We start from the raw sequence: 144,179 nt of genomic DNA on the forward strand, positions 1-144,179 counted from the left end.
ATGTGTTGAAAATAAAGAGCAAGGGAAAGAGAGAGTAAGACCACGATTTTTACGAGGTTCGGCTTATCCCCAGCTTACGTCCTCGCCTTTGGCAAACCACCAAAGGATTCACTAAAACCAATTCCTTTCCAGGCAGAACAAAACCTTACAAGCGATAACCCCATGCTCAAACACTCCTTCATTAGGCTAGAGCAATGCCTCTCCAAGTGATACCCCACGCTTGGGCAATGATCCAACCAATCCTTGAATCATCAAATCTACAAGAACAAGATCAATAATTTGTGTACAAAAAATTACCCTTAGATAGGGTGGATTAGTACAATTTCAAATATTGTATACTTTAATCAAAATATCAATATGAAATTCGTCAACAGGGACACGTGTCTCGTCGATGAGTAATTACTAAGAGGGCTATTTGAGGGTCTAAAATTTGTCGATGAAGGTTATAAGTTCATCGACAAACTCTCTTCTTGACCTTGTCGACGAAGTGACGTGTCTCATCGACGAAGGCCAGTGTATAAGTATGCCAAATTCAGATTTCAACGCAAAAATTTCGCATGCAACCCTTTCTTTCTATAGATTTCGTCCCTTCTACTTTCTCTCTAACTTTTTGCCTTAGGTTTTCACCGGATCGACGATCCGAAGCTGTCACACTACTTCTGGGAAGATTCTCTTTACATCTGCTGGAGTAGATCGTTGATTAAGCTAACTTGGGAACCATCCCAAAATTTGGGTAAGTTGGTTAATTTCAATTTTATTAGGTTTTTCGTGTTTCTGAACTGAGAAGAATATGTTAGGGAAGTTAATACTTAAGTTGTATTAGGAAAAATATCAATTTCATGGTTTTGAGTTAGGGAACACATGGGGGGTGATTTTGGATATTTTGTGGGCTTCCCAGGAAGTCAGGTAAAGGGATAAACTAAGTCAAGTTTTTTATGAAAATGTAATTACTATTTTACAGCATTTAATTTCAGGTAAATATGTATATTGTAGAATTATATTGGAACTTATGTTGTTGATCAGAAGTATGGTTTTCACGTATAATATCAGAAATATGATTTTAGAACAAGTTTTATGATCTAAGTATTACCCCTTTTGTGTGGCATGAGTAACATTTATCACAGAAATTATGATGATGAAATATTATGTTTTCAACATAAGCATGTTATTATTACTTTTAGGAAAATATTAAAATGACACAGGGATTTTCAAACTAAGGATTTTATATGATATGCCGGCGTAAGGGCTGAGGATTTTATATGATATGTCAACGTAAGAGTTGAGGATTTTATATGATATGCCAGCATAAGGGCCGAGAATTTTATATGATATGCTAGCGTAAAGGCCGAGGTTTTATATGATATACCGGTGTAAGGGCCGAAGGTTTTTATGATATGCTATGCTGGCATAAGGGCCGTAAATTTTATATGATATGTTATGTAAGGTTTTATAAAAATATTAACATGACAGTTATTATTATGAAATAGTCATGTATCATTATTTGGAAATATATTATATGTTATCAAAACCTGGTTGGCTCGATTTAGGCTTTCACAAAGCATGGTACTGTAGCTATATGATCACGATCATTTATATGTTAGTGTTATCGTTGGCCGTAAGGGGTAGTGGGAGATTGGCAGTCGATGTGGTTTTATGGAAGCGCAGGCATCCCTATGGTGTCTGGAATAGGAGGGGCAGACCCATCGTACTTACAGACTTATGTTGATCTAGCATGGTCGGCCAGCCATTGCTAAGTCTTGCCTTTGGGTTGCACAACCTAGTCATATGGGGGTAAGACATGACACCAGCCAACTATCCATTAAGAATATTTTTCATGTACGGATATATGAGATTATTTATATGCATAGAAATTCAGTATGTTATACCATGTTATGATAAATTATGTTTTTCACATATATGATACAGACAATTTTATCAAGTATGATTTATGTACTGTTATACGTATAACACGAAAATACTCATGTTGCCACACACTAATATTAGGATATTTCCCTTATTGAGAGGTGTCTCACCCCCAGCTATATATAAACATTTCAGGAAATCCAGGTAGAGGAGTAGATAGAGTCCGCGGCAGTAGAGTCCGACTGAACTACCCTGACTGAAGGGTGAGTTGTTGAGCTAGGGTTAGGTTTATTTTTGGGTTATGATCCTAGGGTACATTTGGCCTTTTGGTGGATGATTGTATATATATATATATATATAACAGGTTTAATAAAACTCTAGGATTATGATTAGTCGGATGATATGTATGTGATTACATTTCCTGCTACTTAGGTATCAGAGTTGTATTTTTGGGTATATCCCTGGTATTCTTGGGTCCAGGTTGATTACATTATACAAATATGCAAGATTATGATATTGAATGTTATTATAAAAATAATAATAAATGGGTAAATTAGGTAGGTCTTTATAGAAGGATTGATCAGTTGCTTCCAAAAAAATCTCAGCAATTCAGATGTGCAAAGATGAGAGCATGAAAGCTTTGAGAGTATGAGAGTTTCAGCTTTGAGAATTGATTTTCAATTGCTTGGTATAATTTGATTTGTGAAACCATGTATTTATAGAGTGAGTTTCCTTGTCTCCCAAGTTGCTTGGAGTGTCCCCCAAGTTTTTATAACGTTTAGATTTTAAAAATTAAAATTTTGAATTTTCCCATTAAAGTTCAAAATTTAAATTTTCGTAAGGTCAGTTGGCTGGATAGGCGACTAGGTAGGTGTTTATACAGGGTCAGTCGACTAGATAGACGACTGAGACCTTTTTGTCTGCCAAAAATTGATTCCGTTAGATGGTCAGTTAGTTGACTGAACACAGGTCAAAATGGTCAGTCGGCTGACCTATCAATTGGCTGACAAAACCAGTTCATTTTGGTCAGTTGGCTGACCAGTCAGTTTGCTGAGGTACTGATAGCGTCGGCCACCCTTCAATATTTTGATCATAACTTTTTCTATATAACTCCAAATTGGACGTTCTTAGTATGAACATAAATCTAAGAGAAAATCCCATAACTTTTATGTTGAAAACTTTTTAAAATAAAGAGTGGTTGATAAGAAAAATGTTCATTAATACTGATATAGAAAAAATAACAGAATTTGGAAAAACCATTTTTAGTGCTTTTCAATCCAAAATTTTTTTTAACCTTTTTGAAATAATTTCTAACCTTATAAAAATATTTTTCAAGTATTTTAAAATGTATCTAGGTCTAAGTAATTAACCTAAGAGCTTCATGTATCTATATTGAAATCGAATGAATTACGTACATAAAGACTTCTTAAGACTTTGACATTCTAAGCACTCAAGTCTTCATGCTTGCTTTTGCTTCATCTTGTCTTCAAGATTTAATATACTTTGAGCTTTCTCTTGCTTTGCTTGCTTTTTGCCTCTCTTGTTTTTCTTCAAGTTTTGATATACTTTTAAGCTCTCTCTCATATTCTTCAAGCTTTAAGATATCATCTTGAAATTCATGCTTTTAAGCTTCATATGATCATCCTTTTTTGAAATATAAGCTTTTAGCACATTCTCTTTCTTAAATCCTGAAATATTATTACTCAACAAATATGTTAAGTTTCACTTTGTTTATTAGCATCAAAATAGGATGTTAAGACTTATAAGGCCAACAATCTCCCCTTTTTTTTATGATGACAAACAAGGAGCAAAAATATAAGTAAGCCTTTAAAAACTCCCCCTTTCAATAAGCATCATCTCAACATATTTAAAATTTCAAGATCAATATCAACACCAATTTCAATATCATACAATATCATGCTCATCACATCATTTGAGTTCAAGATCATTCAATGTCAAATACTTCTCCCCTTTGTCAAAATTTCATAATATTTCAAATACCAAGCTTAATTTTTGCTCAAAACTTCTCCCCCTTTTGACATCAATCAAAAAGAGTAGGATATCAACAAAATAAATCATATTTTTGAGCATATGAATATCAATAATGCATATCAAGTATATGATACCAATTGAGATTTTCATTAATTCTAATTCCAATTGATCTTTTGAACTTTTAATACCAATTGAAACATTCAAGAATAATACCAATTAATACCAATTGAAAAAATAATTCATGATACCAAAAATTTTTTAAAAAAAATTAGGGAGAAGGTTATAATTCAAACAATAAGTCACAATACTCCCCTTGAATTTAATACATTCAGATTTGATACCAATTATGCTTTGTAAATTTATTGTCCATGTTTCAAACATTTGGTTCATATCATGTATATGCTCATGGATATTATCAAATATCAATATTATAACATACTCATAGATATTATTTTACTTAACAAGCTTAAATACCAATTTATATATTCATGGATACTAATATACTTTATAGATACCAAAGCTAATGTCACATTATGCACAGCTCATGAATACTCAATTATTTAGATGCAAATTTATCCATTTATCCATCATAAGCATACATGATTAAGAACTTATCAAGTCATATCAAAATTCATGTTTCTAAATCATGCTTAATAACTTTATGCTCAAATTTTCAAAATATAGTGAGCCATAAATCATCAATATTTTCATTGTCTTAAAAGATTTCAAGATACCAAATTTAAGATATACACATGTATCATATCGCATTCATATACATGGAGTATATCATATTATATGCATTGTACTATACTTTTGCTTGAATTGTTTTTATGTTGCTCAAGTATTTCATTTCAAACTTGTTTAACATTTTTTCTTTCAGTCAGTCAGCTGAGTTGCTCTCCAGTCGGCTGACCTATCCTTTCTTCTTAAGGTATTTGTTCAGTCAGTCGATTGACCTTCGCAATTTTTTCTTTATCAAACTACTTATGCAACAAGTTCAATTTGTTTCAGATATTCTTTTCTTTTGATTTCATATAGGCATCCAAACTTTATGTATCTTAATGCTTTCTAATTTAAGGCTTGTATGAATCATTTATTAATTGAGGCCAACAATTTTCATTTTTGTTTTTATTTGTTAAGATAAGCTCTTAAACTATTCTTTGAGATTTTCGATACAAGGTTTTTTATCTAGGTACCCATACTTTCTTGGGTCCAGATGGTTTAATAAAGGATGTTTTTTTTACTTTCCATACTTGTTTAGTTTTCACACCCTTTCTTTTAAATTGATATTCAAACTTTATGTGTCCCTTCTTTTTACATAGGTAGCATATGATGTGAGTGTAAGCATTTGAGGAGGTGTTAGCATAGTCTTTGGAGGATTTTGTGAAGTATCCCATGTAGAGATTCTTTTTCTTTGTATTCTCAATTCCTTTGAACCCTGTACCTTCTTTATTTAGAGACATTTTTTGTGAGCAAATCATTTTATCAAAATTCTCTTTTCCTTTATGAGATTATAAATGAGTTTGGCTTGATCCTCAATTTCTTTCTTAAGATCATAAATTTCTGAATTTTCTATATTTTTACCCTTTTCTTGGTTTTTAGACATCTTATTAATTTTATTCTCTAACTCAGAAATATATAAGTCTTTCTCATTTTCCATAGAGGATTGGGATCTCAAGTCTTCTACTTCCTTCATCAATTTTTCATTCTTACTCTCTAAATTCTTGATTTTCAATTCTTTTTCTTTTTCAGTAAGATTTTTAGACTCTAATTCATTTATCACAGCTTCATACTTATTCTCTATTTTCTTGATTTTTGAATTTTTATCATTTTCAGCAAGCTTAATTGATTCTAACTCTTTCATCACTCCATCATTCTTGTTTTTCAATAATGTGTTTTGTTTAGTTACTTTGATTAGCATCTTATGTACTCTGAATAAATTATTTTGTAATTCTTCATAAGATGGCATATACTCATCATCGGATTCATTTGATGAATCACTACAAGAATTTTTAAAGGATTTGGATAAGGTGCTTCCCTCATAGTCCTAAGCCATAAAGCAAGTATACCTCTTGGTCACTTGATTTACATTCCGAACTGCTTGTACTATCCCAAGTAGTGGCTTTTATTGCCTTTTTCTTTTTGGAATCCTTCTTAAGTAGTGGACATTTCGGTTTTATATGTCCAGCTTTGTTGCAATTACAACATGTGGGGATTTTATTCTTTGATTTCTTCATATTAGTTTCTTCTTCATCTAATTCAGAGTTTTGATTTCTTCTTTTGAATTTATTTTTCCTTCTAAGGATTTTTGCAAGTTTCTTAGATATGAAGGCTAGTTCATCTTCATCCATCTCTTTTTCACTACTAGAGTTTTCTTGTGAAGCTTTGAAGGCTATAGATTCTTGGGCTTTGGTTTTTCCATTCCTTTCATTCATTGACATTTCATATGTGAGGAGAGAACTTATAAGTTCATCTAAGGAGGTATTTTTCAAATTTCTTCCTTCAATTATTGCAGTGGCTTTTGGTTCCCATATAGGTGGTATTCCTCTAAGAATCTTACGAATCATCTCATAGGTAGAATATGTTTTTCCTAGGGCATTGAGGGTGTTAATTATGTGTGTGAACCTTGTGTACATACTAGTGATTGATTCATTGGTTTTCATCTTAAAAGTTTCATACTCACTAGTGAGCATATCAACTCGATTGTCCTTTACATCAATAGTACCTTCATAGGTAACTTCTAATTTATCTAAAATTTCTTTGGCTGATTTGCAAGTCATGACCCTATTGAATTCATACATGTCTAGAGCACAATATAAAGCATTCATAGCACTAGAATTAACTTGCAGCACTTTGTGATCTATTTCAGTCATGTCCTTTTTCTCCTTAGGAACTTGTTTTCCATCTACTAGTTTGAAGGGAATTAGGGCACCATCCATAACAACCTCCCAAGCTTTCCAATTCATAGTTTGAAGATATATTCTCATCCTTTGTTTCCAAAATGTATAATTTAAACCACAAAAGATGGGTGGTCGGATTGAGGATTAGCCCTCTCCAAAGGGAGCTATGCCTATGTGTGCCATTAAGATCTATATATAACTACTTGTTAGGATTTGTTATAACCCTGCTCTGATACCAATTGAAAACTAAGGTATAGTCCTAAAAGAGGGGTGAATTGGATTTAAAATTTTTCTTTTAATTCTTTTTAACTACTTCTTGACTTCTTGTTGATTTATGAAATACACAATAAATACTTAAAACAAAATTCAATACACATTCACAACACAGATATTTAAACAATCAAGTAACCAATTAATCAACCAAGCCAATTAATTTTCCAATCAACCACAATATCAAAACTAAGATATAAAATTCAGCTTTTATTTGTTTGCAGCCCTGTATATATGAAAGTTTGAATCAAGCCCTATGGTAGTGAATTTGCTTTCTCAAAAATGATTTTCAACAAAACATCCACACTCTTCCCAAAATTCAGAATTCAAATAAACTCTTAATTAATTTATCTTTGGGTGTTAACCAATTAACGTACTCTCTTTCGGTTTTCGCAACCTAAATCAAAATTATACTTTAAGTTTACTTAATTTCCAAGTTTATGTAGTATATATGATTTAAGAAATTAAATCATCCACGCAATTTATATGTGTTGAAAATAAAGAGCAAGGGAGAGAGAAAGTGAGACCATGATTTTTACGAGGTTTGGCTTATCCCCAACCTACATCCTCGCCTTTGGCAAACCACCAAAGGATTCACTAAAACCAGTTCCTTTCCGGGCGGAACAAAACCTTACAAGCGATACCCCACGCTCAAACACTCCTTCACTAGGTTAGAGCAATGCCTCTCCAAGCGATACCCCACGCTTGAGCAACGATTCAAACTATCCTTGAATCGTCAAATCCAAAAGAACAAGATCCATAATTTGTGTACAAATAATTACCCTTAGATAGGGTGGATTAGTACAATTTCAAATAATATATACTTCAATCAAAATATCAATATGAAACACAATTGAAGCTCAAGAGAGATTTCATCAAGTTTTCCTTTTAGATGAGAATCAACAATTCAGAAACATAGAGAAGGATTGATTAGTTGCTTCCAAAAAAATCTCAACAATTCAGATGTGCAAAGATGAGAGCATGAGAGCTTTGAGAGTATGAGAGTTTCAACTTTGAGAATTGATTTTCAATTGCTTGGTATAATTTGATTTGCAAAACCATGTATTTATAAAGTGAGTTTCCTTGTCTCCCAAGTTGCTTGGAGTGTCCCCAAGTTTTTATAACGTTTAGATTTAAAAAACTAATTTTTAGAATTTTTCCTTTAAAGTTCAAAATTTAAATTTTCGTAGGGTCAGTTGGTTGGACAGACGGCTGAGTAGGTGTTTATATAGGGTCAGCCGGCTGGACAGGTGACTGAGACCTTTCTGTCTGCCAAAAATTGATTTTTTTAGATGGTCAACATAGGTCAAAATGGTCAGTCGGCTGACCTGTCAGTTGGCTGACAAAACCAGTTCATTCTAGTTTGTTGGCTGACTAGTCAGTTTGCTGAGGTGCTAACAACTTCGACCACTCTTCATTATTTTGATCATAACTTTTTATATATAACTTCAAATTAGACGTTCTTAGTATCAACAAAAAGATAAGAGAAAATACAATAACTTTTATGTTGAACACTTTTTAAAATAAGGAGTGTTTGATAGAGAAAAATGCTCATTAATACATATATATATATATAAAATAACAGAATTTGGAAAATCCCTTTTTAGCGCTTTTCAATCCAAAAACAATTTTAACCCCTTTTGAAATAATTTTTGACTTTATAAAAATATTTTTCATGTATTTTAAAATATATCTAGGTCCAAGTAATTAATCTAAGAGTTTCATGTATCTATATTGAAATCGAATGAAGTATTTACATAAAGACTTCTTAAGACTTTGACATTCTAAGCACTCAAGTCTTCATGCTTGCTTTTGCTCCATCTTGTCTTCAAGCTTTAATATACTTTGAGTTTTCTCTTGTTTTGCTTTCTTTTTGCCTCTCTTGTTTTTCTTCAAGCTTTGATATACTTTCAAGCTCTCTCTCATATTCTTCAAGCTTTAAGATATCATTTTAAAGTCCATGCTTTAAGCTTCATATGATCATCCTTTTTTGAAATATAAGCTTTTAGCACATTCTCTTTCTTAAACCCTGAAATATCATTACTCAAAAAATATGTTAAGTTTCACTTTGTTTGTTAGCATCAAAATAGGATGTTAAGCCTTGTAAGGCCAACAGACCACATTAACTCTGAATTGTATTGCTGGTTAACTTCATGCGAGTATACTATTCTTAACGGCCATATAACGATGAGACTTGTGGAGTTAGTATTTGTGGGTATTGTGGTGGAATTCATTCACGTTAATTCATGCATTCAGGCTTATATTTTTAATTAAATACCTAATTATTCTCAATATTTCAACATCGTATCTTATTTATAATATTTGGATTTTGTTGAATAAATTATGAATTTTTGGTATTTTTTATTGTAGAGCAATTATTGGAAGATAAAATTGATGCTATTTCGTAATTTATGCGTAATTTTTTTGTCTGAGCTCCGATCGAGATGATTAGAAATTCTGTAAAATTTGAGAAAATTATCTAAAACTTTTGTGTTTTGAGCTTTGAGAGATACGGGCTCTAAGACGGTCAAAATTGCCCTTGTTCGTTGGGAAATAGAATGAAGAAAAAAGGAGAAACAAGAAATAGAAAAAAGAAAAAAAATAAAAAGAAATTCTGATTTGACCCAGCCATGCAACCGGGTCCTTGTTAGCATACGTTGGGTAGGGCTCTCTCCCCACTCTCCCTTTATAATCTTTTTTTTCTTCCTTTCAAAAGGCAGCGCCCCAGGCTCCCACTCTCCTTCTCCCTTCTTCCCCAACTCCCCTCTCTTCTCTCCGTGCCTGCTGCTCCTTCTTTCCTTCTTTAATTCTCTCTTCCTCCCAACTCTCTCTCTCAGACAAATTTCCTTTTCCCTTCTTCCCTATCCTCTCAAACTCCCTCTCCTCTCTCCTCTCCCACTCTCAGATTCTCTTCCTTCTCTCTATCCTCTCCCCAAACTCCCCTATCTTCTTTGTCTTCTCTCTAGCTCTCTCCCTCCTTCCATTGTTGCTGTTGCGGAAGGACCCAAACCCGAGATCCCCCCTTTGCTAGCTGCTACTGGAAGGCCAGCCGAAGCACCCTACGGCTGCCGCTACTAGTACCAGCCGTGAGCACCCTGTTCTTGTTGCAGATGCTGCCATTCTTCCTACTGTGTTGCTGCTGCAACCAGCCACTATGGTCGCAAGCCAACTGCTGCTGCTCCTTACCACAATCAGTCACCGAGGTCCCAAGCCAACTGCTACTTCTCCATGCCACAACTAGCCACCGAGGTCCCCAGCCAACTGCTACTGCTCCTTGCTGCACCTGCAAACCGAGGACCAACTGAAGCTGCTGGTGTTGCTGCTCCGTTCTTGCTCCAAACAGCCAGCCACGGCTTGTTCACTTTTTTTTTCTCTTTATTTTTCTTTCTCTTTCTTTTCTCTTTCTTTAATTGGTTTTTATTACTTTTAATTACTTTAATGGTTAGTGTTAATTTTGAGAAGAATTTTAGTTAAAGTTTAGCCTTTTGAATCCTTGATGGGTTATTATGGTTAAAGTTATTTGATTTTCCTTTTCTTTTTAATTAATATTAGCATTAGATTTAATTTTTATGTTTGCGTCAATTTTTATTTGATTAAAGTTCGGTTTAATTTCTTGAAAAGAAAAAAAAGAATAAAATACCAAAAAGAAAAAAAAATATATTTTCTTTAGGTTTTAAAATTGTTATCTCCCCTAGATTTAACTTTTGGTGGGTTTTAATTATTTCAATTTCAGTTTAATTGAAGTTTGAATTTTTATCGTGTTCTCGTTCATAGTTTAATTATTAAAGGGTTAATTTTGGTTCGAGTTATTGATTGCATTGAAAATTAATTTTTATTTGCATTTATGTTCGATTGAGTTTATTTAAAAGTTGCATGTTTGAATTGCGTAGTGGAGTTTTGATCTTTGAGCTTGTGTCTGAAATTTTAAACACAGGATTTATGTTCCTTAGTATTAATTTAGGGCATGTTAGGACTTAGATTTTAAATTGCATGTTACTTTAATTTATCAAAAGAAATCTCAAACATCCTGAAAAACCCGATTATGAACTGTGTTCAGTGCCTTTTTGTTTCTTATTTTCTAATTGGAATTACATAAAATTTGAGATTAAACTGCATTCCCTGAGGAGACGATCTAGCCTTTGGGATAAATATTACACGACAGAACTCTTATACTTAGGATAGCTTCTGAGCTGCTCATTTTTAGAGTGAGTCAATACCGTGCTTTAAACACTGTGGTCCATCAGGGTTCTCATTTTCACTTTTCTATATTCATATTTCATCATTTTTGTATATCCCATCATATCCATAATATTCTCAGCATTTTTTGTATCACTCTCTTCATATCTATAATATTCTTAACATTTTCTATTTATAATAGCTCTGTGTATATCACATATATTTTTATTATTTTTTTTAGTAAAACATATATGTATAACACATTTTATCATTTCTCTATAAAACATAACTGTATATCTCTTATTTCATTATTTATGTATACATCATATCCATATAAATCTCATGTCTGTATCAAACATATCAGGGTTTCTCACATTATTATTTCTATATAAAAACACCTATATAACATATATATAAACATTCCGTTTTATCACAATCTCAGTATAAAATTTTATTTCACATTCCTCATGCCATAAAATTTTGTCTGATATTTACAATATGATATTCACAGGGAAAATATCATAATATATAGTTCCCAAGAAAAATATTCATATCATAGTTTTCCCAAAACTATACTCCAAATTCACATTTTCACATATTTTACTCATCTAGAAATTTCAAAGATAACTGTTATAATTTATTCCCCTTACCTGACTTACTGAGAGACCTGCTAAAATCCCTAATTCTACACCCACGACGTTCGAAATTCAAAACCTTGAAATCATTTTTCCCTAGTTCAATCAACTCAACCCCATAATCATATTTATATAAATATCTCTAGGCCCATATACTCCATTTAATCAACTTAATTTCAACATTTAACACCCTTACCTCAGCTTTGGAGTGGTTTCTGGAATGCCTAAATTGAAAATCTGCTCCGATTAATTCACTTAGGGTCGCTCCTAGAATCCCGTGATAGCTTCTGATCGACAATTTGGGCTATAATCGGAGTAGAAATGAAGAGAGAAGGGAGAGGCATCCATAGGGTTCCGAGAGAGAGAGAGAGAGAGAGAGAGAGAGAGAGAGAGAGAGAGAGAGAGAGAAAGAGATATGTTTGTTTAATAAACAAAATGACTTGCAGGATTTTCTTATATTCAGCACTACAAGCGAAATCGTCGACGGTTTGGGAAACCGTTGACAGTTTAGGTTTTTAACCCGTCCTTTTTACTGTTTTACCTGTAATCAGCCGCAATAAATATAAAATTGTCAACGGTTTTCTGTGCCCCTCACCAAACCGTCAATGGTTTGGTCTTCACCAAACCAAATTTCCTTCTTTTCCTTATTTTCTCATAAATTAAATCTTTTGAGTCTCTACATTCTCCCCTCCTTATAAAATTTCGTCCTCAAAATTTGCTATCTATCGCATTTTCCATCCTTAAAGAAAAACACCACAATTTTATTAATTACCCTCACTTATGGCGGAAGAATATCGTGGTTACAGGGAAGGAATCTGGGAGATTACAATCAATCGCATAAAAGAAAACTCTCCCAAAACCATTCATAACCAAAACTAAAAACACTAACTATTCCACCTTGTATAAGTCAATAAACATACATTATCATTTACTTTTACTCTTACTAACTCAACTCTGAGCTCCAATGAATAGGTGTGGATATTGTTAGTACATCTTATCTTTCAATTCCCATGAAACTTCTTCAATTGCATGGTTGCGTCATAACACTTTTACCGATGGAATCCTTTTTGTGCATAGCTCATGTTCCTTCTAATCTAGAATCTACACTGGCACCTCTTCATATGATAGAGTATCCTTAAGCTCTAGTGCCTTATAACTAATCACATGGGAGGGATGTAACGACCTGAAGAATAATGGTATTTAAATAATATAGAGGGAGGAAAATGGAAACAGAAATAGAAGGAGGCAGCAGACTTCGTCGACGAACGCTTGGTGTTCATCGATGACGTTGCATTTTGGAATATAATAACCCAAGAATTTTCCTAGGGCCTCATCGACGAACATAAGGGATTTGTCGATGAGGGTACATGAGGACCTCGTCGATGATGAAGCATTTCATTGACGAGAAAGTACCGAGCGGCTATTTTTCGAATTTTGAATTTCATCGACGAGGACGTGGTATTCATCAACGAACCTCCTTATGGACCTCATCGACGAGATGACGTGGCTCGTCGACGAAGGCAGCAGTATAAATAACCCTAAACTTGGTTTAATCGCATAAATTTAACGCAAACCTTCCTTTCCCTCTCTCCTACGGTCTCTCCTCCATCTCTCTTCGATTTTGGCCTCGTTGTTCACCAGATCAACGATCTGAGGCCACCACAACGCTCCTAGCGGAGTTCTCTTCAAGTCTGCTGGGACGAATTGTCGGTGGGATCGAGTTGAATTTCTCCCTAGGTTCAGGGTAAGTTCTTTTATTCGAAATTAGGCTTTCTAGTAGTTGTAGAAAATGAAGTAGACAGAGAAATAAAGATGTTTTGTTCTGGTTAATGTTGTTTTCAGAGAGTTGAGTGGGAAGCCCTGCGGGTGTTGGATAGATATTTAGTAGGGGCTTTCAGTTAGTCTGGTAGGGGGAACATGCTATGCTAGGAAACTTCATTACCATTTCAATACAAAATATAGGTTGTTATCAAGTTATTATTCAAATTATATATACGATTTTTAGAGCTTGATTATAATAATATTTATTAGTGTGGCTTGAGTTGATTAGAGTACAGTACCATATTTATATAAACCATGAATACCATGTTTACAATTTATGAACAGAAATACCATGATATTTACATGTTTATAGAATAAAGGACTTTTAGTATATAGTATATTCAGGAAAATATATTTTTAGTAATTTTAGAATGATCAGTTTTTCAGTACCATAATGCCCCAATATTTAGTTATACAGATAACAGTTCAGTTATACAGAAATCAGATTTTCGGTCAGTTAATTTAAAATTTCAAATGAATTCTATAGGGTTATGATTATTTCAGAAGTCATGGTAAAACAGTATGTTAAAGATATCAGCTACCTATATAGTATCAGACCCTGATGGATTAGATTTGGCAGAGCACGGTGCTGTAGCTATAGATATTCAGTTCAGAGTGCAACCACTTTACTCAGATAGTATGTGGTATGAGGTCGATCGTGCCCACGTCGGTCGATCAGACTATGGGAGTTCAGTTGACTTACGCTGGTAGGCCAGCCAAGATAGGTCCCGCCTTCGGGCCGTACAACCTTGTCATGAGGGGTTAAATCATGACATACAGCCATCCAGGGAAATTTCTCAGATATTATGAGTACTATTAGACTTTCAGGAATAGTAGTATTAATATGAAAAGTAATTTCATACAGATTGGCATGTTAAATTATGTAGTTAATGGTTTTGTTATACGTTATGTAATATCAGCATTTTCAGGTTCAGTCATTCTTACTATTCTTAAATCTGATTATTTTTACCAAACTATAGCTCAGTGGCCACACACTAGTAATTGCATGTTTCTTCTTACTTAGCGTTGGCTCATCCCAGTGTTGAATTGTTTTTTAGGTAAACCAACTAGGCGAGCGGAGTAGGCTCGCAAGTAAAGGGGTTGTTATACTGCCCTTTTTGAGAGTGAGTATTTATTTTTGGGTGGAATGTTTTTGTAACCCCTCGATATCAGTAAGGGTAGTTTTGAGAGAACATTGATGTTTGTATATCGTGAAATGATTTGATACTCTGGTATTGTATTATGTGTGGATTTATTTTATATGATTGGATTTCCACTATTTAGGTTAATGTTTGGATTTAAAGCTAGGGAAAAAGATTTTATTTTATTGTTAGGTTGTTACAAAGGATCTAGGACATATTTCCTTAACATAGAAACGTGACATACGTCGTGGATTCTAGATAGGACCAGTGGTAAGGCTAACTAGTAGGCAACTGGATCCACTCTCTTAAAAATCTTGAATGGTCCAATATATCTAGGGCTCAGCTTACCCTTCCTCCCAAATCTCATAACCCCTTTCATTGATGCCACTTTCAGGAATACATGATCTCCTACATCAAACTCTAACTCTTGTCAGCAAGTAGCTGCATAGCTCTTCTGCTGACTCTGTGCTGCCCTGATTTTGTCTCTAATAAACCTGAATTTATCATGAGTCTACTGTACCAACTCTGGCCCCAAAATCTGTCTTTTCCCAATCTCATACCAGTATAACAGGGATCAACACCTCCTACCATATAACGCCTCATATGGTGTCATTCCAATGCTGGCCTAATAGCTGTTATTGTCATATCCCGAACCCGACAATGGGTCCTAGGGTGTGATGTAGTAACCTAACATGTCCCTGTATCATACTAAACACACATGATACTATAATGAATGAGGGTCCGATCCCGTGGGGTTTCCATACACCCTATACACTTTCACATACACGACATATACGTAGTGGGAAAGTTCATTCCATACATACATCATACTATACCAGAGTCTATACAAACAAAGTCTAAGCTCCATATTACAATACATAATCCAGGGTGCCAGCAATACCCAAAATGACAACCCTGCTGCAGTCCAAGTACTTACACAAGTACTATACGCAGTAAACCAAGCACCACGCTCCCAACACTAGGATGCTAGTCCCGGTTACTCGAAGGACCTGAAAACATATACGTATGATAGGGGTGAGACACATCTCAGTAAGGTAGATTTAGGTTATATCGGTGTGTGGCATATGAGTGTTATCATGACATAAAACATAACACAGTTCAGTTCCAGTATTTCCACAATATAGTTCTAGTATAGTTCTCAACACACACATAATCAATCAACCCAATGTTGTCACACTCTTCGGCACAAAACTGACCAATATTACATGGCATCCTTGGCACATGGCGTAGCCCCAGGCTCCCATAGCATTGTACCGATACATCTGGTGGATCCACACCCTTTAGTGATCAGCCGGTAATAGGCGATATTTCATGCCCTCGGATATAGAGCCAGACACTCTTTGCCACTGGCAGGTGGTATTTCACACCCTCGGATATAAAGCCAGACACTCTTTCACAACCTGAAACAATTCGAAACACACGTTCCTATATCTCATTTTAGCATATCACAACTCAATGCATAATTACATAACAACTCATTCCACACTTATTTGGTAATCACAAAATCATGATTTTCAGAATACAGTTTAAAACAAGTCAAGGCACGACCATCTCCATAACACAATATACTCAACAATATATCCACGGTTTTCCAACAAAACTAGAGATGCAACTCGACGCTTCCTTTTTCCCTAAAATGGTAACGTGAAAACCCCATAATTTTTACCCGTTAGATTTCCCCAAATAACTAGTCAGAACATACACAGGATCATGAACCACAATTCTATCGAATCCGATTTAAAAAATAACCGATATTAACAAAATCCCCTTACCTTTCCTGAAAATCCAAACACAAACTCTACGACTCCTAAACAACGAACCGTGTTCCAAAACCCTACAAATCGCAGTACGATAATTACTTACAATCTTACTCTCTACAGATCTATCGAATTGGAATTGAAAATCGAGTCTTACCTCGATTTTTGGGTCAAAACCTGAAGGCCTCAAAATGAAGATTCGTTTCATAGAACACATAGAGATTCCTTCCCTAATCCTCGCAATAACGATCATCGATTCTAACGACGAACGGTGAAGAAATCTAGAGAGAAAGAGAGTGGAACTTCGAGTTCTAGAAAGAGGGAGATAGAATTTTGATAACTTAGCCAAGAAGCAAAGGAAATGGATATTTATAGAGCCTTTGACCCGGCCAACCTCATCGACGAGGCGATGTCTTCATCGACAAGCCAGCGAAGGAAATTCATCGACGTCGCGGTGGCCTTGTCGATGAGCCTGAGATTTCAGAATTTCCCAAAATCTCTCGGCCTCTCCCCGTCAACGAATTTCTGCATTTCATCGCAGAACAATAGAAGGGCCTTTGTCGACGAAAACACTGGCTTCGTCAATGAAGCTTGTTTAAATTACGATTTAACCCTTTTCTTATTTATTTATTCATTCCATATATCAAGGGTTGAGTTCTTACAACCTCCCTTTCTTACAAAAATTTCATCCTCAAAATTTGTAATCTCTCATTTATGAACTCATCCACACAACCAAATACACATACCCGACTCCAGGAAGAGATGGCGGCCACTTACAACGCAACCCCGTCACAATACATACATACCCTCGCTTATGGTGGAGGAATTCCATGGTTACATACATATACCATCTCGGGAGTTCACAATAACACACTCCTAGAGACTAACCCCCTATCACAATACAATAGCAACATTATTCACACGTACTCAACTGAATCTACTATCCAAACTACCTCTTAGAACAATTGTGGATACTTTTTGGCATATCTCCATTTCCAATTCCCAAGAAGCGTCCTCAATCTCGTGATTCCGCCACAATACCTTCACTAACGGTATATCCTTGGTACGTAGCTTCTGAACTTTACGGTCCAGAACCTAAATGGGTACCTCCTCATATGTTAAAGCATCCCCAATTTCCAAGTTCTCGTAACTAATAACATACGACAGATCCGACACGTACCTCCTCAACATGGATACGTGGAACACATCGTGGATCCTCAAGAGCGCTGGGGGTAGTGCAATCATATAGGCTACCAGACCCACTCGCTCAAGAACCTCATATGGTCCAATATACTTTGGGCTCAGCTTGCCTTTTTCTCAAATCTCATCACCCCTTTCATTGGAGCGATTCTTAGGAATATCTTACCCCCCACCTCGAATTTCAACTCACGGCGGCGAACATCCACGTAACTCTTCTGCCGACTCTGAGCCGATTTAATCATATCCTACATCAAACCCACCTTTTCAGATGCCTACTGCACGAGTTTAGGTCTTAAAACTTGACGTTCACCAACCTCATCCCAATACAGAGGAGACCGACACCTCTGACTATACAGAGCCTCAAACGGTGCCATCCTGATACTAGCCTAGAAGCTATTGTTATAAGCAAACTCTACTAGTGGCAGAAACTACATCCAACCACCATCGAAGTCTAACACACAAGCCCGTAACATATCCTCTAAGATCTGTATTGTTCTCTCCAACTGTCCATCAGTCTAGGGGTGGAATGTTGTACCAAAAGTAAGCTTTGCCCCCAGTGCTTCCTACAAGCTATTCCAGAATCGAGAGGTAAACCTCAGGTCTCGATCTGACACAATGGAAACTGGTATCCCGTGCATTCTGACTATCTCATGCACGTACAGGCCTGCTAGCCTATTTAAAGGGTAGCTAACCTTCATTGGTACAAAGTGAGCAGATTTCGTCAACCTGTCCACGATTACCCAAATGGCATCATGAAGCGCTGGTGGCAATCTAGTAACAAAGTCCATGGAAATGTGCTCCCATTTCCACTCCGGAATAGCTAAGGGTTGTAATGGCCCTGCCAACCTCTGATTTTCAACTTTCACCTGCTAACATGTCAAACATCGCTCCACGAACCGAGCAATCTCCATTTTTATACCACTCCACCAGAAGGACTTGCGCAAGTCTCGATACATCTTCGTGCTACCACGATGTACCATATATAAAGAATGATGTGCTTCTTCCAGAATCGTCCTTCTAATCTCGTCGTCGTTTGGAACACACAGCTTGGTTCCAAACCTCAACACACCTCCCTCAGAGATGTTAAAATCCACAGCCAACCTCTGTTTCACTTTCTCCACAATCTCAACTAACTCTGCATCACTAGCCTGCACACCTTTAATACGCTCAAACAAAGTCGGTTGGATCACCAACCTAGCAACAAAATCCTGATGATCACCAGCCACCAACTCTATGCCAAGGCTTCCCAAATATCGTTTGATATGATGCTGAGCTATAACTACAGATACTACCGCATGCTCCGACTTCCGACTCAACGCATCAGCTACCACGTTAGCTTTCCTCGAGTGATAACTGATGGTTCAATCATAGTCTTTGATCAGCTCAAGCCACCTTCTTTACCTCATGTTCAACTCCTTCTACGTGAAAAAGTACTTGTGGCTTTTGTGGTCAGTGAAAATCTCGCACTAAACACCATACAGGTAGTGTCGCTAGATCTTCAGTGCATAAACTACAGCAGCCAATTCCAGATAATGCGTAGGGTAATTCTTCTTGTATTCCTTGAGTTGCTGAGAAGCATAAGCTATTACCTTATCTTGTTGCATAAACACACATCCCAAACCCTTCAGAGATACGTCGCTATAGATCACAAGACCGCCATCCCCAGAAGGAATGGTCAAGACCGAAGCAATAACCAGTCAGTGTTTTAACTCCTCGAAACACTGCTCGCAATCATTGGTCCAATCAAACTTCACACCCTTCCTGGTCAATCGTGTCAGAGGCGCAGACAACTTAGAGAATCCCTCCATGAATCGACGATAATAACCCACCAGTCCTAGGAAACTCCGAACCTCTTGTAGACTCTTCGATCTCACCCAGTCGACCACAACTTCAATCTTGCTAGGATCAACTGAGATACTGCCCTTAGACACCACATGGCCTAAAAACACAACCTGATTCAACCAGAACCCACATCTCTTTAGTTGGCATACTACTTCCTCTCTCACAGAATCTGTAGCACTAACCTCAGATGGTTTTCATGCTCTTCCGGACTCCTCGAGTATACCAGAATATCGTCGATAAACACCACTACAAACTGGTTCAGGTACTCAAGGAAAACCATGTTCATCATATCCATGAACACTACTGGAGCATTAGTCATCCCAAAAGGCATAACTAAGAACTTGTAGTGGTCGTATCTAGTTTCGCAACATCGTCAGATCTAACCCTCATTTGATGATACCCTAACTGTAGGTCGATCTTCAAAAAGACCTGCGTCCCCTGTAACTGGTCAAAGAGATCATCAATATGAGGCAATAGGTAATGGTTCTTCATAATCACCTTGTTGATCTCACGGTAATCAATGCACATGTGCATCAACCTTTCCTTCTTCTTCACGAACAAAATTGGAGCTCCCCAGGGCGAAACACTAGGTCAGGTAAAGCCCTTGTTCAGTAATTCCTACAACTGCCCCTTCAACTCTTGAAGTTCTAGTGGAGCCATCCAATACGGAGCTTTAAGATCGGTGCCTTTCCAGGCAGCAACTCTATCACAAACTCCACCTCACGATCTAAAGGTAAACTGGGTAAGTCTTCTAGAAACACATCTAGGAACTCATTAACCACTCGAATATCTTTGAGCTTCAGCTTATCCCGCAGTGGTTCCTTCATGCAAGCTAGGTACCTTTGACATCCGCCCAAGAGTAACCTCCTCTCCTGTAACGCCAATAGAATCTTTGGCGTTGAACGCACACACGATCCTACAAACTCATACTCCTGCTCTCCAGGAGGTCTGAACACTACTACCTTTCCATGACAGTCGATCACAGCAAAACTGTAGGATAACCAATCTATCCCCAGTATGATGTCAAAACCATACATATCGTACACCACAAGATTCGCTGGTAGTAGCCTTCCCTAAATTTCCACTAGCCAGCCTCCTAGCATCCTCCTACAGGACGTTACACTCCTAGACGGTGTAGCTACAAATAACCCCTTATTCATAACTTGGGTCTCAACCCCGCACAGCTTTACGAAGCTCACAGATACAAAAGAATGAGTTGCACCCGAATCAAATAAAACAATAACTCTATTTGAAAGCAATAACAACGTACCTGTCACTACATTTCCCGCACGGTCAACATCCACTAGAGTAAGAGAATATACCCTCGCCGGAGTTGTGTTCGCCTAGATGATTCCCTGAGGTATCTTATTGCTACCCCAGTTCACAGTGGATGCAGGTGTGTTTCTCTTTAGTGTGCGGCATTCATGAGCCATGTGGTCTGATTTTCCACAACTGTAACAGTTACCCCCAAATGATTGGCACTCGCCGTCATGCCATATGTGGACCCTGATACAACGATCGCGTGACTAGTCCACCTGAGAACCCCAACGCTTAGTATTCTGGCGGTAGCCTAAGCCATTTTTTTTCTTCTTCCTTGATCCCTAACGAGAACCAGATGGCACTGGCCTCTTCTTTGGTTTTTGATCCACCTCATCCTCCCGGATGCCGATCTCAATCACAGTGGCCTTATCCACCAAAATCGAAAACTCAAGAATCTGTAGCATACCCACTAATCTGCGGATGTCTTTCCTCAAGCCTTTCTCAAACTTCTGAGTCTTCTCATACTCGTTCAATATCAAGCACGATGCGAAACGGGATAGCTTTATACACAATAGGAATCAGTTAGAATTCCTACGTCATATACAGTTTACACAATCATTGACATCTAATCATGTTAACTACCAATCTCATGGGTCTAGGTCTGTCCTATCACGTCGACACGAAACCATCAATGGTTTGTCGTAGTTTTACTGAAATCGCCATTCTAGGAAAAACACAAAATACCGTCAATGAAACTTTGTCTAGCTACAAGATAACCCTCGACCTACTCTACCCATTCACGACATCCTATACTCTGGTATGTACACACATTAATGCCTAACCAAGTTTACAAGACCTAACAATCTGGTTAGCTCTGATGCTAAGTTGTCATGCCTTGAACCCAGCAATGGGCCCCAGGGTGTGATGTAGTAGCCTAACCTGTCCCTATATCATACAAAACAGACACAATACTATAATGAATGAGGGTCCAACCCCGTGGGGTTTCCGTACACCCTATACACATTCACATACACGACATATACGCAGCGAAAATGTTCATTCCATACATACATCGTACCATACCAAAGTCTATACAAACAGAGTTTAAGCTCCATATTACAAAACATAACTTAGGGTGCTAGCAATACCCAAAACGACAACCCTGTTACATTCCAAGTACTTACACAAGTACTCTACGTAGTAAACCGACCACCATGCTCCCAACACTAGGACGCTAGTCCTGGTTACTCGAAAGACCTGAAAACATATACATATGATAAGGGTGAGACACATCTCAGTAAGGCAAATTTAGGTTATATCGGTGTGTGGCATATGAGTGTTATCATGACATAAAACATAACACAGTTCATTTCCAGTATTTCCACAATACAATTCCAATATAATTCTCAACACACACATGATCAATCAACCCAGTGTTGTCACACTCTTCGGCATGAAGCCAACCCGCATTACCCGACATTCCCGGCACATAACGTAGCCCCAGGCTCCCATGGCATCATACCGGTACATCTGGTGGATCCACACCCTTCGGTGATCATCCGGTAAGAGACGATATTTCACGCCCTCAGATATAGAGTCGGGCACTCTTTGCCACTGACAAGTGGTATTTCACACTCTCGGATATAGAGCCGGACACTCTTTCACAACCTGGAACAATTCGGAACACACGTTCTTATATCTCATTTTAGCATATCACAACTCAATGCATATTAATATAACAGTTCATTCCACACTTATTTGGTAATCACAAAATCATGATTTTCATAATACAGTTTAAAACAAGTCAAGGCACAGTCATCTCCATAACACAATATACTCAACAATATATCCATGATTTTCCAACGAAACCAAAGATGCAACCCGACGCCTCCTTTTTCCCCAAAATTGTAATGTGAAAACCCCATAATTTTTACCCGTTAGATTTCCCCAAATAACTAGCCAAAACATATATGGGATCATAAACCACAGTTCTACCGAATCTGATTTCAAAAATAACTAATATAAACAGAATTCCCTTACCTTTTTCCGAAAATCCAAACACGAACTCTACGGATCCTAAATAGTGAACCGAGTTCCCAAAAACTATAAATCACAGTACGATAATTACTTACAATCTTACTCTCTACAAACCTACCGAAATGGAAATGAAAATCGAGTCTTACCTCGATTTTTGGGTCAAAACCCGAAGACCTCAAAATGAAGATTCGTTCCACAGAATACGCAGAGATTCCTTCCCTAATCCTCGCAGTAACGTCAGATCATCGATTCTAACAATAAACAACGAAGAAATCTAGAGAGAGAGAATGAAGCTTCAAGTTCTAGAAAGAGGGAGAGAGAATTTTGATAACTTAGCCAAGAAGTAACGGAAATGGATATTTATAAAGCCTTTGACCTGGCCAACCTCGTCGACGAGCTAGCGAAGGAAATTTGTCGACATTGCGGTGGCCTTGTCGACGAGCCTGAGATTTCAGGATTTCCCAAAATCTCTCGACTTCTCCTTATCGACGAACCTTTGCATTTTGTCTCTGAACAATTGAAGGGCCTTCGTCGAAGAAAACACTGACTTCGTTGATGAAGCCTACTTAAATTACTATTTTTCCCTTTATTTATTTATTTATTCCACATCTTATGGGTTGGGTTCTTACAGTTATTATAAGCAAACTCGACTAGTGGCATAAACTGTATCCCACTGTCCTCTAAGTCCAGCACACATGCTTGTAGCATATCCTCCAAAACCTGTATCGTCCTCTTTATCTGCCCATATGTCTGAGGATGAAATGTTGTGCTGAATGTCAACTGAGAACCCATGGCCCTCTACAAATTCCTCCAAAACTGAGATGTAAATCGTGGGTCTTAGTCTGAAACTATGGACACTAGTACGGCATGGAGTCTAACTATCTCCTGTATATACAACTCTACTAGTCTACTTATGGAGTAATTAACTCTTATAGGAAGAAAATGGGCAGTCTTCATCAAACGGTCTACAACTACCCAAATGGCATCCTGTCCATGCAATGTCGGCGGTAATCCTGTGACAAAATCCATTGATATATGCTCCCACTTCCACTCGGGGATGTGGAGTGGCTACAATGATCCCACTGGTCTCTGATGCTCAGCTTTCACCTGATGACATGTCAAACACTGCTCTACATACTCAGCTAACTCTTTCTTCACGTTGCTCCACCAAAATGACTCCCGAAGATCCCTATACATTTTACTGCTTCTCGGGTGCACTGTATAAAGGGATTGGTGCACTTCCTCCAAAATAATCCTCTTAATCTTAGGGTCGGCAGGTACGCATAGCCTAGTGCGGAACCTCAAGGCTCCATCATATGAGATGCTGAACTCTGCCTCCTGTCCATTCTGCACTTTATCCATAAGCTTTACTAACTCCGCATCACTCCTCTAAGCAGCGTTAATTCTTTTCTGTAAGATGAGTTCTAATACTAGATTGGCAATAAATGCTTGGTGATCACCCTCCACCAGCTCCACACCAGGCCTTTCTAAATCTATCTGAATTAGATGCTGAATCATCCCTACGGATATTGCTACTCCCACTGATTTCCGGCTCAAAGTATCAGCTGCCATATTAGCTTTTCTCGAGTGGTAACTAATGGCGCAGTCGTAATCTTTTATCAGCTCCAGTCATCTCCTATACCTCATGTTTAATTCTTTCTATGTGAAGAAGTATTTCAGACTCTTATGATCGGTGAAAATCTCACACCTACCCTCATATAGATAGTGTCTTCAAATTTTCAACGCGTAGACGACCGCTGCTACCAGATCATGGGTAGGGTAATTCTTCTTATATTCTTTCAGCTGTCAGGAGGCATATGCTACAACTCTCCCTTACTTCATCAGAACACATCAGAGTCCTTTGTGTGACGCATCACTGTAAATTACGAAACCTTCTTCTCCTAAAGGAATCGTCAAAATTGGTGCAGTGATGAGTCGTTGCTTTAACTCCTGAAAGCTCCGTTCACATTTGTCGGTCCACTCAAATTTCACACCTTTCCCAATCAATCTCGTCAAAGGACCCAAAAATTTTGAGAAGCCCTCAACAAATCTATGGTAGTACTTGGTCAATCCCAAGAAACTTCTGATTTCTTGCACATTTCTCGGTCTTTTCCAATCCACTACCACCTCAATCTTGCTCGGATCAACCAAAATGCCACCCCTGGATACCACGTACCTGAGGAAAGTAACTTGCTCCAACCAGAATTCACACTTTCTGAACTTTGCATATAACTTATTTTGCCTCAGCACCTGAAGCACTGTCCCCAAATATACCTCATGCTCTTCAAGGCTCTTTGAAAACACCAAAATATCATCTATAAAAACTACTACAAACTTATCTAGGTACTGATAAAAGACCCTATTCATCATGTCCATAAACACAGTAGGAGCATTTGTCAGACCAAATGGCATAACTAGAAACTCATAGTGGTCATACCTGGTTTTGAACCATGTCTTCGGAACATCCTTCGCCCTGACCTTTACCAGATGGTACCCAAATCGCAAATTAATCTTAGAGAATGTCTATGTCCCCTGTAACTAATCAAACAAATCATCAATGTGAGGAAGTGGGTACTTATTCTTGATAGTTGCTTTATTAATTTGTCTATAGTCGATGCATATTCTCATCTACCCATCATTTTTCCTCACAAACAATAACAACGCTCCCTAGGGCGACACGTTGGGCCGAATAATCCCCTTATTTTTACAGTTCCTGCAACTGTTCCTTCAACTCTTTTAGTTCTACTGGTGCCATTCTGTACGACGCTTTAGAAATCGGCACCGTCCCTAAACTAGATCAATAGCAAATTCTACCTTACGATCAGAAGGTAGTCCCAGCAAATCCTTGGGGAATACATTTGGAAAATCCCTCACTACTAGGATATCCTCTAACCTCAACTCCCCTTATGATACTTCCTTCACGCAAGCCAAATATCCTTGACAACCCTTCAGCAACAACCTCCTTGCCTGAATGGTGGATAACATCTGTGGTGGGGTGAGCACATATGACCCCACAAATCTGTACTCTTGCCTCTCATAGGTCTGAATATTATCTCTCTCTAATAGCAATCAATACTGACATAGTGGATAATTAGCCAATCCATCCCCAAAATAATCTTAAAACCATACATATCTAAAATTATCAGTTTCGCCGGCAACGACCTCCCTTGAATATTGATTGGACAATTTTTGAGTACCTTTCTACACAACACTATAGCCTTAGTCGGTGTAGAAACTGAAAAATTGATGTCTAGCTACTGAGTTTCTATCCCACAAAATTTAATAAACTCCCAGGCGATAAAAGAGTGAGTCGCCCTTGAATCAAACAAGGCAGTAGCTTTATATGACAAAATTGAAACAGTACCTATCACTACATCCCCTGCCGCCTTAGCGTCTCCTGGTGCTAGAGCGTAGACTCGTGTTGGGGCGGTATTCCTTTACTGACTGCCTCGGGGTGCCTGATGATCTCCTCGGTATGGTCTAGGAGCAAGTGCAATAGCTAACGATACACGACATCCTCTTGCTATATGACCAGGTCGACTGCATCGGTAACATGTCACCTCTCTAGCACGGCAGTCTCCTGGGTGTCTCCTATGACATCTGGGACAAGGAGGGGGTATCTATCTGCTATGTACTGCTCAGTCTCCCATCCCCTACCCCTGGCCTCCTCCACTACCACGCCTCCTCCAAGGCCCTTGGATGGACCTTGCATGAAAATATGGAAGCGTAGGCCTCTTATTTTGACTCTATGTCATAGCGCCCCTCTATAGGCTACTTTCCATCACTATAGCCTTATCTACTAGCTCTTAAAAGGTCTGGACCTAAAAGCCCACCACCTCCTCATACAAGCCCTGCCTTAAGTCGCTCTCAAACTTCCTTGCCTTCTTCTCCTCGTCTGGCACAAAGTAGGGAGCAAAGTGGGACAACTCAATAAATCTGGTGACATACTGTTGTGTCGTCATGTGTCCCTAAGTCAAATGAAAAAACTATGCTGCCTTCGTATTTCTAATAGTAGCGGGGAAGTACCACTCAAAAAAGTTCTCCCTGAAGCGGCTCCACATCATCGCTACAGGGCCAGGTCTCTGCTCCTCTAACAATCTCGTTGATCTCTACCAGAGTTTAGCTTCCTTAATCAACTTAAACGTCGCAAACAACACCTTCTACTCATCTATACACGAGAGAACTGCCAGCATCCCCTCGATCTTTTGGATCCAATCCTTGGCCATAAATGGATCTGCCCTTCTAGAGAAAGATAGGGGATTCATGAACTGCTCAATCATGCAACTCTACTCCCCTAAACCTCTAGCCATCTCTGCCATCACCTGCTGGGTGACACTACGTAATATAGCATATGGATCTCTACCACCCAAGCTAGAAGGCACTACCTCATCACCTCCTGCATTCGTGTTACTGTTCCCAGGATCCATCCTACAAAGGGAACAAAACAATCTCAGAACTCGATTACTCTTATGCAACCAATACACTTATCAAACTAGAACTCATAAAATATTCTTCTATAATCATTCATCTTTAATATTCTCGTATTTCCCAATTTAAGATTCAATCTTACCACTTAGAAACAAGAACCGACGATAGTTTACTATGACTTTCCTGAGATCGTCACCCCAAGAAAACCACAGAAACAACCATGGAATTTCCTACCTCGAAGCTGCACGATAGAACCCTAATTTCCAATCTCATCCTCTAACAATAACTGACTCATATCTCAATCTACCCATCTCCTATTCTCCTCAAAATCCATTCCTATACTCTGGTATTGTATTCCGCTGAAGTTTGCAGAACCTAACAACCTAGGCTCTAATACCAAACTTTGACAACCCGATTTTCGTACCACTATTATTATTATTTTTTATAACATCAATACTCAATTATCTATCAAACAACCCTGATACCATATATCATCCATAACCCGACCCAAAATGGAATACCGGGTAATCAGTCCATCTAGAGTCACAGTAATCATGTAGTGGAATACATATCATAACTGAGCTCAATATACAATACCAACCAAATACAATACAATACCAGAGTACTACCCATCTATACATACACATATAAAACTCTAGGAATCCACCTAAATATACCAGGGAATTTCAGAAATCACATATCCCAACTCAAAATACTTACCTTGTCTATCAGGGTACCCGCTCTCCTCTATCTCGAAGCTCTCTCTACTGGTCTATCACGGTTCCCTGAAATGTTTAAATATTTGGTTGAGACACCTCTCAGTAAGTCAGAATAAATTATTTACAGTGTGTGACATATGAGTTTAATTATATCATAACACATTCCATTTTAATAAATATATCAGTCGGGAAAAATATATACAAATATGTACTCATAATCATATAAGTATGTATAACATAGTTTCAAAAGCTTTAATTTCATTTTCATAATCATATATACATATACTTCCATTTCTCAAATCATATACATACCCGTTCATTCTTGTATCATATACATACTCATTTATTCTTATATCATTTATACACTTTCTCATTCCTCATAATCATATTCATTTTCTTTCATGTCCCATATTCATATTCACATTTCCCTATAGATGTCCACCAGCATATAGCACATCGTGTCTGTAACCCACGACTATTCATTTCTCATATCAATAATGTAACGTCCCTCAATTTCTTAACATAAAATATCACATAATAAATAAAATGGTCAACCCGAACCCGTGGGTAGCAAACACCTGTCAAACACAGCGGAAAACCTAGCAGCAGTAAACATAAAATCTCAAATATCCAATCATAAAACATAATACCAGAGCTTTCTATAACATCAAAATACTGTTATGATATACAACCTCCAAAAGTCAAAATAACACTAGGATTAAATAACAAAAACTCCCGATCCTAGTTCAAAGCTTACCCTTTTAGTAGGGAAGCTCCAATCACTCAATGGCGGCTCTAGCCCACCGGTCTCACTGGATTTCCTGAAAATCATTTAATGTTCGGGGGTGAAACACTTCTCAGTAAGGGAAAATAAACTAAATACAGCTGTGTGGCAACATGAATATTTAATGCATTTATACGTATACAGTACATTTCATAATTCTATAAACATCATCATATCGTACTAGGTAAACATATATTTTCACATCTATTAATAATCATAATATACATAAAATCATCTGTTATAACTGTAGTACTGAAAACAAACCCCAGGATGAATAGCTAGCTGGTATCATGTATTACCCCCCATGACGGGTTGTGCAGCTCGAAGGCGGGACCCGACAATGGCTGGCCTACCACTACCGAATCAAATATGTGTGTAAGTACGATGAGCCCGCCACACCCTGGTCCGGACTGCCAGGTGGACGTCCACACTCTACTGAAAGCCACATCGACTATCCATCTCCCATCCCCTCGTGGGATGGTTAGCACTAATCTGACGTAGATATCTGAACTACACATATAGCTGCGGTACCGAGCCCCTGAACTAAACTAAACTAACATCCTGGTGGTGATAACATATAATACATGATCATACATATAACATCATTACGGCCTCGGGCCGAAATATAGTAATTACGGTCTCATGTCGAAAACATAAATACATGGCCTCACACCAATAACATAAATACGGCCTCGTGCCGATAACATAAATATATGGCCTCGCGCCAAAATTGTTTCAGGTATATATATTCTGAAAATACATCATTTATCACATAATCGTCAAAACCATCACAACATAACTCATATTTTCATAATACCTGAAATCATGCTTTGTTCGTAAAATCTTTCACATAAAATAATATTCATGCCACACATATGTTGTTAAAAGTCATACTTCATATTCTAAAATCGTGAATTCCTTACATCTCATACATACATATACATTTAAATCATCATAGCAGTATTTTCCCAATCGTACATTTCATTCGTAATACACAATATAACATATGCTTTTTTGAAAATAAATTTACTCATAATCAATAATAATTTTTATGGAAAATTATTGCTTTAGTTTATTCCCTTACCTGCCTACTGAGAAATTCATTAGGATCCAAAATTTCACGCCTTTGGCGCCCGAAATTTAACGCCTGCAATTTACATTTTTCCCCAAATTAATTAATCTATTTCTCCAAAATAATACTCATCTAGCCTTCCTTAGGCTCCATATACCTCAAATTAACATTTAAACTATTATTTAATATCCCCACTTAATTTTTCAAATTTTGCCTGCGGGTCCCAAAATTACACACGCAGCGCTCACCCGGGCCCTAAATTCCAGAAATCCTACTTCAGTCCCAAATGCTTAATATTTTAGCATTTCTAAATTAATGCTAATTAATTAAAAATAAGCCCCTTAATAATCGCCGCATCCCAAATTTGGGGCTTTGGCCTGATACCCCCACGAGAATTCCCGTCCCACTAGACTTGTAGCAAATCATCCCTAGATTCTCGTGGTGGTGTCCGTTCATCAATTGGGCTTATATTTTACAAGAAATTAAAAAAAAAAGGAGAAAATGGCTTACCCCAGAGAATACGCTTACGCTGCTCCTACCACCGATCCGTTTCGGTAGAAATGACGGCAGCGGCGAATGGAGTCCAGTGGTATCTTTGGATTTCCGATCGGGCAAAAATCCGTCACGAAATCAAGGAGAGAGGGAGAGAGAACGTGAGGAGAGAGAGAGAGAGATTGCAGAGAGTTGCAGAGAAAAGAAAAGAAAAGAAGAAGAAGACGATAATGCAGAGGGGGGGGTGTGAATATTCCAAATCACCTGAAGCTTCCTTAAGCTTCAGGTGATGTAATATATATATATATATATATATATATATATATATATATATATTAATATAATAATATATTTAATTAATAATAATATATTTTATTAATAAAATAAAAATAAATTTTAATTAATTTTTTTTCTTTTTTTTTCTTTTTCTTTTAAATCCGATTAATTAGTTAATTAATTAATTATTTTATTATTTTATTTTATTTTTATTTTTGGAAATCAAGCCACTAATCTTTTATATCTCTTTTTGGGATTTTTACAAATTTCACATTCTTTCATTTCTTATATTTATATTCACATTTTCTAGCCTATGGGTATCCACCAGCCTATAGCACGACGCATTTGTAACCCATGGCTGTTCATTTTACTTTTTATTTTTCATAACATTTTCTAGCTCATGAGCATCCACCAGTATATAATACACGTTGCGTCTGTAGCTTATGGTTGCCCTGCAGATATTTACTTCATCATGTATTCACCCCACATGACTAGGTTGTGCGGCTTGAAGGCTAGATCTAACCGCGGTTGGCCAACCCAGTTAGATCAAAATAGGGAACGCATTTGTTGTACGATTGGCCTGCCAAATCTTGGTCCAGAATCCAGGGGGCAACACTACCCTTCTCACTAGCCTAATCGACTGTCACGCCACATGCTATACAAGTCATGTGGTTGCACTAAGACAATGCTAGCAACGGTACCGTGCTTTGAATACTATGGTCCATCAGGGTTCTCGTTTTCACTTTTCTGTATTCATATTTCATCATTTCTGTATATCCCATCATATCAATAATATTCTCAGCATTTTTGGTATCACTCTCATCATATCAATAATATTCCCAACATTTTCTATTTATAACAGCTCTGTGTATATCACGTATATTATTTTGTTTTCAGTAAAACATATCTGTATAACACATTTTATTAGTTCTCTATAAAACATAACTGTATATCTCTTATCTCTTAGATTTGGATTTGTAAAAAAAATTCAATGTAATTTTATATTACATTTTATTCAAATCCACATAAAATTCAAATCCATACTCCCAATAGCATGACTGAAGTATATTAAAAAAAGGTGCAAACATTCACTATTACGAGAGAAAAAAAAATCAAATAAAAAAACTATATTGTTGAGCAGAATATTCAAAACGAGTTAGAGAAGCTTTATATGTAAGAACCTGAACCGTGATAAGTGGGTTTAAATATTTAAAAAGAGGGGCACTTTGGTAAAAGAGCAGGCCTTGTCGACGAAGCTAGATTTCATCGACGAAGCCTTCGTCCTTCTCGTCAATGAAATTCAGAGACTCGTCGATGAGGAGAAGCAGAGTAGTTTCAGGAAACCAGGAATATCAGGATTCATCGACTAATTCCTCGTCTCGTCGACGAGGGCACCATTTCGTCGACGAGTTTGCCCGAGTCAAAGGGGCTATAAATAGAATTTTCATTACTTCTTCATTAAGAAACTTCAAATATCTCTCTCTCTCTCTCTCTAGAACTCTCCCTACTATCTATCTCTCTAGATTTCTTCATCGAACATTGCTGGAATCGTGAATCTGAAGTTACCACGAGGATCGTGGAAGGATTCTCTACAAGTTCTACGGATTGGAATCCCGTTTTAGAGATTTTCGAGTTTCGGCGTAAAATCGAGGTAAGACTCAGTTTTCAATTCTAATTCGGTAGTTTTGTAGGAAACAGTCTTGTGAGTATATTTTGTACTATGATTTGTAGGTTTTGGAATTCAGTTCGCTGTTTAGGGGCCTTGGAGTTCGGGATTGCTATTCGGGGAAAAGGTAAAGGGAACTGTGTTTATATTGGTTATTTTTGAAATCGGACTTGGTGGAACTGTGGTTCACAGTCTTGTGTGTGTTTTGGCTACTCATTTGGGGGGATCTAAAGGGGACAACTATGGGTTTTTCATTATTACAATTTTGGGGAAAAGGGGGTGACGAGCTGCATCCCTGATTTTGTTGAAAACCGAATGTATATGTTGATTTATACTGTGTTATTGGGATGGTCGTGCCTTGACTTGTTTAAACTGTATTTTTTTGGAAAATCATGATTTAGATTACCAAATGGGTGTAGTTTTTTTGGTTATATAAGCATGTATGTGTCTGTGACTGTTGAAATGCTAGTAGGAACGGGATTCTGAATTGTTCCAGGTACTGAGAGTGTCCGGCTCTATATCCGAGGGCGTGTGTTTATTGCTTGCCATGTAGGCAAGAGTGTCTGGCTCTATATCCGAGGGCGTGAGCCTATTCTGGAAGATCAGGCCAAAGGGTGTGGATCCACCGGTTAGCGCCGGTACGACGCCATGGGAGTTGGGGACTAGCCATGTGCCAGTGGCGCCGTGCTTCACGGGTTGGCTACGGGCCAATGCCGGATTGTCACGGACTGGCTTCCAGCCAAAGGGTGTGACGACATCGGGGTTTGCTGATCATGTGTATGTGTATGTGTGCGTGTATGCACTATGTAAACTAGTACTGGACTGCATTTAACTGCGTGTATGTTGCATCATGATAACACTCAAATGCCACACACCAATATAACATGTGTTCTTCCTTACTGCGAGGTGTCTCACCCCTACTGTACATACATTTTTACAGGTCCTTCGAGTAACCAGAACTAGAGTCTTGGTGCAGGGAGCGTAGTGGCCGGTGTACTGCGGTTAGCGCTTGGGTAAGTGCTAAGACTGTATTTTGGTGGGTTGCCACTTTGAGATGTATTTGGGCACCCGTTTGTGTATTTTGATAGAGCCATGTTCTGCTCTTGTATAGACTCTGGTATGGTACTGCATATGTATATATAGAATGACCTTTTTTCACTGCGTATATGATTGTGTTTAGATGTGTTTAGGGTGTCTGGGAACCCCACGGGGTCGGACCCTCATCCTTGGTATTGTATCTGTGGATAATTTGTATGATACAGGGATAGGTTAGGTTACATTTTCACCCCTGAGTCTTATTTCAGGGGTTGGGGTGATTTCTTAAATGAAGTGAATTATTTAAATGAATAACCGTAAAACAAGCCTAATTACTAATTTATAACTATTTTAAAATTTTAAACTCTTTGAAGCTTAATAGATATGTTGTTTATGGTGTGACTCTTATACTTGGGGTTTCATAAACAAAGGAAGGAAGAAAAGTATAAGGGTGCAACACAATAGGGACTTGTCAATGAGTGTCTTGTGCTTGTCGACGAGTAGATCTCGAGAGTAAGGAAAATTCAGAGTTTCTTAGATACCGAGAGCAGAATAAGGGACTTGTCGACAAGTGGCCGTACTAGTCGACGAGTGGCCCTCTCTGGCTTGTCAACGAGTGCCCTATTCTTGTCAACGAGTGCATCTAGGTTGCGAGGAAATATTTGAATTTTGAATTGGAACGTTGGGGTGGTTGGGAATTTCAAGGGAAACTTCTGAGGGAGTGTTATTTATGTATTTCTGGGCATTCTTTGATAGAAGAGAGAGATCATTGTGAAGTGTATTGTGTACTTTGACATTTCTTAGTGAAATTATTGTGCTGATTGCTTCCATGGACATAGGCTTTGCCGAACCACGTTAATTCTCATGTTGATTCTTGTTGTTTCTCATTTTCTGGTTGTGTTTCATTTGCTTGTTGTTATTTTATTTATCCGATCATTATTACAACAAATTGGTATCAGAGTGATTGTTGTCATGGCATCAGGATCATCTTCTGCAAGATTTGACATTGTTAAATTCAATGAAACCGGACCGAAAATTCTGATTTATGGCAGAGGAGAGTTAAGGACATACTTGTACAACAAGGAATGGGAAAGGCTTTACTTGGCGTCCAACCAGATGGAATGGATAAGGCAACATGGGGAGAATTGCAAGTGAGGGGTGCTTCTACAATACGCCTGCGTTTGGCCAACAAAGTTTTCGATCGTGTGATGGAGGAGGATTCTCCAGCTGTTATATGACGAAAGTTAGAAAGTCAATACATGTCCAAATCACTCAATAGTAAACTTTTTCTTAAGCAGTGTCTTTATTGGCTTAAGATGGTTGAAGGATCAAACTTAGTCCAACATATAAATGTCTTTAATCAAATCCTAAGTTACTTGATAAGAGTTGATGTTAAGTTTTATAAAGATGATAAGGCTTTGATGTTGCTAAACTCCTTGCCATCAACTCATACCTATCAAAATCTAGTTACCACCCTTACGTGGAGAAAAAAGACTCTTGATCTAGAAAAGGTAACAAGTGTTTTATTGAATTTTCATCAAAGGCTAAAAAATATGTAATGGAGGAGAAGGACTTGTGGTGAAAGCAAATATTAAGCATGGCAAAGGAAAGTTTAAAAGTGGCTCAAGTTAGAAATCCCGTACTTAATCCAAGAAGAAAAAGGAAATCCGGTGTTATAAATGAGGTAAAAAGAGGCATGTAAAATTGGAGTGTCCATATTGGAAGAAAGGGAATGTCAAAAAGCATGAGGGGATTTTGAAATCAGCGAATGTGGTTCAAGAAGGAGGTTCAGTTTGTAGTGATGGTGATGTTCTTTCAGTTTCATCGGAGTCGAATAACCTTACAAACTCTTGGATACTTAACTCGACATGTTCTTACCATATGACTCTAAACAAGGAGTGGTTTAGCACTTACAGGTTAGTGAATTTAGGTTCAATTCTTATGGGTAATGATGTTTCTTGTAAGATCATTGGCACAGGAAATGTTGAGATAAAAATGTTTGATGGTGCTGTGAGAACCTTAAGCAATGTAAGACATATACCGGAGTTAAGGAAGAGTTTGATATCACTTGGCACCTTGGATTATAATAGTTTCAATTACAAGTACGAAGATGGAGTTATGAAAGTATGGAAAGGAAATCTGACAGTAATGAAAGGACAAAAGTTAGATGGGAATATCTACATATTGTAGGGAGCTACTGTTGTAGGTCGAGCTGCAGCTGTAGATGTTGAATCTGATGAGACCGTCTTGTGGCATATGTGTCTTGGACATATGGGGGAACATGGTGTGAAGGAATTACACAAAAGGAAACTCTTAAAAGATTTGAAATCATGTCAGTTGGACTTTTGCAAGATTTGTGTTCTTGGAAAACAAAACGGGGCAAAATTCAAACCAGACGAAATGTATTCTTGATTATGTGCATTCTGATGTTTGGGACTTGGTTAGAGTTGCATCAAAGGGTGGACATATGTATTATGTGAGTTTTGTTGACTGTTGACTTTTTGAGTCTGATCCCGTTTTGATAATGACAAAATACAATTATCTCATCTATGCATTGAGCCTTTTTAGTAGGATCACTATTTAGCATGCACGGATGATACGATTGCTATGGAAGCCATGAGAAACTTGAAGTGCATACGTCCTAACATATTCCATGAAATTAAAAGAGCAAAAGGATGAAGATACCTCAGATTTTCAGTTGAAATGTGTGTTTAGTCCCACTTGTATTTACATATTTCATAACATAATTGCGAGCTCAAATATGACCTTAGATTGACCATAGGACCTCTAAGTAACATGAAAAACCTTTTCCATAAAATTTTTTACTTATACAAATGTTTTAAAATGGTTTTGAAGTTAAAAGAAGGCAAAAACTAATTTTTACAAAGGGGTAGTTGACCTGCCAGCCGATCAGACAGTATAAATGAGTAGTTTTATCAATCCATAACTTCTTATCCTAACAAGTGTTCAACATGAAAGTTGTGGGATTTTCTCTTAACTTTCTATTGATACTAGGAATTCCAATTTTAAATCATATATAAAAAGTTATGGCCAAAGCACTGAAAGGTGTACGTAGTAGAAAAATTCCCTTTATTGTACTTATTAGCTTGTTCAAAAGCATCTGAGTGTTCAGGAATTTTATCAATCTATTGTATTAATAGTTTAGGTTGTGAACCGAGGAGGAGGAAGCTGTGCCTTTTGTAAGAAGCGAAATTGGAGAAAGTTGTGCCTCTTGTAAGTAGCAAAGTAGGAGGAAGTTACACCTCTTGTAAGCAGCGGTTTGTAACAGAAAACTCCATCCGGGTTTAAGAAGCAGATTAGTGGAATCTTTGGATGTTTTGCCCAAGGTGAGGACGTAGGCCGGGTTTGGTCGAACCTTGTTAAAAATTTGGTGTTTGCGCTCTCTCTCTCTATCCCTCTTTATATTTCCACACTTATAGTCATATTATACCTGCGGTGCATGCTTTAAATATTAGTATATATGAATATCTTTAGTGGGTAATACTGAATTAATTGAGATATCCACTAATTAAATCAATTAAGTTGTATAATACTAAAATCGGTGTATATCCAAGTTGTATAATACTAAAATCGGTGTATATCCAAGTTTTCAATTAAGGATTGAAGTACCAAAATATTTTTAAATACTCAATTCATCCCCCTCTTGGGATTACACCTAAATTAACAATTGGTATCAGAGCCTCGTTGCACTAGACTTAAACGTTTTTGTAAAAGATCACGATGGCTTACATCGGTGTAACCCCATTCAGTGAGGGACGATCTTATCTTAGTCCTCCAATATTTTACGGTGAAAATTTTTTGGTTTGGAAATTAAAAATGAATGTTTTTATAAAATCAATGGACTGGAAGGCTTGGCAGATAATAGTAAAAGGAATTTGTATGCCTACAAATGAAAATGATACTAGTTTAATACATGCAAATTCAAATGCCATAGATATGTTTTATCGTGCTTTAGATTCTAATATTTTTCATGAATTTATGGCATGCATATGTGTAAGAGATATTTGGAAAGAACTTGATGGGAAGTATGGAGAAACCCAAGAGAAAGAAACCACCACTCTAGAAATGTCAAGTTCAAATGATCAAGAAGTGGCAAATTGTAAACAAAATGAGTTAGTGGAGGAAGAGATACATGTATCTCAGCCTATTTCATATAATGATTCATTTATTGATTCATGTGATGATTTTTGTGATAAATCTTATGAAAAATCATGTGATGAATCCTGCGTTATATTATGTAATGAATCATGTGTTAAATCATTTGTTGATAATTCTAATAATGATTCATGCAGTGTCACTTGTGACAATATTGCTATTGATGCATGCAATAATTCAAATGATGGATATTATGACAATTCTTGTAATGAATCATGTGTGGAATCATCTGTTGATAATTCTGTTAATAATGTGTGCAATGATTCATGTGATGTTTACTGTAATAAATTTTATGTTGAATCACGTGTTGAATTGTATAATGAAAGCATGCCTTCATATGGAGATCTAGAAAAAACCTTAGTTAAAATGCATAAGCTTCTAGCTAGGATATCTAAGAAGAAAATGTGTTTGAAAAATGAAAATGAAAGGATAGCTAAACAATTAGAGGAATTAAAAGATTATCATGCTATTTTATAAAAGAAGAAAATCATGAAGATTCTGAAGATCACCTGTTTAGTTAGAAAAATAGATGAACATCCTGAAATAATTTCTAGGGTTACAAGTGAAGATAGCTCAAATAAATCCTTAGAAGTTAAAAGAAATTATATTTCCAAAAAGGGTTCGGATGTATCTCAAAAATTCCATAGATATGCCTCATTAAACAAAAAGAAAAGAAATAAGTATACTTTCCCACGAATATACAAAACTTGCTTATTTTATAAAATGAAAGGACATACCCGATATAAGTGTCCATTTAGAGGTGTCCGAGACAAAGATAAGAAAATGACATGGGTAATCAAGAAAGGTTCCAATTGAAATTACATGATCATTTAATTCTTTCTTTGCTCTTAGGACTAGTTATAGGCTAGGTGATGACTAAAAGTTTAGAAATAGTTAGTGTCTAAAAAGTCAAAAATTAGTATATGCACTTACTCTATAAAATTTTAAATACTAAGAATCTTGGTAAAGCAAACCAATATGATTTCTTATAAGTAATTTATCCAATCTAAACTTAATGAATATATATATCATAATGATCGAGTAAGATATAAAATATTGTTTAAAGCATGCTAACTTCGATTTGTTCAAAGTAAAAGGTTGAAGGCTTAATTAGCTAAAATATTAGGAACCTTATATCTTTGCAATGAGTAACATAAATTATAATATTGAAGAATAAATCCACTTCCAAATAGATTAAAGCATCGTTGTTTAGCAAATAATTCTTATTGCTTAACCCATGCTTAAATATTAAAATCTTAAGTTAAACAGATCATGTCCATTGCATAAGACTGGGCCTTAGGAAATAAATCATATACTAAGCATCATCTAATCCTAAACTCGTCCTTGGAGCCTTAAATGTCTAAATCAGTCATCACTCTAGCCACAAGCACTAATAATCATAAATTCTATATCTATCAAGTGCTTATTAAAAGACATCCTGTTATAATCAAATCAGGGGCATTCTTAAAGGGATCAGTTTATCAAGACATTTTTAATAAATATTCCCTTTGTGCTTAAAATGTAAAATTTCCTAATTTTGATTTATAATTAAGTCATTTCCTCTACAAGAAATCTTTACCATACCATGATCATATCTGGTAAAGATTCATCTATCATCGACTCATTCTTTTACTTAAAACTGAGATCATACTTGTGGGATACCATCCAATGGTGGGATAATCCGAAATAACCAAAGAGCAGTATTCAAAAATTAATATTCTCCCAAATTGCTCTTTGCCTAAGTAGTTGGATATATTCGCTTCCATGAAATATTTTGAATATTGTCCACTCATAATGAATATTCTTCTAAACTTAATAATAATTAATTGTTAAGAGTATTCGTTCAATCTCATTACACAAGCTCTTAAACCTCAAATCAAATCTATTAGAAGTGTTTTTTTGAATATGTTGAATAGCTAAGTTATTTGTAATAGTTTTCAATCTATATGAAAATGCAAATGACTAGGAAACCTATGCTTGAGATCCATAAGAAAAGAAGCGATATAGGCTTATGACCCTGAAGAAGAATTGTTTATTAATTTTTGGTACTCTAAGCCAAAGCAGGTATAGCCAAGTATAAATCATTGAAAATTTTAAAACACTCAACTAAATTGGTGAAGAATGATTAAAAAAAAAACATAAAATGATGATAAGTGCATAATTGAGGGGGAGCATCTCTCTTTCATGATTATATAAATTAGATGTTCTCATGATCTTACTTTACTTATGTCCATATGCATATGCAAGTGCAGCACCACAGCTTACCATTCATATTGTGTTAAACAATTGAATCTCTTTAATGGATAGTAAGTATATAGTATCATAAACTATTATTGGTTATACAAATTAAGGTGGTCAAAAAGGGATAACTATACTGGCTACTTGTGAGAAATGAATTAGTTTATATCTAGTATAGTTATTCTAAAGATTAGGAATAATTGTTTATACTGCTTGGTATGATTAGTGAAATTAATCATTGATAAATATAAGCATTTCATTTCATCTAAGCAAGTATTCAAACTCATTAGGGGAGCTCTATGAAAATTATTTCCTATCTTATTATGCTCACCAATATTTTATGCTTAGATGTGCATTTAACTTTCTGTGGCATGTACTCAATTATGATGATCCTATTGAATACTTTAAATGAAAAATATATTGCTTTACCACAAGTTTCTTGAGTTAACCATATGATCTTGTTTTAAATTGCATTGATATAATTAAAGTATGTATGGTTAATCTTTCTAGTTATAATTCTTTTTGGAATGTATTTAAAGCAAAAATCTAAAGCACAATTTTTTTTAGATCCAAAAGGTGAGAGATATATACTATAGCAAATTTTTTATGAGAACTAAAGGGGGAGAGAAATTTTTTTTTAAGATCAAAAGGGGGAGATATATATATATATATATATATATATATATATATATATATATATATTTTAAATTGCATAGTCTACAATGTGTATGAGCTTAAATAAATAAAAAGGGAAGAGTTTTTCTGAGCTAAAATAAACATTGTTGCAAAAAGGGGGAGTCATTTTTTTAAATCTAAGAATTTTTGTTTTTACACTTAACCCTTTTGCTGATGCCAAAAGGGGGAGAAGATTAATGAGCACAATGATATACTCCTTGGTTTAGGGGGAGAAGATTAATGTGCATATGCTTTATTGCTTTATCTAAATGCATATTGAGTTGAACTTAAAATTCTCAACTTGAAATATCTTAGTGTCTTCTTTCTGGATATAATTGAATTACAATGTCTATTTTGAAATTTATGCATTTTGCTCTTGTATTGGTTATCATCAAAAAGGGGGAGATTGTTGACTTTTTGAGTCCAATCCCGTTTTGATAATGATAAAACACAATTATCTCATTTGTGCATTGAGCCTTTTTAGTAGGATCATTTTGTAACACGCAAAAATGATACGAATGCTATGGAAGCCATGAGAAACTTGAAGTGTATACGACTTGACATATTCCATGAAATTAAAAGAGTAAAAGGATGAAGATATCTCAAATTTTCAGTTGTAATGTGTGTTTAGTCTCACTTGTATTTACATATTTCAAAAAATATAATTGGGAGCTCAAATATGAGTTTAGATTGACCATAGGACCTCCAAGTAACATGAAAAACCTTTTCTATAAAATTCCTAACTTATACAAATATTTTAAAATGGTTTTGAAGTTAAAAGAAGGAAAAAACTAATTTTTACAAAGGGGTTAGTTGACCGGCCAACCGACCGGATAGTATAAATGAGCATTTTCCTCAATCCATAACTTTTTATCCTAATAAGTGTTCAACATGAAAGTTGTGTAATTTTCTCATAGATTTCTGTTGATACTAGGAATGTCTAATTTGGAACCATATAGAAAAAGTTATGGCCAAAACACTGAAAGGTGTACGTAGTAGAAAAATTCCCTTCATGTTTCTTATGTCACATTGATGGGCATTTTTATTAATCCATAACTTCTTATCTTAAACTGTATTCAACATAAAAACTATGAGATTTTCTCTTAGTTTTCTGTTGACACCAAGAACGTTCAATTTGGAGTTCTATAGTAAACGTTATGTCCAAAACATTGAAGGTCGCTCACGCAGAACGTCGGTTCAGCACGGATACGCACAGAATTTTCTTGATTAAATTGATCTAATGGCCAGAACTTAACCAGGCCGAGAACACCTTTAAATATGACCTCTAAATCCTAGAGCATGAGTTTTTGCCTACCTTTTGAGAGTTTTGAACAAATTGCCAAACTTTTGCATACTTTGCCTACACTCTATCAAGTTCAAACATCTTTTGGGCATTCTCTCAGCTTCACAAAGGGCATTCACGCACACATCTAGCTAGCACGTTTGATATTGAGGTTTCGTATACAAGGTTTTATATTTGGGCATTTAATCTTCATTGTAAAAGTTTTTCTTCTCTCATGTTTTTATTTTATATTTTATTGGGATAGCAAGAACTTTAAGTTTCATATTTTTGTTTGAAAAATCTTGTGGGAAAAGTTCATTCTAAGACTTTAAAATCTTTGAAACATTCTTGATATTATTTTTATTCAAAGATTTAATATTCTTTTATTCATGCCAAAAATTATTTGAGAAAACCCTAGATCTTCAACACATATTATTTGAAAAATAAATTTTTGGAGATATTTGCATTGAGTGTAGATCTTTGAGAAAACTCATCATATATATTTTTATATACAAAGATCATATTTTTTATTATAATTGAAATCATCACATACATTCATTGAGCTTCAAGTTATATCCTATGAATGTGTTTTATAAATTTTATTGTACTCATTAACTTGTTTAGAAACATCTGAGTGTTTAGGAATTTTATCAATCTATTGTATTAACGGTTCGAGTTGTGAACTAGGGAGGAGGAAGTTGTGCCTCTTGTAAGAAACGAAGTAGGAGGAAGCTATGCCTCTTGTAAGTAACCGGGGAGGAAGCTAAGCCTGTTGTAAGCAACGGTTTGTAACAAGAAGGTCCATCCGGGTTTATGGAGTAGATTAGTGGAATCCTTGGGTGTTTTGCCCAAGGCGAGGACGTAGGCCGGGTTTGGCCGAACCTCATTAAAAATTTGGTGTCTGCGCTCTCTCTCTATCCCTATTTATATTTTCGCACTTATATTCATATTATACCTATTGTGCATGCTTTAAATATTGGTATATATGAATATCTAAAACACGTGAGAATAATTGGGTAATACTGAATTAATTGAGATATCCACTGATTAAATCAATTAAGTTGTATAATACTGAAATCGGTGTATATCCAAGTTTGTGCTCGTATATTTGGGTTTTCAATTAAGGATTGAAGTACCAACGGAAAGTTTGGGTATACTTCATGTCGCACAAGTTTGATACGTTTTCCAAGTTCAAGATTTGGAAGGCTGAAGTGGAAAACCAAACGGGAAGGGGAATAAAATGCTTAAGGTCGGACAATGGGACAAAGTATGTTGATTCTCAATTTATAGAGTTTTGTGAGCAGCAAGGCATTAAGAGACACTTTACCGTTCGCCGGACACCTCAGCAAAATAGTGTGGTGGAAAGGATGAACCGGACTCTGGCTAAAAGAGCTCAGTGTCTTAAGCTTAATGCAGGGCTACCAAAGAACTTTTGGGCCAAGGTAGTTAGTATGACTTGTTTTCTGATAAACCAATCACCAAGGGCGTCACTAGAGGGTAAAGTGGCAGAAGAGGTATGGACGGAAAATGCAATAGATTACTCCAAATTGAAAGTATTCAAGTGTCTAGCCTATGTCCACGTGTCTAGGAGGAGAGGTCTAAGCTTGACTCGAAGTCTCGTTGTTGCATCTTTTTTGGGATATCAGAAGGGTATGAATGGGTACAAGCTATAGGACCCAGTGGCAAACAAAGTGGTGATTAGTAGGGATGTAGTCTTTGATGAAAAGGCTATGATGGAGCATACTTAAGATTATGATGAACAGAAATAGGAGCTAGAAAGTTGGGGTAGTGATGAACATGTTGTGCAGGTGGAGTTGGAAGCTTAGGGCAACGACAATGATCATAGTCCTTTGGTTGTAGGGAGCTCTAGTTCAAAAAACCAGCAAGTTGACAATATTCCTATAAGGAGATCCAAACACACTATTAGACCTCTACCAAGGTATGGATTTGAAGAGTTAGTGTTTATACTTTCCTTACTAGTTGCAAAGATCCAACTACATTTTAAGAGGCAGTACACGGCTAGGAGAAAGGTAGGTGAATGGGTGCAATGATTGAGGAGATGGAATCACTTCATAAGAACCAAACTTGGGAATTGGTGGAGCTTCCAGATAGGAAAAGACTGATAGGTTGCAAATGGGTATATAGGAAGAATGAAGCAATTTCAGAAAAGGAAGGAGAAAAATTCAAAGTAAGGTTAGTGGCAAATGGGTACTCACATAAGAAGGGGATAAACTATGATGAGATCTTTTTACCTGTGGTTCGACACACTTCGATTAGAATAGTGTTGGGGTTAGTAGCTCATTTTGATCTTCATTTGGAGCAAATGGTTGTGAAGACAATGTTTCTTCCCGGTGACTTGGAGGAACATATTTATATGGTACAACCAGAGGGATTCAGTGAACCAGGGTAAGAAAACTTAGTTTGTAAGTTGAAGAAATCTTTTTACGGGTTGAAATAGCCTCCCAAGCATTGGTATAAAAGATTTGATTCCTACATGATCAAGATAGGCTACAAAAGGTGTGAGTATGACTGCTACGTATATGTGAACAAGTATGATGATGGTTCTCTTATTTTCTTGTTATTATACGTCGATGACATGTTGATAGCCTCAAAAGATTTAACTAAGGTGAATCAGTTAAAGGAACTGTTGCATAAAGAGTTTGACATGAAAGATCTTGGTTCAGCCAAGAAAATACTTAAGATGGAGATTCACCGGGACAGAACTGCAGGGAGGTTATGGTTATCTCAGGGCAGTTATGTACAGAAGGTGTTGGAGAGGTTTAGCATGGCTAATGCAAAATCAGTGTGTACACCTTTAGCGAGTCATTTTAATTTGTCTATTACAGATTGTCCAAGTATGGATGAGGATATCCAGGACATGTCAAAGGTCACCTCTATAATATCAATTATAGCGTCTCAGCCTGAATGTGGGCACCGAGGAATCCCTATTCATAAGACAATACACCTATGCAGTAGAAAACATTAAATCATTTAACCATAAATACAATACCAGAATTCAAAATTTATCCATAACATATATACATCACTCTAGTATTCACCACTAGATCAACTAGTATTTACACAAAAACACATCTCTTGGCATATACTTACCCTACAGATAAGGCAGCATAAGATCCCCTCTATCTTCGAGCCTGATCTGCTCGTCTAACCGAATCACCTCAAATATATTAAATTACTGGGATGAGAAAACTCTCAATAAGACTAAATATGCTATTACCAGTGTGTAACCACTAAGTTTACATGAACAATATACTTTTAATCTACTAAAGCTGAAATAGCATGCTAAATACAATACAGTATAACTCACACCTATGTGACTTAAAATACAATTGTTTCTAAACTTTCCATTTAATCATACTTTTAATATCTATAGGTATATCTGTCGTTTTCTATATATATATAACTGTGAAAAACTTCCATGGATGGCTGTATGTCATGATTTAACCCCTTATGACAGGGTTGTGCAGCCCGTGGCCGGGAGTATGCAAGCTCTCTCAAGGTACGATCGACTATACATATAATCCACACATTATCTAAGATATGTGGTTGCACTTTATACTGTGATAGCTACGGTACCGTGCTCTGTAATCTGATATGATCCATCAGGGTCTAATACTATATAATAGTGTTATATATCTTACTGATTTACCATGATTCTGTACAACTATAATAACCATGATTCTGTAAAACTGTACTAATCATAACGTTGTAATAAATTAATCTGTATAAACTGTAATAACTGTATGTTATGGTTCTGTAATATATGTATATCATGGTTTTGTAATCTATATATCATGGTATTATAAAAACTGTATATCTGAATAAAACTATATATCTGAATAAACTGTAATATCTAAATAAAAATGCATATTTGAATAACTGTAAGATCTGAATAAAACTGTATATCTGAATAAACTGTAATATCTGAATAAACTGTGTATCTGAATAAACTATGATATCTGAATAAACTATATAAATCATAGTTCTATAAAATCTAAGTAGAATTCTGTACTATACTGATATTTCTCATGTCACACCACTAAATAAAATTCATTAACTATAATCTGTAATACTGTATAATTTCTTTCTCTGAAAACCCATAAATATATACTACACTTTACTGATAAGAAATTTTGATTTAACTAGTATAGCATATTTCCCTTACCTAACTAACTGGGAGGTCTGACCTCAACTTTATCCTCATGCCGCAGCGTACCAAACTCAAAACCCTGAAACAATGTACATTTCCTAATTCAATCAACCCAAACTCAGAATAATAACTATACTTGCCTTTTTCCCCAGGCTCATATATATCTTTATCCATAAAATTCTAAACTACTAATTATTTATCAGGGTTACCTGAGTTCTTGAGAAAACACCCACTAGGATCCTCAGCCCATGCTTGTGGTGTTTAGAAACCCAAACCCTAAAATCACAATACTATAGTTTAATCAATTCAAACTTCAGTATATTTTCATCTAACACGATATTTGGGTTCAAAAAAGCCTACTAACCATATAAACCCTAAAATAACCTACTTACCCTGATTTTGGGATGGTGCCTAAACTACTCAAACCAAAATTATGCTCTGGCTAAGTTGTAGAGAATTTCCCCAGGAACATCGTGGTAACTTCTGATCGTTGAAACGGGGAAAATCGAGGCCAGAATCGTAGAGAGAAGGTAGAGGATCTGAATTTTAGAGAGAGAAATAGAGAGAGAAGGATTTCTTCGCCAAAAATATAATTTTTACATATATATAGGTGGCTGGCCACGTGGTTTTGTCGACGAGACACGTGGACTCGTCGAAGAACCAAAGAAAGGAGTTTGTTGACGAAGGTTATGAGTTTGTTGACAAACCAATGTCTAAAATTTCCCCTTCTCGATATCTCTTCATCGACGAGACACTGAGGCTCATCCACGAATCATATAAGGGCGTTCGTTGACGAAACCAAGGCGTTCATCGACGAACCTTGCTTTGCCCCTTTTTGAATTTCCTTTTTTCTCCCATTTAGTTCTCTTTATTATTTAATTGCTATTATTTTTCAGGTCTCTACATTCCACTAGTGGGATTATTTTGGTGTGCAACTTCTGCTCTTTTCTATCTAAAATTTGCATTGGTATTTCTTTATATGCTAAAGTATCTCTAAGCTCTATCTCCTCCTTGCTGATCAAGTGGGAGGGATTTGTGACATATTTCCTCAACATGGAAACGCGAAATACGTCATGAATCCTGAATAGAGTTGGTGGTAAAACTAGCCTGTAAGCGACTCAACTCACTTTTTCAAGTATCTCAAATGGACCAATAAACATAGGACTTAGTTTACTCTTCTTCCCAAACCTCATAGCTCCTCTCAACGGTGCTACTCTCAAAAATACTTGGTCTCCCACATCAAACTCCAACTTCCGGCGGTGAGTATCTGCGTAGCTTTTCTAGCGACTCTGAGCTACACTAATTGTGTCCTTAATAAGTTGGATTTTATCGTACACCTGCTGCACTAACTCTAGTCCTTAAACTCACCTTTCACCCATTTCATCCCAGTATAATGGAGAATGACACCTCCTACCATATAATGTCTCGTAAGGTGTCACCCTAATGTTGGCCTAGTAGCTATTATTATATGCGAATTCAACCAACGACATATACTGGGTCCAACTACCCCCGAAATCTGGTACACAAGCTCGTAACATATCCTCAAGTATCTGAATCGTCCTCTATGTCTACCCATAAGTCTGAGGATGGAAAGCGATGCTGAATGCTAATTGAGATCCCAACGCTTCCTACAACTCTTCCAAAATCGCGGTGTCAATTGTGAGTCTTGATATGAAATTATGGATACTAGCACACCATGGGGTCAAACTATCTCCTGAATGTATAACTCTTCCAGTCTATTCATAGTGTAGTTGACTTTAATAGGGAGAAAATGAGCAGTCTTCATCAGTCGGTCTACGACCACCCAAATAGCGCTCTGCCCATGCAAGGTTGTAAAAAACCAAAAAAAAAAATAAAATTTAATTACTTAATTAATCGGATTTAAAAGAAAAAGAAAAAAAAAGAAAAAAAATTTATTAATTAAAATTTATTTTTATTTTTATTAATAAAATATATTATTAATAATATTAATTAAATATGTATTTTTTATTATAGTTAAATGTTAATGTTAAGGAATAACATTTAAACTAAAGCAGTAATGGAATAAACTAAAGCAGTAATTTTCCATACAAATTATTATTGATTATGAGTAAATTTATTTTCAGAAAAGCATATGTTATATTATGTATTACGAATGAAATGTACGATTGGGAAAATACTGCTATGATGATTAAAATGTATATGTATGTATGAGATGTAAGGAATTCACGATTTTAGAATATGAAGTATGGTTTTTTTTAACAGCATATGTGTGGCATGAATATTATTTTATGTGAAATGTATTATGATGTGAAAGATTTTACGAACAAAGCATGATTTCAGGTATTATGAAAATATGAGTTATGTTGTGATGATTTTGACGATTATGTGATAAATGATGTATTTTCAGTATATATATACCTGAAACAATTTTGGCGCGAGGCCATATATTTATGTTATCGGCACGAGGCCGTATTTATGTTTTTGGCGCGAGGCCATATATTTATGTTATCGGCACGAGGCCGTATTTATGTTATTGGCGCGAGGCCATGTATTTATGTTATCGGCACGAGGCCGTATTTATGTTATCGGCACGAGGCCGTATTTATGTTATTGGCGCGAGGTCACGTATTTATATTTTCGGCACGAGGCCGTAATGATGTTACGTATGATCATGTATTATATGTTTTCACAACCAGGATGTTAGTTTAGTTCAGACCGGAAGCTTGGTACCGTAGCTATGGGTTAATTTTGGGGCGCCCGAAATTCAACTCCTGCAATTTATATTTTTTCCCAAATTAATTAATCTATTTCTTCAAAATAATACTCATCTAGCCTTCCTTAGGCTTCATATACCTCAAATTAACATTTAAACTATTATATACGTCAATAGCCAGGTAAGGGAATAAACTAAAGCAGTAATTTTCCATACAAATTATTATTGATTATGAGTAAATTTATTTTCAGAAAAGCATATGTTATATTGTGTATTACGAATGAAATGTACGATTGGGAAAATACTGCTATGATGATTAAAATGTATATGTATGTATGAGATGTAAGGAATTCACGATTTTAGAATATGAAGTATGGTTTTTTTTAACAGCATATGTGTGGCATGAATATTATTTTATGTGAAATGTATTATGATGTGAAAGATTTTACGAACAAAGCATGATTTCAGGTATTATGAAAATATGAGTTATGTTGTGATGGTTTTGACGATTATGTGATAAATGATGTATTTTCAGTATATATATACCTGAAACAATTTTGGCGCGAGGCCATATATTTATGTTATCGGCACGAGGCCGTATTTATGTTTTTGGCGCGAGGCCATATATTTATGTTATCAGCACGAGGCCGTATTTATGTTATTGGCGCGAGGCCATGTATTTATGTTATCGGCACGAGGCCGTATTTATGTTATCGGCACGAGGCCGTATTTATGTTATTGGCGCGAGGTCACGTATTTATGTTTTCGGCACGAGGCCGTAATGATGTTACGTATGATCATGTATTATATGTTTTCACAACCCAGATGTTAGTTTAGTTCAGACCAGGAGCTCGGTACCGTAGCTATGGGTTAATTTTGGGGCGCCCGAAATTCAACTCCTGCAATTTATATTTTTCTCCAGATTAATTAATCTATTTCTTCAAAATAATACTCATCTAGCCTTCGTTAGGCTTCATATACCTCAAATTAACATTTAAACTATTATATACGTCAATAGCCAGGTAAGGGAATTAACTAAAGCAGTAATTTTCCATACAAATTATTATTGATTATGAGTAAATTTATTTTCAGAAAAGCACATGTTATATTGTGTATTACGAATGAAATGTACGATTGGGAAAATACTGCTATGATGATTAAAATGTATATGTATGTATAAGATGTAAGGAATTCACGATTTTAGAATATGAAGTATGGTTTTTTTTAACAGCATATGTGTGGCATGAATATTATTTTATGTGAAATGTATTATGATGTGAAAGATTTTACGAACAAAGCATGATTTCAGGTATTATGAAAATATGAGTTATGTTGTGATGGTTTTGACGATTATGTGATAAATGATGTATTTTCAGTATATATATACCTGAAACAATTTTGGCGCGAGGCCATATATTTATGTTATCGGCACGAGGCCGTATTTATGTTATTGGCGCGAGGCCATGTATTTATGTTATCGGCACGAGGCCGTATTTATGTTATCGGCACGAGGCCGTAATGATGTTACGTATGATCATGTATTATATGTTTTCACAACCAGGATGTTAGTTTAGTTCAGACCAGGAGCTCGGTACCGTAGCTATGGGTTAATTTTGGCACGAGGCCTTATTAGTGCTACCGTCCCATGAGGGGATGGGAGATGGATAATCGATGTGGCTTTCAGTAGAGTGTGGACGTCCACCTGGCAATCTGGACTAGGGTGTGGCGGGCTCATCGTACTTACAGACATATTTGATTCGGCAGTGGTCGGCCAGCCATTGTCGGGTCCCTCCTTCGGGCTGCACAACTCGTCATGGGGGGTAATACATGACACCAGCTAACTAGTCATCCTGGGTTTGTTTTCAGTACTACAGTTATAACAGATGATTTTATGTATGATATGATTTATTAACAGATGTGAAAATATATGTTTACCCAGTACGATATGATTATGTTTATAGAATTATGAAATGTACTGTATACGTACAAATGCATTAAATATTCATGTTGCCACACAGCTGTATTTAGTTTATTTTCCCTTACTGAGAAGTGTCTCACCCCCAAACTTAATTAATTTTTCAGGAGCTCCTGAGAGACTGGCGGATCAGGGCCGCCGTTGAGCTAGTGAGATTACCCTGTGAGAAGGGTAAGATTTTGTAATAGCGTCAGAGTTATTTAGTGTTTGACCCTAGAGATATTTGGATGTATGTGAGGATGTATAGAATGCTCTGGTATTATATTTTATGATTGGATGTTTGAGATTTTATGTTTACTGCTGCTAGGTTTTCCGCTGTGTTTGACAGGTGTCCCCGCTACCCACGAGTTCGGGTTGACCAGTTTATTTATTATATGATATTTTATGTCAAGAATTTGAGGGACGTTACATTTGGTATCAGAGCCTAGGATACTAGGTTCTGTAGACTCTAGAGTGCAGCAGTAATAATACCAGAGTATAGGATAAGAGAACTTGAGGTCTGGTTTTGTAGTCTAGATGCAGGACTTCCGTAGTGGTTTGTATGATTTTCCTGGGGTAACGATTTCAAGAAATTCATTGTAAACTATCGTCGGGTTGGGTATCTACGTTGCAGGATTGAACCTTGAATTAAGATTAGGAGTGATAAGTTAATTAGGAGAATATACTATATGAGTTGGGGGATACACATAGGAAAAGAGGTTTTGAGTTAAGTTATTTCTTCTTTCAGGATGGACCACGGTGGAAATAGTGCCCACGCTAGTGGGAGTGAGGGTGCTGGACCCTCAGGTGCTGCGGGTAGTGATTTAGATGTAGTCTTACGCAGCGTAGCACAGCAGGTTATGGCAAAAATTGCCAGGAGTTCGAGAGAACAGGGTGGTCCGTCTGTAGGCCACGGTTGTACGATCGAGAAGTTCATAAAGATGAATCCTCCAGCTTTCTCAGGAAGAATGGATCCTGCAATCGCTAAGAATTGGGTGTAGGAGATGGAGAAAATATTTGCAGTACTGCAGTGTTCAGAGGAGCAGAAGGTGCTATTGCCACCTACAGACTGACTGGAGAGGCCGAGAGATGGTGGTCAGCAGTGAGATTGTTAGAGCAGCAGAGGACTATACCTGTAGAGATGACTTGGGAGCGATTTAGAGAGATATTCTTCGACAGGTATTTTCCAGCCTCTTCTAGGGAGGCTAAGATTACGGAGTTCCTGAATCTGAAGCAGGGACAGCTGTCAGTACAACAGTACGCGGCGAGGTTCATCGAGCTATCTCGCTTCGCCCCGTACATTATTCCAGATGAGACGAAGAAGGTACGACAGTTTGAAAGAGGCTTGAGGAGAGAAATTTACAAGCAGGTATCGATATTGAAGTTGCAGGACTTCACCGAGTTGGTTGACCGAGCCACTACAGCAGAGATTGGTGAGCGATTGGAGGTTAAGGAGCAGAGGTAGAAGAAGAGATCCATACCTTCTGATTTCCAGCAGGGAGCCGACCGTGCCGCGTGGAAGAGAGGTGGCTATTATAGGGACCGGAGACAGAAGACCGGGAATCGCGGTTTCCAGGGTGCACAGCCATCTCCCGCTTGCCCATCTTGCGGGAAGAGACACCTGGGAGAGTGTCGTGCTGGGCGAGGTGTCTGCTACAGGTGCGGGGAGCCAGACATATGATGAGGGAGTGTCCGACACAGATTGGTACTGTTCCTAGACCTGCACGAGGAGGTTACCAGGCACCACAAGGAGGCCAGCAGAGGAATACGACCCCAGCCAGAGTTTTTTCTTTGACACCGGGCGATGCTTAGGCGGCAAGAGATGTGGTGACAGGTACTGTTTCAATACTGTCATTTAAAGCTATTGTTTTGTTTGATTTTGGGGTGACGCATTCATTTATCGCCTGGGATTATGTTAAATTGTGTGGGTTTGAGCCTCAGCAGTTAGAAATTAGTTTGTCTGTTGCTACGCCAACTGAGACCGTAGGGGTATGTAGGAAGGTACTCAAGGACTGTCTAGTGGATATTCAAAGGAGGTATTTGTTAGCTAATCTGGTGGTTTTAGACATGCATGGGTTTGAGGTAATCTTGGGCATGGATTGGCTAGCTGCCCACCATGCTAGCATTGATTGCCATCAGAGAGTGGTAGTGTTTAGACCTCCAGAGGGACAGGAGTACAGATTCGTGGGATCACGTGTGCGCACCCCACCTCAGTTATTATCTGCTATTCAGGTGTGTAGATTGCTATCAGAAGGTTGTTAGGGATATTTAGCCTATGTGAAGGCTGTATCAGAAGGGGAACTGAGGGTGGAGGATATCCCAGTGGTGAGAGATTTTCCTGATGTATTTCCAGAGGATTTGCCAGGACTACCTCCTGATCGTGAGGTAGAGTTTGTTATTGATCTGGTTTTGGGGACAGCACCGATTTCGAAGGCGCCGTATAAAATGGCACCGGCAGAACTGAAAGAATTGAAAGAGCAGTTGCAGGAGCTGTTAGATAAGGGGTTCATTCGGCCCAGTGTGTCACCCTGGGGAGCACCAGTTTTGTTTGTGAGGAAGAAGGATGGCTCGATGAGATTATGCATCGACTATCAAGAAATCAATAAAGTAACTATCAAGAATAAATACCCACTCCCGCGTATTGATGATTTGTTTGACCAGTTACAGGGGACACAGATCTTTTCGAAGAAAGATTTACACTCCGGGTACCATCAGGTGAAATCAGGGCGGAAGATATTCCGAAGACAGCATTCAGAACACGGTATGGTCACTATGAATTTCTAGTTATGCCGTTTGGGTTGACGAATGCTCCTGCGGTGTTTATGGATCTTATGAACAGGGTTTTTCACCAGTACTTGGATCGGTTTGTGGTAGTATTTATTGATGACATACTGGTGCATTCGAAGAGTCCAGAGGAGCATGAGGAGCATCTGAGTATAGTGTTGCAGGTATTGCGAGAGAAGAAGCTATATGCGAAGCTCAAGAAGTATGAGTTTTGGCTGGAACAGGTTACCTTCCTTGGACACGTTATATCCAAGGGTGGTATTTCTGTTGATCCGAGTAAAATTGAGGCGGTAGTTGACTGGGTACAACCAAAGAACGTGCATGAGATCAGGAGTTTCCTGGGATTGGCTGGGTACTACCGCAGGTTTGTTGAGGGCTTTTCTCGATTATCATGCCCGTTGACCAGATTGACCAGGAAAGGAGCGAATTTTGAGTGGTCTGATGAATGTGAACAGAGCTTCCAGGAGTTGAAGCAGCGACTCATCACTGCGCCTGTGTTGACGATTCCTTCAGGAGAAGAGGGGTTCGTAATTTACAGTGATACGTCCCATAAAGGGCTCGGATGCGTATTTTATGCAGCGGGGGAGAGTGATAGCCTATGCCTCACGATAGTTGAAAGTATATGAGAAGAATTACCCTACCCACGATCTGGAGTTGGCGGCAGTTGTTTACGCGCTGAAGATTTGGAGGCACTATTTATATGGGGGTAGGTGTGAGATATTTACTGACCATAAGAGTTCAAAGTATTTCTTCACGTAGAAGGAATTGAATATGAGGCAGAGGAGATGATTGGAGCTAATAAAGGATTACGACTGCACTATTAGCTACCACCCGGGAAAGGCTAATATGGTTGCTGATGCTTTGAGTCGGAAATTAGTGGAATCATCTATATCTGCAGTGGAGATTCAGCATCCGATTCAGATGGATCTGGAGAGGCTCGGTGTGGAGCTGGTAGAGGGCAATCACCAGGCGTTCATTGCTGACTTGGTTTTGCAGCAGACTCTACAGGAGAGGATTAAAGCAGCTCAGAGGAATGATGCAGAACTAGTAGAGCTTATGGGAAAGGTACAGGATGGTCAGGAACCAGAGTTCAGCATTTCAAATGATGGAGCCCTGAGGTTCCATACCAGGTTATGTGTTCCTGCCGATCCTGAGATCAAGAAAGTCATTCTGGAGGAAGCACATCGATCCCTATATACTGTACATCCGGGTAGCACTAAAATGTACAGGGATCTCCGAGAGTCCTTCTGGTGGAGCAACATGAAGAGGGAGATAGCTCAGTTTGTGGGTCAGTGTTTGACGTGCCAGCAAGTGAAGGTTGAGCATCAGAGACCGGCGGGATCGTTGCAGCCACTCCACATTCCTGAGTGGAAGTGGGAGCATATAGCGATGGATTTCGTCTCAGGATTACCGCTAGCATTGCATGGACAGGACGCTATTTGGGTAATGGTGGATCGATTAATGAAAACTGCCCACTTTTTGCCGATCAGAGTTAGCTACTCCATGAGCAGATTGGCTGAGTTATACATCCAGGAGATAGTTAGACTCCACGGCGTCCCAGTGTCCATAGTTTCAGATAGAGACCCACGGTTTACATCTCGTTTTTGGAAGAGTCTGCAAGGGGCCATGGGTTCTTAATTGTCGTTCAGCACAGCTTTTCATCCTCAGACAGATGGACAGACAGAGAGGATGATACAAATTTTTGAGGATATGCTGCGAGCATGTGTGCTGGATTTTGGAGGTCGTTGGATGCAGTATTTGCCACTAGTTGAGTTTGCGTATAATAACAGCTACCAGGCCAGCATTGGGATGGCACCGTATGAGGCACTGTATGGCAGGAGGTGCCGATCCCCATTGTACTGGGATGAGGTTGGTGAGAGACAGGTATTGGGGCCAGAGCTGATACAGCAGACTCAGGATAAGTCAGACTCATCAGAGACAGGATCAGGACAGCGCAGAGCCAGCAGAAGAGTTATGCGGATACTCGTCGGTGAGAATTGGAGTTTGACACAGGAGATCACGTGTTCCTGAAGGTGGCACCGCTGAAGGGTGTTATGAGGTTCGGGAGGAAGGGTAAGCTGAGCCCTAGGTATATTGGACCATTCGAGATTCTTGAGAGAGTGGGTCCAGTTGCCTATCGTTTGGCATTACCACCGGTCCTATCTAGGATCCATGACGTATTCCATGTTTCTATGCTGAGGAAATACGTCCCAGACCCCTCCCATGTGATTAGATATGAAGAACTGGAGTTGGGCGATACATTAGCTTATGAGGAAGTGCTAGTGCAGATTCTTGACTGGAAGGAACAGGAGTTACGAACGAAGAAGATTCCACTAGTAAAAGTTCTGTGGCGCAACCATGCCATTGAGGAGGTTTCTTGGGAACTAGAGGATCAGATGCGCCAGAGATATCCGCACTTATTCAGTGGAGTTAGAGTTGAGTCAGTCAAGTTAATGGAATATTGTTGTAGTTTTTATTTGTATATTGTAACGTAAGATAGATAGAGTTTTTAGTTTTGAAACGTGAATGGTTTTGAGAGAATTTTGAATAGTTGTAATCTCTCAGAGCCCTCGTTGTAACCACGGTATTCCTCCGCCATAAGTGAGGGTAATTAATAAAAATAAGAAGTGTTTTCGCTAAGGAAGGGAAACAGGGGAAATGGCAAATTTCGAGGACGAAATTTTTATGAGGGGAGAATGTAAAAAACCAAAAAAGAAAAAAATTAATTAATTAATTAATTAATTGGATTTAAAAGAAAAAGAAAAAAAGAAAAAAAATTTATTAATTAAAATTTATTTTTATTTTTATTAATAAAATATATTATTATTAATATTAATTAAATATGTATTTATTATTATTATTATTATTATTATTATTATTATATATATATAGATATTAAATCACCTAAAACTTCAAAGAAGCTTCAGGTGACTTTTGATATAAGTGATTCACGCCCCTTTTATATTCTATCTTCTTCTTCTTCTTCTTCTTCTTCTTCTTCTCCTTTTCTTTTCTTTTCTTTTATCTTCTCTGCAACTCTCTGTAATTTCTCTCTCCTCACGTTCTCTCTTCCTCTCTCCTTGATTTCGTGACGGATTTTCGCCCGATCGAAAATCCGAAGATACCACTGGACTCCATTCGCTGCTGCCGTCATTTCTACCGAAGCGGATCGGTGATAGGAGCGGCATAAGCGTATTCCCTGGGGTAAGCCATTTTCCCCTTTTTCTTTAATTTCTTGCAAAATATAAACCCAATTGACGAACGGACGCCACCACGAGAATTTAGGGATGATTCTTTACAAGTCTAGTGGGACGGAATCCTCGTGGGGGTGTCGGGCCAAAACCCCAAATTTGGGGTGCGGCGATTATTAAGGAGCTTTTTTTTAATTAATTAGTATTAATTTAGAAATACTAAAATATTAAGCATCTGAGACTAAAGTAGGATTTCTGAAATTTAGGGCTCGGGTGAGCGCCGCGGGTGTAATTTTGGGATCCGCAGGCAAAATTTGGAAAATTAAGTGGGGATGTTAAATAATAGTTTAAATGTTAATTTGAGGTATATGAAGCCTAAGGAAGGCTAGATGAGTATTATTTTGAGGAAATAGATTAATTAATCTGGGGAAAAATATAAATTGCAGGAGTTGAATTTCGGGCGCCAAGGGCGTGAAATTTTGGGTCCTAAGGAATTTCTCAATAGCCAGGTAAGGGAATAAACTAAAGCAGTAATTTTCCATACAAATTATCATTGATTATGAGTAAATTTATTTTCAGAAAAGCATATGTTATATTGTGTATTACGAATGAAATGTACGATTGGGAAAATACTGCTATGATGATTAAAATGTATATGTATGTATAAGATGTAAGGAATTCACGATTTTAGAATATGAAGTATGGTTTTTTTTAACAGCATATGTGTGGCATGAATATTATTTTATGTGAAATGTATTATGATGTGAAAGATTTTACGAACAAAGCATGATTTCAGGTATTATGAAAATATGAGTTATGTTGTGATGGTTTTGACGATTATGTGATAAATGATGTATTTTCAGTATATATATACCTGAAACAATTTTGGCGCGAGGCCATATATTTATGTTATCGGCACGAGGCCGTATTTATGTTATCGGCACGAGGCCGTATTTATGTTATTGGCGCGAGGCCACGTATTTATGTTTTCGGCACGAGGCCGTAATGATGTTACGTATGATCATGTATTATATGTTTTCACAACCAGGATGTTAGTTTAGTTCAGACCAAGAGCTCGGTACTGTAGCTATGGATTAATTTTGGCACGAGGCCTTATTAGTGCTACCGTCCCACGAGGGGATGGGAGATGGATAGTCGATGTGGCTTTCAGTAGAGTGTGGACGTCCACCAGGCAGTCTGGACCAGGGTGTGGCGGGCTCATCGTACTTACAGACATATTTGATTCGGTAGTGGTCGGCCAGCCATTGTCGGGTCCCGCCTTCGGGCTGCACAACCCGTCATGGGGGGTAATACATGACACCAGCTAGCTAGTCATCCTGGGTTTGTTTTCAGTACTACAGTTATAACAGATAATTTTATGTATGATATGATTTATTAACAGATGTGAAAATATATGTTTACCCAGTACGATATGATTATGTTTATAGAATTATGAAATGTACTGTATATGTACAAATGCATTAAATATTCATGTTGCCACACAGCTGTATTTAGTTTATTTTCCCTTACTGAGAAGTGTCTCACCCCCAAACTTAATTAATTTTTCAGGAGCTCCTGAGAGACTGGCGGGTCAGGACCGCCGTTGAGCTAGTGAGATTACCCTGTGAGAAGGGTAAGATTTTGTAATAGCGTCAGAGTTATTTAGTGTTTGACCCTAGAGATATTTGGATGTATGTGAGGATGTATAGAATGCTCTGGTATTATATTTTATGATTGGATGTTTGAGATTTTATGTTTACTGCTGCTAGGTTTTCCATTGTGTTTGACAGGTGTCCCCGCTACCCACGGGTTCGGGTTGACCATTTTATTTATTATATGATATTTTATGTCAAGAAATTGAGGGACGTTACAAAGGTCATCGGTAATCCTGTAACAAAATTCATGGATATATGATCTCACTTCCACTCAAAGATGTGAAGTGGCTATAACTGTCCCTTCCGGTCTCTAGTGCTCATCCTTTATCTGCTGGCACGTCAAACACTGCTCTACAAACTCAGCTATCTCCCTCTTTATGCTGCTCCACCAGAAGGATTTTCGAAGGTCCCGATACATTTTAGTACTTCCTAGATGCACTATGTAAGGGATCTATGTGCCTCCTCTAGAATAGCCCTCCTAATCTTTGCATCTACAGGTACGCACAGCCTAGTACGAAACCTTAGAGCTCCATCATAGACTCCTCCTCCTATCCGTCCTACACTTTATCTATCAATTCTATCAATTCTGCGTCATTTCTCTGAGTAGTTTTAATCCTTTCCTACAAGGTAAGTTGTAACACTAGGTTGGTAATAAATGTCTGGTGATCATCCTCTACTAGCTCCACACCGAGCCTCTCCAAATTCATCTGAATCGGATGCTGAATTTCCACTACCGACAATGTTGCTTCCACTGATTTTTGGCTCAAAGCATCAGCCACCACATTTGCTTTCCCTAGGTGGTAGCTGATAGTGCAATCATAATCTTTAATGAACTCCAACCATCTTCTCTGCTTCATATTTAATTCTTTCTGGGTAAATAAATACTTCAAACTTTTATGATCAGTGAAGATCTCACATCTCTCACCATAAAGATAATGCCTCCAGATCTTTAGAGCATACACCATGTAGCAAACTCTAAATTATGTACCGAGTAATTTTTTTCGTACTCTTTAAGATGCCGAGAAGCATAAGCAATAACCCTCCCATGCTGCATCAATACGCACCCGAGTCCCTTCTGAAATGCGTCACTATATATAACAAATTCATCCTCTCCTGATGGAATAGATAATACCGATGCAGTGACCAGCCGCTGCTTTAATCCCTGAAAACTCTACTCACACTCATCGGTTCATTAAAATATCACATTTTCCTTGTGAGTTGTGTCAGTGGACCCAATAATCAGGAAAAACCATTCACAAAACGCCGGTAGTACCTCGCCAAACTTAGGAAGCTTCTGATCTCATGTACATTCACTGGTCTCACCCAATTCACCACTATTTCTATCTTACTCGGGTCTACTGATACACCATCTCTAGAGATCACATGCCCGAGAAAAGTGACCTGCCTCAGCCATAATTCACATTTCTTGAATTTAGTGTATAACTTTGTTTCCCTTAATACTTGCAATACTAGCCTTAGATGACTCTCGTGTTCCTCAAAACTCTTCTAGTAGACCAGTATATCATCAATAAATACCACAACAAACTGGTCCAAGTATTGATGAAACACCCGATTCATTAGGTCCATAAATATTGCCGATGCATTAGTTAATTCGAACGGCATTACCAAGAACTCGTAGTGTCCATACCTGGTTCGAAAAGCTATTTTTGAAATGTCCTCTACTTTAACTTTCACCTAGTGATATCCCGACCAAAGGTCAATCTTGGAGTAGACCTAGATCTCTTGGAGCTGATCAAATAAATCATCAATTATGGGAAGATGATATTTATTCTTAACTGTCACTTTATTTATCTCTCTATAATCAATGCACATCCTCATAGTCCCATTTTTCTTCTTCACGAACAGAACTGGTGCTCCCCAAGGCGACACATTAAGCCTAATAAACCCTTTATCCAACAACTCCTACAACTGATCTTTCAATTCTTTCAGTTCAGCTGGAGCCATTCGATAAGGCACTTTAGATATTGGTGCTGACCCTGGTAGTAAATCCACAGCAAATTCAATCTCTCGATTTGGTGGTAAACCAGGTAATTCCTCTGTAAAAACATCTAGAAATTCTTTTACTACTGGAATATAAACTTATTTCAATTCTTCCTTTGGCAGCTCCTTTATGTATGCTACATACCCCTAGCAACCACTATGAAGTAGCTTCCTCACCTGAATAGCCGACACTAACTGTGCCGAAGTGCACACACGTGATCCCACGAATCTGAATTCCTGCTCACCTGAGGGTCTAAAAATCACCTTTTTTTATGGCAATCAATGCAAGCATAATTAGCTATCATTCAATCCATACCCAATATTACATCAAACTCCTGCATGTCTAATACCACAAGATCGGCTGGTAACACTTTCCCCAGAATGTTCACTAGATAGTTTTTAAGTACCCTTCTACACATCACTACTGATCCAGTCGGCGTGACTACTGAGAATTCTACATCTAATAGTTGTGCCTCAACCCCAAATAATTTCACATATCTCAATGACACAAAAGAATAGGTGGCACCTAAGTCAAATAAAACAATAACTTTATATGGTAAGGTAGTAAGAATATTACAACATCTCTGGCAAACTTAGCGTCTCCCGGTGTCAGTGCATAAACCCTCGTCGAAGTTGTGTTCCTCTACTAGACCCCTTAGGGCACTTGGTAATCTCCCTAGAATGGTCTGTGAGCTGTTACATGGGTCGGCAGTCCCTAACATGATTGTGTCATATGGTCAGGTCTCCCATGCTGATAGCAAATGTTCTCTCCCAAACGACATTCTCCCGTATGTCTCCGGCCGCACCTAGGGCAAATGGGATAAATTTGCTCACCCTGGAAACCACAATGTTCCGTCATCTGCCTATGGCCTCCATTGTACCGGTCTCTTCTCCATGAGCCTCGACTGGAACCCGCTTGAAAACCTAGAGGCATGGGCCTTTTCCTCTGGCTCTGCACCTCAGCATCCCTCTGTACACTCTCCTCTACTACTGTAGCCCTGTTTACTAGCTCAGAGAAATCCCACACCTTTAGAACTACCACCTGTCTAAAAATTTCCTGCTTCAAGCCTCTTTCAAACATTCTTGCCTTCTTAGCCTCATCCATGTAAGGAGCAAAATGTGACAGCTCAATAAACTTTGCCGCATACTGCTGAACCGTGAGATTTCCCTGAGTCAAATTTAGGAATTCTACCACCTTATTCTCTCTCACAGTAGTGGGAAAATATCTGTCAAAAAATACCTTCCTGAACCGGCTCCAGGTCATAGCCACTGGTATAAGTCTCTGCTCCTCCAATAACTTCGTAGCTGTCCACCATCTCTTGTCCTCGCTTGTCAACTTATACGTGGCATAGAAGACCTTTTGCTTATTAGTGCATTGCCACACCATTAGTACTTTCTCAATCTCCTGCATCCAGTTCTTGGCAACTGTAGGATATGCTCCTCCTGAAAACACTAGAGGGTTCATTTTGGTAAACTTCTCTATCGTACACCCCCAGGCTACAGATGGGCCACCTTGCTCCCTGAAACTCCATGCAATCTCAACCATAACCTACTGAGCTACGCTGCACAAAACAGCATCTGAATCCTCGCCGCCCATGCTAGAAGGCCCTGTACCATCATCGTCGCTAGCGTGAGCGCTACTACCTCCAGGGTCCATCCTGCAATAATACCAAATTATTCTGAGAAATCGAACCACATAATGCTATTCTTACATTAATCTTACTAAGATATCCTCATACCACCTATCACTAATTTAAGGTCTAGTCCTACCATATGGAAATAGAAATCGACGATAGTTTACTATGGTTTTCCTGAAATCATCACCCTAGTAAAATCATAGAAACCACCCCGAAGTTCCTGCTTCCAAACTGCAGAACAGAACCCTAAATTCTCATCTTAATTTTCCTACATTAATTCACTGAAATTCTATTCTATCCTAATTTCTACCCTTCTCAAAATTCCATTCCTATATTCTGGTGTTATTTTTTGCTGTACACTAGAGTCTACAGAACCCTAACAACCTAGGCTTTGATACCAACTGTAACAACCCAAAAATTCATACTAATTCTTTTTTTTTTACAGCTATAACCCATATCACTCTAATACCCCTATAATATCTATTATAGCATCTCGGTCCAAAAGTGGGCACCGAGGAATCCCTGTTCATAAGACAATACACCTATGCAGCGAAAAACATAAAATCATTTAACCATAAATACGATACCAGAATTCAGTATTTACCAAAACACACACACACACACACACACACACACACACATATATATATATATATATACATACATACATACATACATACATATATATATATATATATATATATATACATCACTCCAGTATTCACCACTAGATCAACTAGTATTTACAAAAAAACACATCTCCCGGCATATACTTACCCTATAAATAGGGCAGTATAAGATCCCCTCTATCTTTGAGCCTGATCTGCTCGTCTAACTGGATCGTATGAAATATATTAAGTTATTGGGACGAGACAACTCTTAATAAGACAAAATATGCTATTACCAGTGTGTGGCAACTAAGTTTACATAAACAATATACTTTTAATCTACTGAAGCTGAAATAGCATGCAAAATATAATACAATATAACTCACACCCTATGTGGCTTAAAATACAATTGTTTATGAACTTTCTATTTAATCATACTTTTAATATCTCTAGGTATATCTTTTATTTTCTGTAAATCTATATATATAACCATGAAAAACTTCCTTGGATGGCTGTATGTCATGATTTAACCCCTCATGATAGGATTGTACGGCTCGTGGGCAGGACTCAACACTTGTTTGCCTACCAAGATAAGTCAACTGAAACCTCTATCATCAGATCGTCCACCTCAACCCGGACAACCGAGGAGTCTATAAGCTCTCCCAAGGCACGATCGACCATACATATAATCCACACACTATCTAAGATATGTGGTTACACTTTATACTGTAATAGCTACGATACCGTGCTATGTAATCTGATATGATCCATCAGGGTCTGATACTATATAATACTATTATATATCTTACTGATTTATCATGATTCTGTACAACTGTAATAACCATGATTTTGTAAAACTGTATTAACCATAACGCTATAATAAGTTGATCTGTATAAACTGTAATAACTGTATGTTATGGTTCTGTAATAAATGTATATCATGATTTTGTAATCTGTATATCATGGTACTATAAAAACTGTATATTTGAATAAATGTAATATCTGAATAAAACTATATATCTGAATAAATTGTAATATCTGAATAAAACTGTGTATCTGAATAAATTGTAATATCTGAATAAAATTGTGTATCTGAATAAATTGTAATATCTGAATAAAATGTGTATTTGAATAAACTGTAATATGTGAATAAACTATATAAATCATAGTTCTGTAAAATCTGAGAATTCTGCACTCTACTAATATTTCTCATGTCACACCACTAAATAAAATTCATTAACTATAATATGTAATACTGTATAATTTCCTTCTCTAAAAAACGAAAAACATATACTACACTTTACTGATAAAAAATTTTGATTTAACTGGCATAGCATATTTCCCTTACCTAACTAACCGGGAGGCCTGACCTCAACTTTATCCTCACGCTGCGGCTTACCAAACTCAAAACCCTGAAATAATGTACATTTCCTAATTCAATCAACCCAAACTCAGAATAATAACTATACTCGCTTTTTTCCCCAAGGTCACATATATTATTATCCATAAAATTCTAAACTGCTAGTTAGTTATCAGCGTTACCTGAGTTCTTGAGAAAACACCCGCTAGGATCCTCAACCCATGCTTGTGGTGTTTGGAAACCCAAACCCTAAAATCACAATACTCTAGTCTAATCAACTCAAACTTCAATATATTTTCATTTAACACAAGATATGGGTTCAGAAAAGCCTATTAACCATATAAACCCTAAAATAACCTACTTACCCTGATTTTGGGAGGGTGCCTGAACTACTCAAACCAAAATTATGCTCTAACTAAGTTGTAGGGAATTTTCCCAGGATCATCGTGGTAACCACTGATCGTTGAAACGAGGAAAATCAGGGTCGGAATCGTAGAGAGAAGGCAGAGGATCTGAATTTTAGAGAGAGAAACAGAGAGAGAAGGATTTCTTCGCCAAAAATTCGATTTTTACGTATATATAGGTGGCTAGCCACGTGGGCTTCGTTGACGAGACATATCGACTCATCGACGAACTAAAGAAGGGAGTTCGTCAACGAAGGTTATGAGTTTGTCGACGAACTAATGTTTGAAATTTCCCCCTCTTGGTATCTCTCATTCAACGAGAGACATTGAGGCTCGTCCACGAATCATACAAGGGCGTTCGTCGACGAACCCTGCTTTGCCCTTTTTTGAAATTCCTTTTTTCTCCCATTTATCCCTTTTTCTCTCTATTATTTAATTGCTATTATTTTCCGAGTCTCTACAAGTTACATGTATGGGCGTGTAATATTCCCTATTCTCAAAGACTTTGCTTATAAACATAACCCCAAGGGTTTACTGAGTGAGGTGAGTGCCTTGGTAGTTGTAATGGTATTAAAGTAGAGGGAAGTTACATGTATGGCCGTGCAATTTTCCTATCCTCGGGAACTTTCACTTATAAATAATTGTGTGTGTGTGTGTGAGTATGGGCTAAGAATGATTGCATAACTGTGGTTAAATAACAACTAATGATATTTTGTATACACTAAACTCATGATAGTCACACACTGGCATTAATCTATTCCATCTTATTGAGATGTGTCTCACTCGTTATACAATTCATCTTTTTCAAGACCTCTGCGTGATCGAGCTTAGCGAGCTCGGGATTGAGTTTGTTGGCATAGCATTTTTTTGAGAGGGTACAAATCTTGGATGTATTTTTGGGTTTATGTTTTTAGTTTTCTGAGATATATATATATATATATATATATATATATATCTCAATATATATATGGATACTGGATGTTGGGAAGTTTTTGGGATGTTTATATAGAACTCTCGTATAATATTGAGGATGTTTATTTATTTTTCCGCTGCGTGATTAAGGATATGGTATCAGACATAGGTGATTGTATCACATCACACCCCATGTAAGAACCCGACCCGAGATAAGTAGATTAAATAAATTAAAAAAGGGTAAAAAGGTAAATTTTGTAGGCTTCGTCAATGAAGGCCTTTATACTCTTCGTCGCCGAAATTCAAAACCTCGTCGACGAAGAGATACCGAACATGTTGTAAAATATCGGAATAGGATTCATCGCCGAAGAAGCCAGTTCGTTGATGAAATGTGTGGATGATTCGTCGATGAAGGCGCCGTCTCGTCGACGAATTGGACCTGGTCAAGGATCTATAAATAGGATATTTTGTTGCTTCATTGTTAAGAAACCTCAAATCCTCTCTCTCTCTCTCTCTAGAACCTGAATCCTCTCTCTCTCTCTCTCTCTCTCTCTCTCTCTCTCTAGGATATCAGGTCGTCAGTTGCCGGAATCAACAATTCGACATTACCATGTGGATCAAGAGGAGAATCTTTACGTTTTTAGCGGATCGAAAATTCGTTTCGAGGATTTTTGGGTTTTGACCCAAAACCGAGTTAAGGGTCTGATTTCAGTTTCATTTCGGTATATATGTATTAGTAAGAATTATAGTGAAGTATAGTTCTTGGATGTTTAGGTTTTAGGAACTCGGTTCGTAGTTTTAGAGCCGTAGAGTTCGTATTTTGGTATTTGGGAAAAGGTAAGGGGATTCTATTTATATCAGTTATTTTTGAAATCAAAATCGATAAACATGTAGTTTACGATTGTATGTATGTTTTGGCTCCTTATTTGGGAAAATCTATTGAGTGAAAATGTGGGATTTTCAGGTTATAATTTTTAGGAAAATTGGGGGTTTTGGGTATCATCTCTTTTGTTCGAGAAATCGTATGTTGTATTAAAACTGTAGTATTGAGATGACCATACCCATATTTTTATTAAACTGTATTCTTGAATTGAAAACGATATGATTTTTTATATACTCAAATAAGTGTGAAATGAAATGTTGTTTGCAAAATGTTCCAGGGTTTTGTAAAACAGTTAGGAATAGCTAATTATCGTACGCTGATGAGTGTAGGGACATGAGTTCCAAAATTGTTCCAGGTTTTGTAAAATCAGCTAGGGGCGGCTAATTACCGTACGTTGACGCCATGTTTCGGCTAATTACCATGGACGAGAGTGTCCGACTCTATATCCGACGGTGTGAAGTATCACCTGATCTTTTCAGCTGGTCACCGATGGGTGTGAGTTGACACCATAGTGGCGATGATATCACTGTAAGGCTTCCGTTATTGCAGGTTATCGGGTGCTCGTATTGGAAACATTATTGCTGTGAGGCTTCGATTATCGCAGGGTAATTGGGTGCTTAGTGTGACGACACTGACCGTATGTTTGGGTATCGTATGTACTGGAACTGGATTGTGAAAAATACTAGAATTGTATGGAACTGTATTGAACTGTATTGTATTGTGTTATGTTTTATGCGGAAATAACACTCGTATGCCACACACTGATATAATCTGCTTTCTTCCTTACTGAGAGGTGTCTCACCCTGAATATACAAATGTTTTTCAGGTCCTTCGAGTAGTCATAACTAGCATCCTAACATTCGGAAGCGTGGGTGTCAGTTAGCTACGTAGAGTATTTATGTAAGTACAGATTCTGTAACTGGGTTGTCACGATTGGGTTTTGTAGACACTCGGGGTATGTATGGCATTTTAGAATGTAGATTCTAGTTATGTATAGACTTTGGTATGGTACGTTGTACGATATAATGTATGTATAGAAAGAATATTTCCGCTGCATATTTGATGTGTATGTGAATGTGTATAGGGTTTACGTGTACCCCACGGGGTCAGACCCTCATTCAGTATTGTATCTTGTATGTTTAATTAATACATAGACAGGTTAGGTTACTATATTCATATCTAGGACCCATCTGCAGGTTCGGGGCGCGACACCCCATGCCCTACTTGACGAGTTCGGGGCGCGACAGCCCGAGCCCTTACTTATAGTGGCCGAAGTTGACCTAAGGGTGTATAGATATTTATTGGTGAGCTATGGCGAGGGCGTGAATTGCTCTAGCTTTTAAGGAGCCAACTACAGCTGTTTGTGATGGGGGCGTGGATCGCTCTGGCTTGCATGAGGTGGACCTTTTTAGAGCAGCTGTCCTTGAGCGATAATGGCCCTTATTGCTGCTGCACCTTAATGCCCCTTCATGGCAAATGGATATATATTTAGGATATATCAATTTAATTTCTCCTCATTTTTTGCGCTCTCTCTCTCTCTCTCTCTCTCTCTCTCTCTCTCTCTCTCTCTCTCTCTCTCTCTCTCTCTTCTTATTATTTAAGTACAATCCAAACATGGGATTTGAAGGAAATAATTTGACATTCTTTTTCATATTGTCACCTCTCTCTCTCTCTCTCTCTCTCTCTTTATTATTTTAGTACAAACATGGGATTTGAAGGAAATAATTTGACTTCTTTTTCATATTTTCACCAAACGAAGTGGTATAAAAATGGAAGTGTATTTGGCTCTTAATTGCCAAGATTAGAAACAATTATGATTCTTAGAAATATACCACACTTAAATTTTAACAAATGTCTCTCACACTCAATTGAAAGATTAACATTAACGTTGTCTATAGAGATAGACTTATCACACTGTTTCTCTTGTATTTGCAACTAATAAAAGCACGTAATAGTATCTAAAAGAAAATTTTAAGGATGGGAAAGAGATAGAACAAGTCACTTATATGTAGACATCGACCCCCATACATGCTCCATGGTTCTTTTTTTAGTTAACCATATTTTTTCTTCAAATTCAAACTACTGTCTTATTGACTACTTATCAATGAACATTCACTTCATTGTCATATTCTTTTCATAAATTTATAAGAGATTATAATGATGACATGAAGAATGGAAGGGCTCATCAGTGTGCATATGTTGTTAAAGAATAATTATATTATATTAATGGTGAAAGTTGATTGTTTGAAGTATTGTTTGTCTGAACTTATTAGTTTCCTGATTTTGTCTTTATTAAAAGATGTCTTACACATGCGAGATGAGTCTTTATGTAGCGACCCTCAATTTCAAAATATAAAATGCCATATAATAGATAAAATGGTCAACCCGAACCCGTAGGTAACGGGAACACCTGTCAATCACAACGGAAACCTAAGCAGCAGTGAGCATAAAATCTCAATCATCCATCCATTAACATGTACCAGAGTTTATTATATCATCAAAATACTGTATTTATACACAACTTCCAAAAAGTTAAAACAACACTAGGACTATACAACAAAAATCTTCTGGTCCTTGTTCAACGCTTACCCCTCTAGTAGGGAAGCTCCATTCACTCAACGGCAGCCTTGACCCGCCGGTTTCTCTGGGTTTCCTAAAAAGTTAACTAAGTTCGGGGGTGAGACACTTCTCAGTAAGGGAAAATAAACTAAATACAGCTGTGTGACAACATGAATATTTAAGACACTTATACGTATACAGTACATTTCATAACTCTGTAAACATTCATCATATCATACTGGATAATCATATAATTTCATATTTGTTAATAAATCTTAACATACATAAAACATCTGTTATAACTATAATATTGAAAATATACCCAGGATGAATAGCTAGTTGGAAGTCATGTATTACCCCCCCATGACGGGTTGTGCATCCCGAAGGCGGGACCCGACAATGGCTGGCCGACCATTGCCGAGTCAAAAATGTCTGTAAATACGATAAGCCCACCACACCCTGGTCTGGACTTCCAAGTGGACGTCCATACTCTACTGAAAGCCACATCGACTGTCCATCTGCCATCCCCTCATGGGATGGTTAGCACTAATATGACGTAGATATCTGATCTACAATATAGCTACGGTACCGAGCTCCTGAACTAAACTAAACTAACATCTGGGTTCCGATAACATATAGTACATGGTAATATAGCATCTTTCATAATTTCATAAGTACGGCCTCATGCCAAAAACATAAATACGGCCTCGCGCCGATAACATAAATACATGGCCTCGCACCAATAACATAAATACGGCGTCGTGCCGATAACATAAATACATGGCTTCGCGCCAATAACATAAATACGGCCTCGTGCCGATAACATAAATACATGGCCTCGCCCCAAAATCGTTTCAGGTATATACATTCTAAAAATAAATCATTTATCATGTATTCATCAAAATCATCACAACATAACTCATCTTTTCATGATACCTGAAAGCATGTTTTTTTCGTAAAATCTTTCATATCATAATACATTTCACGTAAAATAATATTCATGCCACACATGTACTGTTAAAAGTCATACTTTATATTCTAAAATTGTGATTTTCTAGCATCTCATACATATAAATACATTTTAATCATTATAGCAGTATTTTCCCAATCGTACATTTCATTCGTAATAAAAAAATATATCATATGCTTTTCTGAAAATAAATTTACTCATAATCAATAATAATTTGCATGGAAAATAATTGCTTTAATTTATTCCCTTACCTGGCTACTAAGAAAACCCCCTATATATTACTGGTCTAACCCCCGTAGGATTTTCCTAATCAATACCCTAGAACTCAAAACTTCCAGTATTAAATATCAGTATTTTCATGCGTACATCATTTCTTATAACTATCATAAAGTCTAATTTGGCTTAAAAAGTCTTACCTTAACTTAAGGATGATTTCCCACTTGCTTTCACCAACTATCTGCTCTAGTAGATTTGGAGAGAACTTCCCCAGGAGCGTCGTGGTGACTTCGGATTGTCGATTCGGCGTAAATCTAGCCCGAAATCAATGAAAGAAAAAGAGAAAACCGAAGGGGAGAGAGAGAGGAGTGAAGCTTGCTTAATAATGAAGATAAACTCATATATTTCATATTTATAGAGCAGAGGATTCGTTGACGAGTCCTTCACAAATTTCGTCGACGAAATTCAGTCGGCTCAAAATACCTCTCGATATTTCTTCGTCGACGAAATTCAGTCTTCATCGATAAATTTTCTTAAGCTTTCGTCGACGAATACAGGGGATCCCTGTATTCGTCGACAAAGCCATGATGATCCCCTTTTTGTTTTCCCTTCCAAAATGCAATGTCGTTGACGAAAGCGAAGCGTTCATCGACAAAGCTAACTTCCTCCTTCTGTTACCGTTTCCAATTCCCCTCCTCTTATTACTTAAATCCCATTATTATTCGGGTTGTCACACTTTACCTCATAAGTTAAACTTTTTATTAATTCTCAATTGATATAGGATTCTAAACCCTCTTCTGTCCATCATCATACCCAAAATGTAGAAGAAGGAAAATATGAATAAAAATATTAATCATATTATTAATCCTCAATTGTTAACAAAAAAGGTCAAGATCGTTAAAACATAAAGAGGATTTCACATTCTTTTTTTTAATAGACTCAAGGTAATTTTAATATAGTTTGCTCTTTAAAAAAAATATGATGAGTATATTAATATTTAATATTTAAAGTATAATATATATATATATATATATATTGTAATGACCCGAAAAAATAGTTTTTGAATAATGAAGAGGGGGGGGGGGAAATGGAAACAGAAACAGAAGGAGGCAGTAGGCTTCGTCGACGAAAATAGGGAGTTCGTTGACGAGCGCATAAGGGGACCTCGTTGACGAGAAGATACCGAGAAGGGTTTTGGGACAGTTTGAAATTCGTCGACGAGGGAGGAAGTTTGTCAACGAAATTATTAAAAGGACTCGTTGACGAGGTCACATGTCTCGTCAACGAATCTGGCTTTATAAATAGCGAAAACCCAGATTTTTGATGAAAAATTGGTGCAAGAAACCTCATTTTTCTCTCTCTACGCCCCTCTCCCCTTCTCTCTTCGATTTCGACCCTGTTTCTCGCCGGATTGAAGATCTGAAGCCACCACGACGCTCCTGACGAAGTTTTCTGCAAGTCTGCTGGAGTTGATCATTGGTGGAGTTTGTTTGGATTTTATCCCAATCTCAGGGTAAGACATTTTATTCGGTATTTGTCTTTCCCTCAGTTATAAGAAATATAATACATGAAGAAATACTGATGTTTTGTTATGAGGGATGTGGTTTTCAGGGTGTTGAGTGAAGAACCCTACGAGTATAAGGCTAGAGTACAGTAGGGACTTTTTCAAAGATAAGGTAAGGGAAATATGCTATGCTAGGAAATTTGAATATGTTAATAGAAATTTTACCAACATGTATGTATACCAGTTATTATGTAATTTTTAGAATATGTGTTCTTAAAGTATGTGTGGCCTGAGTAGATAATATTTGATGTAGAACTTTATACAGTTTTCCCAGTATATGAAGTTACACAGAACATACAGATATAGCCATATATTCACAGAGATTATACAGAAAGATATACATACATATACAACTTTTATTCAAATAGTTTCACAAAACAAATATATATACATATATATATGTATACAGATGTTTACTCAGATTAGAATGTTATAGTTTTATACAGATCAGTATATCACAAATATTTATCTAGAATAGTATATTACAGTTTTACTCAGATCAGTATATTACAGCTTTATTCAGAACAGTATATACAGTATTTATAGTATGTCATGTTTCCTATTACCATAATATACAGAGTATACAGACAGAGTATACAGACATATATACAGAGATAGCATCAAGATGCTATAGATACAACATACAGAGATTACAGTATTTACAATACAAAAGATAGCGTTATGGTAATTTTGGAAACATGATGAAAATAGTAAAAGAGTATATATGTATATATATATAATATCAGATCCCTGAGGAATGATTATAGAAAGATATAGATAAAGAATACAGAGCATGGTATCGTTGCTAAATACAAAATAGAGTACAACCACATATCTTAGATAGTGTGTGGGTACCATCAAACTGTGCTTGAAGAGAATGCAGCTCCCCAGTTCACTGGGTTGAGGGGGCCAGTTTGACGAGGTAGCAGCCAGTTCTGCGCCTAGGAGAGTATGTAGTTTAGTCGAGCTGAGGTAGTGTAGAGTACATTAACTTATCTGGAGGGCGGACCAGATTAAGTCCCGCCTATAGTCCGCACAACCCTGTCATAAGGGGTCAAATCATGACATACAAAGTTTTAGGGATAAAGCACAGTTATGTATATGTATACAGTTTTACAGTATCTGATTAGTATAGTATGATATTAGTAGTATGAAAAATAGAAAATACAGATGATACAATTATATTTTAAATTGTGAAAATGATGGACATGCTTTACAGATTTACTATTTCATTACAGTTCAGTTGTTATTTTAATAGTATGCAATTTAGTCGCCACACACTAGTAATAACATATTTCCACTTATTAAGCGTCGACTCACCCCATGATTTTAGCATTTTTCAGGTGAGCTAGCTAGGCGAGCTGACTAGGCTCGCGGATAGAGAGTTTATTTGATTACCCTGGATTAGAGGGTAAGTTTGTGCAGGGTTTTGTGTTTGGGACAGATATTTTGGAGAGAGAGAGATGTATTATATAGTATGGTTTGGAAATATAGATCCCTGATATTGTATAATGTGTATGAATGTATGGATTACGTTTCCGCTGCATAGGTATAATTTTATATTCAGAATTACCTTGATGCCTTCCGAGACTCGAGTTTCATAGCAGGGGGTGTCAGAGTAGTTCACATATATATATATATATATCTTCATTTCAGTCATAAGTTCTCACAATAGACCGTGGCTTTCGAGTCCAATAATCATGTCCATGCCCTTCATGGGAGAGGCATGAATCCAAACTTTCATGACCACGAAATTAGATTTAAAGATTGAAGCTATTGTATTTAGGTTTCCTAAAATATCCCAGTTGGTGGGCTTTTAAATTGGTTCATGCAAAATGAAAAATGAACTACCTCCTACCATGCAAATCAGCATAAAACTTTCAATCACATTGAAAAATAGTACATTTAGCAGTACCATTTAGGGTTTCACCCTATATATAAAAAAGATATGTAAAACAAAAAGAAACTACAATACTCAAAATCATCTAATTGAAAAAAAAAAGGAGTAAAAAAGAAAAAAAGAAGCATTATTAGAGTATTTTAAATACAACGAAAAATAGTTCAACTCTCATCTCTCTTTCTTTTATTTTATTTTTTATTTTTTATTTTTTTTTCTCCAACTATAGGATTGTCCTGCGTAGCTTCGCCTACAAAATGAAAATGTAGGTAGAGACGCCAAACGCAACCCCACCATTAATGAATGCATCTCTCTGCAGTTGAAAACCAGGCAGCCCAGCCAGGCAAGCCACCCAGAAGGAAGAGGCCACACCGCCAGAGAAGAATATATATGTATATACACACGCACACCCAATTGAACTGTCACTCTCTGGCACCCAACGAAACCTACCAGTCGTCTCCTCCAACTCCGACCCATTTTCCCACACCCCGATCAATCATTGTCTCCAAGATCCGCTGTACCTCTTGAGTTCTCCGTCACAATCTTCGATTCGGGGCGTTCCGGTTCGCGGGTGGGGGATCGGTGTGATCACCGAGATGGGAAGCGGGAGAGCTTTGGGAGACGCAAATTGTTGGAAGGGGGAGTTTCGTGTGGGTGTGCTGATTTGTGGGTTTGGTTTTGATATATGAGGAGATTGGATTGGTTGATGAGTTTGGGAGTGAGCCAGTGAGGGTGGGCATTGATCGGGGCAGACGTGCAATATGAGTTCGGAGAGGCACGCGGGGGTCCGGGACCTCGTCGAGGAAGCGAAGAAACGGATTGTGTTTTTGGTCATATGCGTTGTGGGACTTTCTTATCTTATGTCTTGTAAGTTTTGAACTCCCGTGACTTAATTTGGTATATAAATTGGTGTGGAAGTATGTTATTGCTTTGAGTGAATTGTTATCATTCTTGTGTGTTGTTGTTTGAACTGTTGTTGATTGTTTCTTGCAAATTGAGGAGTATACGTTTCTTTCAGTTCTATGTATTTCTTTCTCTACATCAGTTTGCTGTTGAGGGGCAATTTTTTCCCCCTAATATTTGAATCTCATAGATGGGTGCTTTGAATGATAGAATAAAATTAAATTCATTTTGTATCACATATGGCAACGGTATGAATTTCATCATGTAGACTTGATGGCAGATTTTTGTGCTGCTCGAAGCAATCTTGTATGCTTCCATTCCCTTTGCAGGCCTACCCCCATAGAAACTTGTATACATGAGACTGCCCCTAGGCCTTGGCTGATGTTAGGATGAACAAATAATGCTTGTTGGGACAGTTGAAATAAGATCAAGATCCATTTGGTGATTTACATTCATATATGTGATGGTCCTACTATTTTCTCAGATTCTTTTTGCTGGTGTCTTGGATGCCTGGACTCAGTTTTTTTAGTAGTCTATTTGTTTTTTGATAGATTTTTTTTACTACTCAAAAGCATTGCAAATGTAAAATCTTTATGAATCTGTTCAAAGATAAAGTTAGATTGTCCTCCAACCAAATTAACTCTATCAATCCTGTTGGCATGCTTATCAAGCCTGCTGACCACTTCATTTGCTATCACCTAGTAAAATCAGTTGGTGTTTCACATATGCTTGAATAGATAAATGGGTCATCAAATTGTGAATTTGAAATCATTTTGTTCTTCTATTAAGTAATGCAAATCAATTCATTATCCTGAGTCTCTTTAGTAAAAAGGAAACTATCCTGATTCTTTTGTCGACTAATTATTTGAAATATGTCAAACCCCTTAACCTATATCATCTGTGCTTGGTTTAGCATATTGGAATGCTTTTAGAGGTTCCAGCCCTTTAAAGTGTTTGGTAATCCTCGGTAGTAAGCGCTAACTCATGCTTTTTATTAGTGTTTGGTAAGGGTCTAACTTTTGCCTTTGGCAGCTGCCAAAAACTAATAAATCCAAAAAAACTAACTGTGGGAAAAAGCTCCAAATTGTAGCTTCTCTAATCTCTATTACTATAAAGTGGATTCCTTCCGCCTTTGGTATCTTCTTTCAAAAATTGTTAAATTTGTCCCTATAACTACCAAAAATTATCCCAAAATACCCATTTAGCTATCTACAAGTATTCCAAAACTCTCTTATAATTATGTCAAATTTATCCTTATAATTGGCCATTATTATCCCAAAATACCCTTGTAACTATTTACAACTATCTTAAAATGCCCCTATATTCTTGAATTCTTTGTTATTTTCTTTATAATTTTTAACAATTTTAAAAAATAGAGAGCCGTGGAGCATGCACGTAGTGTGCGCCCATGCTAGGTTTTTTATCCACAACCTCCAACAATGACAGCAACCACCAACCGCAACATCAACTGTGAACTGCAAAAAAAACTGCTAATTACAAAATGCCAAACAAGCTCATCATAACAAAAACTATTAAGGAAGCTCTACCACTGACTTTTTTTGTTGCACTATCTTTTTCTTTTTTTTTTTAATTTATTTATTAATTTTATAAATTGGCACATCATTCAATTCCTTTCCCTCCTAGGTGGATTTATATATCTGTTTAAAAATTTTTTTGGTATTGGAGATCAGTCGCAACCCAAATATTATGTAGGTTATTATTTTAGTAATTCAAAGCTCAATTTTAATGGCCTCTAGTGGTATCGAATTGATTTCACATCCATGAGCGCATAAAACAAAAGCCTCCTAGTATTGTCCCTGAACATTTTACCACATCCAGTCCACTCTTGAGTCAGAGGTCCTTTTGTGTTCAGACAGATAACACAATAGATGAAGTCTCTGTGAACGATCTAACTCAAATATCAACAAAGATCCCGTTCTTTTCAGAATCCTTCACACGTTGATCAGGAAGTCTCATTTGCACATCCTACACTATTCTCTGCACAAGATTTTGGGGAGGCAGGGAAATATCTAAAAGTCCTGATTTTACTTTCCATCCGTAGTGCACTCAAGTTGATTTTCATTGCTATTATTGCATCAGACACACCCATAATCTAGGGAAAATATTTGAATATTCGTATCTAGTTGCGAGTATTGTTGTTCTTAAACTTCTTATGAGAGGATACGGGACAACCCACTCACTCTTCATTTGAGGGGGGTTTTCAGACTCATCACTGTCTCCCAAGTTACATACGCATGTGCACACAAACGCACATAAACTTCCTTTAATAGCTAGCAATAAGTTTTGACACTGCCTTGGCACTTTGCACTTACAGTCTAAACCAGGTGATAGCGTGAGGCTTGTGGCAAAACTTATTTAATATAGTAATGTCACGACAAGAACAATTGATGGATGCAATATCTTCAGTTGGGTGACAAAAGGGTTACAGGATGGTGCTTAATAACTCACCACGCCAAGTTGCCAATCCCTTGGATAGTCATGTTCTATTTGATTTTGAGCATTACATATTGCCAGTATTTAGGTTCAGATGGTGATTGTAAGGATGATAGTGGCCAAATCTTCTTCTTGCAATGAAGAAATTTTGCAATGTACAAACACAGTTGTTCTATAAGTGAATTAGGAAGTGGCGCTTCTGTCTGTTTCCTGTATTGATGCTGCTTTATAGTATGGATATTTTCTCATGATTGAGAAAGAAAAGCATTATAATGCAATATTTCATTCGCCTCTGTACTATTTCTAATTGTTTTATGGTTCATATGTTTCTAATTTCATAGCCCTTTCCCTAAAATTTTTATTGTGGCGACCATTGTATCATGTTGGAAGTGGTGATATTATGATGCTGACGATGATAAAAGGGGTGGGGAACACTTGCCTAGTTTCTTTTGGTTAAAAATCCTAAAATTTTTTGAATTCCTGACATTTGCTTGTAAGCTGTAAGAAACATAGGGTTTTATACCTGCAGAATTTTGTGGGATGCTAACCAAATGGGAATAAATGGTTCTTTTAAATTCGCAATAAGTGGGTAATAAGAAGTCTATACGGTATTTATTTTTCTTTTTCTTTTACTCACAGGAAAGGTGTATTTGGCATGTCTTAGAACACCTGCAGTATGGGGAAAATTCATGGAACCCCCACTTGATATTTTTTAGGTCATTTAAAGAACAATTGTAGAGATCTAGACATTGAGTGGTAACCTTTTTTTTCTGTGCTAGATGGTTAAGTTAATAAATAAATTCTTGTAGTAGCTTTTCCTAGGCAAAGAAAGATTAAAGTTCAAAGGCAGCAAACAAACCTTGTTGCTTATGTGGACAGAAAATTACTTTTTCCCTACAGAGACAAAATTTTGCTTTGCCTGAACCTAGGTGATTGTTTATCTGACGGCGCTGGAGTGGAGCAAGAGTATATTAATGGTTTTATAAAGCATAAGATTGCTATATATACATCTCTCTCTCCCCACTCCTCCTCTCTCTCCACATGTTTGTGCTTTTGATTTGTTTATGTCCGCAATTCAATTCAACAAAATTTTCTGTTTCCAACAAACAGTGGCAGCGCACTGCTTCAATGCACTTCACTGTGTTGTGGGATATATATGGCCTGCAACAATTGATTTATTCAGAGAAATGCTATTAAAAGGCGAATTTGACTACGATATTCATTGATTTCACTGGAGTACTCACAAATTTGACATGATTTAATTTGCTAATCCATGCACACAGTGCGAGTTCACCACCTATCTTTTAGGGATTGGATAGCTACGGTCTAAACCTTAATCACTGATCCTCATTCATAATCCTTTATTTACCTGATGAGCCTAGAGAGGCTGGGACATTATGAAAACCCAGTATTATTTGTGAATTTCGATCAGGCTACTACTTCTTTCAAACAAATAATAATTGTTTGCATGTCAATCTCTGAAATAAAATGCTATGAACATTTTTGATTCTGGATTAATTAAAGAAGCAAAAAAAGTAGGCTGTGTTTTCACTATGAGCTGCAAGCTGCTGGCTGGTGCCACCACTGCAGCTCATCAAACCATAATAAGCCCAAAATACATTCCTATTTTTTGTTTCACAAATTTTTAGGAACAATGCTCTTCGGCGAACATGTGCTGTTAATTTTTTAGAAACAGAAGCAGTGCAAAACAAGAATTGAAAGCCAACATAGGGAATAAAATGCCCTGTGTTTTTGGAGTTCTGGATGACATATGTTTTAGGTTCCATTTTGGATGGAAACTTATGGAGTGAGCCAATAAGGCCTTTTAAATAATAATAATAATAATAATAATAATAATAAGAAGAAGAAGAAGAAGAAGAAGAAGTAGTTTTAGGTTCAGCAGTTAAGAAAGCAAGGATTTGTCCGTGTTTCTATTTTCTATAGAAACTCTACTAAGAAAAAATGCTTCAAATTTTGTAATGAGTGCACTTTCAAGATGCAAGTTTTGACCCAATGGTGAAGGTGTCACACTCAAACTTGAAAGTTACAGGTTCAAGTAATGGAAACAGCCTCTCTGAATGTGTAGATAAGGCTGCGTACATCTTGCCATCCCCAACACCTGGATATGGCATGGAAGACCTGTGCAACAGGTGTTTTAAGGACTTTCAAATTAGAAAATATAGAAGAAAACACTTGAGCCGAAAAGCTGAAGTCGGTAGGTTGTGAAACAGCAATGTGTATCAAGCCATAAGACTAGAAAAATAAGAACTTGCTAGAAAATCAGGTTATGGGCCAAATGCCATATGGCAACTCAGCTCATCTGTTAAGTAGGAGCCATGGCCACTGTTACAACTGATATGGGACATTTATTACACTATCAAAATTATGCCTTTGGTTTCTGAAATTTAAGAAAAATGAAATAAAGCAAAACCTGCAGCTTAAATTAAACTTACAATCATTAATCAGTGGATTCAACTAGGGAAGGCCTTCATGGGTCCCATATCCAGTTTAGACCATGACTCGATTTTTCTTTTTGGGTTCAAAGCTTGTCTCTTTCTCAAGTCTCATAATCATCTGTTTTAGCTAGTCAACCAATGTAAAGTGCATGATAATTATCATTGTTATTAATAGCAGGAGCAGTAATTGTGAAATTGCTACTTTTTCTTTTATCTTCTAGTTATTTGCATTGCATGCAACTTACTGCTTGTATTCTTGGTTTCAGTGACAAGCTCCTCGGTTTTGATCAACTTGCCTGCTGCTGCTTCCTTAATCATCATCCTTCGTTATTTATCTTTAGATTTTGAAAATCGAAGGAAAGCAAAAGCATACAATAGCAAATCAACCTCCATGAATATCATGTCTCAAAAAAAACATCCTGAAGGTCCTAAAGTAGTTACCAAGAAATCTGACTGGAGAAGGAAAATTGATTCTCCTGTTGTTGAGGAAGCAATAGATCAGTTCACCCGGCATTTAGTTTCTGAGTGGGTGACAAACCTATGGTACTCTCGCGTAACACCTGATAGAGAAGGTCCAGAGGAGCTGGTGCAGATCATGAATGGTGTTCTTGGAGAAATTTCAGATCGTGCGAAGAGCATAAATCTTATTGATCTTCTCACAAGGTTTAATATTCAGAGATATCTGCTATTGTCTTCTAATCTTGATTTTGTCCAATAGAATTGTGTTTATAATGGAGTGGACTTTTATGGGATGATGCAGGGATATTATAAACCTCATATGCACCCACTTGGAGCTTTTCCGAGCAAGTCTAGCAAAAATTGAGAGGCAAAACTTGGGACCACTAACCATTGATCAGCGAGATACAGAGCTAAAACTTGTCCTGAATGTTGAGAACAAATTGCATCCTGCTTTATTTTCTCCTGAAGCTGAGCACAAGGTCCTCTACTCCATTTATTTATCCAGAACCATGATAATTGAGTGTTTGTAAATCCTACCTGGAAAGCTCTACCCGTTTCTTTTGATTTCTTCCATCTTCCCAATTGTGGTGATGCTGCTTCCTCTTCCCAATTCTGACAGGTTTTGCAGCATCTGATGGATGGTCTCATTTCTTTCACCTTCAAACCTGAAGATTTGCAGTGCTCTTTTTTTCGTTACGTTGCCCGTGAGCTTCTTGCTTGTACAGTGATTAGGCCAGTTTTGAACTTGGCTAGCCCAAGGTTATGATTCCTTGATTTTTGCTTGTGTGCTTTTGTTCTATGTTGTTGCTGCTCCTGATTTTTTCAGTTCTGATGACAGGTTTATTAATGAAAGAATTGAGTCTCTTGCTATTTCTGCAACCAAGGCTCGTAAAGGAGCTACAACTGCACAGGAGGCATGCCAGTCAAAAACTAATGTGTCTTCAAAGATCTCATCTGATCATTTCTCTCGGTTTTTAGACCCTTCCGTTACAGGAGTTGAACTTGTACAGTTAAAAAATGATCAATCTAAAACTGCTGAAAGTAAGCCTGCAACTGGTAATGTCAATGGGATGCATCATTCAAAGGATCCATTGCTATCCATTGATGCTCAATCTACCCGTTCATGGAGTTCTTTGCATTCAGACTCCCAAACTGGTGATGGAGGAAGTATTCAACGACATCGTTCAGGAGGAGAATGGGGTGATATGTTAGATATAATTTCTCGTAGAAAAACTCAAGCTCTTGCTCCTGAACACTTTGAAAATATGTGGACTAAAGGAAGAAACTATAAAAAGACTGAGAGTTTGATTGAGCAAGTCCCACAGAATTCTTCCCCAGGGTTATCTAATACAGCAGATCATTCAATGTTGTCGAAGCACAAAGGAAGAGATGGTGTAAGCAACATTAATATCCCTGACAGCAGTGCTGTTCTCTCTGGATGTAATGATCAATCAATAGGAGTGGATATGGTCCTTCATAACAGTCAGAACATGTCAAGTAGTTCTTCAATAACTTCATATGCAGAGGATGATGAACATGACCTCAGGCGTTTGGGGGAGGTTGAATCAGGGAGCAGTAGTTCTGATCAAACTGAAGATGAGGAAGCCAGCATTGTAACAGGTCTGGATTCTCCTGGCACTAAAGTTTGGGATGGCAGAAATAATAGAAATGTACCTATTTCTCATATTCGACATCCACTTGAAATCTCTAAAGGCCATAGGGCAAGGAGGGATGGTAAAGGGCATGTTCACTTTCAAAAATTATCTAGGACCCAATCTGGCAGGAAAAGGTCTAGATTAAGCAGTCAGAAGATGCCTGTCTGGCAAGAGGTTCAGAGAACAAGCTTTATCTCTGGAGATGGGCAAGATATCTTAAGTTCTTCAAAAGGACATACCGTAGTTGAGGACTCCAGTGATGATTCTGAGGTAGAAAGTTGGGGTAGAGCTCACAGTGGAGCAGCTGCATCGTCATCTGCACCTATTTCTTTGCCTCAAGGTTGTGCTTTGGATGTTAATTCTCCAAATAATTCATTGCTGGCAGATTCCTTTTTAAGGTTGAGATGTGAGGTACTTACTATGAAGCTCATTATGGAGTAATTGTTTCAGTGGCCTTTATTTTTTTTGGTATGCTGATACTGTAAAGGATGTAAGATCATTTTCTTTGCAGGTATTGGGGGCGAATATTGTGAAGAGTGGCTCAAAAACTTTTGCTGTATATTCAATATCTGTGACAGATGTAAATAATAATAGTTGGTCAATCAAAAGAAGGTGCTACGGATACATTTGTAAATACTTTGTTTTCATTCTCCATTGACCTATTCTGTGATGTCCATTCTTATATGAGTTTGTTCACTTATCTTTTTCTTATACTTCCTGCTAGTAATGCTTTCATGTGCTTACTGGGTTTTAGACTAAAATTCTATACCTGTTTCTTATAGGTTCCGAAATTTTGAGGAGCTACACCGGCGTCTTAAAGAGTTTCCACAGTATAATCTTCATTTGCCTCCTAAACACTTCCTTTCAACAGGTTTAGACATGCCTGTCATTCAAGAAAGGTGTAAATTGCTTGACAAATATTTGAAGGTCAGAACCCACCATCCTTTATTGAACTCTAAAGATATGCGGAACAAAATTTATGATCAAATTTTTGTTTGGCTTGATTTGGTGTGCTTGGAAAGAAGTAAAAAAAAAAAATTGTCAATCAAGACCAATTTACTCCAGAATCCAGATTATTTATGTTGGGGTAGATGGTTCTTTGCATCTCTTTTGAAGCACATCTTATCGTTTCCTTTCTCCTACTAAATCTTATTTTTGTACCAAAGAAACAAAAAAATTGGCTTTATTTTCCTTACTATGATTTTAGTCATTTGTTCTGCTGCAGTGCCTGTTTGACAACTGATTGCATCCTCCATATCTGCAGATTGCATGCTTGTTGAAAATTAGCCTTTCTGATTCCATTTAACTAGTTGTATTTCCTGATCTTAATCATGTTTGCATTGGAGTAGCTGCTTAACCATATGATTAGTTAATTACTTAAAGTGTACACTATAGGGTGTTGAAGTGCATCTTCCTTGCGGGGAAATAACTTCAGTTTTATTTATTGTTCAATGTATGACAATGCCTTAAAAAATTATTATTGTGCTGGTTTGTTGTTTCATTTTCTCATTTTCCCAACCTTTAATGGATCTTCCTTGTGTTACCATTCTTCAGAGCCTTCTGCAGCTTCCTATTATTTCAGGTTCAATTGAAGTTTGGGACTTCCTTAGTGTTGATTCTCAGGTTTGATATTTCTCCTTTTTAAAGGAAGTGGAACCCCCCTTTTCTCTCCTGTACTGGTAGGGAATGCTGTTATTGTTTGTGGGGAGAGAGATTATGTTTACCATTCTTTTGAGAATTTGACTGGTTTTGGATTGGCTATGCAGACATATGTATTCTCAAATTCCATTTCAATTATTGAAACATTGTCAGGTAGAGTCTTGGTTCTGGCTTGAGCTTTTCTCTACCTAAGTTTTTTCTCATTTTTTGAGTTGTATCTCTGCTCTGATTTTGTTGTGTAATTTTCTAGTTGACCTTGATGACAAGCCTTCTGAGAAGACTAAACAGGTTCCTGATTTCATTGGGCCTGTGAGTCCCTTATCCTTCAGTGGAGATCCCAGAAGTAAGGAATCTGCTATGCAAAAGAGGCATAATTTTGTAGAGGATGGATCTAGATTAGATACAAAAGGCGTAACTCATTCATCAGTAAAAAAGCTTGTTAATGAGTCTAGAAAGCAATTTGAGGGTTCAGACAGTGATTCAGATACTAAGACACAAAAGAATCCATCTTCTATTAGAAACTCGGGAAAGATTGTGAGGAGAAGGGATGGTGAGGGTTCAAAAGAGACATCGGAGTTGCTTGTTGATGCCACTGATCCAACCCTTCCAACAGAGGTCAGAACAAGTGGTGTTATTTGGCCTGAGTTCTGTTATGTTGCTCTAAACCAGCTTATGTTCTACATATGGTTTACTTCTTCTATGCAGTGGGTGCCTCCAAATTTAAGTGTCCCCATATTGGACTTGGTGGATGTTATTTTCCAGGTTCAGGATGGTGGATGGATCAGGTATGTGTATTCATATTATGTCATTATCATCTTTTGTTTTTCAGATTTACAAACTCATATATCGACTTTATCATCTAGCTATAATATTAATTAATGTGTGCATATAGGCGGAAGGCTTTTTGGGTGGCCAAACAGGTACTACAACTGGGAATGGGTGATGCCTTTGATGACTGGTTAATTGAGAAAATCCAACTTCTGCGGAGGGGATCAGTGATTGCTTCAGGCATCAGGCGGGTTGAAAAGGTAATTTTTTATGCTGTATTAATTGATTGAAATCTGTCGCAACTGAAAATAGGAATTTAAAAAATAAATCCAAATTTTTTCTACCCATTGTTTTGGATGAAAGTGTCTTATGTGCTTGATTTACTTGATATCCAGTCCTGCTGGATTCGTATCTTCACTTGGTCTTAAGACTCTTAAGTCTTAACTACATTACCAGTCTGTAAATTTCTCTTTTCATTGGGTTTTACTTGGTGAAAAATACTTTTTTGGGTAGGCGAGGATAACAAAAGGAAAAATTTTGGGGTCAGTCATTATGCCAACTATCACTTGGTCTTGTTCAATCACATCTGGATTAGATTTGGCTTTTAGTGCTGACTAGAAATATGCAGTCCACGTAAAATTATGGCTCTTGCATATAAATGGCCTTTCCTTTTTCAGGGATTTACTTACAACAGGTCCATCCACATTTTATCATTCTAGGGACATGATTCTATTTGCTGCATGTATTATTTTACCATAGTTGTTGCAACATCCATCCCCAATTCCCCTGTCATCTGAGTTCAAGCCTCTCTGTTCATGCTTCTTCCTTGTCTGTTGATCTGACTACCCTTTCTTGCTTGAAAATTTTGCTAATGTTAGAACAGGACATTTGGTTATAAAAATTCCGCAATTTTAACAACTTTGGAAGTCAAATTTCATTCAGTCATGCTAAATTCACTAAAATCTGTCAGGTTTTGTTCAGTTCACAGAATGTCTATTCTGAAGGAATAGGTTAGTTATATAGATTAGACATAATTGGTTATAGTTTGTTACTTTGTTATATAATACGAATGTTGTTGTTAAGCAATATAGTGAAACTTTTTATGAATCCATAACAAGGAAAAGACCAGGAATAACAATCCCAAAATTCAACCATATGAATGTCTATTCCTTTCTTATTACAACGAATATACAAGGAATAGCTGTTCCCTTATATTTTCAAAATTTTCACTATATTCTATCTTATTCTAATGAATAGCTATTCTGTGAACCAAACGTAACCTCAATTCTGTAATCATTTTTGAGTGAATTGTACTAATTTACCATGAATTGAATTTATGTTGAATTCACTTGCAATATTCTTCTGTCTAGAATGCTTTACATCAAATTGATGGGTACCATGATCATAAATGGTGTGCATAACAGAACTTTTCCAGTGGATGAATGGAGAAATGTTGTTTGATCATCATGTAATTGATGAATACTTATCAAGAAAATGTAAAATTTTTGTAGAAAATGTTTGAACAGCCAATGTTTTGTGGGGTAGATGTTGGACAGTCAATAAATGACTTGTCCATAAAATGAGAATCGTTGAAAACATGAATGTTCAGATAAATGATTAGTACGGCAAGAAAATTAGAAATGTGTACTTTGGCAAGAAGCTAGATTTAGCGCCTATTGAGGATAAGAACAACTTAGCTAAGATGGTCTGGACTTCCCACCCTGGAGTCCACTAAGTGGCATAATTTTATACAGGTAGAATACACTGCTGGGCTAAGAAGTTTAAAGAGGGTGCTGACTGCTGAGCCTGTGAGAAAAGAGATGGTCGAATGTGCTTTAGCATAATGTTTTTGCATAGAGGCTTATGTCAGAAAAATATACAAAATAATGCACCATTGTATGTACTTAGGCTCTAGGCTGTTAGTACACATGCCAAAATGAACCCATGCTCATTTACCCACCCTAACCCATCTTGAACAAATGGATTAGGGCAAGCCCTTTTAATTTTTTGGGTCATATTACTTGATCCATATATTAGAAGGGTTGAAATCAGTCAACCTGCATCAACCCAAACTGCCATTTAACCGAACCCCAATGAGGAGCAACCTCTCTTCTCTAGTTTCTGAATCACACGGATTCAGTTGAGCAGTTTCTTGCGGAGGCATCATTGTCCCCAACAAGTTCACTATCAAGAATCGAGCAATCAAGAACATGGAGAACCAAGCGGCATCCAAAACTCACCTTGTTGGGTTCTGGCGGAGAACCAATTCGCTTATTTAGTAGCTAGAGTCCATACAATTGAGATAGGAAATTGCAGTTCAAAATTGCAACTATTCAGCAAACAAATTACAATTTTTTGGCATCTTTAGTGATAGAAAATTACAGTATAAAAACACGTACTGTGAAATCACTAGCCTCCATAATAAACTGCTGCTGGTTTAACTCCACCATCCACATCAACCCCAAGATTTTCATCTCTGCTATGATTGCCTCATTGATGATGGTAAACTGCTCCTGGTAGTTATTTGTTGCTTTCTCTTTCCAAAATGCCAGCAAAAATGTATAATGTACTTACATCTAGCTCCTTAGCTGCCTATTAAAAAAATAAAGTGTGTTAATGGGGTACTAAACAGAAGAGTCATAAATGGTGCGATTTAAAACAGACGTAAACACCCAGTACATGAGCTTCCCACACCATATAGTGGCCTAGGGAGAGGTGTTTTCCTTTACTTGAACTTGTAACCTTCTAGTTTGAGAGCAACTCCCTTACTCTTGGGTTAGAGCTAATTATGGTAAATAAGTCATAAAGGGATAAATGGATGAAAACTGACTAGTGAACTGACCCATTCTAACCCAATCAATTTGACTTATACTGAACCATTTGACATGCCAAACTCTTAAGGAATGCACAAACCGAACTTGATTGACTGCTTTCCAGATTTTATTTCCTTATCTATTTATTTTCTTGCATGAATTCAGTGTTTGGAAGTTTTTATGGAGGAGGTGTGGTCCCATTCTACTATTTTATTGAAACCCTAGGAATAGGGGGTAGTTAATATGGCAAAAGTCGGTTCAGACCTTGCCTCTTCAAGGAAGACAAGAAAAGGGTGAATTCTTTTGGGTGTGTGGGTGTTTGATTTAACATTCTTGTCAAAGGGGATGGCTGAAATGTTATAGTGTGAGTCCAAGCTGTAACTTTATGGAGCAAGCCCAATCTGTTGGAACTTTGAAAGAAGTATCATATTAAAGCTTCACGTTATCATTGCTATGATGTATGTGATAGCAGGGATGGTGGTATCTGTTGAGATTTTGATTAAAATGAATGACCTAACTTGAAGATAGGTCTCTCACTCTCTATTTATAATACAAATTAAATACATTCTAATGTCAATAATACCCTTAATAACTCTCACTAATTGAAATACTAACACAATTAATAATAATAATATTAAAAGACATAAATAACCTCTAACACTCCCCCTCAAGTTGGAGCATAAATTGCTATGCTCCTAGCTTGTTAGAAATAAATTTAACAAGTACCCCCAAAGCTTTGGTAAATGAATTAGCAAGCCACATATCATACTTCACATAAGCGATAGTAATAAGCTTCTACACAAGTTTATCCCCAACAAAGTGGCAATCAACTTCAATGTGCTTCGTCCGCTCATGAAAATTGAGTTGGAGGCAATATGAAGAGCAGTTTGACCATCACACATCAACTTCATAGGCTGAGAATGTGAAAAACCCAATTCTTCCAACATGTTCTTCGTTCAAACAAGTTCACAAGTAGTGTGAGCCATAACTTTATATTCTGATTCAGTACTTGACTTGACCACCACAGTTTGTTTCTTACTCATCCAAGAAACCAAATTACCACCAACCAAGATACAATGCCCGGTTGTGGATCTTCAGTCGGGAGGCGACCTAGCCTAATCTGCATCTGTATATCCATGGATATAAGTGTGACCCTGATCACGATATAAAGACCTCTCTTAGATGTACCTTTGATATATCTCAAGATGCGAATTATTGTGTCCCAATGACTTGTCCTCAGAGAATCTAGAAATTGGCTTATAACACTTGTTGCAAAAGATATATCCGGCTGAGTTATTGTGAGATAATTCAACTTTTCAACAAGTATCTAGTATTGTCCAGGATTAGATAGCAAATCACACATATCCGACATTAACTTGCTATTAGGATCCATGGGTGTATCAGCTGGTTTAGATCTCAATAGTCTAATTTGATCCAATAGATCCAGAACATACTCCTTTTGCGAAAAAACAGTTCCCATACGAGATCTACATACTTCTATACCTAAGAAGTATTTCAACGGTCCTAAATCCTTGATTTGAAACTTATTTTATAGAAAATTTTTTGAGACTCTGAATACCTTTATCATCAACATCTGTAATAACAATATCATCCACGTAAACAACAAGAAGGATCTTACATGATGAAGTATGACGATAAATCACAGAATGATCCACTGTACACCATTGAAGACCAATATCAAGTACTACAACATTGAAACAACCAAACCATGCTCTGGGAGAATGTTTTAAACCATATAGTGCCCTCTTGAGCCGACACACTAAGCTTGACTCTCCTTGAGCAACAACCCAGCTGGTTGCTTCATATAAACCTCCTTCTCAAGGTTACCATGCAAGAAGGCATTCTTCACATCTAACTGATGCAGAGATCAATGACAAGTAGTAGCCAAGGAGATGACAGACGTACTGATGTAAGTTTGGCAACCAGAGAAAAAATGTCAAAATAATCTGAACAGTATTCCTGAGTATATCTTTTAGCAACAAGACGGACCTTTAGACAAGCCACAGAACCATCGGGGTTGATTTTCACTTTGTAAACCCAATGAACCAACTACAAACTTGTTAGGAGAAAGAGATACCAAGTCCAATGTCAAAATAATCTAAACCATACACCCAAGTATACCTTTTAGCAACAAGATGGACCTTTAGACGAGCCACAAAACTATTGGGGTTGATTTTCACTGTGTAAACCCAATGAACCAACTACAAACTTGTGAGGAGAAAGAGATACCAAGTCCCAAGTGTCATTATCTTGTAAAGGATTCATCTCTTCAACCATATCATGCACCCAAAGTAGGCTAAGGCTTCTGAAACAAAGTTAGGAAGGGTTGTAGATGATAGAGCAGTAACAAAACAATAATAGGAGGGTGATGAGAAGTTATAGCAAACATGGTTGGTAATGGGATGTTGAGTATATGTGCATATACCTTTCCGAAACAGCAATGGGAGGATCAACATTATGGGAAATATGATCATTAGATGAGGAAACCAAAGGTGTGGTAGTAGAAGCTAGAGGGGACTCTCTTCCTTGGAGCTGCCGTCATGAATGCACCTGCAGATTAGGATGATCAAGATGATGAGAAGGACTTGAACTACATGGAGACTTAGATGGTTAGTTGGGCAAGGACAGAAAAGTAGAATCTGGAAGATTAGGTAGAGGAAGAGATTCATTGAGCTCAGAAGCACTCAGGGACTAAGTGTAGTAAGTTGTAGACTCAAAGAAGGTAACGTTGGCAGAAACAAAAAAGCGATGCAGTGCAGGACTATAACAACAATATCCCTTTTCACTATCTGAGTAGCCCAGAATGACACATTTTATAACACGAGAATCCAACTTATCCATCCCAGGGGTTAGTTGATGAACAAAGGACACACACTCGAATATACAAAGAGGGAGGGAGAATAAAAGTGAATTAGGAAAGAGAATGGAGTAGGGAGTTTTACCACTAAGAATAGAGGATGACATGCTATTGATCAGATAGCAAGCAGTAAGTACAACATCACTCCAAAACAATTTAGGTACATGCATTTGAAAAAGTAAGGTGTAAGCGATTTCAAGGATGTCTATTTTTCCTCTCTGCAACCCCATTTTGTTGAGGATTGCGGGCATAAGATGATTGATGGACAATAACAAACTAAGTCATATAAGTTGTGAATGGTGCACTAAAATACTCTGTAGCATTATCACTTGGAAGTATTCGAACTGGCAAACCAAATTGAGTCTTTATTTCAAAGCAAAAGGCACAAAATACATGAAATAACTTGGAACGATCTTTTATTAAATATAGCCAAGTCATTCTTGAATAATCATCCGCAAATGTTAAAAAGTACTGGAAACCCAATTTGGACACAACTCTACTAAGACCCCAAACATCATAATGAACAAACATGAAAGGGCTTGCAGCCTGTTTATTGACTCAGGAAGCGAAAGGGACACACAATGGTACTCACAATCAAGACTAGACACAAAACTCAAATCAAGAACAAGACATTTTGATTTTTCCAGTGAAGGATGACCAAGATGAAAATGAATTTGGAGAGGTGTGGCAGAAGCAGTGCAGGCGGTAGGAGGAGATAAAGACTCAGGGTGATAAAGTCCACCAGCTTCATGCCTTCCGACAATTTTCTTCCTTGTCTTGAAATCCTAAATAACTATAGAATCAAGGAAGAATGTCACTGAACAATTAATGGATTTAGTAATCTAGCTAACGAATATGAGATTGAAAGGAAAATTGGGAATATACAAAACTAAAGGAAGAGAAATAGAAGAAGTGGGATTTACAGTCCCAATTCCATTGACTGCATTGGTGGATCCATTAGCAAGAGTAACACAAGGTAAATTTGCAGGATATTGAAGATTGGAGAAAATGCTAGGTATACCTGTGATATGATCAGTGGTGGCAAAGTCTATAACCTAAGGACTAGGGCAAGAAGTACTAGATGACTTGCATTCTGTTGGATTACTTGTTTGGGCAAGGGATGTGATGGGAATAGAAGCTTGTTGTGACGTTTGGTACTGTTGGAACTTGGAATACTCTTTCTTTGACATGGACACAGTAGCGCCCCCCCCCCCCCCCCTCTCCCCACCTGGCCCTATAGGTGTGGAGTCAAAGATGGCTGCATTGGCTGCCCCCAAAGGTGTGAAGTTGGTGGTGGCTACATTGGGAACATGTGGAGGTCTACCTTGGAGATCCTTGTTTGGGCAAGGGATGTGATGGGAAGAGAAGCTTGTTGTGACGCTTGGTACTGTTGGAACTTGGAATACTCTTTCTCTGACATGGATACAGTAGCCCCCCCACCTGGCCCAAAAGGTGTGGAATTGAAGATGGCTGCATTGGCTGCCCCCAAAGGTGTGAAGTGGGTGGTGGTTGCATTGGGAACACGTGGAGGTCTACCCTGGAGATCCTAACACTGCTCAATAGTATGATTACTTCGTTCACAATAAGTACACTTATGAGGAGTGCCTCTACCTCATCCATCTCTACCACCACAACCATTCAAACCACCTTGATAACTTTTGTGGTTGTTTGGTAGAGAACTGGAATCACCCTATGTAGCAAAGGCTGTCCTCTCAAAATCAGATGCAAGAGCAGGAGAATGTGTGCTAAAGGAAGCACAAAAGACACAAGAATGAACATTGGAAAATGATGTAGCTCGGCACTACTAAGTATCTGGGACCGGACTGCCTCAAACTCAAATCTTAGGCCTCTGCTAGAATCCAAAGGATTGTCATTTGCTCCCTCGGCTTTTGCATCTCACAAACGTTGGCAGTTATAGATTGCACGACTTTAGCTCCTTATGAGTATGCTTCATCTCTCCAAAATAATCTTCAATGCTCCTGTCTACTTGTTGTAACTGAAAGTACTCCTAGGATAAATTATACATATGTGTAATGTTACTAGAGTATAGAAGCTTGGCATTATCCCAAATCTCCTTGCACATGTCTTGATGCGTACACATTCGTGCAATCTGCGACTCCATCGAATTCCACAAGAGGGAAACAATGAAGGCATCTTCTTGAATCCACACTTCTTTTCTCTTCTCATCAGAAGGATTAGATTGGAGCAAGTGGTCAGATTTTCCTAATCCTGTTAAATAAACCCAAACAGCTTTAGGCCATTGAACATAATTCTTTCCATCCAACTTTTGAGTCGTTATCTGTGGCAGTGATGAAGGAAACACATTTTTGGGATTCATAGATCCATCCCAACAGTCACAAACTTGCAGCCACACCAATGTCAAACAAGAAGAACAATGAAAACTAATCGGGACAATCACAAACTATGTGAAGCACAAACACAACCACGGATGAGGTGAATGACCCACCTACTGATATAGAACATTGCCACAGCCTGACAACTGGACTAACAAACGCTGCCACTACTCCAAGAAACTCAAAAAGATGCCTTTCAAACTCCAAACAGAAATTGCATGGCTGAAAAAGGTTGGATTTTTTAGCAAAAAACATGCCCAACAGCTTGATAATATTGTATAGAGAAGGAATCAGAACATGGCAGAGATAAGGTGGCCGGAAACTCTCTCACGCGCTGGCGCATGGGGTTGGCACTGCCAGCAGTTGGCTGGCACATGGTGGCACTTGAGGCCTTTTCTGGCGATGGGGTTTTGTGAGGGTAGGCTTCAGAGGGTTCTATTTTTGGCTGAATAGTTGGTTTTGTGAAATAATGAAGGGCGGAGGTGGATCTAAGAAGGGCAGCGACGAGAATGTGTTTTCTGTTGACGGCTGAGTATAATAGGGTTTAGGTTGGATCACGCTCTCATACCATGTTGAGATTTTGATTAAAATGAATTATATAACTTGAAGATAGGTCTCTCCCTCTATTCATAATCCAAATTAAATACATTCTAATGACAATAATACTCTTACTAACTCTCACTAATTAACATACTAAAACAATAATAATACTACTAAAACACATAAATAATTTTAACAATATCAAAGGAGTTCAAACTAGGAAGGTGGTAACTGAACGCATAACAAACCCTGCAAGAGAAAGAGAAAGCCCCAACATTCTCTGGTAAAGTAACGTGTCCTCTAAAAAAGAAATTAATTTAATATCCTTATCCAATGGAAAATAAAGTAGATGTGTAGTAAGCCTACGTTCAAGGTTCATCGTGAAAATCATTAGATTTGGGTTTGGAACATATAAAGGGATGAGAAACATTTGACTAGGTCATTGAATCAATGAGAAACCATCTCAAGTTGATTTCAACTCTTGGCTCAAGAATTGTGTAATCTTGAGTAGACCCTTGAAAATATGTTTGTTCTTATGGTTCAAGAATAGTGTCATGGGCAAGCATTTTAAGTTCCTTCAGTTGTTAACTCATCACGTGGTTCATTAAAGTCAGAACTGAAGAGTTTTCTGACAAGGTAATGTTGGTATGAGTTGAGTCATTTGTTGGTCAGAGGGAATGATTGAATGTTAACAATGTCCTTGGTCACTATTGACAATTCTAGGGTCCTATCTTTCCTAGAAGATACATCTCAAGTTCACTGAAAGGCCAGAAAATTGTGCATATGAAACTATGACCATCATTGACATAATCAAAACATTCAGTTGTGAAGCAACTCATAGGTCCTTAAAAAGTTGAGATCTATTAGCAATTTGAGTCATATCATGGAAACTCTAAATAAGGTGATGACCACCTACTTGTTCTGTTGTAAGAAATTGACCTGTCCCTTAGTAGTAGCTTTCTTGGCGTTGAAAATTCGAAGAGATCTGTCAGCATTTGGAAACATTTGGTGCGCCTCAGATAAAGTAGCCAATGCATTTTATTTCCTTAACCCTTGTTTGAACATAATCACAACCCTATAGCTGTCTTTTAGCAAAAAAATCAGTAAAAACATAAAAATTCATTAGTTGGGCACGGAGGGAGTGCCAACCTAAGTGGAAATCACTTGCAATTAAAAAGAAACAACAAGATGTAAAATGTTAAGTAAATAGTTTACATCTATTTAACAGTTACCAGTATATCAGATCAGCTTTTTAACCATCTATCTTTGAGCAAACCAATACAGGCTTCCTCTCCTACAAAGGCTTCTATTTATATCCCTCCGCAAAATCCAAAATAACAGTGATAATTACTTGTGCAGTTTTTTTTTTTCCTTTGCTGTACATACTTTAATTCTAGACCAAGCCCATAACTCTCAGGTAACAGTATCAGCCTCACCCAAGAGAGACCCAAGCTGAGAGTGCCATATCCTAAAGTTCATTAGCCTATGAGCAGTGTCGGAGGGCACGACGAACCGATTCTCCATCCATCTTCTTTACATAAAAAAGCACAAATGGACAAGTACCTTTCCTTTGTTTTGTGAATTGTCTATAGTGGAGATCTTCAATCACTGCCTCCCCAAGTAAAGAATGGAACTGTTGGCAACCCTACATTCCAAACAGCGTTCAAAGAAAATTGGTCTGGCTGTCACCACTATGTTGCTTGGTAATTTCTTCATAAAAATTTCAAACTGTTTCTGTCTCCCTCTGTCAATTTCCATTTCGCCTTATCCCGTTTATGATTCCCTCCTCAAGTAAAGTGTTTTTTGTGCCCACTATTTTATAATTTCTTGTAATATAAAATTTTATTAAGAAATCAATATTTGAGCATCAATCCCCGTACCCTCTTGGTTTGCTCTACAGGTTAGCATTAAGACACAATAGAAAATATAGCATGCTTAGTGTTTAATAAATTGCATATGCCTTTTATTTTCTGATTTAGCAGTTAGTAATATGGTATTCTAATATATTGAAGTTGGCTCTTCTTTGGCAATTGAATTTGATTTTCCAAAGATAAATATTAGGTGTGGAGAAGCAATAATATATACCCCATTTCTTTTCCTCGATTAAAGAAAGCATAGAATTGTCCTATCTCCCAGTCTCGTTGCTATCTTTGAAATTGATATTCCCAGGTGCAATGTCATTCATCCTGGTAACGCAATTTGGTACAAGAGCATTCCTCTCCTGCCATAAAAAAGACCTGAAATTGGTGCCCCTTCACCAATTGTCAGGCCAAAAGAGAATTGAATCTCCTTTCCAACCTAAAGTCACATATTGCTGAAATTCATGCCACCCTATCCTAATACTTTCCAACCTCCCACACCATATGCCTCCTTGAAATCCTTTGTGGTTTCACCAATCCCACTAAAATCCATGGTTCGAAGCAACAATCTTCCTCTATAAGCTCTCCTTTTGAAAACCACTTCCAAAGGAGGGCTTTACCAAAGCTAGCAAGAGATTTAATGGCCAAATCTCCTAAATTTTAATCACCCCCACTAACCTAGAGATAATTTAAATTCTTCCCCAATGTTAACCCCCGAAGAATTATGAAGAATTATCTGATAGATGTTTTCAAACCTCTTTGCACAATTTTAGGAATAGGAGAAAGGGACATAAAGTAAACAGGCAGATTAGGCATGGGTACTCTTGATGAAAGTGTCTTCCCCTTTTTAATAGGAGGTTCTTCCGTCCAACAAATTTTCTGCCAAAGTTTTATACAATGGGTTCGCACATGCCTTTTTCTTTAAACTTTGCCCCAGTAGGCAACTTCAATGTACCATAGGAAGTGAACTTAGTTTGAGTGCCAGTATGTTTGCAAGCAAATCACCCATCAACCGCTTCTCCCAAAGGAATCAACTTCTGTTTAAATTGACTTTGAAGGCCTGAGTTTGCTTCAAAGCATAACATGATAACATCACTGTGAGAATTCACTGAACATAGGCTGCACAAAAGATTGTGGTGTCATCAACTAGTAGACGGAAATCTTCACCTTATTACCATTTCCTTCAATGGCAAATCCTTTAATAAGATCTATCTGCAACACAGAGCAGCATCCTGCTAAGCAAGGATGAAAATTTCGATTTTGAAGGAAATTTTAAAAACTTAAAAAATTGTAATAAACTATGGATGGCACATTGAGAAATATTAAAATAGATTATTGTGAATAATTTAGAAGCAAAATGAAAAACTCCAAAATTTTCTCTTATGATTTTTCTTTTAAATTTTGACCTATACGTCTGAAAATTTTGCGAAATGGAAATTGAAACTTGATTTCCTTTTGAACCGTCTTGAAATCTAAAATTTTGACTGGAATTTCAGTGAAACTCCCTAAATTTAAGACTACGCCACTGATAAGAAGAAGAAGAAGAAGAAAGAAGGTGAGGATCGAAATTCGAAGGTGGTTGGGTCTTCATATTAGTGAGGATGTATGATCAATCCTGCATAAATAAGAAATTAAGTTGAGGTGAGAGATTGAAGGTGGTCAGGGCTTTCATATTAGTGAGAATGGATGGTACAATCAGCAATCCTGCTATAAATTAAACTAAAGAGACATAATAAATACTAATTGACTGAGCTTATTTTTTGAAATCAGTCTCCAAATTGGTTCAAAATTATCCCCATCCAATTATGACTTCCCGTCCTACCTTAGTTAAATAATTCCCTTCAGATATGGGACATATTATTTGTCTTAAAGAATACTTTATTGCTGGACTAAACCGTTTTGATCTAGTAAAGTGGATGCATTGATGATCCGACATTTCATGCCAATTAAAATAATTCTCCATAATGTAAGATTTTTGTGATCCTCCAAGAGTGCAGATCCTTTATATTCTGGGGTTGGCATCCCCTTGTTGCTCTTTTAATAAATTCCTATTTCTGATCAAAAAAATAAAAGATCAAAAATAATTTGCCATTTCAACCAGCCAATCCTAGAAACAAAGAAAGTTTGAACAACCATCAAATTAAAAGGGCATCAGGGTCTGTGAATTGCCAACTAATTGGGGAACCAAAAGTGCCAACAAAGTTTTTTCTTTTTATGATGTAATGTGAAAAACAAAACAATGATCTAGCAAAAATTTTTTATTGATGAGCTGGAATGAGATGCACAAAGATCTCATGCAAATTTTCACGCATGCCAGTCAGTAAGAAATAGCAAATCAAGTGAGGGTGAGCCTTTACTCATTGATCAGGAGCACAAAGGTTAAAGATTCAAACTATGGGAATAGTTTCTCCATGTGGAGGTAAGGTGGCGTACACCATGCCCTCCATATCTCCAAGACCCCCAGTATGGCATGGGAGCCTTGTGCGCTAAGTGTGCAGTTTATTTTTAACGAGTACATACAAAAATCCTTGTAGCCTTACTGAAGGGTGTTGTAGCTTGCAATTCCAGTGATTCCTCTTCTTCTTTCCCTTTAATTTCTCTCAGAAAACAATGAATTTCTTGCAAATAATTTTAGTATCTTGCTGCTGATGTCAAAGTTCCTGCAATCCGGTTCAAATTCTCGCAATCAGATTCAGTTTCTCTTCAGAACAGATGAAAATATTACAAGTTGGTTAAATAATTTGCAAAATAGAATCAAAATCTTGCAGGTCTGCTTCAATTTATTCCAACTTTTGGTGGTGTCCAAGCTTGATTATGAGGTCAGTTTGTAGGTAGAAACAATCTAGGTCGCACTTTCAAAGGTAGCATACAGTCAGGGGCTTCTTTTGCACTTTCCAATGAGTTTGCGAACAATTATGGTGTTTGGATATATATATATATATATATATATATATAGGGAGAGGGAGACCAAGGATTAGGGTTTCAAATCCCAATCAATTGCCAAAGTAACAATCATAGGACTAATATAAAATTATGAAATATCGTCAATGCATAATAATTTCCAAATAACCAAATATCCAGAATGCCTATTTTCCAAATCTAAGCCTAATATGGGTGCATAAATTCTTCTTAGGCAGTCCTTCGCACAGATTTGCTAGGAAATTCATTCTCCAACTCCATGGTAGCCCCAAGATGGTCATGCTTGTTTGATAATTAAATAAGAGCCTCAGACGGTTTAATGTTATTTCTGAAATGGTACATGCTACATGAATAGATCATTCGCTTGTAGGACCTGTAAAAGAATGCACTTAACAAATATTTTGTAGGATTGGAAAGCTTTATGATCAAGCTTTTTTTTTTTTTGTAAGAAAAAAAAAAGGGTTATTAGGAGGATGCTTTCAACTCTGCCTGTGATGCACTTAATATCCTAATTTTTTCACACATAACCAATCCCAAACCCAGGTAAAGGAGGAGGGTTGTGTTAGGTAGCTAACAGCCAGCATAAAATTTGTCAGATCACTATAATATAAATTCTTACTGAATATTTGCTGGGGCATCTCCTACGAGCGACGCGTTGCACTTGTACCACCCGGGTGTAGCAAAAAGTGGGCAAGGGTGGGCTAGGTCATCGCCTCGAAGCGACGTGCCGTGTCGGTGTCTGGGTATGGTGTCTAATATGCGAGGGTTTTTGCATCATTCTGGATGTGGGCAGGTAAAGACTTAAGGGTAAAAACATGGAAATTGTGGACACAATGATCAAAAGAAGAATTAATATAATTTTCCTTCAAGAAACTAAGTGAGTGGGGGAGAAAGCTAGAGAAATTGAAAAATCAGGATTTAAACTTTGGTTCATTGGAAAAGAACATTAGAATGAAGTAGGAAGTATTATAGACAAAAAAGATAGTGTTGTTGATGTAAATAGAGTAGGGGATAGAATTATAAAAATCAAGATGGTATTAGGACAAGAGATAATAAATATCATTAGTGCTTATGCTCCTCAAGTTGGCTTAGCAGAAAATCTTAAGAGACAATTTTGGGAAGATATGGATAGTATTATACAGGGTATATCAGGAACTGAGAAAATATTTATAGGAGGAGATCTGAATGGACACATTAGAAGGGATAATAAAAATTATGAGAGGATACATATAGGATATGGATATGGAGACAAAAATGAGTCTGGGGAGATGATCTTAGACTTCGCTATGTCATATGATTTTAGTATAATGAATACTTTCTTTAAGAAGAGAGAAAAACACTTAATAACCTTTAAAAATGGACAAAGTAGAAGTCAAATAAAAAAAAAAAATTAACTAGGTAGGTATATCGTTTATCATGCAGGGATTGTAAAGTTATTCCAGGTAAAAGCCTAACTACACGACATAGAGTCTTAGTGTTAGATATATGTATTAAAAAATTAAAGAAAAATGATAAAATAAACCAATGTAAGAGAATTAGGTGGTGGAACCTAAAAGGAAAAAATATGATAAAAATTAAAGATTAAATGATCAAATATGGTGATTGGATTATAGAGGATAAGATAGATACAAAAACTCTTTGGAGTAGATTACCTAGCTCTATTAAAAAGATAGCAAAAGAGATTTTAGGTGAATCAAGGGGAAGATTTTCAAATAGTAAAGAAAGTTGGTGGTGGATTAAATTGTACAAAAAGCCGTAAAGACAAAAAGAAATTGGTATAAAACGTTGCAAAAATGTAAAAACAGGGATAACTTTGAAAATTATAAGGAGGTGAGAAAAGATGCAAAAAAGGCCGTTAGTGAAGCTAAAAACAGATCATTTTATAGTTTGTTGATATATTAGATACAAAAGAAGGGGAAAAAAATATAGTTAAACTTGTTAAAGTTAGAGAAAGGAAGAGTAAGGACTTAGGAAATGTAAAATGTATAAAAAGTGTGGATGATATTGTCTTGGTTAAGGACGAAGACATTAAAGAAATTTGGCAAAGTTACTTTAGTTAGTTGTTTAATGAAAACCAAATAGAAGACTTAAACTTAGAATTATCAAATGAGGAAAAGAGTAAAAATATGAGATTTATTTGCAAAATTTAACGAAGTTAAGTTTGCACTAAAAAAGATGAAAAATGAGAAAGTTATAGGATCAGATTACTTCCCAAATGAAGTTTGGAATGCTTAGGTGTTAACGAAATTATATGGTTAACTAATTTATTTAATACAATTATAAAAACTTTAAAAAAAATCTAGATGAAGGGAAGAAAAGCACTTTAATACCTATATACAAAAATAAAGGAGATATTCAAAATTGTAATAACTATTGTGGAATTAAACTTATGAATCATACGATGAAACTATGGGAAATGGTAGTTGAACAAAGATTAAGGTTAGAAACGAAGGTCTCAGAAAATCAATTTGGTTTTATGCCTGAGAGATCTACCATAGAAGCTAGATTTTAAGAAGATTAATGGAAAAGTTTAGGGAAAAGAAGAGGGATTTACATATGATGTTTATTGACCTAGAGAAAGCATATGATAGGATACTTAGGGAAGTTCTATGGTGGGTTTTAGAAAAAAAAAAAGGATGTATGTTGTAGCTATGCTGATGTCATTAAGGATATGTACGATGGAGTAATGATTAGTATAAGGATTGTAAATGGAGAAATTAGAGAATTTCCAATCACCATAGGCGTACATCAAGGATATGCTTTGAGCCCTTATCTTTTTGCTTTAGTGATGGATCAACTGACTAAGAGTATTCAAAAGGAGGTTCTATGGTGTATGTTATTTGCAGATGATATTGTATTAATTGATGAAACTAAGGACGAAGTAGAGGCTGAGTTAGAATTATGGAGAGAAACTTTGGAATCTAGAGGTTTTATAATAAGTAGATAAGTAGAAATAAGATAGGATATATGAAATGTAATTTTAGTAATGATAGGAAGAATATCGGAGATAAAGTTAAACTTGATGATAAAGAAATAAATAGCACTTTTAGATTTCAATACCTTGGATTTATTATGCAAGCTGAAGGAGAAATTGAAGATGATGTAATGCATAGAGTTAAAGCAAGTTGGTTAAAATGGAGAAGTGCTTCAAGTGTGCTCTGTGATCGTAGAATACCCTTAAAATTAAAAGGGAAGTTTTATAGGACAGCTATAAGACCAGCTATGCTATATGGTTCAGAATGTTGGGCGACGAAGAAATAGAATATCCAAAAAGTAAAAGTTGTCAAGATGAGAATGCTTAGATGGATGAGTGGTATAACATTAAAAGATAAATTAAGGAATGAACATATTTGCGGTAAGTTAGGTGTAGCTCCTATATGAGATAAGATGAGGGAGGGACGACTCAGATGGTATGGACACTGCAACGTATGCCACTTAGTGCGCTAGCGAGGAAGAGCGAGTTAGCTATGGTGGAGGGCAGTAGAAGGGGTAGGGGTAGACCTAAAATACTTGAGAGCAGATAGTGAGTAAAGATTTAATATTTCTAAATTTGTCAAAAGAAATAGTTCATAATCACATCAATTGGCGGAAAATGATTCATATAGCCGACCTCACCTGGTGGGGACTTAAGGCTTGGTTTTTTTGTTGTGTTGTTTTGTTGTAGGAGGATGCTTTATCCTCCTCTTCTTGCACTGTTTCATTTTCCTCTCCTTTCTAATATATTTCTTCTTTTGTTGGAAAAACTGATTTGAATAGATACTTTGGCCTGATGGAATATTCATAACCAAGCATCCAAAGCGACAGCAACCGCCCCCCTCTGTGAGTCCATCCCAAACTACTCCTCGTGGTAAGCTGCCCATGCAAATATCTTCACCTAAGAAGGATAATTTTCAGAAACAACAGGAGGAAGAGAATCATATGTCACTAGAAGAGGAGCAAAAACAAGAAGCAAATCGACGTGCGAAGTTTGTATATGAATTAATGATTGGTAATTTTATTAATGCTACACATTTCCTCTTTGTAGTCTGCATTAAGACAACTTTATTTTTTTGAAATTCTACTGGCCAACTTCAAATGCAAATGAATTCTATTTTTCAATGCAGAGAATGCACCAGCTGCTGTAGTAGGTCTTGTTGGCCGTAAGGAATATGTACAATGTGCCAAAGATCTCTATTTCTTTCTTCAGGTAAATTTCATTTCAAAAAAAACTTTGCCATTCCATATTTAAGATGTTTCAAAAACAGTTTGACATCTATGAAGCTAAGACGGTCATTGATTTCTTTAACTGTCAAATTTATTTAAAAAATGAACACAGAATTTTGTGTTGCCATTGCTCGACTGTATGGGGTGACACATTATGTTGTTGCCCTTACTTTGGACCAGATGTGTTAGCAGATTGAGGGAAGGTACTATTATAGAAAAAAAAAAAAAAATGTGGCAGAACATAATTCAAAAGTTGTTTTCAAGAAGAAAAGAAAAAGGTTGTGGAATTTTCTATTTTTAACCTTATTTTAAAAAAATTAAGGTTATTTTTGTTCAGTGTCTTTTACCAAGAAAAGAGTGGAGCAACATGTGAGTGTAATTAAAATTGTATAAGAACACAATGAATTAGAAATATTTATTCATATTTTCAGTGGCAATCCACAGAGCTGAGTGGGGACAGGTGTTGCGATTGAAAATTTAAACGACCCAGATTTTTGGTAAAATAAATAAAATGGGACAAGTTATATTTGTAGTAACATGCTAGGAACTGTTTCTTTTGGATTTTTTGGGTAATGAACGTTATTTGAAATAATTATTACCAGTGTTAAATGTGAATATATGTGCATTTTAGTTTCTTATTTTGAACCATTATTATGTGTATATTTTCTCCCACTAAATAGATTTTTTGGGTTGGCACTGAATTACTTCGGAACCTTTATATAAAAATAAAAACATAGTTTTGTGCTGCATGTTGGACATGTAGGTTCGGTTGGGATCAAGGATTTCGTTTAAGAAAAAGAAATAAAAAGGAAATGCATTGTCCATTGTATTTTCTTTCTATAAATCAACAAAACCAAGCCTTAGTCTCACTAAGTGGGGTTTTTATATGAATCATTTTTCGCCAATTTATGCGATTATGGACCATTTCTTTCTTTAAATCAAATACACTTATTATATAATTATAATTTATGAGAGAACAATGGTTAAAGAGGTTCATAACCAAATTTTTTTGTTCATTGATTATTTTCTAAATTTCCTTCATGACCAAATAAAATAAAATAAAAAAAGGGGTAGATTCCCTTCACATTTTTCTTTTTTTTAATTGACATCTTTCAAGTTGCAAATGAGCCATGGCATTCTGTAAGTTGCATCTCTCTCTTATATGATATGTCTTGTATGTGGAGTATATGCATGTGAGGCATCAATCCTGTTCAAAATTTATTAACAAAAATGGCAAACCACTCATTTGGCAGTCATCTGTTTGCCTAAGGCTACTGGCTTACGACCTGCTTGAGCTGCTGCTCTTATCAGCACTTCCAGAGATGCATCATGTGTTTGCACAGCTGCATGAAGACAGACACAAGTTCGGAGAGTTGAAGATAAATTAGGACTTCTTCTACATCACAAGAGTTTTATCCCAGAAATATCAGCACAATTACCCTCTTGTCTTTTTTTTTTTTTGTTGTTGTGGGGTTTTTGGGGCTTATTCTTCTTTTCAAATTTCCTCAAAAAGGAGCATTGTTCTCCAAGTTTTTTTTTATTTTTTTTGGGAGGGGGGTGGTGGCATTGAGTTTATTGGTTTGTACGGCGGTCGGAAATCAGAATTGTGTAACTAAGAATTGATTTATCAGGATCGGAAGAAATATGCATGTAAATTATGAAGCATATATGTATAAGCAAAGGGGTGTTCCCTGCAAGATTTCTTTTCAGGAAACTGATTATTTTTAATCTTGCTGAAAGAATAAGCTTGTTCTTTTCCGTAGCTGTTCACAGTATGAATTAAGACTAGACCTGTTTTTCCTTTGGTCCTAAGCAATTTCATTGCTTTGGATTTTATTAGTATATTTGGAATGCTCTTGAATTTGAATTTGTATTAGATGATGTGTTTTCCTTTGGGGCGGGATGCATTTGCAACATGGATTTGCAAGATTAGTTTTAGTAGTTTTATTATAATTATTTGTATAGAAAATTATGATTTTACTATAAAACAATTAACAAAGAAATATTTTTTGAGTCAATAATAAGAAATTAATAAGAAATAATTATTATTAAATGTCATCATCGAGGTTTTTTAAATAATAATAATAATAATAATAATTGTGCAAAGACTTGATTAATTCATCAAAATAATAAGCCACTATACTCTTTAAATATCAAGGAAGAGCCTCCAACCATATCTATTCCCTTTTTATTATATATTGAATGAAATAATTATAAATATAAAAAAGAATAATTATTTATTTATTTTTAAATTTTAAATTAAAATCCATCTTTATTTCAATAAATAATTATTCCACTGAGTAGTGAGCCGTTTAAAATTTTTTTAAAAAAAATGCTAAAAGTCGTGGCTACTTCTACGAGCTCTCTCCACTCTGAACCCTTAACTACAGAGGGAGCATCAGGTTGAAACTTGACTGTGTTGGGAGTATGAATTTCTAAATTTAAATTTGTTTTAAGTTTAAGATAATTTACAAAATTATAAAACTTTTTAAAATCTCATTTTGCAGTTGCTTAACAGAATGAACAATCCACGCCTAATTCTCATTTTACTTATCCAATTTTGTGCAGTACAAATTATTTGAATAAAAAAATATATCCTGAGATTCTTAAATTTTCAAAATATATTTACCTTTCCTAGTAATTTGACAAAATGACATAAATTCCCCACAAGTTTAAAAATATTCGGACCTGTAAAAAATAAAAACTTCTCTCACCCTATATTTGGGAGCTTCAATTTAAGCCTAGATTTTAAATTCATGTGAATTTAAGTTAAACATAGCAATAATTCTCTTAAATTCCGTTCAAGTCTACACAAATTTAAGACCCAAAATTCATACTTCCAGAGTCCAAACACTTCAATTTTTGAAACCAAATGGAAATTCCATGCATTTTTGCCAAATCTCAAAAATATCAAAACCTTCTTACCAAACCAGGTGGGATCAGTTTTTTTTTTTTTTTTCTTTTTTGTGCATATTTTTATGAAAGAGTTTCCTTAACACAACTACATACATTTAAAGGATATTACTTCAAAATAATGTTGCCATGAACAAAAGCAACAAAAATTAACAAAGCAGTGCCTTTCAATCACACTGAATACCATAGAAAAGGCAACCCTTTAAGAGCAGCAATACAACACCGTTGTTGGAAGTTGCTAGTCCCACAACGAATGCATTAGTACGTGCTAAGGCTAGCACTATTTTCCATATCTACATGGCCCATTTCACCAAACTTGCAGAAAGAACAGAGGATCAAAGAAAAGTAACAGTCACTATCCGTAACTAGACCTAATCATAGGGGAATATAATGGGGGATAAGAAAGAAAAATATAGATGGTTACTTTTCCCACTAAGACCAAATTGTTCGTATTGTCTGAAAGAATTCTCCATTTTGTTTGGTTTACAATATGGAATGGTGCGAAAATGGAAAAACTACTGTAAAGAACACAAGCAAAGAACAAATTTTCCCCTTATAAGACCATAAATATGTTTATTACCATACAATTCATGTTTAAATAACATCAAATTTCATAAACTGTTCTACATTAGAAAAATCTGTTCCATTCCCACCTGATTCCATTTCACAAAGCAAATGTAAGGCAGCTCATTTCTGCAACACCTTGGCCTCAAATGGTTTAAATCTTCCATATTGGCCAGTCCTAGTCACATTTGTTGCACCAAAAGTAGGCTGATGACGTTTAGCCTAGCATCACTTAGCCATCAAAATAAAAGCATCCTTAGCTACTAATAAACTAAAAAGTACTACCCGGGGAAAAAAAAAAATCCGTTAGTGCCCAAGGAGAAATCTGCCCCATCCAGTAAAACAGTGCCACATAAGCTTGTGTATGACATATGGTTTGGTAACAACGATTAAGCAAGTCATAAAAGATGAAAAATTATGAAGGTAACAAAAAGATACACTGGGTTTAGTACAATCTCTCTAAATGCCTTTAACCCCATCTCCTTCTCTTTTCTAAAAGAAGGAAAACTCAACTACCAAAATCAGATGGTTCCATTTTAGTAAGTTTGAAATTCAATTGACCAGTTTTCAACAGTTGGTTTGGACTGGCAAAAGATCAACCAAGACAAACCAGACTTTCCCGGTTCGTATCAATGCATGACTGCAAAACATATGACAACTACTTGTAGCTTCCAGTAAAATTCAAGAATATTAGATGAATCAACAGGGCCACTTCTTCAGCCAACATGCCAAAAAAATCATGGGAGTTTCTGTCTTCATAAACTCAATGATAATCTAGCACAAAATTATCTCAAAATGCATTGGAATCTTGGATAGCTTCTTGATAGCATAAATCACTCTCATATAAAAAGGTTGCAAAAGCCCACATCAAAATCATAGATTTTCAAGGAAACATCAAGCAAATCAAAACTTAAATTAACAATAACCTCCTCAATCACTGTTCCAATTTAAAGAAGCTACAAGTCAAATGGAAAGAAAATTTTTTAAACAAATGTCTGACGCTGGATGCATAATGTTCCCAAGACAAGGATGCTTCATGCAGACCAATATTAAGATGTAGTACCCAAAATCTTCCAAGAACTCACATTCTTCCCCTTAAGAAGAAGCAGCTGCTCCCTTCTTCCTTGGTGCAGCTTGAGTGCCTAATGCAAGACAAATTAAATTGAATTAAATTAACCCGTTTACATGAAATTCCCAAAACATTGTTTCTGGCAAATAATTTTCAAAAACAATGAGGTAATGTGTTGGGAGGTTGGATATGGGACCATGGATTTAAATGAAAAATTTAATACAATTTTATAATACATCTTATTCAAATCCAATACAACTCTAAATCCAAGACATCTCCCAACATTGGGTGAAGAGAAATGGGAGCATATTACATGTTTAACCTGCCCTAATCTCATATTAGGATAGAAAAGGGGAACAAAATTTACAAAAAAACATGGCTCAGTACTCTAAACATAAAAACACAACAGGAGTGAAGAACAAGCACAAAATCTATAAGTGTGATAACTGTATTAAGAATACAAAATATATAAAGAAATAAGACACCATGAATTTGATAGCAAGCATAATTATAACACTCATGACACAGCAAGAACAAGACAATTAGAACTGAATGAATGAAGCATACGCATTATACCTTCTCTGAAGTTGCTCTTGAATCTGCGAGGTACGTGACGGAGGTACCTCATACGCCCAGTTCCGGTCGTCTTCCTTCGAATCGCTTTCACACTCCAGTTATCTAAAATCCAGCTCTCTAACATTAGATCACTTAATTATTAACTACGCACAAACACAAAGAGAGAAGAGAAGAGGATGGTTACATTTCCTGATACGGCTGGATGGGAAGCCACACGCGGCGCATCGGCTCTTCTGGAGATGAAAGCTGCGGCGCCCACACCTCACACAGAGGGTGTGGGTCTTGTTCCTCCTCTTCCCAAAGCTCCCTGTTCCTTTTCCCTGTTTGAATCACAGAAACACGGACATAAACACAAGACGCGCGCGCAAAGCAGACGAAAAGAGAGAAACACACACATACACATACACATACACATACATATACACGCACAGAGAGAGAGAGAGAGAGAGAGAGGGTGTTTACCATTGGAGCAGCTGCAGAAACCCTAGCTTGGCAGCTCCTTTGCTAGAGAAAAGGACGCCGCGGGGCAGAGAGCTTTTATATGACTGAGTGAAGGAAAGGGTTTAGGGTTGTGATTTGGGAAGCTTTAAAATTAAATGTAAAAAACAAAATAAAAATTGAAAATAGATGACAGATGGGCTCTTGCCCGCTGGAGCATGGGCTTTGTTATCTAAAGGCCCACCCATGATTGAGGGGAGGGCCCATCCATTGAAGAAATAACTCAAATCAAATCAAGGCAAGTTGCATTAACCTAATATTTGATTTGAAAAATATAATGGAGTAAGAAATAAATAAAATAAAATTTTAAATGAATAGTACGATGAAATCAAGTGATAAATTTGATTTCATTACTCTCAACTTCCTTCCATTAGTACATACCAAAAATGCATTGAGAGTAATATGAACCAGTTTGAATTAGTATAAGACTCGCAAATAAGGTTAAATTTATCATTTGATTTTATGTTTTGAAGAAATAAATAACATGAAAGAACATGGATAAGACTAAATATTGTAGAAGATATGCAATATTAATGAGAAATGCACTAGAAAAGGAATATGATGTACATCAACTAGCATAAATTTGTCTATTTCTAACCCAAGTTTATCCAACTTAAAAAGCAAATATGAGAAACTCATATAAATAAATGTCCTAAATTGATGGAATTTATTATATCATTTCTTATAGGTGTTGTTTATTCCATGACATTCGAATGTGGCTTTCTTTTGGCTTTGGCGACACTATTTTTGTTATAACAATTAACTATTAAGAAAGCGAAAAAAGAAAAAAAAGAGTAATGAATAAATTGACATCATATTTATTTTGTGGAATGAGGTGGTGAGAGTGTATGTCTATCTTCAATTTTACCAATTTCTTTTGTTACTATTATTTGGTGTGTCTGTATGGGACATAAAACCCTTTTTGAAGACTATTATGGCTTTAATTGCATAATTTGGGTGTTTTTAAGGTACTAATTGTATTTATTGGATTTCCGTCAATATTTTTGGGTTATCCCAATATAGATTGTCTTTCTTTAAACTTTAAAGCAACCTTGAGATAAGGAAGTAATTTTCTTTTTCACTAAGAGTATTATTGGAAGCATATTTTTTTTACCAAACTCCTAAGTCTCCTATTACAAATAAAAGGTTAAGGTGGAGAGATTTTTTGGGGGACGGGGTGGCCGCGCCCCGCCGCGGGGGGGGGGGGGTACCAAGAGAAGTTAAGGTTGAAGGGGGAAATCCATCTTGGAGGTATGCTCATAAAATGAGAGAAAGATGATTTACACATTCAACAAAAAGAGAGGAGGAAACTTTACTTTTATTAAGGCTTAATATGTATAAGGTAAGTCTTTTACTATCATATTATGTTTCTTTCAAGTCTTATTACCATAGCTCGTTGTTTAAGCATGTTTTCTTAATATGAAAATTTAATTTTTGTCATTAAGAACGTGCATTTTTGTTTGAATATTGTGTAACACCCCGACCCTCTACGTAGACCTGGAGTACTACTAATCCATTCTTTACCTGATAATCTATATTCTAATATCATGTATGCAGCGGAAAACATAAATATAATCTCCACAAATATAATACCAGAGTTTACTATTTCTATCTATAATCTAAAATAACTATTCATCACTTGTATTCTCATATATACACATATCTCCAAAAACATTCAGTATTCACAAACACCAGTATATTTCACAACCATCCATATCTCAGAAGGCTTAAAAGTTAAAACATAGAACATAACTTACATACAACCCAAGATATTAGCTAAGTATATACCCTTTCTTTTCTATATCCCAAAAATGCTACAAACATCTCGAGCTCTCTAAGCTCGATCTCATGGAGGTCTTGAAAAAGATAAGTTCATATTTGGATGAGACACATTTCTGTAAGGGAAGAAACAATATATTAAAACAGTGGGTGGTCAACATGAGGTTTGTATATAACATATTATTCATCATTTGCAAATCATTAACATAATTCTGAAATCATTTTCTAATCCTATTCAAATAGTTGTAAGGTATTTTACCCTCGAGATTACCTAAGGATAGTAGTGATTACCCCCCCATACAAGTATCACTCCTCTACTCAGATACATTAAGCAACCAAAAGGTCACAGTTGAAGCATATCAGGGCACTCACCTTACCTAGTAAACCTTCAAGTGATAAATTAATCTTGTACTCACATAGTTCATACAAAAGTTTACAGGCGAAGGCTCCTAAGAATAGGAAAATCTACTCGCCCATACAAGTAGTTTCCCTCTGCCCTAACACGTTATGCAGCCTATTATTACACCTGATACAACAAGAGCACTCGCCTTTCTCAGTAAGCCCTTCGACGAAGAGTTTGTCTCTCCCAAACATAACATGTTCTACTAGCATGAATATTGATAATACCATAATACATTATTTTGTTTGTCATTATTCTGCATTTTTCAACTGTTCATGTTCTCAATTTTGATGTTCCATAGCGTTTCACTTTATTTCCATTTTACATTGTTCACATTTCACATTTCATTCATTTCCATTTTCATTTCATTTCATTTCATAACATATCCAGCATATTTCAACAGTTTTACCCAGCATCTTTCAACTATTTTACCCAATATTTTTCAGCTATTTTACCCAAAATCTTTCACCTGTTTTACCCAACATCTTTCAACTGTTTTACATGGTAGCATTAACACTCACATGCAATATAATTCATATAATATTTTTCATACTCAGTTCATTTCCCGTATATCCTGCATCTCATACATATAACATATTTCCACACAGAATTCCTATTAACTCATGTCACACTATTTAGTAGTAAAATTCATATATATTTCCTGTAAAATAAGTCAACCTACATTTCAATTCATATACTCAAAATATATCTTTATTATCTTACATAATTATCCTGAAAATATCTTTCACTTTTATCAGTTCATTTTCGCATATACGTATCTAATAAACAACCCCAAGCTCAGAAAAACATAATTTAAATGGTTGGCATTTTAAACTCATACTGAAACATATACACGTATATATAACACAATTCATTTTCTATTAAATTTATAAAAATTATAGTTTAATATATATTTCTCCCCTTACCTGGTTTCTTGAATTACGCCAACAGAGACCTCGAAAAGATACCTACAACGCTCACTTGAGTTCTGAAATAAAAATCCTAGTTCCATTAAATCAACCATAAATAAAATACTATTTTAATATTTCCTAAGTCCTTAAATTTCAAATAAATAATTATACTCTCAAATATAACCAATTTACTTAATTCCCCAAATCTCACTCTCGCTTTGGAGTGAGGCATCGGAAACCCAAATTGGAAATTTACTCTGACCAAAATGATGACGATCGCGACTAGGACCTCGTGATGGTGTCTGATCGTCGATTTAACGGCAGATTTAAGGAGAAATTGAGAAAATAGGGAAAAGTTACCTTTCCCCAAGAGTGGTGCCTAAGCAGCTCTCACGACAAATTCGCTCTAATTGAAATGTCGATGGCAAAGTTAGGAATCCAACGACACCTTCTGTTTCCAATCAGCCAAATATTCGTCGAGAAATTAAGAAGAGAGACGGAGACGGAGGTGAGCATGAGCAGGAGAGAGTGGGAGAACTGGAAAAGGCGCAGACTCTGAAATCCCAAATTCAATTTTGGGATGAAGCTTCCTGAAGAAGCTTTAATATATATATATATATATATATATATATATATATATATATATATATCTTATTTCAATTAGTTTTTTTTTCTTTCATACTATTCCTTTTTATTTTTTTATTTAATTAATATTTATTTATTTTAATTAATTTTTTCCCGGTTCTTTACATTCTCTCCTCCTCAAGGAATTTCGTCCTCGAAATTTTACTACCTAATCATCCTTTCACATTACTTGAATTCATTACCCAATGACATCTAACACAATTCAGCATATATATCATCACATAAACTTCTTAATCATTCATAGTCAAATTAAATCATTATTATCTTAAACATAATCTCATACCTGCTCCCCTGACATTCTCTGGCTCAAACTGGATCAATGAGTAAACTCATGCTGGATCACCTCTGCCAAGTGGTATTGGTTGTTTATGTAATGCTCCAAAAATAATTATTATAGGAGGATGTAGTGGATCCTAAAAAAATAAAATAAATAAATAAATAATTAATTAATTAATTAAATATTATAATAATAATGATTTTATTATTATTATTATATATATCCAATGCTTCCCCAAGCTTTCTTCAGGAAGCATATGAAGAATTTGAAATCAGAGAGAGAAGTCGCAGCCTCCCCCCCCCCCTTTTCAGAGTCTCTCTCTCACTCTTCTCTGTCTCTCTCCCACTTCCTTCAATTTCTCGACTGATTTTTGCCCGATTGAAAATCAGAAAATACCGCTGGACTCCATTCTCCACCACCGACATTTCTACTGGAACAGATTTGTCATAGGAGCATCGTAGGCATATCTCCTGAGGTAAGCTCAATTCTCACATTTACTTCAACTTTTCATAAATCTTAAGCCCAATTGACAATCAGACACCACCACGAGAATTTAGAGATGATTCTTTACAAGTCTAGGGAAGCGAATTTCTCGTGGGGTCGTCGTAGGCATAACAACAAAATTAGGCTAAGGGGGTTATTAAGGGGCTAATTATTATTTAATTATTATAGATTTAGAAATGTTAAATATTGGGCATTTTGAGATTGAATTAGGCTCATTGAATTTAGGGCTCGGGTAAGCGTCGCGGATGTAATTTCGGGACCCTACGGGCATAGTTCAGGAAAACCAACGTAATTTGATTATTTTGAAATTTAACAATTTATTTAGGTTATTGAGAGCTTGGGAAATGTTTTATGGAAATTATGTTGGAATTCTGTTGAATGTTCTGGGGAAATGGAAATTGTAGATTTTGTGTTGGAAATGTCACGGGCTCAAGATTGAACTGTGTGGCCATCTCAGTAAGCCAGGTAAGGGGATCAACTAAGTTAGTCTTTTTATGAAAATATATTTATTATTTTACAACATTTAATTTTAGGTAAATATGTATATCATAGAATTATGTTTGGGAAATACTGTTGTAAATAGGGATATGATTTAAATATGTTTTATCAGGAAATATGATTTTAGAATAAATTTTACACCAGAATGTTATCCATCTTGTGTGGCATGAGTATTATTTATCATGAAAATTATGCGTATGAAATATTATGTTATTTCAGAATAAACATCTATTTCTAGTTTTCATTAAAATTATAAAACAACGCAGAAACTATGATTTCATGAATATTATGTAAACAGTGTAAGAAATTCATGTTCAGTATATTACGATTTGCCGACGCAGATGCCGAGTTTACATGCTAGGTTATGCCGGCACAGATGTCGTGATTCATGTTGGCGTAGATGCCATAATCATGTATGATAAGACAGAATTCATGAAATATTATCATGTCAGACATTATTATGAAATATGAAAAAGTTATGTTCAGTATATGAAACATATTATATGTTATCAGAACCCGGATGGTATGGTTTAGTTTAATTTTCAGGAGCACGGTACCGTAGTTATATGTTCAGAATTATGATAGTACTACCACACGACCAGTAGTGTAACAACCTGCTTATCTTATCATATAATAAAGCATAATAAGTAAAATAGTCAACCCGAACCCATGGGTAACGAGGGCACCCATCATACATAGCGGAACTTAGGCAGCAATAAATGTAAATCATCATTCTCATAACCACAAAATACATAATACCAGAGTCAACTATAATCCAAAACACTGTGTTTATATACAATCTCCCAAAAATACAAAAATAGATACAAATCTAGGAACCCATAACATAAATCTCCTATTCTTAGATCAGAACTTACCCTTCTAACAGGGTAGTAACACACTATCTCAACGGCGGCCTCGATCCGCCCGTCTTTTTGGGTTTCTTGAAAATTGTTTAAGTTTGGGGGTGAGACACTTCTCAGTAAAGGAAAATAAACTAAATATAATTGTGTGACAACATGAATATTTAATGCTAATATAGATATATAGTACGTTTTGCATACTGGAAACATTAATAATATCATAACTACATAGACATATACTTTCATATTTCTAATAAATCGTACTGTTCATGAACTGTCTGGTATAGCTAGTAATATTGAAAAATTTACCCAGGATGAATAGTTAGTTGATGTCATGTATTACCCCCCCCCCATGACAAGTTGTGCAGTCCCCAACAATGGCTGGCCGACCATTGTCAAATAAAAAATGTCTCTAAGTATGATGGGCCCACCACAACTCTACACTGAAAGCCACATCGACTATCCATCTCCCACCCCCTTTACTTGCAAAGGTGGTTAGCACAAATCTGAACATAATATCTAGTATATATAGCTACGGTACTGTGCTCCCGTAATTGAACTGAACTATCATTCCGGTTTTGATAACATATAATACATGATAATATACTTGTTTAACATAAAAAGATTGATAGCATTTTCTGTAATAACATACATACATATATATGACCTTGCGTCATTTTCTTTCATATCTGTGGCTTTGCACTGAGCATTTCATAAATACGGCCTTGCGCCGAAATCATACATAATACATGGTATTGCGCCGACTATCAATCACGGCCTTGCGCCAAATATTTCATACATATCATTCTGAATAAATAATTCATTTATCATGTATTTTAAAACCATAATGTACTGCATTATTTCATAATCTTTAAAAACATGCTTTATTCGTAAAATTGCCATAACATAATACTTGTCATGTAAAATAATATTCATGTCATACAATGCTGAATAAACCATGCATTCCATTCTAAAATCATATTTTCTGACATTTCATACTAATATATATACATTTCAACATAATAGTAGTATTTTCCCAAATATGCATTTTTACCAATCTCCTCATACATATTATACATGCTTCCTGAAAATAAATTTGCTAATAAAAAACGACAATAATTTGCATGGAAAATAACAACTTTAGTTTATTCCTTTACCTGATTCCTGAGAAGAAACCCCCTAAAATACACTCGTCTTGCACTTGTAGAGTTTCCCGTTCAACACCCTGAAAATGAAAACTCTCAAAACTAAACTTCTGTATTTTTCTATGGATGACATTTTCTATAACTACGAAAAGACCAAATTTTGCATAAAAAGTCTTACCTTAACCCAAGGATGAATTCCAACTCTGCTCTACCTCCGCTCCAGAAGATTTGGAGAGAACTTCCCCAGGAGCATTGTGGTGGCCTCAGATCGTCGATTCGGCAAGAAATGGGGTCGGGATCGAAGAGAGAAGTGAGAGAAATCGTAGAGGAGAGAGAGAGGAAATTTTTGCTGATATTTCTGCGTAAAAATAAGAGTTTTAGGCTATTTATACAATGAGTTTCGTCGACGAGTCACGTCACCTCGTCGACAAGGTCAAAAAGGCTTCTTGTCGACGAACTCTCCCCCTCATCGACGAAATTCAGAGTCACCCAAATATCCTCTCTCGGTATCTTCTCGTCGACGAGACGCACCCTCGTCGATGAGCCTAAAGTGCCACATTGTCGACGAACGCTGTTGTGCCTTCTTTTATATTTCCATTTTCTCCTTTCTCTATTATTTAAATACCATTATTTTTCGGGTCATTACATTCTCCTCTCCTTATAAAATTTTGTTTTCAAAATTTATTACTCATATAATTCATCATCCCTTAAAGGCAAAACAGTTTACTTATTTTATTACTTACCCTCACTTATAGCGGAAGAATACCATGGTTACATTCCAAGTCCTGGGAGATTACATAAGTAAAATAAAAATTCTCCCAAAACTAAAATATTATTTACTAACTAAAGTATTACATGTACCTGCAAAAGAAACATTATATATCACTTGCATTTCCTAGTTACATCTGAACTTCTTGGAACAATTGTGGGTATTTTTGTCTGATCTGTTCCTCGAACTCCTAAGAAGCCTCTTCTATTGCGTGATTTCTCCATAGAACCTTTACAAGAGAAATCTTCTTGTTACGCAATTCTTGTTCCCTTCTATCTAGTATCTGTATAGATACCTCCTCATATACTAATGAATCACTAAGTTCTAATTCATCATAACTGATAATATGAGAAGGGTCTGGGACATATTTCCTCAACATAGAAACATGGAATACGTCATGCATCCTGGATAGCATAGGTGGTAAAGCTAACCTGTAGGCAATTGATCCCACTTTCTCTAAAATCTAAAATGGACCGATAAACCTAGGGCTAAGTTTACATTTTCTTCCAAACCTCATGACTCCTTTTAACGGAGCTATCTTCAAAAATACATGATCACCAACTTCGAACTCCAAATTCCTACAACGATTATCAGCATAACTCTTTTATCGGCTTTGAGTTGCACTGATTCTATCTATGATGATCTGAACCTTATCGTACGCATGCTGCACAAGCTCTAGTCCCATAGCTCGCCACTCACTCATCTCATCCCAGTATAACGGAGAACGACATCTTCTACCGTATAGTGCCTCAAATGGTGTCATACCAATACTGGCCTGATAACTATTATTATACGCGAATTCCACCAGCGGCATGAATTGAGTCCAACTACCCCCAAAGTCCAATACACATGCTCGGAGCATATCTTCTAGTATCTATATTGTCCTCTCAGTCTGCCCATCCGACTAAGGATGGAATGCTATGCTAAACGATAACTGAGACCCTAAAGCTTCCTGCAAACTTTTCCAGAAACGTGACGTGAAACGTGGGTCTCGATCTGACATAATAAATATAGGCGCTCCGTGAGAACGAACTATCTCCTGAATGTAAATCTCCATCAAACGGTTAAGAGAATAGCTTATCTTAATAAAGAGGAAATAGGAGGTCTTAGTCAACCGATCTACTATCACCCAAATTGCATTTTGACCATGCGATGTTGACAGTAGCTCTGAGACAAAATTCATAGATATATGACCTCACTTCCACTATGGGATAAATAGCAGCTGCAACTAACCAGCTGGCCTCTAGTGCTCAGCTTTTACCTGCTGGCACATCAGACACTGCGTTACATACTCAGCAATCTCTTTCTTCATACCACTCCACCAATAGAACTCTCGAAGATCTCTATACATTTTCGTACTTCCGGAATGAATTGTATACAAAGATCTGTTAGCCTTCTCCAAAATAGTCTTCCTGATATCAACATTGGCAAGAACACATAACTTGGAACGGAACCGTAAAATTTAGTCATCTGAAATGCAAAATTCATCTCCCTGACTAGTATGCACTCTGTCCATCACCTCTGCTAATTCTGGGTCTTCCTTCTGAGCAACTTTAATTCTTTCCTACAAAGTAGGCTATACCACTAAAGTGGCGATACATACTGGAGAATCACTCTCCACCAACTCTATGTTGAGTCTCTCTAGATCCATCATGATCGGATACTGGATCTCCATAGCAGACACACTAGTCTCGCAGACTTCCTACTCAGCGCATCAGCTACCACATTTGCTTTTCCTGAGTGATAGGTGATAGTACAATCAAAATATTTAATTAACTCTAACCACCTTCTCTACCTTATATTCAATTCCTTATGGGTGAAGAAGTACTTTAAACTCTTGTGGTAAGAGAAAATCTCACACTGCTCACCGTATAGGTAATGCCTCCAAATCTTCAATGCATGTACCACTGCAGCCAATTCAAGATCATGGGTAGGGTAGTTCTTCTTATACACTTTCAACTATCTAGAAACATACGCCAACACCCTACCATGCTACATCAATACACAGCCAAGTCCCTTCAAGGACACATCACTGTAGATAGTATAGCCCTCATCCCCTGACAAGATGATCAGCACTGGTGTCGTGACAAGTCTCTGTTTCAATTCTTGAAAACTCTGCTCATGGGTATCGTCCCATTCGAATATGGCATTCTTCTTAGTCAATCATGTCATAGGCCCTAATAAAGCTGAGAATCTCTCAATGAAATGACGGTAATAACCAGCTAACCCTTAGAAACTCTGAATCTTCGGGACGTTCCTCGGTCTAGCCCAATTCACTACCGCATCAATCTTATTGGGATCCATAGAAATTTTGTCCCCTGAGATAACATGCCCCAAAAACACAACTTTCTCGAGCCAGAAATCACATTTACTGAACTTGGTGTACTACTTATTTTCTCTGAGTGTTTGTAAAATTTGCCTTAAATGTATCTCTTGTTTCTCATAGCTCCTCGAATAGACCAGTACATCATCAATAAAAACAACGACAAACTGATCTAAAAATGGATGGAAGATCTTATTCATCAAATTTATAAATATCGCATGAGCATTCGTCAGACCAAATGGTATAACAAGGAACTCGTAATGTCCATACTTAGTCTTGAAGGTCGTCTTCGAGACATCTTCTATCCTTAATTTTACCTGATGATAGCTTGATCTGAGGTCAATCTTGGAATACACTCGTGTACCCTAGAGCTGGTCAAATAAATCATCTATATGGGGTAGAGAATACTTATTCTTGATGGCCACTTTATTAATCTCCCTGTAATCTATGCGCATCCTCATAGACCCATCATTCTTCTTCACAAATAATACTGGAGCTCCCCATGGAGATACACTAGGTCGTATAAAACCCTTATCGAGTAAATCCTATAACTGATCTTTTAATTCTGCCAACTCTGCCGACGTCATTCGATACAGTGTTTTAGAGATCGGCGTTGTACTTGGAAGCAGATCAATGGGAAAATCTACCTCACGATCAGGTGGCAAACCCAATAATTCATCTGGAAACACATCTGTGAATTCTTTCACTACAGGCGTATTAATAAGTTTCAATTCATTCTTTGACATTTCTTTCACACAGGCTACAAATCCCAGACAACCACTTAGAAGCAGTCTCCTCGCCTGAACAGCTGGGACCATCTGAGGTAGAGATTGCACTCGTGACCCTGTAAATATGAATTCTGGTTTCCCTGGAGGTTTGAATATCACTTCTCTCACGCGGAAATCTGTACTAGCAAAGTTAGCTGCTAGCCAATCCATACCAAAAATGATATCAAACCCATGCATATCTAGTACCACCAAATTAGTAGATAAAATTATCCCCTAATCATCAACTAGACAACCCTAAAGCATCCTACTACACCTCATCGCTGACCCGATCGGTGTAGTCACTAATAATTCAACATCTAATAATTGTGTTTCAACCACACACAATTTAACACACTCCACATATGCAAACGAGTGTGTGGCCCCTGAGTCAAATAGTGCAAAATGAAAACATATTAACCGTACCTGTCACCACGTCGTCGGCCGCCTTAGCATCACTCGACGTTAGAGCAAAGACCCTGGCTCGAGTCATGTTCCTCTATTGGCCTCCACTTGGCGCCTGATAACCTCCTTGTGCAGGTCTAGGAACAGGAGTAGCACTAATCTGAGCCTAACAATCCCTTATCACGTGCCTTGGCTTCCCACACCAATAGTAAATATCGCGCCCAGCACGACACTCCCCAGGGTGTCTTTTCCCATAAGTCGGGTAAGCTGGAAGTGGCTGCATACCCTGAAAACCACGAGTCCCTGTCTCCTGCCTCCGATCTCTATAGTAGCCACCTCTTTTCCATGAACCACGACTAGACCCGTGCTGGGAACCAGATGGCGTGGATATCTTCCTCTGTCTCTTCTCCTCCGCCTCCAACCACTCTCCAATTTATGCTATAGTGGCCCTATCTACCAGCTCAACAAAATCCAGCAACTTCAGTATCGACGCCTACTTATATATTTCTCTCCTCAGACCTCTTTCAAACTGTCGTACCTTCTTCGCCTCATTTGGAATAATGTATGGGCAAAGCAAGATAGTTCAATGAACCTCACCGCGTACTGCTTCACCGTCTGCTGTCCCTACTTCAAATTCAGGAACTCCTCAATCTTAGCTTCCCTAGATGAAGCCGGAAAATACCTGTCGAAGAATATCTTCTTAAATCGCTCCCACGTCATCTCCACAGGTACTGTCCTCTGCTACTCCAGGAGTTTTACCACCATCCACCATCTCTCGGCCTCTCCAGTCAGTTTATATGTAGCGAACAACACCCTCTACTTCCCAGAACACTGCAGCACTGTAAATACTTTTTCGATCTCCTGCACCTAGTTTTCAACAACTGCAGGATCAGTTCCTCCTGAGAAAGCCGGAGGATTCATCTTAATGAATTTCTCTATCGAGCTGTCGTGGCCTGCCGACGGACCACCCTGTTCCCTCGAGCTCCTGGTAATTTCAGCCATGACTTGTTGTGCCACGCTGCATAAAACTGCATCTCAACCACCACCCGCAGCGCCTAAGGGCCCAGCTCCCTTGTTTCCATTAGCATTGGCGCTAGTGCCTCCAAGGTCCATCCTAAAAAATAAATAACTTAACTTAGAACCCTATTACCATAACATACCATCCAACTAATACCATATTCCCTTAATTAATTCATCACTCCTGATCATAATTCAAGGTTCAATCCTCCAACTTAGATACCCAACCCGACGATAGTTTACCATGGCTTTCCTGAAATTGTCACCCTAGGAAAAATACACAAACCATTATGGAATTCTTACATATAGACTACAAAACCATACCTCAAATTCCCTTATCCTATGCTCTAGTATCATTATTGTTGCATTCTAGAGTCTACAAAACCTAGCATCCTAGGCTCTGATACCAAACTGTAACGACCTGCTTATCTTATCATATAATAAAGCATAATAAGTAAAATAGTCAACCCGAACCCGTGGGTAACGGGGACACTTGTCATACACAGCGGAACCTAGGCAGCAGTAAATTTAAATCATCATTCTCATAACCACAAAATACATAATACCAGAGTCAACTATAATCCAAAACACTGTGTTTATATATAATCTCCCAAAAGTACAAAAATAGATACAAATCTAGGAACCTATAATGTAAATCTCCTGTTCCTAGATCAGAACTTACCCTCATAGTAGGGTAGTAACACACTATCTTAACGGCGGCCTCAATCCGTTGGTCTTTCTGGGTTTTTCTAAAAATTGTTTAAGTTTGGGGGTGAGACACTTCTCAGTAAGGGAAAATAAACTAAATACAGCTGTGTGACAACATGAATATTTAATGCTAATATAGATATATAGTACATTTTGCATACTGGAAACATTAATAATATTATAACTACATAGACATATACTTTCATATTTCTAATAAATCGTCCTGTTCATGAACTATCTGGTATAACTAGTAATACTGAAAATTTACCCAGGAGGAATAGTTAATTGGTGTCATGTATTAACCCCCATGACGGGTTATATAGCCCAAAGGTAGGACCCGACAATGGTTGGCCGACCACTGCCGAATAAAAAATGTCTGTAAGTACGATGGGCCCATCACACCCTGGTTCGGACTGCCAGGTGGACATCTACAACTCTACACTGAAAGCCACATTGACTATCCATCTCCCACCCCCTCTACTTGCAGGGGTGGTTAGTGCAAGTCTGAACATAATATCTGATTTGTATAGTTACGATGTCGTGCTCTTGTAACTGAACTGAACTATCATCCGGGTTCTGATAACATATAATACATGATAATATACTTGTTTAACATAAAAAGATTGACAACATTTTCTGTAATTACATACATACATATGTACGGCCTTGCGCCATTTTCTTTCATATCTACGGCCTTACGCTGAACATTTCATAAATACAGCCTTGCGCCGACTATCAATCACGGCCTTGCACCGAATATTTTATACATATCATTTTGAATAAATAATTCATTTATCATGTATTTTAAAACCATAATGTACTGCAATATTTCATAATCTCTAAAAAAATGTTTTATTCGTAAAATTGTCATAACATAATACTTTTCATGTAAAATAATATTCATGCCACACAATGCTGAATAAACCATAAATTCCATTCTAAAATCATATTTTTTGACATTTCATACTAATATACATACATTTCAACATAATAGCAGTATTTTCCCAAATATGCATTTTTACCAATCTCCTCGTATATATTATACATGCTTCCTGAAAATAAATTTGCTGATAAATAACGATAATAATTTGCATGGAAAATAACTGCTTTAGTTTATTCCCTTACCTGATTCCTAAGAAGAAACCCCCTAAAATTCACTCGTCCTACACTCTCAGGGTTTCCCATTCAACACCCTGAAAATGACAACTCCTAGAACTAAACTTCAGTATTTTTCCGTGAATAACATTTTCTATAACTACTAAAAGACCAAATTTTGCATAAAAAGTCTTACCTTAACCGAGGGATGAATTCCAACTCTACCCCACCAACGATCCACTCCGGCAGACTTGGAGAGAACTTCCACAGGAGCATCGTGGTGGCCTCAAATCATCGATCTGGTAAGAAATGGGGCCGGGATCTAAGAGAGAAGTGAGAGAAACCATAGAGGAGAGAGAGAGAGAGAGAGAGAGAGAGGGAACTTTTGTTGATATTTCTACGTAAAAATCCGAGTTTTAGGCTATTTATACTATGGGCTTCGTCAACGAGCCACATCACCTCGTCGACGAGGTCAAGAAGGCTACTCGTCAATGAACTCTCCCCCTCGTTGACGAAATTTAGAGTCACCCAAATATCCTCTCGGTATCTTCTTATCGACGAGATGCACGCTCGTTGACGAGCCCAAAGTTTCATGACATCGACGAACGCTGCTGCGCCTTCTATTATATTCCCTTTTTCCCCTTTCTCTATTATTTAAATACCATTATTCTTTAGGTCATTACAAGTAATGTGGGAGATGGCAGTTGATGTGGCTTCAATGTAGAGTGGAGTTGTTCCCTTTGCAGTTCGGGACCAAGTGGGACAGGCCCATCATACTTACAGACTTATGTTTGATTTAGCATGGTCAGCCAACCATTGCTAGATCCCGCCTTCAGGCCGCACAACCCAGTCATGTGGGGGTAAGACATGACATCAGCTAACTATCTATCATGAGTGTTATTTTAGTATAGTACAATTATATGAGATGTTTTTCATGTATAGTATGCAGTATGTTATATTATGAATTGACAAATCATGTATGAATTATTTATATGTACAACATGAAAATACTCATGTTGCCACACACTGATACTAGTTTATTTCCCTTACTGAGAGGTGTCTCACCCCAGCATTAAAACATTTAAGAAATCCGAGTAGAGGAGTAGATAGAGCTCTGCGACAATAGAGTTGGACTGTGCTACCCTGTCAGAAGGGTGAGTTGTTGTGCTAGGGTCAGATTTATTTTGGGAATTGGCCCTAGGATACTTTCAGTATTTTGGTGGATGATTGTATATATATAATTAGCAGATTTAATAGAACTCTGATATTGTGATTTATTGGATGGTTGTATGTAAATTACATTTCCTACTGCTTAGGTGTCAAAGTTGTTGGTAGGTATGTCCCCGGTACCCACGGATCTGGGTAGTCCATGTTTATATCAGTATAACAGGGAAATAGGGTAATTAAGAATGATGTTATTTTTTTATGTGGAAAAAAATATGGTAAAATAGGCAGGTCCTTACAGTTTGGTATCAGAGCTTAGGTTGCTAGGTTCTATAGACTCTAAAGTGCAGTGGAAACAATACCAGAGTTTAGAAAGAGGATTTAGGGTTTTGTTCTGTAGGTTAGAGATAGGACTTCCGTGGTGGTTTTTGTGTCTTTCCTGGGGTGACGATTTTAGGAAAGTCATAGTAAACTATTGTCGAGTTGTGTTTCTAAAGTGTAGGACTGAATCTTGAAATAAGATAAGGATGTTAAGATAGGGGATTTTTGTTAGATGCGAAAGTTATAAGGATAGGGTCCCTAGGTCAAGTTTATTGTCTTTTAGGATGGACCCTAGTGGATGTAGTGCCCATGCGAGCGATAGTGATGGTGCAGGACCCTCGAGTGCAGGCGGGGCTGATTTTGATATGGTATTACGCAGTGTGACTTAGTAGGTTATGGTTGAGATCGCTAGGAGCTCTAGAGAGTAGGAAGGCCCGTCTGTAGGCCATGGCTGCACAATAGAGAAATTTACCAAGATGAATCCTCTAGCATTTTCAAGAGGAGTTGATCCTACAGCCGCCGAGAACTGGATGCAAGAAATAAAGAAGGTTTTGGCAATGCTGCAATGTACTGAGGAGCAGGGGGTTCTATTCGCTACTTATAAATGGACAAGAGAGGCAGAGCACTGGTGGACTGCTGTGAAACTCTTGGAACAACAGAGGACGACGCCGATAGCTATGACGTGGGATCGATTTAGAGAATTGTTCTTTGATAGATACTTTCCAGCCACTGTCAAAGAAGCCAAAGTGGAGGAGTTCCTGAATCTAAAGTAGAGACAGCAGTCAGTTCAGCAATATGCGGCGAGATTTATAGAATTGTCTCGCTTCGCCCCGTTTATTATACCTGATAAAGCAAGGAAGGTGAGACAATTTGAAAGGGGGTTGAGGCATGAGATCTACAAACAAGTTATGGTATTGAAAATATAGGATTTTGCTGAGTTGGTAAACAGAGTCGCTTTGGCTGAGGCCAGTGAGCGGATGGGTGCAGAGGAGCAGGGACAGAAGAAGAGGTTCACACCTTCAGACTTTCAGAAAGGCTTTGGTCGGGGTCAGTGGAGGAGAGGAAACTACGGTAGAGGTCAGAGGTAGAAGACTGGGGGCCGTGAGGTTCAGGGTTCTCAGACCTACCTTGTATGTTAGATATGTGGAAAGAGGCATCTGGGGAAGTGCCGAGCAGGGAGAGGTGTATGCTATCGCTGCGGTGGATCAGGGCATATGGCACGAGATTGTCCTACACCAGCTGGTACAGCTCCTACTCCCAAGAAATTATGGGGAGGTTACCAGGTGCCCTTTAAGGGCCAGTAAAGGAACGTAGCCCCGACGAGGGTTTATGCTCTGACGCCAGGAGAAGCTGAGACTGTAGCAGGCGTAGTGATAGGTACCCTTACTGTATTATCATGTCATGCTATTGTTTTATTTGATTCGGGTGCTACTCATTCTTTTGTGTCTGCAAACTATATTAAATTGTCTGGTGGTGAGACCTAGACATTGGAGATAGAGTTGTCTGTTACTACACCATTAGGGTCAGTGGTGAGGTGCCGAATAGTGCTCAGGGGTTATTTGGTAGAAATTCAGGAGTGTTACCAGTTGACCTGATTGTGTTAGATATGCATGGGTTTGATGTAATTCTGGGTATGGATTGGTTGGAAGCTAACTATGCTAATATTGATTGTCATCTGAAAGAGGTGATTTTCAAATCACCAGGTAAGCAAGAATTCAGATTTGTGAGGTCGCGAGTGTGTTCTCGACCTCAGTTAGTGTTAATCATGCAGGCGAGAAAACTGCTCCGGGGTGGATGTCAGGGGTTTATGGCCTTTGTAAAGGAGGTGTCATAAAATGAATTGAAACTTGGCAGCACACCAGTGGTTAAGGAGTTTTTAGACGTGTTTTTAGAGGAGTTGCTAGGGTTGCCTTCCGATCGCGAGGTAGATTTTGTTATCGATCTACTTCCCGGGACATCACCGATCTCTAAAACTTCTTACCGTATGACTCCAGCAGAGTTGGGGGAATTAAAAGACCAGCTGCAAGATCTATTGAATAAAGAATTTATTAGACCTGGTGTTTTGCCCTAGGGAGCTCCAGTGTTATTTGTAAAGAAGAAAGACGGGTCTATGAGAATGTGTATAGACTACAAGGAGATAAACAAGGTAACCATTAAGAACATATATCCTCTACCTCATATAGATGAGTTATTTTATCAGCTCCAGGGTACACGGGTTTATTCTAAGATTGACCTCAGATTAGGTTATCATCAAGTGAAGGTAAAAGCAGAAGACGTCTCAAAGATAGCTTTTAGGACCAAGTATGGGCATTATGAATTTCTTGTTATGCCTTTTGGTCTGACGAATGCTCCTGTAGTATTTATGGATTTGATGAATAGAATCTTTCATCAGTATTTAGACCAGTTTTTCATGGTTTTTATTGATGATATACTGGTCTACTCGAAGAGTTTTGAGAAGCATGAAGCACACTTACGGCTGGTACTATAGACACTCAGGAAAAAGAGTTTGTATGCTAAGTTCATTAAATGCGAATTCTGGTTAGAGAAGGTGGCATTTTTGGAGCATGTTATCTCAAGTGATGGAATTTTAGTGGATCCTAGCATAATTTATGCAGTTGTGAAGTTTAAGCCGAAGAACATTTAAGAAATCAGGAGTTTCTTGGGGCTGGCAGGTTATTATTGTCGTTTTGTTGAGGGGTTCTCAGCATTATCAGGGCCTCCGACATTACTAACCAAAAAGAATGTCAAGTTTTTATAGGATGACAGTTGTGAGCAGAGTTTCTAGGAACTGAAGCAGAGGCTCATCACTGCACCAGTATTGATCATCCTATCAAGGGGTGATGGTTATGTTATCTACAGTGATGCGTCCTTGAAAGGACTTGGTTGTGTATTGATGCAGCGAGGCATGGTAGTAGCATATGCTTCCAAGCAGTTGAAAGAGTATGAAAAGAACTACCCTACCCACGATCTTGAATTGGCTGTAGTGGTACACGTGCTAAAGATTTGGAGGCATTACTTGTACGGTGAAAGATGTGAGATGTTCTCTGACCAAAAAAGTCTAAAGTACTTCTTTATACAGAAGAAATTGAATATACGACAAAGAAGATGGTTGGAACTTATCAAGGACTATGATTGCACCATTAGCTACCATCCAAGTAAAGCAAATGTGGTAGCTGATGTATTGAGTCGTAAATCAGGGGGTGCAGCACAATTAGCAGTAGTAATTCAGCATCTGATCCTGATGGATCTGGAGAGATTTGACATGGAGTTTGTTAAGTGTGATCACCAAGATTTTTCTGTCAACCTGGTGGTGCCGCTTATGTTGTATGAAATGATTAAGGCAACCCATAAGAATGACACAAAGTTGGTGGAATTGATCGAGAAAGTGTAGAACGGACAGGGGGAGGAGTTTAGTATTTCAGATGACAAATTTTTATGGTTTCGTTCTAGATTATGCGTGCTTGTAGATGCTAATATCAGGAAGATGATCCTTGAGGAGGCTCATAGGTCCCCGTATACAGTTCATCTCGGTAGCACTAAAATGTATCGGGATCTACGAGAGTCCTTCTAGTAGAGCGGCATGAAGAGATAAATTGTTGAGTTTGTGCAGCAGTGCCTAACGTGCCAGCAGATTAAGGTTGAGAATCAGAGGCCTGTGGTCCAGTTGCAACCACTTTTCATCCCATAGTGGAAGTGGGACCATGTTTCTATGGACTTGGTGATGGATTTACCGCTAGCACGACAGGGGTAGAATGTTGTTTAGGTGGTCATTGATAGATTGACGAAGACCGCTCATTTCATTCCCATTAAAGTCAACTACTCCATGGACAGACTAGCAGAGTTATATATTCAATAGATTGTGCGATCATGGAGTTCCAATATCCATTGTATCAAACTGAGACCCACGTTTCACGTCACGTTTTTGGAGGAGCTTGTAGGAGGCTTTGGGGTCTCAGTTATCTTTCAGCATGACGTTTCATCTTCAGACGGACATCCAAACTGAGAGGGTGATTCAGATATTAGAAGATATGCTGCGGGCATGGGTGCTGAATTTTGGGGGTAGTTGGACCAGTATATGTCGCTGGTAGAATTTGCATACAATAAAAACTATCAGGCCAGCATTAGTATGGCACCGTATGAGGCGCTCTACTGTAGGAGGTGTCGTTCTCCTCTATACTGAGATGATATAGGTGAGAGGCAAGTTTTGGGACCGAAAATAGTGCAGCAGGCGTACGATAAAGTCTGGCTCATTAAAGAAAGAATTAGTGCAGCTTAGAATCGGCAGAAGAGCTATGCCGATACTCGCCACTGGAAGTTAGAATTTGAATTCGGAGGTCACGTGTTTTTGAAGATAGCGCCACTGATGGGGATTATGAGGTTTGAGAGGAAGAGTAAGTCAAGCCCTAGGTTTATTGGCCCTTTCAAGATTCTTGAAAGAGTAGGGTCATTTGCCTACCGGCTAGTCTTACCACCAGTTTTGTTCAAAATTCACAATGTATTCCATGTTTCCATGTTAAGGAAATACATCCCAAATTCCTCCTATGTCATCAGTTATGCTGAGTTAGAACTCAGTGATACTTTGGCTTATAAGGAGATACCAGTGCAGGTTTTGGCCAGGAAGGAATAGGAATTACGTAGTAAGAGAATTCCATTAGTAAAGGTCCTGTGGAGGAATCACATAGTGGAAGAAGCTTCTTTGGAGCTTGAGGAAGAGATACGATAGAAATATCCATATCGCTTCAGTGGAGATCAACAGTAATCAAGGAAAAATACAGGTAATTATGTAAAGTCTCTTTTGTGTAGGTTAGTTAGTAAATGTAATAATTTTCTACTAGTAAATAGTGTTTTGGTTGTGGGAGAATTCTATTTTATATGTATTTGTAATCTCCCAGAACCCTGAATGTAACCGCGGTATTCCTTCGCCACAAGTGAGGGTAAGTAATAAGATAAGTAACCCATTTTTCCTTAAGGGATGATGTATAATACAGACAGTAAATTTTGAGGATGAAATTTTATAAGGAATGGAGAATGTAACACCCCAAAAATAATTATTACACGAAAATATAGTGGATCCTAAAAAAAATTAAATAATTAAATTAAATAATTAAATAAATAAATAAATTATTATTATTATTATTATTATTATTATTATTATTATTATTATTATTATTATTATTATTATTATTATCCAATGCTTCATGAAGCTTTCTTCAGGAAGCATCTAAAGAATTTGAATTTAGGGAGAGTCTCTCTCTCAGTCGTTTCCGTCTCTCTCCCACTTCCTTCAACTTCTCGACTAATTTTTGCTCGATCGAAAATCAGAAAATATCGCTGGACTCCATTCTCTGCTACCGACATTTCTACTAGAGCGGATTTATCATAGGAGCGGCGTAGGCATATCTCCTAGGGTAAGCTCAATTCTTACATTTACCTCAATTTATCGTAAACCTTAAGCCCAATTGATGATCGGACACCACCACAAGAATTTAGAGATAATTCTCTACAGGTCTAGCAGAGCGGATTTCTTGTGGGGTCGTCGTAGGTATAACCCCATATTAGGCTAAGGGGGTTATTAAGAGGCTAATTATTATTTAATTATTATAGATGTAGAAATGTTAAATATTGGGCATTTTGAGGTTGAATTAAGGTCATTGAATTCAGGGCTCGAGTAAGTGTCGCGGGTGTAATTTTAGGATCCTGCAGGCATAGTTCAGGAAAACCAAGGTAATTTGATTATTTTGGAGTTTAACAATTTATTTAGGTTATTGGGAGCTTAGGAAATGTTTTATGAAAATTATATTGGAATTCTGTTGAATGTTCTGGGGAAAGAGAAATTGTAGATTTTGTATTGGAAATGCCACGGGCTCAAGATTGAACTATGTGACCATCTCAGTAAGTCAGGTAAGGGGATCAACTAAGTTAGTCGTTTTATGAAAATATATTTATTATTTTACAGCATTTAATTTCAGGTAAATATGTATATCGTAGAATTATGTTTGGGAAATACTGTTGTGAATAGGGATATGATTTAAATATGTTTTATTAGGAAATATGATTTTAGAATAAATTTTACACCAGAATGTTATCCATCTTGTGTGGCATGAGTATTATTTACCATGAAAATTATGCTTATGGAATATTATGTTATGTCAGAATAAACATGTATTTCTAGTTTTCAGGGAAATTATAAAATAGTGTAGAAATTATGATTTCATGAATATTATGTAAACAGTGCAAGAAATTCATGTTTAGTATATTACAATTTGTCAGCGCAAATGTCGTGATTCATGTTGGCGCAAATGCCATAATCATGTATGATAAGACATAATTAATGAAATATTATCATGTCGGATATTATTATGAAATACAAAATAGTTATGTTCAGTATATGAAACATATTATATGTTATCAGAACCCAGATGGTATGATTTAGTTTAGTTTTCAAGAGCACGGTACCATAGTTATATGTTCAGAATTATGATAGTGCTACCACACGACCAGTAGTGTGGGAGATGGCAGTCGATGTGGCTTCAGTGTAGAGTGGAGTTGTTCCCCTGGCAGTCCGGGACCAGGTGCAATAAGCCCATCGTACTTACAGACTTATGTTTGATCTAACATGGTCGGCCAGCCATTGTTAGGTCCCGCCTTCAGGCCGCACAATCCAGTCATGTGGGGGTAAGACATGATATTAGCTAACTATCCATCCTGAGTGTTATATAAGATGTTTTCCATGTACAGTTATATAAGATGTTTTCCATGTACAGTATGCAGTATGTTATATTATGAATTGACAAATCATGTTTTACTTAGTTTAGTACAATCAGACTTTTCCAGTTATGTTTTATGAATTATTTTTATGTACAACCCAAAAATACTCATGTTGCCACACACTGATACTAGTTTATTTCCCTTACTGAGAGGTGTCTAACCCCAGCATTAAAACATTTCAGGAAATCCAAGTAGAGGAGTAGATAGAGCTCCGCGACAATAGAGTTGGACTATGCTACCCTGTCAGAAGGGTGAGTTGTTGTGTTAGGGTCAGATTTATTTTTGGAATTGGCCCTAGGATACTTTCAGTCTTTTGGTGGTTGATTGTATACATATAATTAGCGGATTTATTAGAAATCTGGTATTGTGATTTATTGGATGGTTGTATGTAAATTATGTTTCCTACTGCTTAGGTGTCAAAGTTGTTGGCAGGTATGTCCCTGGTACCTACGAGTCTGGGTGGTCTGTGTTTATATTAGTATAACAGGGAAACAAGGTAATTAATAATGATGTTATGTTTTTATGTGGAAAAAAATATGGTAAAATAGGCAGGTCCTTACAGTTTTCCTCGATCCTGATTCTGTGTAGGTACAACAGGTAACGATCCCGACAATTCTTCTTGAAATGCCTTGATTTATCGCACTTGGAACAGTTAGGAGCTCAAAACCAGCATTCACCCATATGCTTCTTATTACATGTCTAGCATACGGGGTAAGACTGACTATCCTGATAATCGAGATAACCATGATCTCTTGCCTCCTACCTCGAGCTAAATGTATCTTTCCCTTTCTTTCCTGATCCCTGACTGACCTCAGCCTGAAAGCTGGATGGTGCAGGCTTCTTCTTCTGCTCTGCAGGTTATGTGCTGCTCTGGATGCGCTTCTCCAGCACCAAAGCCTTATCAACCACGTTTGAGAAATTATCGACCTAGAATCCCACTACCAACTCGTAGATTCTGCGTCTCAAACATTTTTCAAATTTTCAGGCCTTCCTTACTTCGTTCGAAATCAGAAATGGTGCGAAGCGAGAAAGTTCCACAAATTTCGCTGCATAGTCCACAATGGTCATATCCCCCTGGATTAGATTAGTGAATTCCTTAATCTTTTCCTCATTGAAAGATAAGGGAATATACCTTTCAAAGAATAGCTCCTTGAATCTCTCCCACGTCAGAGCTATCTTTACCAATCTCTGTTCCTCTAGTAGTTTCATAGAAAGCCACCAGCATTTTGCATCTCCGGTCATCTTAAATGTGGCATAACGGACCTTCTGCTCGTCTATGCAGCCGAGTACCTCCAATATCTCTTCTATCTACTGAACCCAGTTCTTTGCAGCCACTAGATCAGGTCCTCCCTCAAAAGTATGAGGGTTCAACCTCATAAAATCCTTGATGCTACTGCCCTTATCTACAGTTGGGCAGTTTTATTCTCTATGATCCTTCCTCATTTATGCCTTGACCTGTCGAACTATACCCCTCAACATCACAGAGGTATCAATATCCTCTACTCGAAGTCTCTGAATCATCCCTTTCTTCTGCCTCTATGTCCTCATCTCTAGGGTCCATCCTAAAAATAGGATAGGAAAGAGATAAGAATTCCATATCATAACCCCAACAATACAACTATATAATTTAAATCCAATATACATCCAAGTTCCCTATATAAGAACCAATTTTACAGCTCAAAAACGAAATCATCTAAGGTTTATCGTGGCTTTTTCAAGGCTGTCAACTGCTTTAGAAAAATCACAGGAAATCGTTGACGTATTTCCGCCTCTAAACTACAAAACAAAATCCTATACTTCTCAACACCTAACCTATCCATCTAGTATCCTTATCCTAATTGTTTCCTATATGGTATCAGAGCAATTACATAGTCAGAAGTGTGATGAGATTCACATCGCTTGGGTTTGAAAATGTGGGTTCGCAACGAGGACGTTGCGTTCTATAAGTGGGGAGAATGTGATACCCTGTGGAAGAAAGGCTTGAAAATAATTTGATGTTACTACCCATATCAACAAGGTGCATCTTTCTTTTCAGGAGCCTTCCCATAAGAACTCCACAGTTAAGCATGCTTGATTTAGAGTAATCTTGGGATAGGTGACCTCCTGGGAAGTTTTCTCAAGAAGTGTGTGAGTGAGGATAAAACACACTGAAAATAACACGTGTTGGTTTGTGGGGCTAGTCATTAGTCCGATAAGGTCCGCCCCCCTATTGTCTAGTCCAGGTGGAGGAGAAGATGGGGTCAGTCATTAGTCCGATAAGGTTTGCCCCCTGTTGTCTAGTCTAGGTGGAGAAAGAGAGACGCAATGCTCATTGGCAGACCTAGGTTGGGGCGTTACATATTTGTCTATGTTTGTCAACATGTTTATGTAGTTTTTAGTGTTTGACATGTTTCTTTGATGTATTTTTTGATATTAAGAATACATGTTCTTATTGAATATTATGTTTGAAAGTGGTATGCATACACTTTAAATCCATGATCTTATGCTTTTCAAGATATGCATTCCCTTTTTAATGAATTTCAAACCCAATCAAATATCCTTTTTCAAATCATCTCATATTTGATTGATTGTAAATCAAATCTCTCAATTATTTCTTTCATTTCAAACGCATATAGTTTTTCAAACCCATCTTCTTTAATTCCTTGATTTTAATCCATTCATATCTTATTCTAATTTGACTGCAAATCAATTATATCCCATTATGTCCAAAGCAAGTCGATTTTCAAACCTAATCATCTTTAAATCCATTGATTTCTATCAAATCAAATCTCATTTTTTTTTTTATCTTTTAAATTTTAAGTTTAGGGTTTCTTTAGTTATCCTTTTTTTTTTTTTTCCAAATAAGAGTATATTAGAGTTTCTAACCCTATATGTTGGAGATGTGGCTCATATTGAGTGGAACGCATACGCGTGGGAAAGCATGGTGAAGCAAAGAACAAGGAAGTTGGTTGCAAGAAGAAACCGTTGACTATTTGCTCGATGGTATGAGTGACGGCTTGGTCTTGGGAGATAACCGTTGACGGTTTCAATCTGAAGAAAGAACAGCTCTCGGTATTAAACAACTGACAGTTTCATTCGGTGCAAATCATGGATTTTTTAATTTGGAGATCAACATATTGGGGAATTTGGAGGTTTTTCCTCTAGGATTTGCTACGTAAGTGTTTTAGATGTATTGTAGCACCCCGAACCCGGTGGGGCCCGGAGTGCTATCCTATCTACACATATCTTTGATACCATATTGTAGTAACCCGTAATCCTGCAATGGGAACTAGGTACACCTGTCCATATCTCAAATAAAACATGTAGCGGAACATATACATACACCCCGAATACAATACCAGAGTTCTAGAACCATCATATCATATATACACATGTCTCCCCAAAAACCAAATAATACTACAACCCAAGGTAATACAAAACATATCCATATACATATACATTGTAAGGACCCAAACCCGAGTGAGTTCCTACATATAAATTTTTCAACGGATGCAATAAATTTCAATTATCTTTATTACCAGAGCACTAATTAATTTTATTATAAATATACATCTCAAATATTAAAATTAAAATTTCTAAAATTCTAAAATACGCAAACATATTCTAAATTGTATTATGTTAAAGTTTTATTCTTTTCTGCTCTTTCTACTCCCGCCCATGCACTTGTTATGTTAGATTTCTAGTACACAGACAATGCTCAATAAGTAAATAAAATTATTATTAGTATGTGGCCAAAATGAGCTTTCAGAATATTATAATTTCGTAAAATAATATTTACTACTACAACTTTAAAACTACTTTTAAAATAAATATAAATTTAAAAATTTCTGTATAAAACTTTTACTATCATCTATAGTTGTAAAATCTTATAATCATATATTATAACTGCTAAAACTGATTTTTTTAACTTTAAAACTATAACTATAATACTCAATCATGTATATATATATATACTTTTCCTTATGTGTTTCCTTCAAATCATCATTTAGGCACAAAGATGTAGGGGTGGTCAAACGGTCGGTTCGGTTAAATTCGGGTAATTAACCGAATTAACCAAAAAATTTGGTTAATATAAACCATTAACCGAACCGACCGAATTGGCGAAGGACACCGAACCGACCCCGACCGAATTGCCCATTCGGGTAATTCGGTTAACCAATTTTAACCGAAATTATTTAAAATTAATTGTTAAAAATATAATACAATTATAAATTTTTTTTAAAACCAAATCCAACTTAATTAAATACCTTATTTATTAATTTTACTAATGAAAATAATATTTTACCATAGAACAAAGAATCCAAATAGGTTAATTAAACTCTTTAATGCACTTACATAAGCAAAATTTATAGTCATAAATTATATTTAAAATCTAATTAATTAGTAATTCAGTTAATTCGGTTAACCGAAATTTTTTTTACCCTTAACCGAACCGAAACCGATTAACCGAAATTTTGTAGAATTATAACCGAATCGATCGAACCGGGATTTTTACCCGAACCGACCGAACCGGGATTTTTACCCGAACCGAACCGACCAATTTCGGCCGGTTAATTCGGTTTTCACCGAATTTTGCTTACCCCTACAAAGATGTCCCTGTTCACATAAATATAAACTTTTCTTTCAAATCATCAATAACTCTGTTCACGTAATTAAATATGTATATACATATACTGTAAAAACCACATTTAAGTCTGTTAATCGTAAGTCATATTTACCTCCATGATTGGGACGTGCGGTTCGAAGACTAGACTTAAATGGCTGGCCGGACAAACTAAATCAACATACATCATCATTGAGTGAGATTTTATCTATTAAACTATGATCCAACCTAGGTGTGCACTCAGGAGAAATTCACTACCGTATAAAACCACTCTGTAAATAGTGTGGGTGCACTCTGATCTGTTTAAACTTTAAGTTACGGTACTGAGCATTCGTAATTTCTGTATCATCTGAGCCATAAGGGGTTTTAAAAATATCTTATTATATAATTTATACAATTAAAATAATATCATGAAAATTTTATTTTTTTCTTCTCATATTTTCATGAATTATGTAACGTAGGAATAAACTCATGTGATCTTTACTCATATTTTCGTGAAATATGCAACGTAAAAATTAAACTCATGTCATACGATTTTCGTGTTAAAAATATTTTCTTGAATAGAAAGTAATGTTGTAAAATACCCAAGAGGTTTAGAACACTTCTTAACTCTGGTATAATTAAATATACATAAAAATAAATTCGGGTAAATTTTATGAAAAATAACTAACATAATCAAAATTTACTTACAAATAAACTCGGGTATAAATTTTAATAAAAATCTAATATAATTAAATTTACTTACCTCTTACCTTATGATATGGTCACAACGAATATCTCTAAAAATGAGATCGGAAAGAGTATGTGAGTGAGAATTTTAATTATAACAAAAATTCTCCCTCCACCACTAATTCTTTCACTCACTAATCATTCTCTTCCATTAGAAAATTTTTGTGAAAAATGAAGGCTGAGAGTTTTCTATTTATAGAAAAATTTTGGGGAAGAAAATAGAATTTGTAAAAGTGTGGGGAGAGGGGTAAAATTATAATTTTTTAAAAATAAAGGAATGGGTAAGGAATGAATAAGGAATGAGCTTGGGATGAGAGGTATGAGATGAGGATAGAGACACATGTGGGGAAAACGGGAGTGCTTGCCGACACTCCCATTTAATTAATTTACTTCATTAATTAATTATTTTTTTTGAAATCATTATTATTATTATCATTGTAATTATTTTTAAGCTTTGTGTTAGTTTTTTTATTTATAAAAAGAGAATTAAGTTCAAATTTCAAAAACTCATGTGGCCCCTACAACTTCGAGAACCAAGTGGGCCCTATGTAACTCCAATAGTCCTTCTACAGTTTTATGAGCCCTACATAACTTTAAAATTCATGTGAGCCCCACACGATCTTGCAGGCCCTGCATAGGATACCTATATTATTATTATTATTATTATTATTATTACAAATTATGTCAGTCAAAACATTACTTTATATATATATATACTTATTTATGTGTACAAACAGTGTCTACCACGTTTATCTTATGAAATTTCATTTTAACTAGGCCCATCTCTAGGGAGCGACTAAGCCGCAATGGTCTCTGAGCATTCACTAAGATAAGGTCTTTCTTAGGCATCAAACATGAAATCAAGGATCCTAACAGAAAGCACCTTCGTATCAAATAACCATTTTTATTATTTTATTATTATTCTACTTTAATCGTATATACATTTTTGGGGTCATTACATCCTCCTCTCCTTATAAAAAATTCATCCTTTTAATTTGCTAATTTAAAAAAAATGAGTACTGTTTTTGGGCTTTTGGTTTGAAAGATTTGGCTAAGTCTTATTATAAGACCAATTTGACAAAATATTTGTCTGGGAGACTGAAGTGAGAATCGTTGGTCTAATAGGGGTGAAAGAGGAAGTACTCAGAAAAGGATTGAACGAAAATTTTTATATATACATACATACATATATATATATATATATGTCATAAAATACAATAAAATAAAATAAAAACGAAATAAAATTCGGCTTTTAGAGCCTTAGCTCAATGTCAACATCTATTGAAGTGCTAGTGGTGTCACTGCTGTTTGTCTGGGTTCTTTCTTGGCGGCGTTCTCTTGTAATGTCGCCGGCTTCGGTCAAAAAAGGGAGAGAACGCCCATTTGTTCGGCAAAGAAGGAAGTGCTACCCTCTTTCCCTTATGGCCTCTGGTGGGGATGCTTGTAACGAACCATCAATTACCCGTACACGAGTATCAACATGTTTTGGATCTATTGGCAATGGTGGAGTAGACTAGCATTATCATAAATCCTTAGTGTGGTGACTGCGGTGTTGACATTGTAGGGGGTAGGGCTCATTGGAGTGATGTTAGTTGTAAGCTTCATAGATGAAATATTGTCGATTGGGATGAGGGTACAAGTAGTTGAGAAAATGGCAGGGGCACTGCTTGGGGCGGTAGTGGTAGAGGAGGTAAGATGGATAATTGGTGGGGCAGTAGTTGAAATGGTGACCTATTCAATTGATCCCGCCTATGCCTACGGTTCTCAAACCAAAAGCATACATTCTTCGGCTCGATCGAATCATAACGTTGGAGTCGTGTTGCAAGCAAGATAGCTCACTCCACGGAAGGGAGTTCCCTTTGACTACTGCGGAAGGCCTCCTCTAGAATCCCCAGTTGTTCCTTGTTGGGTTTCCACCTTTGGATTGGCGATCTAGTATTGCTTTCTGCAACTTGGGGAGTTGGGTGGTTTGGCAACATTTTTAGTTGAGCAATGAGACAACTAAGAGGAAAGTTGGGAAAAGCTAATCTCTACGAACCGAAATGCGGTTGTTCAAGATGGTAGAAAGTTGTGATGCTTAGAGTTCAAGGAGGGCGGACCCTTTTTATAAGGGAATGGCCGCGTGTCATGTAAATCAAGAGAGAGTAATGTGTGCCACAAAAATCGAAAAAGAGCGACGTGTGCTGCAGATATTGAGCGTGCAATGCGTTTTGAAAAAATCGAGGGAGAGCGATGTGTGTCGTGAGAATCGAAGGAGGGTGACGCGTGCTACAAGCGACTTGGGTGGGTGGCCTAGTAGTAAGGAACCGGCCATGTATCCATGTGATCGTGAGTTCAAGTCCCTACTTTGCCCAAGTGGTCTCATACCCTGACTTTACTTCGAGGGTAAGTGAACTACAGCAGATGATTCCCACCAATGAGACTATTTTTATTTATTTATTTATTTATTATTATTAAGTTACTTCGAGTCCACCTATGTATTTTTTTGTACAAAGAGATCTACTAATATATACTACTGTGGACAACCCTGGTTAAGGATGGTTAATTTTCCTAACTATCTTGGAAGAAGGAGCTTACAATAATTAAATGATGAACTTGAATTTTTATTTGAATTTAAATATAATATAGTAACATTTAAATTGTATTTAATTCCTTATAAACTAATACAAAATTTAAAATTAAAGATTTCGTCAAAATCTATATTCCTAAATCAAGCTTAAATATTTTGATGAGAACTGAATATGAAATGTGAAAATACATATTCATATTCAACTTGCACATGCAAAGGAATTTTGGATAAAACCAGATTTCAGAATAGACCGCTTGTTCATATCTATTTGTCTATGTAGCGCCTCCAAACCCAGTAAGATCTAAGGTGCTACTTCTTATAACTATTTTTTAGCAAAAATAGTAACAACGAAAATAAATAAATCTTAGATATTATTATATTATTATATTTATATAGTTGATTAGATTTATGAATATGAAATTTTAAGCTATTGATGCATCTGATCTATAAATTAATTATGGATCATCAATATATGTGTACGTGGTTCTACAAACATAAATAATATATTTAAACTAATTGACGTGTCCCCACAATAATACTATTTTTCTTAGAGAACATAAAATTGTTACCTGTCATTGGGAGCCTCCTTATTAATCTCATTTTCTTCAATATTCACGTTACTATCTTTAGGGTCTATTTTTAAACAACAACCAAATGTCATTTTAAATCATAAATCTATTGTTAACACATAATAATATAATAGGTTGAAAGAAAATATCCTAAACTACCCAATCCTACCCACATCATGATTTATGCCTAAGTTCTAGTAAAATTTATATGCTAGAGTATGCAGGACTTATATCCTATTCTTTGATATCAATTGTAAGGACCTGACACCGAGTGAGTTCCTACATATAAATTTTTCAGCGGACGCAATAAATTTCAATTATCTTTATTACTAGAGCACTAATTAGCTTTATTACAAATATACGTCTCAAATATTAAAATTAAAATTTTAAAATTTTAAAATACACAAACATATTCTAAATTATATTATACTAAATTTTTATTCTACTCTACTCTTTCTACTTTCACCCATGCACTTGTTACTCTAGATTTCTGGTACACTCTTCAAAATTATCTAAAATGTAAAATAATGATTGGGGTGAGACAACACTCAGTAAGTAAATAAGATTGTTATTAGTGTGTGGCCAAAATGAGCTTTCATAATATTATAATTTCGTAAAATAATATTTAATACTATTACTTCAAATCAGTTTTTAAAATAAATATAAATTTAAAAAATCTGTATAAAACTTTTGCTATCATCTATAGTAGTAAAATCTTATAATCATATAATATAACTGTTAAACTGAACTTTTTAACTTTAAAATTATAACTATAATACTCAATCATGTATATATACTTTTCCTTATGCGTTTCCTTCAAATCATCATTTAGGCACAAAGATGTTCGTGTTCACATAAACATATACTTTTCCTTCAAATTATCAATAGCTTTGTTCACGTAATTAAATATATATATACATATACTATAAAAACTATCCTTAGACTTGTTAATCGTAAGTCATGTTTACCCCCATTACTGGGATGTGTGGTTTGAAGACTAGACTTAACTGGTTGGCCGGCCAAACTAAATCAACGTACATCATCATAGAGTGAGATTTTCCCTATTAAACCCTAGTCTGACCTAAGTATGCACTCAGGAGAAATTCAGTATCGTATTAGGCCATGATTAACATTGACTTATACCCTTCACATACTTGTATATAACCTAAGAGTTACACACTTAGGTCATTTATGTATAATTTCTCTTTATATGGCTAAGCTAGGAATTGTGACTCCATGAAGGTTGACTGGTAGCTTATTTGTGTTAATCTGACTATATAAACTCCTGTATTTACATGGTATCTTATGAGGTTAAAAATACACGTTCACGTGACTTGTAGCACTTAGGGTTCCTTGTAAGCACTGAGAGAGAGCCCGTGGTGACTATGACACCTAGTGAGATACTGTTGAGACATTTATCATTTTTTTGAGTTTTTGACATTAACTTAGAGTTCATGAAACTCAACTTTCCCTTTTCTTCTAGATAATTATTTGTACACTAGTCTCTGTTTTTGACTTACTTTCCTAGAGGTGACACCTAGTGAAGAGATAGAAACCTAAGTCTTGTAGCCTACTCAAGATATGAAGGTTGAGCCACCCCTAGAAATAGACTCATTTCATGAACTCCTATTCGAGCTTAATTCACAAGGGTGGTATGAAGACAATAAAAGAAGTGTAATAATTGTACTAACTAACCACGAAAAGAAAGAAATTGAAAAATGAGCAGAAGCAAGAAAAAGAGAAATAGAAATGCACCAGAATGAGGTGAAAGATTAATACCTGCTCCACACAACTACAACAAAAAGTTAGGGACACGACACATGTTCTCCATATATGAAGACTCCTCAACCGCTTAATGCCTCAGAAATATTCATGTCTTGTTTGTGAATAAGTTGGTCTAGGGTGGTCTTGGTTGGATATGGCGAGTAGGTGAGAATATGTTAGGGTGAAGGACCTGACACTTCACAAATAAGCTAGATCCTTTTTAGATTAGTTCACTCTATACATTTAGCATTTGTTCCTTGCAATATGTGGGATGTTTGATCATGACATTCCTCCTCACATATGACGAGTGAATTCATCATTTTTGAGTGTATTTAAGGGTATACCAGTTAGGTTGAGTCAAGACGACCGCTCTGTAGGTGTCCATGGATATCTTGGGTGTAACAAATCATACATATTACACATGTTTCGAGATTTCACCTATTTATACTCGAATTTATATGGCTACATTAACTCTGAATTGTAATTTCTGGTTAACTTTATGTGAGTATAATGTTCTTAATGGCTATATAATGATGAAATTTGCATGAATGACTTGTTTCGGAGTTGCATGAATTGTGTATAATTGAGCTTGTGTGTAATCAGGTGATATTCTTTTATTTGAAATGGTATGGTTGTGTTGTATGTGTTTTCATTTAATATTCACTGAAATTGGTATTTGTGGGTATCGCCCTGGATTTTATTTCGTTATTTGCTAGAGACTAGAAAAACGTTAGTTAGGGGGTGTCAATACACGTCAAAGTTGTGTAATTAGGCATTTAAAATCATGCATTAACGATTATAATTTTAATTAAATGTCTGATTATGTCCATTATTTTAATCAGTGAGCTCATTTGATAATTTTTAGATAATTATCGTATTTTTGTCGAAAATTTACGGACACTTATGTTTTATTATTGTAGGATAATTTTTGGACATTAAAGCTGAAATTAAAAATGTACGTGCTGTACGTGAACTGTGTGCTTGCGTGAAAGGAAGCCGTGAAGGAGGCTATGCAACATAAATGAAATCTATGCTGAGCCATGCAAAATGTCTGTGAAGAATCCATGTGTTGACCCTATGGGTCATACCCTGTTTTGATTATGACAAATACTCAGGTATTTAATGTCTGCAAAGTTGATGTACAGGTTTATCTTGGCAGTACCATATGATGACACTTGGAAACCCGGAGGAAGATGAAGACCCTGAAGACCCTAGTTGTAATTTATTTGTTGTAATTTCTATTTGAGTCTATAATCTTAATTAAGAAAAGGTCTATAATAATCTGCATTTCGTGCATGTAGGAACTACAAGCTTAAAGACCTTAGAAGGACTCTAAGTCCTTACACAAAATCATGAGCTTAGAAAGACCTTAGGGATAACCCTTCGGTCAACCGACATCGAATTTTTTCAGTGTCCTAAAGAAGACCTAGAAATGACCTTAGGACACTCACTCATGTATATATATGTATGGTCATTTGAATAGGGTCATTGCATGATTAAATAGGACCGAAATGCACAAAATATGCATGTTCAGCCAACCATACTTGTTAGTACAAATTCCTTAGTCGATCGAACTAGGACCGGGTCAACAGATTGACCACAGCCCGGTCGACCGAACTCACCTAGTTCATTTATACTCGTTCGACCGAACTCCCTTGGAATCAACATAATTGACCATTTGGTCGACTGAGCATGAAATGCATATCAACGCCCTGGTCGACCGAGTTCACAAACTGTATGGTCGACCGCCCAAGATAGTTCAAAAAGTTTCTGGTCAACTGAACCACGCTAAAAAGGAAATATCGCCCTGAACCTCCAAGTCCGGTCGACCAAACTTGCAGTTCATTTCCTACCCAGTCGACCGAACTTCAAGTAACTCAGTTAATCGAACTTCCTTCGGTCGATCGGTGCTCTCGAGTAGCCCCAAATATTTTACTGCGGTTAATATTTTTAAAAGGGGTTAATTGGGTTAAAATGATTTAAAACAATATTAATAATACCCTACATGTCCTAATGGCTATAATTTTTTTCATTTGCAAAAATTAGTAGCAAATTAGCCAAAATTATTAGCAATCCTCTCTATTTCAAAATCCTATTTTTCCCAAAATATTTTCAAATATTTATTCCCTTGATGACATCTTGATATTGTGAGAGTTTATTGAGTGTTCTTGTGTGTATTAGATATTGCTAATACTCCCATTGTTCTTGTTTGATTGATTGATTTTAGGGGATTTTAGTTAAGTTTATCCCATTGATTTCAATATTATAAATCTTGTGTTGGAATAAACTAGCAAGTTTAGGATATTTGCATTGTCAATGCAAGTGTCCCATAGCTTTGATTTTGTTGAGCAATATATTTTCTACAAGCTAAAATATTTTTCAAACTACTCGCGTACTTATTTCATTGAAGGAAATATTTTGAGCTAGTTTAAATACTTGATTAACATCTTTGAAACCCTGATTTGCTATTGAGATTTCATTTAGTTTGTTTCAAAGATACGCTTATTTAGAACACTCCTGTGCTTGACCGAGTATAATTATTATATTGAGTATAGATTGCACACATACACCACTGAGTTTACAGATCCTACATGTTTGGTGTGGATTGATACTTGTGTGTATTGGGTAGATATCTTATTTACATGAAAGCACAATCATTATACCAACTTGATTGAAAAAAATACTGTTGTATTTTCAGGCATGGCCTGAGGGGGCGGTAATCTAGCCCGGTAAGGATTGTGTAAAGGTTGAGGTCAGCCCTGTGAATTTGATAATCCAGCTCGGTAAGGATTGTGTAAAGGTTGGGGTCAGTCCTGTGAATTTGACATAGGGTCTTCTCCGCCCCACAAGGAGAATTTGTAAAGGTTGAGGTCAACCTTGTGCTAATTGACTTGGTTGTATTAGGTGCTGCTCCGCCGGTTAAGTGAGCTATTAGTGGAATCTTTGGGCTTGCGAGCTAGAGGTGGGAACATAGGCATAGTTGGCCGAACCCCAATAAACTATCGTGTGTGTTCTTTATATTTCTGCAAATTTATTTTCCGCACTTTTATTTTCAGTACATGTATGTTGTATGCTTGATTCATTATATGTAGTACATGTGCTGATTGGATTTATAATTAAATAGAAAGACCCTAGGTTTGTGTAATGTTGTTACTAGATTAGCTAAACCTAAGAATAAGTTTTAAATACCCAATTCACCCCCCTCTTGGGAATACACCAATTCCAACACCGTGCATGCGTGAAGCAAAGGAAGTCATGAAGGAGAGCCCATGTACATGTGTGTATGCTTGAACAAGGGCCGTGTGGGCTGGGGTCTCCTTGGGCTTGCCATGCAAGTGAGAAGGCAACCCGTGGGAAATTGAAGAGCAGGTCGTGTGCTTGCATATGATGTAGGCCCATGCGCATGCACAAGGAGGACCGACGTGAAGGGCTTTGAATCTCGTGCATAAGACTTGGAGTGGGCTTTAAGTGAGTGCGGGCTTCATGGCTTGCATGTGATGTGACCAGTCCATGAAGTGAAGAAGCCCATGCACTGGGTTTCTCTTGAAGGGCACTTGACAAGGCCAGTAGAAGGGTTGAATTGGGAGGGTTTCTTTTTAGCTTTTCGGAGGGAGTGCGGCAGCTTTTGGGGTTTTTCCTGAGGGTTTTTGGGAATGCTGGCAGCACCACAGGGGGGACCCGAGCACGAGCATGAGCAGCATTGTTCTACAGTCTCTTCACGACTTGTTCATCTTCTCTCTCTCTCTCTCTCTCTCTCTCTCTCTCTCTCTCTCTCTCTTTTCCATTATACTTGTTTTAATTATTGTTATTCTTGTTTTATTTAAAAGTCTCCATTGGAATTTTTAATTTTTTGATTGGGTTATTATTATTTATCTTTTTTTATTCAAAGTCATTGTTGGAATTTCAATTTTGGTTGGGTTATTTTGAGTAATCAAGTTTAGATTGTTCTTTTTAAAGTCTTGTTTTGAATCTTAAATATTTGTTTGGGTAATCATTTATTATAAAAATCAGTTTGTTTTTTCTTATTTAGAGTCTTTGTTGGAATTTAAATATTTCTTTGGGTGTTTTTATTATTAAAGTTAGTGGTTCTATCTTGTTAGAATTTAATCTTATTTGTACTTGTGTTCAAAGTTAGCATTTTTATTCAGTTAGATGATTATAGGGTTTACTTATTTTGTTATTCTGAGATTGAACCTGACATTTGTTTAGTTAATTTTACGCATGTTTAATTTTTAGTTAGGGTTTAAGTTTCATTGCAAAAATCTTACAAATCCAATAAACCGAATCTGAACAATGTTCAATAAAATTTTCTTTTCTTATTTTCTTTCGGGTTTACACAAAGTTTGGAACTAAACTACATTCCCTAAGGAGACGATCTGGTCCTTGGGCTAATTTTTACTGTTAACTTTACTGTAATCCCAAGAGGGAGGGGGTAAATTGGATATTTAAAAAATTTCTTTCCTAAGTCAACTGATCAGCAGCAGTATTTCACAAACCTAGGGTTAATCTAGAATGTGTAAGAAGCAAGCCAATAAATACAACTTTAATTAATTTTCGCTAAATAAATCAAACAACCATGCATAGTATAGTAAATCAAATAAAACCTCGATGACACAACGTCCCCGTCTCTAGCTCACAAACCTGAGGATTCCACTAGAACTCACTTAACGGGTGGAGCAGCATCGTATACAATACCAGGTCAAATTTTTAGGGCTGACCTCAACCTTACAACCAATCCTTAATGGGCTAGATTTACACCCCTTCAAGTCACGCCTGGAATACAACAGATAATGAAATACAAATTTCATGTACAATATGCGTGCTTCTCCAAT

The 144,179-nt window shown here is 36.8% G+C and overlaps 3 protein-coding genes across 5 annotated transcripts; 1 reads left to right on the forward strand and 2 right to left on the reverse strand.

The window, feature by feature from the left end:
• Positions 1 to 60,925: 60,925 nt before the first annotated feature.
• On the reverse strand, positions 60,926 to 61,756 carry LOC131158482 (uncharacterized). The gene has a single exon (XM_058113349.1). The coding sequence runs from the start codon at positions 61,754 to 61,756 to the stop codon at positions 60,926 to 60,928; it is 831 nt and encodes a 276-aa protein (XP_057969332.1).
• An 11,648-nt stretch (positions 61,757 to 73,404) lies between these two features.
• Positions 73,405 to 102,898, forward strand: LOC131157761 (uncharacterized). 3 transcript variants are annotated; one of them, XM_058112127.1, is made up of 16 exons: positions 73,471 to 74,087; positions 79,300 to 79,696; positions 79,794 to 79,971; positions 80,112 to 80,251; positions 80,331 to 81,558; positions 81,659 to 81,759; positions 81,930 to 82,074; positions 82,702 to 82,770; positions 82,914 to 82,959; positions 83,057 to 83,421; positions 83,512 to 83,591; positions 83,699 to 83,834; positions 100,694 to 100,756; positions 100,832 to 100,925; positions 101,041 to 101,123; positions 102,394 to 102,898. In XM_058112127.1, the coding sequence occupies exons 1-16, from the start codon at positions 73,982 to 73,984 to the stop codon at positions 102,526 to 102,528; spliced, it is 3,366 nt and encodes a 1,121-aa protein (XP_057968110.1). In that variant the 5' UTR covers positions 73,471 to 73,981; the 3' UTR covers positions 102,529 to 102,898. The 3 variants fall into 3 exon arrangements, with proteins under 3 accessions (XP_057968108.1, XP_057968110.1, XP_057968111.1); XM_058112128.1 differs by having other exon boundaries at positions 100,841 to 100,925; XM_058112125.1 differs by having other exon boundaries at positions 73,405 to 74,087; positions 100,694 to 100,925.
• A 2,599-nt stretch (positions 102,899 to 105,497) lies between these two features.
• On the reverse strand, positions 105,498 to 106,902 carry LOC131157762 (large ribosomal subunit protein eL37z). The gene is made up of 4 exons (XM_058112129.1): positions 106,725 to 106,902; positions 106,447 to 106,582; positions 106,263 to 106,364; positions 105,498 to 105,759 (listed from the first exon to the last, which is right to left on the reverse strand). Exons 1-4 carry the CDS (start codon positions 106,725 to 106,727, stop codon positions 105,713 to 105,715), a joined length of 288 nt encoding a protein of 95 aa, XP_057968112.1. The 5' UTR covers positions 106,728 to 106,902; the 3' UTR covers positions 105,498 to 105,712.
• Positions 106,903 to 144,179: the final 37,277 nt, after the last annotated feature.

Source organism: Malania oleifera, chromosome 6 (assembly GCF_029873635.1).
Source record: "Malania oleifera isolate guangnan ecotype guangnan chromosome 6, ASM2987363v1, whole genome shotgun sequence".
Taxonomy (NCBI): domain Eukaryota; kingdom Viridiplantae; phylum Streptophyta; class Magnoliopsida; order Santalales; family Ximeniaceae; genus Malania; species Malania oleifera.

Bases quoted from the DNA above. Each gene is read 5' to 3' on its own strand.
- LOC131158482 (XM_058113349.1), bottom strand. From the start codon at position 61,756: ATGGTTGAGATTGCATGGAGTTTCAGGGAGCAAGGTGGCCCATCTGTA.
- LOC131157761 (XM_058112125.1), top strand. From the start codon at position 73,982: ATGAGTTCGGAGAGGCACGCGGGGGTCCGGGACCTCGTCGAGGAAGCG. The intron at 81,760-81,929 runs GTGCTACGGATA...TGTTTCTTATAG, and splicing joins AGTTGGTCAATCAAAAGAAG to GTTCCGAAATTTTGAGGAGC. The intron at 83,422-83,511 runs GTCAGAACAAGT...TCTTCTATGCAG, and splicing joins ATCCAACCCTTCCAACAGAG to TGGGTGCCTCCAAATTTAAG.
- LOC131157762 (XM_058112129.1), bottom strand. The intron at 106,365-106,446 runs GTAACCATCCTC...GCTGGATTTTAG, and splicing joins ATCCAGCCGTATCAGGAAAT to ATAACTGGAGTGTGAAAGCG. The intron at 105,760-106,262 runs GTATAATGCGTA...GTCTTGCATTAG, and splicing joins CAAGAGCAACTTCAGAGAAG to GCACTCAAGCTGCACCAAGG.